This window comes from Rhinolophus ferrumequinum, chromosome 24 (assembly GCF_004115265.2).
Source record: "Rhinolophus ferrumequinum isolate MPI-CBG mRhiFer1 chromosome 24, mRhiFer1_v1.p, whole genome shotgun sequence".
NCBI lineage: Eukaryota > Metazoa > Chordata > Mammalia > Chiroptera > Rhinolophidae > Rhinolophus > Rhinolophus ferrumequinum.
Genome location: NC_046307.1, coordinates 4,157,840 through 4,273,796, shown reverse-complemented (window position 1 = coordinate 4,273,796; position 115,957 = coordinate 4,157,840). Strand labels below are relative to the sequence as shown.

General features: G+C 48.6%; 6 protein-coding genes, 6 non-coding genes and 1 pseudogene across 15 annotated transcripts in view; 9 read left to right on the top strand and 4 right to left on the bottom strand.

Moving 5' to 3' along the window:
• The first annotated feature begins 16,780 nt into the window (after positions 1-16,780).
• On the top strand, positions 16,781-20,137 carry LOC117017038 (elongation factor 1-alpha 1-like; annotated as a pseudogene).
• A 478-nt stretch (positions 20,138-20,615) lies between these two features.
• On the bottom strand, positions 20,616-22,871 carry LOC117016890 (60S ribosomal protein L4-like). The gene is given in 5 exon segments (XM_033096688.1): positions 20,616-21,468; positions 21,471-21,641; positions 21,644-22,090; positions 22,093-22,219; positions 22,221-22,871. Coding segments are annotated over 5 exon segments (1,467 nt in total). The 5' UTR covers positions 22,806-22,871; the 3' UTR covers positions 20,616-21,331.
• Positions 22,872-35,016: 12,145 nt separating this feature from the next.
• Positions 35,017-50,692, top strand: LOC117017037 (BOLA class I histocompatibility antigen, alpha chain BL3-7-like; the record flags this gene model as incomplete). The annotated part of the gene is made up of 7 exons (XM_033096930.1): positions 35,017-35,335; positions 39,769-39,876; positions 45,335-45,595; positions 46,659-46,934; positions 48,990-49,265; positions 49,374-49,478; positions 50,004-50,692. Coding segments are annotated over 7 exons (1,365 nt in total), but the record flags the coding sequence as incomplete, so codon positions are not given.
• A 10,011-nt stretch (positions 50,693-60,703) lies between these two features.
• Positions 60,704-61,558, top strand: TRIM52 (tripartite motif containing 52; the record flags this gene model as incomplete). The annotated part of the gene is given in 6 exon segments (XM_033096929.1): positions 60,704-60,910; positions 60,912-61,093; positions 61,095-61,160; positions 61,162-61,337; positions 61,340-61,379; positions 61,381-61,558. Coding segments are annotated over 6 exon segments (849 nt in total), but the record flags the coding sequence as incomplete, so codon positions are not given.
• A 9,205-nt stretch (positions 61,559-70,763) lies between these two features.
• RACK1 (receptor for activated C kinase 1) lies at positions 70,764-75,352 on the top strand. Its single transcript, XM_033096726.1, has 8 exons — positions 70,764-70,994; positions 72,015-72,186; positions 72,723-72,870; positions 73,069-73,164; positions 73,560-73,670; positions 74,100-74,240; positions 74,778-74,888; positions 75,240-75,352. The coding sequence occupies exons 1-8, from the start codon at positions 70,886-70,888 to the stop codon at positions 75,303-75,305; spliced, it is 954 nt and encodes a 317-aa protein (XP_032952617.1). The 5' UTR covers positions 70,764-70,885; the 3' UTR covers positions 75,306-75,352.
• Positions 71,264-71,331, top strand: LOC117017159 (small nucleolar RNA SNORD95). Its single transcript, XR_004422031.1, has one exon. It is a non-coding gene; the product is annotated as a small nucleolar RNA SNORD95 (small nucleolar RNA).
• Positions 72,481-72,556, top strand: LOC117017154 (small nucleolar RNA SNORD96 family). Its single transcript, XR_004422027.1, has one exon. It is a non-coding gene; the product is annotated as a small nucleolar RNA SNORD96 family (small nucleolar RNA).
• Positions 75,353-76,606: 1,254 nt separating the features above from the next.
• Positions 76,607-86,038, bottom strand: TRIM41 (tripartite motif containing 41). The gene is made up of 6 exons (XM_033096723.1): positions 84,951-86,038; positions 81,307-81,402; positions 78,991-79,221; positions 78,456-78,478; positions 78,133-78,260; positions 76,607-77,703 (listed from the first exon to the last, which is right to left on the bottom strand). The coding sequence occupies exons 1-6, from the start codon at positions 85,755-85,757 to the stop codon at positions 77,102-77,104; spliced, it is 1,887 nt and encodes a 628-aa protein (XP_032952614.1). The 5' UTR covers positions 85,758-86,038; the 3' UTR covers positions 76,607-77,101.
• Positions 86,039-87,765: 1,727 nt separating this feature from the next.
• Positions 87,766-87,838, top strand: TRNAV-CAC (transfer RNA valine (anticodon CAC)). Its single transcript has one exon. It is a non-coding gene; the product is annotated as a tRNA-Val (tRNA).
• Positions 87,839-88,229: 391 nt separating this feature from the next.
• TRNAK-CUU (transfer RNA lysine (anticodon CUU)) lies at positions 88,230-88,302 on the top strand. The gene has a single exon. It is a non-coding gene; the product is annotated as a tRNA-Lys (tRNA).
• Positions 88,303-103,740: 15,438 nt separating this feature from the next.
• Positions 103,741-103,813, bottom strand: TRNAK-CUU (transfer RNA lysine (anticodon CUU)). The gene has a single exon. It is a non-coding gene; the product is annotated as a tRNA-Lys (tRNA).
• Positions 103,814-104,282: 469 nt separating this feature from the next.
• On the bottom strand, positions 104,283-104,354 carry TRNAA-UGC (transfer RNA alanine (anticodon UGC)). Its single transcript has one exon. It is a non-coding gene; the product is annotated as a tRNA-Ala (tRNA).
• Positions 104,355-107,026: 2,672 nt separating this feature from the next.
• The window catches only part of TRIM7 (tripartite motif containing 7), a 10,968-nt gene continuing 2,037 nt past the window's right edge, over positions 107,027-115,957 (top strand). The window contains exons 1-7 of one of the 4 annotated variants that reach the window (XR_004421992.1): positions 107,027-107,755; positions 108,609-108,704; positions 111,693-111,923; positions 112,613-112,635; positions 112,894-113,025; positions 113,409-113,444; positions 115,422-115,523. Coding sequence is in view for 2 of the 4 variants with exons in the window: in XM_033096724.1 (XP_032952615.1) it covers positions 107,249-107,755; positions 108,609-108,704; positions 111,693-111,923; positions 112,613-112,635; positions 112,910-113,025; positions 113,409-113,444; positions 114,780-115,291 (1,521 nt within the window). In the remaining 2 variants the exon portion in view is untranslated. Of the gene's footprint in view, positions 107,756-108,608; positions 108,705-111,692; positions 111,924-112,612; positions 112,636-112,893; positions 113,026-113,408; positions 113,445-114,779 lie in introns of all 4 variants that reach the window. The other 3 variants (XR_004421991.1, XM_033096725.1, XM_033096724.1) reach the window with 3 other exon arrangements.

Genomic DNA, 115,957 nt, shown 5'->3' with positions numbered 1-115,957 from the left:
CCGCTAGCAGTCCCGCCTCCGCAAGTCTATCATTCAAAGAGCCTCCCGGCTGCTGCTTCCTTGGAGGCCGTGCAGGGGGTCCCAGGCACCCCTTCCTGACCTCCAAGGACCCCGTTGGAAATAAGAAGTCTTTGCGCAGGGGCGGGAATGAGGGTCTGCGAGGGGCGCGACCCAACCATGTCCCTTCCGGAAGGAGAAAGTGGCTCGGTTGATCTGTATGTTTCCTGTCAAACACCCCTCACCTCATTAACCAAAGCAAACCAAATAAAACAGAAAATCTTCTTTTGAAATCCCCTTCGCGTCAGGAATTCAGTGTCCAAAAATGCAAATTTGCCCCTGTGCCGACTGCAAACCCAGGGGCACTCCCTGCCCTAACCACCTCCACTCCCAGCGCCCGCAGGCACCTGGGCATCCTCCCTAAGGACTAAGAGCCAACAGACAGGGATTGATGTTTGTTGTCACGCAGCCGCCTACCCGTCTGTCCCCTCATATCTACCCCTAAAGAAAGGAGAGTCTGTGAGAGTGATCTTTCAGGAACTTTGCTTCACCTTTGTGCTTACACCTTGTGTCTCCCTGTTTGGCCCCAAAGGATGGTTGGTTAGTCAATGACAGGTAAGATTCCTGAAGGGAGGAACAACCTAAGACAGCACAGTCACATAGGGGTCATCTGGAGAACTCACGGGGTTGATGGAGGTGAGCATAGACCCCCACCACCCCCGGCTAAGGATAGCTTCTGCCTCTGTGGCTATATTCCTTCCCACAACCTGCTTGGGAAGAGATTCAATGATGTGATAACATCAGTTCTCCATCTATTCATATCAGTAAGTTTCAGCATAAAGGTTTTGTCCCTTGGGGAGGCACATACAACAATTACTAAGACATCCTTGGACTTTCGGTTCCGGCTGCCTGCAGGCAAGGGTGATTGGTTTGAATCAGTTTTCTAGTATAATGTATGAAATTCACAGACCGTGGAGAAAACAATGTTACTTCCTTGTGTGTACATCAATAAAAGCCACAAGGTGGACCGATTCGGGGCTCTCAGTCTTTTGAAGCTGTGAGACCCTTAGCCTCTAGTGCAGGGGTGTCCAAACTGTGGCCTGCGGGCCAACTGCGGCCTGTGATCCATTGTTAATTGGCCCGCAGCAAGTTCCAAAAATATATTTAGTTTACTTACATAAACCAGGTGAGGCAACACGTACTTCACCTCGAGTGAGTGGCCCGGCTGTTTGTGTATTTTACCGCACATGGCCCTTGGTGAAAAACGTTGAAAAAAGTTTGGCCACTCCTGCTCTAGTGCATAAATCTCTTGACTTCTGTTTCTTTCTTAACCTTTCGCCGACCCTTCTCGTTCTCTCACTGCCCATGTTGCACTGGACGTGACATCTGGCACCCAATGTGGGGCTCAAGGAGGGAAGGACGACTGCAAGTTGACATTAACTGGTGGAGCCACGACAAGGGGCCCAGGCAAACATCGCGCAACAACTTCCTGATAAGGAGGTATGGAAAGTCCCAGAGAATTTAACCAAGGAAAAGGGGAATTGGATAAAACCTTACTAAACACTTTTGTATGTGAGAGTGTGATTGTGTGGGTGATTGATCTTAGCTCCACGGCCTCAGCTACGGAGCTTATGTGGGCTCTAATCTGTGGTTTTGTGGTCATGTCATAGGCAAAAGAGTGATTTGGCACTTAGCCAACGAGGCTCGGGACTTATACGAGTACACCATAGCCAAGACAGACCTTAAAGTCCCCTGAGGGATGCAGCCAGAGGAGCATCAGAGTGAACTTGAAGTGAAAGCTCTTTTTTCTTTTACTGACATGGGCAATGCTGAGAGTAAATATAGACCTTATATTTGTCTGCTTAAACAATTTCTTAAGAAGAGTGTGGGGACAGAGCCCCAGAGAGCAGTTTCCAGGCTCTCGGCCTCACATAGAAAGGTGCTTGCTCAGGTAGTAGAAGGTCATCAGCTGTGACTAGTTGGCCATCAGCTGTTACCGGTTAGCCATTAGCCACTGCTATAACTGCCGTGGCTAAGCTAGCAAGGTGTGGCATGGTGTGGCGTGGCGTGGTTGGCAGAGAGAAGTGGACGGCAGACCGCAGACCATGCGGCTTCTCCTTCCTGTGTCTCCAACCCAGCCACCACCGAGAATATAGTGGTATTACTCCTCTATTTATGGCTCCGTGGTGTTCCCTTTTGACCTCACCATGTCATGCGTTCTTATGTGGGGAGCAGGACCAAGGACCCTGCATGACACCCCACATGACAAAGGTAAAACACAAAACCTCAGTAAAGAAAGTAGAGGAACTTCTTAAGGTGATTGAAACTCATTGTTCCTGGTTTCCAGACCCTAGAACACTTGATTTAAATCCATGGGAGGAAGTCGGATGAGACCTCCGTAAGTTACATTCCAATGGGGTCTCTTTGCTCGGTTCAATCTGGGAAACATGGGAACTAGTTTGTTTAGTTTAGGAACCTCTTCAGACAGACTCAGAGGAGAAGATGGAGAGAGAAGATAGAAGACAAGACGGGGGAAAGGGAGGATAGAGAAGATGAAGACAAAGAGTCTGAGACAGAGCCAATAGTAGTCCCAAAATCATTATATCCAAACTTGGGAGACTGTTTAAAGGACAATTGTCCCCCTTCCATGCACTTGTCTCATTTACCTTCACCACCGCCTTCCTTTAGGGAACAGACGTGGGGGCCTTCAAGATCAGTAGTAAAAAATAACAATCCTTTCTTCTCCAAAAGTGTATCTCCTCCACTGAAGAAGGGCACTCGCTCTTCATTATCAGCCATAGAGCGTGGCACACGCCAGGCCAGGTTGGAAGGGGATGTAGATGCCTTGGCCTTCCCTGTAGTCATTAGGGAACATGAGGCCCCTACTGAGGAACACCCTGATGGAGTCCATGAGGCAGTTCATGAACCTTTTTCCTTCAAATTACTCAAAGAATTAAAACAGACAGTTTTACAATTTGGACCTACTTCACCTTATACTATAGGCCTCCTTAGAGGAATTGCCAATGGCAATCGGCTGATTCCTATAGATGGAATGCGTTGACAAAAACCTGTCAGTCCCTTCTCAATTTCTATGATTCAAAACCTGGTGGATTGATGGTGCAGAGACTCAGGGAAGATATAATCAGACTCGTAATCTTGATATCAATCACGACCAATTATTAGGAAAAGGGGATTGGGTAGCTACACAGGATCAATTGGGGATGGAAGACCAAGCTATTGATCAATTAAAATGGATTTGCCTGGTGGCATGGGAAAAGATAGAGGTGGAAAGCAAAGCTCCATCTTCTTTCCAAAAGATTTTACAAGGTCCCCAGGAAACTTACTCAGATTTTATCGCTCGCTTACAAGAAGCTATTAACAAACAGGTGACTAATTCTCCAGCAGCAGATATAATTCTACAAATTATGGCTTATGATAATGCTAATGAGGATTGTAAAAGGGCTATTGGAGCTCAGAAAGGAAAAACTGATGCCATGGGATATCTTCGATTATGCCAAGAAGTAGGAACAGAACAATTTAAGGCCACTATGTGGGCTCAGGCAATTACAGGATTTACAAAAGGAAAAAAAGAAGTTCACAGGCTTCTGTTATAATTGTGGGGAAATAGGGCATACTGAAAGAGAGTGCCATAAGAAAAGTAAAAACGGCTCTCAACCACAAAATTCCTCTGTTCCCCAGGGTCCTAAACAATCTGGGATTTCCCCTCAACGTAAGAAAGGAAATCATTGGGCATCAGAATGTAGATCAACGTATCATAAAGATGGAACCCTTCAGGAAAGAGGAGGCAGGACCAGCCCCAGGCCTAGACTACAACCGAGGCATATATGAGCCAGGCAGTGCCTCAAAATTACCAGGTTGTGCCTCCTTCCCAAAATTATCAGTACAACAATTAACTCCTGCCACTGAGGGAAGTGCTGCAGTAGACATCTGCACAATTCAAGATATTCTACTGCTTCCAGGAGAATTCCCCCCTGCATGTGCCCATGGGAATATTTGGACCAATCCCTCCAAATACAGTCGGACTTCTCCTTGGTCGTTCAAGCTTAACATCAGAAGGAGTTACAGTCCACACTGGCATGATTGATCCAGAGTATAAGGGAGAAATTCAAATTATAATGTCCTCTTCTGTTCCCTGGTCGGCTAAAAAGGTGGAATGAGTTGCTCAACTCCTTCTGATCCCCTATACACCCCCAGGAAAAAAGGGAACACAAAAAAGAGGAACCGGAGGATTTGGAAGTACCGGTCTAGGTATTTTTCTAGCAGAAAAAATATCAGGAATCTGTCCTGTTTGTCACATTGAAATACAAGATAAAAAATTTAAAGGTCTTTTAGATACAGGAGGTGATGTTTCTATAATTAGCTCTCAGGAATGGCCAGCGAACTGGCAAATCCAGGAGCCCAACATTAATATCGTTGGGGTGGGCCGAGCCTCAGGTTTGCGTCAAAGTGTTTGTGTTCTTCCTTGCTTCGGACCTCAGGGACAAAAGGGATTTTTACAACCTTAGGTTGCTGACATTCCAGTGAATTTATGGGGTTGAGATCTGCTTGCTCAATGGGAGGCAGAAATCTGGATACCCCCTGGACAATATAGTCCTCAAAGTCAAAATATGATGAGTCGTATGGGCTATCAGCCAAGAAAAGATTTAGAAAAATTTAATCAGGGAATCACTCAACCTATACAGCCCTCATCTCAAGAAGGACGTGAGAGACTAGGATTTAAATCAGAAAATCAGGAGCCTTTTATGTAGGGGCCACTGTTGCAGAGCTACGGACTCCTATAGTTCTTCAATGGATTAATAACAAGCCTCTTTGGATAGAACAGTGGCCCTTCTCAAAAGAAAAATTGGAGGCTTTGACAGAATTAGTACAGACCTAATTAGAACAAAACCATATAGAACTCTCCACTAGTCCATGGAATTCACCAGTGTTTGTAATAAAGAAAAAAAACAGGAAAATGGCGAATGCTCACTGATTTGCGAGCTATTAATGATCTAATCGAACCTATGGGTCCTTTGCAGCCTGGACTCCCACAACAATCCATGATTCCTAACAATTGGCCATTAGTAGTAATAGACTTACAAGATTGTTTTTATACTGTCCCCTTACATCCTCAAGACTGCCCTAGTTTTGCATTTTCAATACCTTCTATAAATAATAAAGAACCTATCAAAAGATATCAATGGAAACTTCTTCCACAGGGAATGCTTAATAGCCCCACAATTTGCCAGTTTTTTGTAGCTCGAGCTGTTTTGCCAGTTAGAGAAAAATTTGCAGATTGTTATATCATTCACTATATGGATGACATTCTCTGTGCTGCATCTTCTACAGGGATTTTAACTAATTGTTTTAAGTTACTCCAGGAACAGCTCGAGTCAGCAGGTCTCTGTATTGCTCCTGATAAGCTTCAAACTACCACCCCTATATGATATCTAGTAGCTATAGTAGATAGACAGACCATCTGGCCTCAAAAGGTACAAATTAGGAGAGCTCAAATCTCTACGTTAAATGATTTACAAAACCTATTAGGACATATTAATTGGCTACGTCCTACTCTAAGTATTCCTACTTACGCTCTTACTAACCTATTTGATCTTTTACGAAGACCTCCACGGCTTGATAGTCCTTGCAAATTAACTCCTCAGGCTAATAAGGAATTAGAACTTGTTGAACAAAAAATACAAGAGGCTCAAATTCAGCGCATAGATCCATCTCAACCTTTACAAATTTTAATTTTTCCCACTCCACATTCACCTACAGCGGTCATTATTCAACAAAATCATCTGGTAGAGTGGCTTTTTCTGCCTAACAACTTTGTTAATTCACTCCCGAGTTATGTGGAAAATTAATCACACCACAGGAATTCCTTATCATCCACAAGGCCAAGCCGTTGCTGAATATGCTAATTATACTTTAAAAAAAAACCTACAAAAACAAAAAGGGGGAGACAACAAGGATCCGCCACAAGTACAGCTAGCTAAAGCCATGTTTACTCTAAATTTTTTGAATTCTTCTGGCTCTAACACAGAACCACACCTTGGGCGCACAGCTGCAGAAAGACATTTTAACAATCTCCATAGTCATAAAGCTTTGGGGAATGTGCCCATTTGGTGGAAAGATATTCAAACTAATCAATGGCAGTTAGGAACCTTGTTAACATGGGGACGAGGTTATGCTTGTGTTTCTCCAAGACCAAAAGAACGTCCTTTGTGGGCGCCCCATTGTTGTATTAAACCATATCATGAACAACGCACCTAAGACTGACAGTCAACTGTGGGAAGAAGCAAAAGATTTATTGGACTTTTAATTGCAGCTATTATGGGAATAATTGCTATAGCCTCTGTAGCTGCTGTTTCTGGAGTAGCTCTACACCAAATGGTACAGACCACTGAATTTGTACAAAAATGGCATGAAAATGCTAATAAATCTTGGAATCAACAAGTTAAGATAGATCAAGAAATTAATGTTAGATTAGCTGACTTAGAAACTACTGTTGTATTTCTTGGTGAGCAATGGGAAAATCTCTGTATTACGATTACTTTAAAATGTGATTGGAATATATCCACCTATTGTATAACCCCTTTCTCTTATAATCAAACTCGTATCCCTTGGTCTGAGGTATGAGCCCATCTCCTGGAACATACACCCAATCTCACCATGGACATTTTACAACTACAACAAGAAGTTGATCAGATGTCTAACGCCAAGCTTCAACTCCTCCTTGGAGAGGAGACACTTTCTACTTTCTGAGGTTGCAGAAGGACTCTCTGCTTTAAACTCTGTCAATTGGATAAAGACTTTAGGTGGAGGGTTTTGCTGGTGCTATTGCTATTCTGTTTGTTGTTTTATGTTTATTTTGTTCAGTCCTCAGAAGTGGACAAACAGCCCTCTGATGGGCAATGAATGAAAAATCTGCGAGGCCTCTGTTTCTCATGTTTCAAAAACAAAAAGGGGGAGATATTGTCACACAGCAGCCTAACCGTCTGTCTCCTCGTACCTACCCCTAAAGAAAGGAGAGTCTGTGAGACTGATCCTTTCAGGAACTTTGCTTCACCTTTGGGCTTACACCTTATGTCTCCCTGTTTGGCCCCAAAGGATGGCTGGTTAGTCAATGATGAGTAAGATTCCTCAAGGAGGGAACAATCTAAGCCGGACACAGTCACATAGGGGTCATCTGGAGAACTCACGGGGTTGATAGAGGTGGGCATAGACCCCCACCACCCCCGGCTAAGGAGAGCTTCTGCCTCTGTGGCTATATTCCTTCCCACAACCTGCTTGGGAAGAGATTCAATGATGTGATAACATCAGTTCTCCATCTATTCATATCAGTAAGTTTCAACATAAAGATTTTGTCCCTTGGGGAAGTACATACAACAATTACTAAGACATCCTTGGACTTTCGCTTCCGGCCGCTTACAGGCAAGAGTGATTGGTCTGAATCAGTTTCCTAGTATAATGTATGAAATTCACAGACCGTGGAGAAAACAATGTTACTTCCTTGTGTGTACATCAATAAAAGCCACAAGGTGGACCGATCGGGGCTCTCAGTCCTTTGAGGCTGTGAGATCCTTAGCCCCTAGTGCATAAATCTCTTGACTTCTGTTTCTTTCTTAAACTTTTGCCACCCCTTCTCGTTCTCTCACTGCCCGTGTTGCGCTAGATGCACCAGATGTTCCGTTTGGCAGGGCGACACATGGAGTCCAACATCTAGGTAAGCGGAGGTCTTCGCAATCCTGCCAGGACCCCGGAAGACCAAGTCGCCCGTCACCCGACGCCAGGGCCTAGGAGGTGGAAATCACGTCCTGCTTTCCCTGCTGGGGACCGCGCCTAATCTCCATGGACACTTGCTGCGGAGATCCCGTTGACCCAGGGCAGGGGCATGGGTGAGGGCAACTGCCGCCCTGTGAAAGTGGGGTGTGGGGGCCCCCTCACACCTCTAACGCCCTGTTCAGGGCAGCCCCGTGCCCTGTGGGGGGTGGGTAGCCAAAGGAAGAGCAGATCCTGCGTTTTTTGACTGTGCCCGTTACCCTGGGCTCTCGGGGCAGCCTGGGTATCTGTAGAGACCCCAACCCAGACATGTGCCTAAGTACCCCACTTTGCTGACTCAATTGCCTAAGGCAAATCTCTTTGTACCTCGAGAAGATAAGAGGTGGCTGCTGCGTCTGGCAGTTGGCAGAGTGGACTCCAAAGACTTGTGGCGTGTCCATCCACCTAGGCCTCCTAACCTCAGGCCTGTGGAGAGGGCGTCTCTCCTTGCATCCTCATTGTCTTCTGCACTCGTCCTTCTCCCTCCTTTTCCCCAGGTTCACTCTGCCCCCTCCCTGTTCTCTCCCACATTTATGCTTTAACCTTGCTTGACCTTGGCTCAGTCCTGCTTAGTAGCCACAAGTCCTAAACCAGGCAGGAGTGTGGGGTGGCTGTAAATCGCCTTCGCCTCCCTCTCTTCCGCCTTCATATTACCTTGTCTCTTTCTGGGACCCATTCCCCGTGGGTACAGAGTATCTTGGGAAGTAGGCAGTGATGCCACGAAAGGAGGAAAGTAGTCCTTGAGGAGACATTGGGCCTGGAACATCTGGTCCAGCAGGCGAATAAAGGCAGTGCCCCTGCTCCCTGTCCCTAGGGCCTGGGAACTGCCTCACTGGGCCTGGAGAGGGGGCTTGGCCCCGGTCAGGTCGCCCCTCCTATTCCTGGAGGCAGCTGCCTATGGGTAAGGGATTTACTCCCTGTGCTCAGAGCTCAGGAAGCCTTCCTTGCTTCTAGATCTGGGGGTGGGGCAGAAAAGAGGGACTGCAGGCCACCTGCAGTGTGTCTGCCCCATAACTTGTTGGATGGGGTGGATCACATGAAAGAGACCCAGGTACGCACCTCACCTTTTCCACTCCATCCCAATTGGCTGGCCTTCTTGGAGGCTATAAGTGTTGGTCACTGCTTGGCATCCTCAGTGAGTCATGACCACCACCAGGCCACGTGTCCTGAGAGTGGCACTGGACACCACATGGCTAATCCTCGCTGCCTAGTCCCCAGTGAGACATGGTGAGGACCAGTCTCCGGGTAGTAGCCTTACCACACTCTTCTCCTCAGAAGTGCATGGAGCTGCGTCCTGGGCCTTGAGACAGTGTGGTGAAGCTCCAAAGTGCCAGGATTCCCTGCAGCTACCAACTCCTGGTGTAGCCCTGGGGCCCACACCCCTCTCTCAGTCCTAGATCCCCACTCCCCCAGACTGGGCTTCCACCTCCTCCAACCTTGGGAGACCAATGTTACTGACCTCCTGTCCCAGGTGCTGAGAGGGAGGGGTGCGGAAGAAGCCCCTCCTGCTGGAAAGCCGGGCCCAGTTAGCTAAGGGCCCCCAATCTAGGGCTCCAGACTATATTTCCTCTTTGGCTAGTGGAGTGGCCACCAAGGCTAAAGCCCTCTCCTTGCAGGACACAGCTGCTCGGAAGCCCCAGGAGAGACGATGGGGGTAATATGGATCACAGCCATCTGCTTTGAGAAGAAATTCTCCAAACTGCCTTGTAACTGGCAACCTGATTGACTCCAGTCTGATTTTCTTACATAATGGAAATTAATAAAGTTTCATGTACAGGTCAGAATTCTGTACATGCACATCTCACATTGTCAAACTCTACTTTTCATTGGCTGCTGTAAAATACAGTAAAGTCAGAAATGTAAGCTACCCCTCATCAGTTGTCTTTTCACACATTCTGGAACTTTGCATGGTCCTCTTTTTGACACTTGCTTGTTTTAATATATATGGTTCTCACCAAGCTTTTCATTATGATAACAAACTTTGTTAGATGGTAATATCTCCAAAGAGAGAACATGACTTTAGTCCTTACTGAATAGGAAGTGACAGATTTGTTCCCTTGAAGTTTCTATCTTTGATGTCTTGAAGTTCCTTCCTCCCTATTGTCACAGCATTTAAATCATTCTGGAAGCTAATTTTCCACACTCTTGGTGGAGTTATAGGCGAATATGATTTGTAATTGGGCCTGTCGGCCACCCATCTATGCACACATCTCGTTTCTGTCTGTCCTGTTCCTAAATAAGAATGGAAGAGTCCTAAACACAGCTTGCGGAGATGAGATATGACTGAGGGTGGGGAGGGTGCTTAGAGGTCCCCAAGACCACCCTCAGGTTCAGTGATTCACTAGAAGGACTCACAGAACTCAGAGAAGCCATGATATTTATTGTTACAGTTTATTACAGCAAAGGGATACAGATGAACATCAACGATGGAAAAAGACCCATTGGGCACTGTACCATAGACGTTAGGTACAAACTTCCAGATGTCTTTCCTTAGTGTTGCTGTGTAGACAGTGCTTCATTCTCCAGCAATGGTGTGTGACAACATGCACTGCCAACCAGAGATACTCACCCGAGACTTAGTGTCCAGGATTTTTAGTTGGATGTCAATCAAGTAGGCATGACTTGCCACCCATGTGAGTAACCTTCAGTCTCCAGCCTCTCGGACGTCGAGGTGATACCTCCTAGTTCAAGTCCCATTATAAATCACATTGCTAGCCTAGCCAGTCCGGTGTGACCCAAGGTCCCTGAGCAAACAGCATCACTCTTATCTCCAAGGGCTGAGGTTACCTCCCAGGAGCAGGGCAAGGCCCAAATCTTTCTTTGGAATGTGAAGGGTATGGACAATCCAGATTTGCTGAGTTAATTCTTTTCTGTATAGGGGTGGGGGTGGGTGTTAAAAACTTGATTTAAATTGTAATTGCTAACTTGTAAAACTTGTGGATTTTAGACATTCATTTGCCCACCTGCCTCTCAGGGGTTACTGGATCTGTTCCCTTCTTTACTCTTCATCATTTTCTTTTTGAAAGCAAGGAAAGAGGGAATTAAAGAGTTTGTGCGTCATAATTACATTCACTTCACAAAGTGGTTGTGATGATTTTCGAGAGTGAATGAAGATATTTTAGAAACAATAGATTTTTTAATTAAAGTGTAGTTGGCTTGCAATATTATTTTCGGGTTACAATATATTGTTTCGACATTCACATATTTTACAATGTGATCGCCACACAAAGTCTAATAACCACCAGTCACTGTGCAAAGTTCTCACACTATTATTAACTTTATTCCCTCCACCTTTTTCATCCATCCCTCCAAACCCCTATCTTCTGGCAACCATCAGTTTGTTCTTTATTTCTGTGAGTCTGGTTTTGTTTTGTTTTTTTTCATTTGTTTTGATTTTTTTAATTCCACATACAAGTGAAATTATGCGGTATTTGTATTTCTCTGACTTATGTCACTTAGCTTAATACCCTCTAGGTGCCCCCATGCTGTTGCAAACAGCAGAATTTCATTCTTTTTTATTGTGGAGTAATATTCCATTGTGTATTTGAGGTCTGACAATTAAGTTCGAGAATTTGTTGCAATGATGTTGCTAACCTTTTTTGATATCAGAGGGATTGGATTATTCATTATGAATTTGTACAAACTGGACAGTTAACCAAATTTACTCTTTGAAATTGCTGAAAAGGCTGCATGAAAACGTTAGATGACCTGAACTTTTCGACAACAATTCATGACTCTTGTGTCACAACAATGCACCAGCTCACTCAGCACTGTCTGTGAAGGAGTTTTTAGCCAGCAAACAAATAAGTGTATTGGAACACCTGATCCAATCACCTACTCACCTGATCTGGCCCCCTACGTCTTCTTTCTTTACCTGAAGATAAAGGAAATATTGAAAGGAAGACATTTTGATGACATTCAGGACATCAGGGTAATATGACGACAGCTCTGATGCCATTCTAGAAAAAGAGTTCCAAAATTGCTTCGAAGGGTGAACTAGGGGCTGGCATCAATGCACAGCTTCCCAAGGGGAGTATTTGGAAGGTGACCATAGTGATATTCAGCAATGAGGGATGTAGCACTTTTTCTAGGATGAGTTCGCGAACTTAAATGTCCGGCCTCGTACGTACCGTATCCTCTTTATCCATTTGTCTATCGCTGGACACTTAGGTTACTTTTATGTCTTGGCTATTTTAAATAATGCTGTAGTGAGCATAGGGGTGCATATATCTTTGTGAATAGTGCTTTGTTTTATTCAGATAAATACTCAGAAGTGGGATTGCTGGGTCATGAGGTAGTTCTATTTTAAGTTTTGTGAGTAATCTCCATACTGTTTTCTATAGTGGCGGCACTAATTTACAATCTCATCAACAAGGCATGAGATTCCCTTTTCTCCACATCCTCACCAACACTTGCTCTTTGTTGATTTATTTGTGATAGCCATTCTGACAGGTATGAGATATTTCATTGCAGTTTGATTTGCATTTCTCTGATGATTAGTGACACTGAGCATCTTTTCATAGGTCTGTTGGCCATCTGTATGTACTGTTTGGCGAAATGTTTATTCAGGTCCTCTGCCCATTTTTTAAATTGGATTTTTTGTCTTTTTGGTGTTGAGTTGTATGAGTTCCTTATATATTCTGGACATTAGCCCCTTATCGGATATATCATTTGCTAATATCTTCTCCCATTCAGTAGATCATCCTTTCGTTTTGTTGATGGTTTCCTTTGCTGTGCAGAAGCATTTCAGTTTGATAAAGTCCCGTTTGTTTATTTTTACTTTTGTTTCCCTTGCTCTAGGGCACAGATCCAAAAAGATATCACTCAGACTGATGTCAAATAATTTACTACATATGTTTTCTTCTAGGAGTTTTACAGATTCAGGTCTTATATTTAAGTCTTTAATCCATTGTGAGTTTATTTTTCTATATGGTATAAGAGAGTGGTCCTGTTTCATTGTTTTGCTTGTACCTGTCCAGTTTTTCCAGCACCACTTATTGAAGAAACTGTCATTTCTCCATTCTATGTTCTTGCCTCCTTTGTCATAGATTAATTGACCATTTATTGAGGTTTGTTTTGTGGCCTAATAAGTGGTTTATTCTGGGAAGTGTTTCATGTGCACTTGAGAAAAATGTGTAATCCACAGTTTTGGAATGAAATGTTCTATAAATGTCTATTAAGTTGATCGGGTCTAATGTGACATTTAAGGCTGTTATTGCCTTATTACTTTTCTGTCTGTATGATCCACTGAGGTAAATGGGGTATTAAAATCCCCAACTATTAGTGTATTACTGTTGATTTCTGCCTTTATATCTATTAATATTTGCTATATGTACTTGGGTGCTGCTATATTGGGTTTGTAGTTGTTTATAATCGTTATGCCCTCTTCTTAGATTGACCCTTTTATAAATATGTAATGTCCTTCTTTGTCTCCATTTACATTCTTTGTTTTAAAGTCTATTTTGTCTGATTTGAATATTGCTACCCCAACTTTCTTTTCATTTCTATCTGTAATATCTTTTTGCATTCCTTCACTTCCAGGCTGGGTATGTTTTGATCTATAGTGAGTCTCTTGTAGGCAAAATATAGATAAATCTTGCTTTTTATGCCTTCTACTACCACGTGTTTTGATTGGAGAATTTTTTTATTTCAAAATGCTCCAATCAAAAGACAGATGTAGGGGCCGGCCTGGTGGCTCAGGCAGCTGGAGCGCGTGCTCCTAATGCCAAGGTCACCGGTTCGATTCCCACATGGACCAGTGAGCTGCGCCCTCGACAGCTAAGATAATGAACAGCTCTCCCTGGAGCTGGGCTGCCACGTGCCGCCATGAACAACCAGCAGCCAGGGTGAGTGTTCAGCAGCCAGCATGGGCTGCTGTGTGCTACCGTGTGCTGCTATGGGTGGCTGGTGGCCAGTGTGAGTGGCCAGCAGCCGGCGAGAGTTTCTGTGAGCAGCCGACGGACGACTGGAGACCCACTGCCTCAGCCGGGGGGAGCACATGACTCATAACACCAGCATGGGCCAGGGAGCTGTGTCCTACACAACTAGACTGAGAAACAATAGCGTGAACCAGAGTGGTGGGGGGAGGTGGGAAAAAAGGGGGGGAAATGACATAGATAAGTGCTAACACTGAGACTGACATCAAACCACAAATGTTACATGGTGACACTCTGTGGTCTCAATTTAACTACTTAAAAAGAGAGTGACTATGTTCAGTGATATTTGTATCCCATCTTACTCTACTGCTTAAAACCTAGTCTTACCTCCCTTTTTTGACTTGTGAATATATAGTATCAGTCATGTTAAGTTCATATTTTGAGAAACTACCACGTGCTTAAGGAAGGGTATCTCAATAAGCTCAAAGCAATCACCGGAGGAATGAGAACAGCATTTGAATTGTCCATGATTCCTTCCTTTATTTCTTTTTTTTTTTTTAAGATTTTTTAATGGGGGGAGGGGAACAGGACTTTTTATTGGGGAACAGTGTGTGTTCCAGGATTTTTTATTGGGGAACAGTAGTGTGTTTTTCCCAGGACTCATCAGCTCCACCCAAGTCAAGTTGTTTTCCTTTCCATTTTAGTTGTGGAGGGCACAGCTCAGCTCCAGGTCCAGTCAACGTTGTTAGTTGCAGGGGGTGCAGTCCACCATCCCTTGCGGGAGTTAAACCAGCAACCTTGTGGTTGAGAGCCCACACTCCAACCAACTGAGCCATCTGGCCACCCGGGAGCTGAGCGGCAGCTCATCGACTTCATTCTAGTTGTGGAGGGCGCAGCTCACTGGCCCATGTGGGAATCGAACCTGCAGCCCCATTGCCCAGAGCTTGCACTCTGACCAACTGAGCCACCCATCCACCGCCCTTTCCTTTATTTCTTTATTCTAGAAGCAAATTCTTTATTCCTTCCTTTTTCTCTAAGCAAATTCTTATTGAGTGTCTGCTGTGTGCTAGGCAGTGTCCAGCACTGAAGCTTCAGTAATGGAAATCCCTGATTTCATAGAGCTGGCTTTCTGGGGGAGACACGGAGAGGAGTGAGAGGAGTAAGTCAAATGTGGGCCTAGATTGATGTGACAAGAAGAGCAGGGCCACCACTAGACTGCTCCACCAGAGACAAACACGCAGATGGGGACAAAGGTGTGGAGAGTGTGGAGTGTACAGATGGGCGGGGCCTGGGCTCTGCCTGACCGGAAAGGTGCCCGTCGCCCAGCTGCATGTCTGCTCACCTCTGCACTGTCCTCAGAGGGAGAGAGCGACCTGTGCTCGCCCAAGAAATGCAGACACGGTGTGCTCCTGTGGTGAATGTAGAGAGAAAGCGCTGGCAAGCCTCTGTCCTGCCTGAGGTAATGAGGCCCAGTGTGTGGGCAGCAGGGACAACAGCCTCTGACGCCAGCCCCTCCCTCAGGAAGACATGGCTGATAGTTGAGGGCCTGCATTTACAGAATATGTTTATACTTTTCTCAGCACAAGCGTTTCCAGGAAAAGAATACTAAAAACCCACACAAGCATTTACAGGAAAAGAAAATGAAAGTGTTGTGACTTCTGGTGGCTCAGGGAGTACAGCGAGGGCAGAGAGAATCTAGAGGCTGGAGGAGGCAGGTCCCCAGTGACCCTCGGGGGCCGTCTAGCCAAGACACCCAGGGGAGCACTGGGGACAGGGAACAAAGGTGTGAGAATTTTTCCATAGCTTCCAGTGAATGAGGGAAAAGCATTTTCCACCCAGAGAGGAGAGGGACTCTGACTTTTCTGTCTCTCTGATTCTTTTATTTTTAGCAGCCCTGTAGCTGACTGTCACATTGTCAACTCTTGGGCGTGGATGGCCCTGGCAGGTAATGGGGTCACACCTGGTGAGCAAATGACCAGAGGGGTTCTGGGGAAATGTGGCAAATCAGCAAGGAGGGAAATGCCGCAAAGGGGGGAAGGAACCTGAATTCTAAAATTTCTATGGAAGATCAAGCGGGAAATACCAAAGTTTCTTTAAAAGAAGACGAATAGAAATATTTGCTGTACCATATAACAAGGTTTATTTTAATGCTGACATTGGGCGCTGGCACGGGGACAGACCAACTGACCCACCGAACACAGCACAGAGCCTTGTATTGGACTCGGGCATGTGTGGAATGGCGTTGGATGGGAGAAGTACATGGTGTGTCAGCGGGTGAAATAGGTACTGTCTAGTAAGTGGAGCTGAACGAACCGGATACCCACATTGAAAGAGATGTCTGACTCCTTACTTACATGACTAATGCTAACTAACTCCAGATGGGTTGAACACCTACATTACAAATCGAAAACTCTGGAAGAAAATGTAGCTGATCATAGGTATCTTAAACAAGACACCAAGACAATAACCGTTTGAAAAGACTAGTAAATGGGATAGCTTTGACTACATTAAAATGAAAATCTTCTGTTCATGGGTGTAAAAAGGGGTCATTATATTATTTTTTCTACTTTAATGTGTTTGAGATGTGTCTAAATACAAAATGCTTTTAACTAGCAAATTTAGTTTTTAGGAAGGCAGACCTAGGGCAAATGTACAAAGTGACTTCTATTTCCAGTTGTAAAAAGTTACACTAACTTACCCTTATGCCTCCAGTGGCGTCCAGCTGCTCTAAGATGTAGTCAACCCTCTTCAGGGGGTGTGGTCTGCATCCCCTCCCTCCTAGCCTTGTTTTTACCCCCCAACCCCCAAGGGCACTACACCCAAGGCTCCAGGCATGGCCTCCACATAGGGCTGAGGAGTGAGTGTGGCTTGCTGTCTCCTCAGGTGACCCAGTGTCCTGTACATGAGTCTGCATGGGGTCTGCACAGCTCTCTGGGGCAAATTGAGGTCTCAGTCTTTTTCCTCACCAGCTAAAGTAATGTCCAAACATGGTGTATTAAAGTAGTAACATGGTGCTTCTTTTTGCAGCGGGTTTGCCACCAGAACACAGGTGTAGTGAAAACCACCGCTAACTCTAACCCAAAATGAGTAAGGAAAAGACACACATCAACATCATTGTCATCGGACACGTAGATTCCGGCAAGTCTACCACCACTGGTCATCTGATCTACAAATGTGGTGGGATCGACAAAAGAACTATTGAAACATTTGAGAAGGAGGCTGCTGAGATGGTAAAGGGCTCCTTCCAGTCTGCCTGGGTCTTGGATAAACTGAAAGCTGAATGTGAATGTGGGATCACCACTCATATCTCCCTGTGGAAATTTGAGACCAGCAAGTATTATGTGACCATCACTGACGCCCCAGAACACAGAGACTTTATCAAAAGCATGATTACAGGCACATCTCAGGCCGACTGTGCTGTCCTAGTTGTTGCTGCTGGTGGTGCTGGTGAATTTGAAGCAGGTATCTCTAAGAATGGGCAGACCCGTGAGCATGCCCTTCTGGCTTACACACTGGGTGTGAAACAAATAATTGTTCATGCTAACAAAATGGATTCCACTGAGCTGGCTTATAACCAGAAGAGATACGAGGAAATCGTTAAGGAAGTCAGCACCTACATTAAGAAAACTGGCTACAATGTTGGCACAGTTGCATTTGTGTCAATTTCTGGTTGGAATGGTGACTACATGCTGGAGCCAAGTACTAACATGCCGTGGTTCAAGGGATGGAAAGTCACCCGTAAAGATGGCAGTGTCTGTGGAACCATGCTGCTTGAAGCTCTGGACTGCATCCTGCCACCAACTCATGCAACGGACAAGCCTTTGCGTCTGCCCCTCCAGGATGTCTACGAAATTGGTGGTATTGGTCCTGTCCCTGTGGGTCCAGTGGAGGCTGGTGTTCTCAAACCTGGCTTGCTGGTCACTTTTGCTCCAGTCAATGTTACAACTGAAGTAAAGTCTGTTGAAATGCACCATGAAGCTTTGAGTGAAGCTCTTCCTGGGGACAATGTGGGCTTCAATGTCAAGAATGTGTCTGTCAAAGATGTTCATCATGGCAATGTGGCTGGTGACAGCAAAAATGACCCACCAACTGAGGTAGCTGGCTTCATGGCTGAGGTCATTATCCTGAACCATCTAGGCCAAATCCGTGCCAGATACACACCTGTGTTTCATTGTCACACAGCTCACATTACTTGCAAATTTGCTGAGCAGAAGGAGAAGATTGATCATCGTTCAGGGAAAAAGCTAGAAGATGGCCCTAAGTTTTTGAAATCTGGTGATGCTGCCATCGTTGACATGGTTCCTGGCAAGCCCAGGTGTGTTGAGAGCTTCTCTGACTACCCTCCTCTGGGCCGTTTTGCTGTTCGTGACACGAGACATTTGCTGTGGGTGTCATCAAAGCAGTGGACAAGAAGACAGCTGGAGCTGGCAAGGTCACCAAGTCTGCCCAGAAAGCTCAGAAGGCTAAATGTCTGTTAGCCCCAATACCTGCCACCTCAGTCTTAATCAGTGGTGGAAGAACAGTCTCAGAACTGTTTGTCTCAATTGGCCATTTAAGTGTAATAGTAAAAGACTGGTTAATGATTACAATGCATCGTAAAACCTTCAGAAGGAAAGGAGAATCTTTTGTGGACCATTTGTTTTTGTGTGTGGCAGTTTTTAAGTCATTAGTTTTTAAAATCAGTACTTTTTAATGGAAACAACTTGAACAAGAATTTTGAGACTCATTAAAACAAAGTTTAATTAGAAAAAAAAACAATAATAAAAAGAACAAAATAGTAACATGGTCCTTGCAGTCACAACTGTGGTCTCAGGCTGTCGCTCTTACACTTATTACTACAGTTACTCGACATTCAGAACGACTTCTGAACTAAAGGAGATGATGGTCACTTCACCCTTAAAGCACTTGCCTAGGCATTTCCTCCCCCGATGTTTACGCAGCGTGTGGTGGACTGCGCTGCTGCTCCCTGTGGCACCAACAGTCCAGAGCGGAGACAAGAGACCAGCTAGCAGCAGACTCTTAACATGCAAGCAAGGAGGGGGCAACTTTTCCTGCTTTTGCCTCATCTGCACCATCGCCTTGGAGACACAATGAAGGGGCCAGAAAGGCCCAGTGGAGGAAGAGGCCTTGTGTGAGGCAGAGTAGCACCCCGTCCTCCCCTTTGAGGATCCTCAGCCATCAGCTACTCTCCGAGGCTCTCTCCAAAATCCCACCACTCTGAGGAGGCCTGTTCCTATGTCTCCAGAACATCATTGTCTGGAAAAGGTCTTTCCAGTGATGATCAGTCTGTCCCTAGAATGCCTTTTCCGGGGCAGCCTGCCTGTTTTTCTGGATTTCCCAATCACCTTCTCCTCCCAGGCATAACTCACTTCAGGTAGGTTCCTGGGCTGTCTCTACTCTGTCACCTCCTGAGGGTCTATGGCACTGCCCACTGTGGGTGGGGCAGGGGGTTGCACAGGCTAAAATCAGGACAAGAGCAAACAGTGGCCTCAGAGAGGGGCTGTCTCTAAGGGAAGGACTCTGGACAGGTCCTTGCCTCTGCCTTCCCCTCGTCCAAACCCTCATGTAGCTTTTGTTCCCCTCCCTGCCATCTTTCCTTTTAACCTGATTTCAGGTGTTGCAAGATGTAGAAGAGGTGCAGCCTGCTGTGACTGCCCCAGGACCCCCAGTTCCTGGGGAAGACCCAGAGTCCAGTTCTGCCGCTAGTGACACATCTCCCCTTATGTAGTCCTATGCATACCCACTTCTTCCAGCCCCTTACCCACGGCACTGCCCACTTGCCTGCCTTCCAGCCCCCAGTCAGCTCTTTACCCACGGCACTCCCCATCCACCTGCTTTGCGAGTAAAGGGCTTTAGTATCCCCCTTGCAGAAACAAATATCCAAGTCAGAGTTAACAAGGTAGACCCAGGGCTGGATCCCAGGGTGGGAGTGGGGTGGGGAGATCATTGTGGTTTCCCTTCAGACTTGCAAGGACCCTCCGTGTACTCTTAAGCCTCACGGCTGGGCTTGTTCCCAGCTCTCAGCTCTGTGACCAGGGACAGGGACCTAACCTCTTGATGCCTCTGAATTGGCATCATACAAAGGGCCTGAGACCAATGAGGTCAGGACAACTCAGGTCACTCATGACCTAGAGACGGTATTAATGCCCTTCCCAGGGTCTCACACTCTGTGTTCTTACATCCGAGGATGTCAGAGGTCGGCCCAGCATCCCTGACTACATTGTCTTCGTGGGCCTGGAAGGCCAGAGGGTCACCTGGCCCTACAATGAGCAGCGGAAAGTGGAGTCTCTGAGGCAGTGGATCCACGGCAGGAGGGAGCCTTCTGGGAGCAGAATTGGACCCAGGTGCTGGGCCGGCAGCACTGGTTCCAAGGCTACCTGCACACCATGATGGGCCACTTCAACGGTGGCAGTGTGTGTCGAGCAGAGGCCCCAGCTTGAGGCCAAAGGCCTCCCACCGTCCCCCAGCAGTTCAAGAGCAAGCAAGGCAGCCCCTGCTTGGGTGGCCAGAGCCAATACCCTGGGGAGGGATGAGCTGAGGAGACTGGGGTGGGAGAATCAGCTCTGAAAATGGGCGGTTCACATGAAAGCACAGTGTGGAGGGGAGAATCGTAAAACAGACAAACTCAGAGAGCTTCTAGTTAACCATGTCTAAAAAACACAAATACAAACTGCACATTTTGAAAAAGTTCTCAGAATCTGGGCAGAAAACCAGTTATTCAAGGAGGCCTGTGTGGCCCCTGGGTTCCCACACCCCACCCTGCCTCCCACCCCGGAGGCCTCCCGATGAGGCTGGGCCCTTCCATGCATCCACATTATCCAGCTCATGGCCAGATTCAAGGTCCCAGCTGATGGCAGCATCTGAGGGTTTCACCAGTTTATTATGAGGGGTGGGCTACACCTCATAGAGACGGACACCTGGAGGGCTGCCCATCGTGTCTTCCTTATCACCAAGTGCAACTGGGAGGCGGCAAGGCCACTGAAAAGCAAAGGAGGTTTGGGCGAGAGCACGAGTGTATCTACCTCCTGAAGAGGTTCCTAGAATACCAGAGCAAGCCTGTGGGTCAGACCGGTCCCCACCCCTCCAGACCCTCGTCCCCACAGCTCAGCATGCCTACCAGGCAGCACGGTGGGGTTTGGGGGCATCAGTGATTAAGCGGTTCCCTCGAGAGCTGATGGAGGAGCTGTGCTGCTCACGACCTCTCCAGTGGTTAGAGACAGTGTGTCCACCCTATCAACAAACACGGGAGCACCTCTCCATGCCTGCCTCTGGGGACATGAGGCTGTGGACATCCCAGTGCCCACACAGGTCCTTACCATCTCCTGGGCAGAGGCTGTCCTCCTACAGGAAGGACTGACAATTAACTTGTGGCAGTTATTGGTACACAAGGGAACTGGACTAATTACACAAGAAACGTAGGGGTGCCTATGGGGACAGCTGTAGGGCAAGGGAGGTGGACTTTGATCAATAACACATGGCTTTTGAGCCTTGATTTCGGGTCTAGCAACACTCGTCTACACGTCCAGCTCTTCATTTGGAAAACGGGTAAGTTGCACAGACCTCCACGCTGGTACAAGGACTCCGTGAAACTTTTTCTTTTTTTTATGTTTCTCCCTGCCACTTTGATCAGGCTTTTATTCCAAATTAGCTGTCCAAAGTGATTTGACCTTTATGGAATAAACAAACTTCAGTTTATGCCCAGGCTTCTTTTCTTCTGTGGCGGGTTTCTTTTCCTCAGGCTTCTTCTCAGCTGCTGGTTTCTTCGTAGCTATACCCTTTTTCCCACCAAAGGCTTTTTCTGCTTTTTCCCACCAACAGCCTTCTTCCCTTTCTTCCCTACCGCTGGCTTCTTGCCTGGAACCCCCTTCTCACCTGATTTGGCTTCTAGAGCTGCTGCGGCTTTATCCACCTGCAGCTGGTGATTCTTGGCCTGGTGAAAAATGGGTTCCGGTGCATGGTCTCTGCATGTGGGTTTAGCTTCAACATGATTCTCAGGTTTTCCAGTGGATTCTTCTTTAGGACTCTGCGATGAATCTTCTTGCATGGTGCTCGGAGGGTTCTTTGAATCTCTGGGCTTTTCAAGATTCTGCTAAGGTCTGTATTGAGCATCTTGTGTGTGGGAAGGTTGTAGTTACTCTTGAAGGAGGCAGCTTTACACCAAGTGCCACACAGATCATCTAAATTGTGGAAAGCACTTTCAGTCCAAATGCAGAAATAGCTCACATGCCCACCAGGACCAAGTTCCAAAATGTTCAGTTTGCTTACATTAAGCGGAGTAATTCCAGGGATGTTTCTGAAGGCTTTGATGATACCATTATAGATAATGCGAGGTCCCCTGCGCTGGATACGACGACAGTTTCTCATTTTGCCCTTGCCAGCTCTCATTCGCTGAAGGCGTAGACTTTTTTGATATCATTCCAGGCCTCCTCGGTCTTCTTGTAGCCTTCAACTTTATCTTCAACCACCAAAGGAAGTTCAGGAACTTTCTCAATACGATGACCTTTAGACATGACCAGCGCTGGTTAAGGCCGAGGCAGCCAAGGCAGAGCAGGTGGCATATCGCTTCTGTGTTGTGTTTACTCTGCGGTGCCAGCGGTGCCAGGTTTTGGTTGGTGCAAACATGCGGCCTCCACAACACATGTTGCCAAAGGCACCCCCGCCTGAATGATGAGTCTCACCGCCTTGAACGCTGGGAATTCGATCCACAGCTCTGCCAGTACCCCATGACTCAGTGCCGGTTTGATGACCTGCTAATTCACTGACAGCACAGGGCTGTCTATTGTTTTTCCGCAAGTTCACAATATCTGGTCGAATGGGAGCCTTGAACACAGCAGGCAAAGTGACATTTTTGCCAGATGATTCCCCCTTTTCGGAGTACACTGATATCAGTGGACAAGCACACGCCATGGCAGGGAGAGGAGACAACCACGCTCCTTTCGACCCAGCGGCTCCCACAGGAAAAGCGGACTCCGTGAAATTTTGAAAGTGTTCAGTAAGGTGTGAAACACTGTTCACAGGCAAAGTGATGTCATTATTGTCGATGGATTCAGTGGGACCTGGGGGCTCTCTTGGGCGTCTCCCCCGCTCTGGCGCTGTGTGTGGGCACATGAGTGTACGTGCATGCCGGTGTGAGTGTGCAAGGGTGGCCGTGAGGAACTGTCTTTCATTTGTGTCTCCTTTCACATCAAGACTGTGCCTCTGGGCGACCCGACCTCGGTGGACTGGAGAGCAAGCTGAGAGGGGCTACCACCACCTGCCCTGGAGGTGCCAGTGCACCCCCACTTCTCACTTTCGGACTAGATGTTTCTATCTACAATATGCCTCTTTGGTCCGACAGAAATGTGGGGTATTTTCACCCAGGCCCCCAAACCCAATCCCTCTGGGCAACCATCAGTTTGTTCTCTGTATCTATGAGTTTATTTCTGTTTTGTTTGTTTGTATATTTTGTTTCTAGATTCCACATATAAGTAAAGGGATTAAGAAGTACAAATTGGTAGTTACAAAATAGTCATGGGTACATGAAGTATAGCACAGGGAATATAGTCAATAACATTGTAATAACTATATATAGTGCCAGGTGGGTACTAGATTTATCGGGTGGATCACTTTGTAAATTATATAAATGTCTAACCATTATGCTGTACACCTGAAACTAATATAATATTGTATGTCAACTGTAATTGAAAATTTTTTTAAAACAAACGAACAAACATGGGACATTTTGCCCTCCCAGCCTGGGCTCCCCTCAGCCTCTCTCAACCTGCATCCTCCAATGTGAGTCCTGAGTCTCTCCATTTCCCATCGGTTGTCAGCGGCAGGTGGCGGACAGCAGCCTTACCCCAGGTCTTGTCCTTGAACTTCTGAATAACAGCCCCAAATATTTGTGGAGCTATTGCTATGTGCCCTGCGCTTTGCCAGACTCTCATACGTGTGTCATCTGAGCTAATAAGCTTAGCTTATTATTTCATTTCCTTTTGGAACATTTGCTAAGCAAAACTTTTTGTTAAATTCTTGGTAGGTAACAGTTTGCTCCTGCAGTTAGTGAATTTCTGAGGATTCAGAGATCCGAGGTACAAAAGGGTCCTTTTACCAGCAGTAGAGGCCTCCGAGGTGAGGAGGCCCAGGCAGGTGGATGGCCTCCCCGCCTCACAGAGAGAGGGTGCTGGCATGAGCCAGTCACCAGCTGCTCGGGGTTCCCACAGCAGAAGCCCTGGGGTGCAAGTCTTCCCTGGTGGGGGTTAGCCCCCAGAAGGCAGGAGGGGGACAGGGCAGGAAATGGACTCTCTCATCCCGGAAGGGATCAAAGGCCTAGTCAAAGCTGGGTACCCCTTGCTGCTCCCCATGCTCCAGGGTGTGGATGGAAAGATCCTTTGGCAGGAAGCTCCAGCACACCTCATCCCACCTGTAGTCCCCTCTTCCCCTCCCCCAGCACCCGTCCGTGTGGGTGACCCGCTGGGAGCATCTCACGGGGTCCCCATGCTTCCGCCCCGGGACATCTCAGGGACTTGGCTCCTCACGACAGCATGTGGGAGCTCCACATGGTGTGTCTCCTGTGGGCATCAGCACCTCCCAGCACTTTTGAATCCTCACTGGCCAAGAGCCCTTGTCTACCACCCCCCTCTCTCTCCTTCCACCCCACCCATCCCCCAGCGTCCTCCTGACTATGGACCTGGACAAGCTTTAGTATTTCTTCTCTTGTCCCATCCTTCTCTAACGGTTGGCTAAGCAGAGCCAGGGAGGTGCAGGTGGGGACATAGGACAAGGCTCCAGGGCACTGTGGTTCCCTGCTGCTCGTGGGCAAGAGCAGTCAGCGCTTCACACAGGAGGCATCGCGCTTCCTGGAGCAAGCTGACATCCCTGAGGACAAAGTTCTCCTTTTTGCCCTCTTCCCTGCTTCCCGCTCCTTGCAAAGGTCTCAGGCCAGAGCAGTGAAGAGCCTGTTATTAGCAGGTGACACCTTAGCTAGAGGTTGTGAAGGGTGAGAATTAATAGCTCCCACAGGCCTGTACTGTGTAGACATGGTAACAAGAAACCACAGCGCCTGTTTTCAACCTCTGTGATCATCAATCAGTGACAGTTGCCCCCAGTGACCACACTTCTGAAAGTCAGCTCATCACCTACCCCAGCACATCAGCCACCACACTCAAGCTGAATGGAAACACTCTGGACTCTGAAAACCCCTCAGTCCTTGGGCACTGTGCTTCCCCAAACCCTCCATCAGGTCACAAGCGAGGCTCAAACAGACTGTCTTAAAAATTATGCTTAAGCACGTAATGAATGCTGCTTTCCATGTCAACTTTCAAGTGCTCCTTTCCTCCTTCACCAAGGGGATTTGACAATCAAATGAGGCCCCATAAGAGTCTGGATTTCCCAGGTTCTCTAGGCAAAGGCTCTCACGTTTTCCAGAAACCAGCAGAAATCCTGACCCAGCACTCTCTGTAGAAGTAACTAATATCCGTGCTAATATTGCTAATTTCAGAATTGTTGCTGATCATATTAACTGACTTGTCTTTAGCTTACTGCATGAGCTATGAGGTAACTCATTGCAATGACTTGACTTTGACGGTGAGCTTCCCACCCTGCTAGGAGTGAGCCTAGGATTCTGCTTCAGCACCTCATTCTCAGCCCTGAAAGGTAAGCTGTCCCATTATTTAAGGACCTGGGGATCTGAGAGTCTCAGATGTACCTACAGGAGGATTCAGCCTTCAGCTCCCATGGGAAACACTTCAGGAGAATGGCCGTGGATCTCTGGGCAGAAGACCAGGGAGAGTGGAGCCAGGGATGGGGAGAGTTTGGCCAATGGCCCTGGAACAGGGACCTCAGGGAAGTGGGCCACTGTGTCTCTGGGTCAAGACTGTGTAACCCGGCAAGCGGGAGGGGACCAGGGACAGCTCCACAGATACTGCCTCACCCTGGGGCAGCAGTAAGTGCCCATTAGGACGCGTGGGTGAGTCCCCAGGCCTCTCAGAAAGCCCTTCTCATGGAGGTGCTGACCTCCTGGGGTCTTTGTCTTCCTCTCTCACAAAGCTGATCTCCCATATTCCACTGTGACCCTGACCCAAAAACAGCAGCCAGGACACCCTTTGTAAACCCCCATTAGACACTGGCCACCCCTCCCAGTGCTGTAGCTCCCTTACCAGTTCACAAGTGGAATGGTTAAGAGCATGGTGTTCAGAGCCACACTGCTTGTGTTCAAATCCCAGCCCAGCCTCTTAGCAGCTGCCTGACTTTGGGCAGTTTGCTTAACCTCAATCTGCCTCACACACCCTATCTGTAAAACAGACATAATGAAGGTTCTGCCTCAGTTATCGAGCAGATTGAATGACAGCTGTAAGTAAAGGGTTTAGAGCAGGGTCTCTGCAGCCCATCCTTGGTTCTCTTAAGTGTTGGTGTTGGCTGTTGCTATTATATTAGGGTAGTTAATGTAAATCTACCTCCTTCCAGACTGTGGGCTTTCTACTGGCAAGGACTTGGTCCCCACCTGTCCCAAGTACCCAATGGGTTACCTGGTGCAGAGCAGACACCCCTGCTGGTTGAATGAATCTGGCTGTTTACACCTTTCAGTGATGCTAGAGTCTTGAGGCTGGCATCCAGATTAATTGGGCATTCGAGGCCCTCTGTAGTTAAAGTCTGACAGCCTGCACAGCTGTGTGGCCTTTCCATCCCCCAGCACCTCCCTCTGCTCCCTACACTCCTCTCAGGCTGCCTTGTGGTACACCTGTGTTTACCTGCCCAGAACTGCTTTCCCTCTACACCTTCGTCTTCCTTACCCCCTCTATCAAGACTCAGGTCAGCTGTCACCACCTGGGGAGGCTCTGCCTGACCCAACTTCCTGTTCAGGGTCCGATCAGAAAAGCTCTCCTTACTACAAAGGTTTTTAACATCCTTTAGAGTGAAAGAAAATCAATTTAATCTACAGAGGTTGCCAAAAAATTGTATACACATTTTAAGGAAGGAGAATAGTATTAAAATTGTAACACTCAATATACACTGATAACAAGAGATGAATACAAGTCACGTTTGACTTCTGCAGTTACAAGAGGTACTCAGAGTGGTTACCATCAGTGTCCAGACACTTCTGATTATGGCAAACTACTGCTTGAGCAACGTTGACCAAAGTGTTCATTTGTATACATTTTTTTGGCATGCCTGGTACACATCCATAAAATTAAAAATTAAAATTAATATAATGCTGTAGTTATAACAAAAAGTATTTAGAATTAAATTATAATATTATAAAATAGTAACGTGCATTTCGATATGTAAATGTTTAGCTTGACTATAAAGCAAGCGATGATGAAATAGGCACTTTCACACTTATGCAAAATAACTATAAATAGGACAGATAAGAATGTAGACTGATGGAGTGTGCTGTATGGGCCAGCAATCTTCCAGTCTCGCTGTATGGGTGACACAGCACTTCAGGTGAGTCACTCTTGGTAAAGTACCCCACAACACAAAGTACCACCACCCTTCCATCCGCAGTGTATACTGTGCAAGCAAAAATGACATTTGTCTGGTTCCTTCTGACTAGGACCATTGTGTACCACAGCCAACTGTCCTGGGGTACAGGGATTGAGAGGGCTCCCACGATGGGAACTTTCAGTGCTAAAACCGGAACTAATTGATCTCCCTACTTTATGTTAGGTCTCTGAATGTTAGGTCTCAGAGACCTTGACTTATAGACAGAGCCACGTCTGCAAGAAAACAACAAAATGTATGTTGGCCTGTACCTGCAGGCAGAGCCAAACTTGCGATAACAGAAAATGCCACAAAACAGCTACTGGCTCACAGGCAGTCAGCATTTTCTGTTCAAACAATGCTACTCTGTCAGCATCACCTCTATAAAACTCTCCTCACCCTCTCCCTCAGAACTGCAATCTCCTCTGGATTCAGCCCGGGCTGTAGCCATCTTTTGCTCAGCCCGATAGACTTTTCTCTCTTACAATAAAAATTTTCTTAACTTGCCTGACCATACGCGTTCCTTTACTGGCAGACCTATCATTTGGTGCTAAAACCCGTGAGGGTTTAGGCCAGAGAATGCAGGATCGCCCCTTCTCTTTCTCTTCTCCCTCCTCCGGGGCTTGATCTGCTCTCTGGCTACCCTCCCAGACCTGCTGTAAGGATTCACTTCGGGACTTTCTCCCTTCCGTTGCTAACATCCCTGACAACATCAGGCCAGACTCACTGGATGAGTGAGACCTCCTATTCTCATCTCGGACCTTCTGACTTCCACTGTTCTACGGTTCTACAAAAGTCCTAGTGCTACGCCAGAAGGTTCCTCTCAGGCCCAGGGGCCCAGATCTTCCCAGTCTAGGATACTCCCAGTGTGCCAATGATCTCTCGTACTCGTACTCGTGAGGGACAAACACCAGGATTTGGGACGCCTCATCCCCTTGTTCTCCTCACCCTTCTCACTCTTTGTCTACGAACCATGGGGACCTTGCTTTCGGTCCTTGCCAAATCTACGCCTCTCAGTTGTCCCCTACACAACTTACAACTCCCTCAGGCTCAACTTACAGGCGATCCAAGCCACACAACTTATCTTTTACTATAACACTGCCTGACCCCAATGTAACTTCTGTCACTGCAACGGAAAGTGGTCAGAAATTCCCTACATCCAGGCATTCTTTGCTCTTCGAGCTCGACCCTCCCTCTGCCAAACCTACAACACTTTCCAAATTCTCCTAGCCCACTCTAAGCCTTCTCCTCCTCCAGATAAAACTTCCTCCTTTGACCCAGCTGATGATCAGGTCCCTCTCTTCCAGCCCACACCCTACAATCCTCTCAGCCTACACCTTCTCCCCCAAACTCCAGCTCCTCATTTCAGGAGGATTTAGTTCTGTAAGTACTAGTTTATGTAATTTATTTGTTTTATTTGCCTCTAGTTTGTCTTTTCTCTTTTCCTTTTCCTTTTCTATTTATGTCTTAGACACCAAGCTGATAGGGAGCTCTGTATCTATATCTTCTGTGAGCCCCTTAAATCATGTATTTAAAATTGTTTTGTACACCAACTCTATATTCAGGAACTTGACAAAAGCAAGTCTGAAAAGATTTCTCTAACTCTCAGTAACTTTCAAGGTCTTGCAGATAACCTCAAATGTAAACAAAGGGCTGCTGCAGCCTCCACTTGGGGCTGAGGTAACTGAAGAGAAAAAAAGAGGCACTTTTAAACCCAGTGGCACTTTTAATCCCACTCCCTGTTACAGCCTCCTGAAGCTGGAAGGGCAACTGTAAGATCTTAGGTCCTCTCTGCAAGTGTTGGTGGTTCTGTTTACATACATGGTCTCTAAGGTCCGTACGTGTTTACATTTTATATATATTATAATGGTTTTGCCGGCTCAATTCCTGATCTCCCTTCTCCTCCACATACCCGATCGCGCTCTTGTCAAGAAAACAATCTTATCCCTTCTGCACCTGCCCCGCTTCTTCCTCTCTGAGAGGTTGCTGGCGGGGAGGGCACAGTTCGAGTCCACACCCCGTTCTTTCTATCAGACCTCTCCCAAATAAAACCGACTAGGATTCTTCTCCTCCAATCCAGATGTGTTCATTAAAGAACTCAGATATCTGGCACAATCCTATGATCTCACTTGACATGATATCTATATCATCCTCTCCTCCACTCTACTCGCCGAGGAGGAGCGGGTCTGGGTCGTGGCACAGGGACACGCAGATAATTGACACAGACAGGATGATCAGAGACCGGTTGGAGCAGCAGCTGTACCCGTGTGACGGCCCTGGCTGGGATTCCCAAGCCAATTGGCCAGGCCGAACTCAGCAAAACCAAAAGGCCAAAGAGGGCCCTCAAACCCCTCAAAGAGATCTCCTCTCTATGGCCTTCAAGGTCTTTTATGATAGGGATGAGCGGGCTAAACTTGACAACACACAAAGAGATCAGACGACATACCAGTTGCTGGCTGCTGCAATCAAAGGCTCCCAAATGGGCACCAAGGACCGGGGACAAGGTAACGGCCCTGCTTCAAGAGCACCTTCCGGACCTTGTTTTAGGTGGGCGCAAGGAGGGCCATTGGGCACGGGCTTGCACCAACCCCCGACCTCCTCCAGGGCCCTGTCTACAATGTGGAAAAAAGGGACACTGGAAGGTGGATTGTGACCAGCCTCCTCAAGGGCAGGTTCCAGCCACCATCCCCCATTCCTCAGGAGGGTCGGACCTCAACCCTCCTAGCCTTCTTGGCTTAGCCACAGAGGACTGCCGGAGCCCAGGGCCCCCGGCTCCCTCCACACCACAGCAGCAGAGCCCAGGGTAACTCTCATGTGGCAGGTAAGCTGATCGCCTTCTTAATAGACACGAGGGCCATCGACTCTGGCCTCCCTGAATTTTCGGGGCCTACTCATCCCTTCCACAGCTCCATTGTCGGGGTTGATGGCCTTATCTCACAGGCTGGAACTACCTGTGCCCTAACTTATTCACTTCATAACTTGGGTTTTTGCCACTCATTTCTGATTCTCCCCAGGTGTCCCACTCCTATATTAGGGTGAGATATTCTCTCCTTTCAATTTCATCTGCCCATCCCTAAACCCATCCTTTTCCTCCCTCTCCACCTCCAGCACTCCGATACAGATCCCCTTACCTCCGTCCCTCGTCGATCCTATTGTGTGGGACACCTCCACCCCTTCTATCGCTACACACCACTACCCTGTCAAGATCAAGCTGCACGATCAATCCTCATTTCCAAAGCAACCCCAATACCCCATCTCACTCATCAAAATGGCCTACAGCCCATCGTCAACCGACTCCTACCATGTTTCCCCAAATATAAGACCCAGCCAGACCATCAGCTCTGATGCGTCTTTTGGAGCAAAAATTAATATAAGACCTGGTATTATATTATATTACATTATATTATGACTGTGTCTTATATTAATTTTTGCTCCAAAAGATGCATTAGAGCTGATGGTCTGGCCACGTCTTATTTTCGGGGAAACATGGTAGCTAAAGGTCTTCTCAGGCCTACCCACTCCCCATATAACATGCCTATCTTGCCCATCAAGAAACCTGATGGATCCTAAAGACTTGTTCAAGATCTTAAAATAATCAATCAAACTGTTCTCCCAATGCATCCCATCATCCCCAACCCCTATACCCTTCTTTCTCACATCCCCCCGATACTACTCACTTCACTGTCCTGGACCTCAAAGACGCCTTCTTTACCATTCCCTTACATCCTCACTCCCAAGGCCTCTTCACCTTTACCTGGACTAACCCTAACACCCTACATTCCAGAAAACTAACATGGAGAGTCCTTCCCCAAGGGTTCAGGGACAGCCCCCATTTTTTCAGCCAGGCCCTAGCAGCTGACCTAGCCTCTCTCAACCTCGCTCCCAAAACGCCCGTACAGGATGTGGATGATCTCTTTTTCTGCAGTCTGTCTCACTCACTCTCTCTCCATCATGCCGTTACCCTTCTTAACTTCCTCAGTAGCAAGGACTACCGGCTATCCCCACACAAGACACAACTCTCTACCTTCACAGTTGTCTACTTGGGAGTCCAACTCACTCCCACCCACAGGGCCATCACAGCTGACCATATCTCCCTTATTAAATCCATACCACCCTTCAGGCCCCCACCCTCCTCAGTCCTTTTGAGTTCATGTATGGCAGAGCTTTCCTACTAGACAACCTCCTGCCTAATAGATCACCAATGGGAGACTACCTCCCAGCCCTTAGCCTCATTTGGCGGATCATTAGGGAACATGCAGATGGCATTCTTCCCCGACCCCAAGATATTTCCTCTCTCTCTCTTTCCCTAGCCCCAGGAGACTGAGTCCTCAAAGACCTCAACCCCTCAGACTTACCATGGTGACCATGGTGAAAAGTCCCTTCGGGGTTCTTCTTACCACCTCCACTTCAGCCAAACTGCTGGGTCACCCCTCCTGGTTTTACTTCTCTAGGCTGAAAAAAAAAAAAGGCTGAACCGCCTGTCCTGCCACTCCACAGGAACGCCCAGGCTCCACAATATCGGTGCTCAGTCCTGAGCCCTACCCACCTTTGACTTCACAAGATCCCTGAGGAAAAACCAGGAGACTCTTGAATGGTGACCCCTGCCCCTGCCCCCGCCCTCACTGCCTGAACCAAACACCCTCAACCTCACTTCCAGCCCCTTCGCTCCCCGTCCACATCCTCTCAGTTATCTCCACCTTTTCCCTTAACGTCTGCAGGTCCATTTTAGAGCTCCTTTTCAACAATTCCATCACCCATTTTCTCAACCCCGGAGGGGACATAAGCCCCTCCCCCATAATCATCTTCATAATATGACTCTTCCCTCTCATAACACTTTCCCTACCATTACCCCCTTATCTCCTCCAGACCCTCAACCTAACTCATCATCTTATAAAACCGTCATCCCCCTTATTCGCTCAAGACTGCTGGCTCCGCCTATTCATGTCTACTCAACTCTTTGCTGCCATCCCCATAATGGCTCAAATATGAATTAATACCTCTGCCTTCCCCTTCTACAAAGTCTACAAAGACATGGACCTGCCTTCCACTCTAAATCCACCACTCGCTACAACTCCTTCCCGAGCCAATACCAGTTCAAAACAACACAATAACTAAAAACCTTCACCGATGCTCTAGAGTCTAGACAAAGCGTATGGCTAATTCAGATTCATTGTAGGCCACGTAAGTACCTCTCACATCCACACTGCAGCCGCCCCCCCCACACACTCTATATCTCCTGCTCACAGGCCACCGACAACCCCATGGGCACCTTAGACCCAAATCTCTATAATACCACCATCACTATCTCACCCTCCCCTACTTATTCCACCTCCTCCACAGATTCCTTCTTCCAAGAACCCCTCTGCTTCTCCTCCCAACCCAGCCTCAGCGCCACCAGAACAACTAACATCAACACCCTATACTGTCAGGGGAGGCCTCTGACCTCAATAAGACTCCCCCCGGTTCCCCATATTGGCGAAAAGGGATCCACCTGTTAAGCTATCTATTCCATGTGACCCAGCTGACTTTTACCTCGATACACTCAAATTCTGTCTCTTTAGGCATCAAAACTCTACACCTGACATTCCCATACAACCCCTCACGAGGGCCACAGTATCAGGCATGTACAGTATTTGGGACAAGAAAGTCTCCCCCAAAAATACGTGGAATCCTCACCCCTTTCTTCTCCCTCAGCATCTTCACCTGCCCTAGTCCCTCCGGCCTCTTCTTCCTCTGTGGAACCCCCACATACACCTGCTTCCCCACCATCTGGAGGGCACCTGAATCCTCGTTTTACTTTCTCCAGATCGCCCCCAATAACCAATCTCTACCTGTCCCCATATACACTCTCATGCGCCAAAAAGGGCTGTCTGCTTTATTCCACTCCTAATGTCACTGGGCATCTCTGCAGGGGTAGCGATAGGAAGAGCTGGGCTCGGAGTCTCCTTACACCACTTTCAGGCCCTATCACAGGACCTCGCCCAGGCTCAGAAAAACAGAGACAGACACAAGAACCAGTGGGGCTCCAGGTTCATGGGTAGCTGGGGCCCTTGGCTTCTCCCCTTCGTAGGACCTCTAATCATTATCTTTTAAGTCCTAGCCTTTGGATCCTGCCTTCTCTGCCTTTTCACCCAATTCCTGCAGGGCCGACTCCAGGTGTTCGCAAATGGAACTGTCCGTGAAGTACTTCTCCTACAACAACATTACCAGCCCCTTCCACAACGTCCCCCTCCTCTCGCCGCTTCCATTCAGCCTGAAGAAGCTACGGAAGAGAGACATGACAGACCTTCTCCTTTTTAATAAGAAAAAAGGCTGCAGGAGAGACCGGTTAGCTCAGTTGGTTAGAGTGCAGTGCTCTTAATAAGGTTGTCGGTTCGATCCCCACATGGGCCACTGTGAGCTGTGCCTTGCACAACTAGATTGAAACAACTACTTGACTTGGAGCTGATGGGTCCTGGAAAAACACGCTTAAATAAATAAAAGTGTTTTTTTAAAATAAAAAAAAAAGAAAGAAAGAAAGAAAGAAACAAGGCTGTAACGTTAGGTCTCTGAATGTTAGGTCTCAGAGACCTTGACTTATAGACAGGGCCATGTCTGCAAGAAAAAACCAAAATGTCTGTTGGCCTGCACCTGCAGACAGAGCCAAACTTGCGGTAACAGAAACGTCACAAAACAGTTACTGGCTTACAGGCAGTCAGCATTTTCTGTTCAAACAATGCTACTCTGTCAGCATCGCCCCTATAGAACCTTCCTCACCCCCTCCCTCAGGGCTGCAATTTCTTCTAGATTCAGCCCAGATGTAGCCATCTTTTGCTCTGCCTGATTGACTTTTCTCTCTTACAATAAAAACTTTCTTGGGTGATAGATAGGATGGCTCAGTTGGTTAGAGCGCGAGCTCCGAACAATAGGATTGCCACTTCGATTCCCATATAGGCCAGTGAGCTGTGCCCCCACAACTAGATTGAGGGACAACAACTTGGAGCTGATAGGCCCTGGAGAAACACACTGTTCCCCAATATTCACCAATAAAATTTAAAAATAAATTTAAACACTTTCTTAACTTGCCTGACCATGTGCATTCTTTTACCAGCTGACTTATCACTTTATACTTTGAAACAAACGAAAACGAACTGAGTCGCTCTATCTGATTTGGCCCCCAAATATAAACCTGATTGCCTTGAAAAATAACTCTTTGATTTTTGCAATTATAACGTCTGCAGATACGTCACAATCCTCTCTATGTGTTCCTTTGACAGTACTAAAACTCGACAAATGTGTTCTAGACTCGGATCGTTACGATTCAGCTTCTCCCCTCCTGAAGGCCTGACAGACACCATCTGCAGGGTGACTTCCAGACAAGGAAGGGCTGGACTTCCTGCATGCCTGGCTCCGCCCTCTGACTGATAAGGAGCTCCACCCACACACCCCCACTAAGGATCACCAGAGCCCTCCTTACGAACTTTCAAATACGAGAAACCACCCAGCTGAAAACTACTGTCCTGAACTTTGGGGTCCCTGGTCAGAATTCAGGAGGACTGTGGACCTGGATGGGAAAAATAACCTTGATTTTTCAAAAAGCTCTAGCTGAAATTTAGCCATTCTTCCCTTGGTAAATGGAGGTAGCGAAGCATAGTAGGATTAGTAGGACCTGTGACTGGGTCCCCAACAGAAACCACGGGTCACATGACAGTTGTAGCAGACACCTCCTCTACTTTCCAAATGACAGTAACTTTATTTAGCTCCAATGCCGGGTCCCGTTTTATGAGGTAGAGAAGAAGCAAAATAAGCTATATTTCATAATTATCAACACGATTGGTTTTCTTTCTTTTTTTTTTTTTTTTTGGTTTTCCCCTTCTGAAGACCAGCAAAGGGAGCCATTCGAGGATACGCGGGCGCCAGGGGCCCCGCGGCCCTGGAGGCGTTCGGGGCGGGGCCGCGCTGCAGGCTGCGCAGCTCTGCAGTTGCTGAGCATTCCTTCCCTAAAGGAAGAGTCCGCGGTGGGACAGCGGCGGCAGTTGGCGCAAGGCTACCGGCCCCACAGCTGAAGACCGGCTCTTCCCGCACCAGCGCCCTGGGGCTGCGCGCGACACAGGCGGCCTGGGGCCTGCGGAGCCCCGGGTGCGCGCCGCCGCTGCTCCTCCTGCTGCTGTTGGAACTAGTGCGGGAGAGCGCGACAGGTGACTGGGAGCGGAGGGGCGGGAGTCGTGGGGCGGGCAGCGGGTCGTCCCCAACCCGTATACAGGTCGAGGGGGCGGGGAGGGAGACAAAGGAAAGACTGGCTGAGACTGCGGAGGCCGCCTCCGGGTTTGGGGGTTTGGTGAGTTAGAGCTGACCCAGGATCTGGGGGTGAGGGTGGGGGTGCGCTGAGCCCCGGGCTAGGCAGGGTGCCTGTTTGCTGCCTCCCTCAGCGGCCCTCGGATTGGAGAAGCCGGCAGTGGGTGCAGTCAGCGGGAGGCTGACGGAGCACGGGGGACTGGCGGTGAGTCCCCCGCCCGGGATATAACCGACGCCACAGCTTCCTGGGGTCCCCGTGAGCCCCTCCGGAGGAAGCCGCTCGCCGGGTCCTCCAGGAAGGCCCTGGGCAAGCTCCTTCGGGGCAGGGATCGGAGGGCGGCCGCAGGTCCCCTTCTTACCAGTTCGGCCAGTCTCTTGGCGAGCTAGTCTCTTGGCGAGCTAGTCTCTTGAGTTGCCGGGGCGGCCCCTGCGGGGGTGGAGGGTGAGAAGGGCAACGTGTCTCGGAATTTCCATTCTTTCCCAGTTTCAGTTTTGCGCGCAAAACAACAGGTTGGGCCTGGGCTCATCCTGAATCCCCACTGCTCCCAAGGGCACCTCCCACTGGGCGAACGGAAGTCCGAAAGTTTATTTGCTCGGGCGGAGGGAGGTGTCCACCATCATGACAGTAATAACAGCTGGCATCCTTGTGCCTGTCTCTGTTCTATTTTTAATCTACAAATTTAAAATAGGGCCCAGAGAGGACACTAGGTGGCAGACTGGGACCTCGAGTCGGAGTTCTTAAACCTTTCTGTGCCTTGGACTCAGTTTCAGAATGTTTTAAATACATAAAATGAAATACGCAGGATTACAGAGAAACCCAATTATGTTTCTATAAAGCTATTAAATGTTTTTAAATTATAACTATGTTTTTGATATGTAATATACATGCTTCTGAGTTACATTGAATAATACATAGCAACAGGGCTAACAACACCCAGAATTCAGAAGTTTTCAGGGGAAAGCACGTTTCCAGGTGTCTGCAACAAGTGTCATGTGACTCAAAAACCCGCATGGCTCATATGTGACCAAAGCTCAGGTCCTGCTCACCCTGCTGAGCTGTGTTGCCTCCATCCATCATGAGAGCAAAGGCTAAATGTCACCTAGAGCGTAGTGAAAATAAAGAGGTCACTTTTTCCCTCTAAGTTGAGGCTCCCGAAGTCAAGTTTCAACATTCATGCAGCCCTGGGGGAATCTGTGGGCCCCAGGGTGAGAACCCATGGCCCTGTTAGTGCCCCTCCCGGGTGTGATACTTGAGTGATTACAGTTGTGTATGGCAGGCATGGCCATGGGTGTGTGGGCACAGGCCCTGTAGCCTTGTGGGGGATGGGACCCCAAGCCAAGGAGGAAGGGAGGGAGGGATAACCCCAGGTGTGTGCCAAGTTGTAGAAGGGAGACGGCCCACGGAGGGGACCGAGCCAGAGGTTCCCAACAGGCCCCTCACAATGCTCCTGGATGCTGGCCTTCCCTTCAGGAGGCAGGGTGTGAGGAAGTGGCTTGCAGGGCACAGATGTCATGAGTGCAGCAGCAAGGAGCTGGCCCTTATAAACATGTTATGACAATAATTCGAGTGCATTCTGTGGTAAACATAGGGAAACTGAGGCTCAGAGAGGTTAACTGGCGGCTACCCAGGTTCACACAACGTTCCACAGCTGGCTAGGATGTAGACCCCAGGAGGCTGGCTCTGGAGCCCATGTTGCCTCGGACAAGAGCCAAGGCAGGGAGTCCTGACCAGGTGAGAGGCGAGAAGGCAGAACTAATCAGTAGTCCTTGCGACCAAGATCACTAGATACAGATGAATTAAGATCAGTCATTACAAATCTGGTTACTACGGGAAAGCTGGGGTATCTGACCTGAATCACCTGGTTGGGTGTGCGGCGGCACTGAGATGGGAGCAGTGAAAGGGCAAGCTGGGGAGGGACCACACAGAGACTGTGTGGGGCTGTCGTGCAGGGTGGCCTGCAGGGTCTCAGCTCCCCACATAAGAACGCAGGACATGGTGAGGCCAAAAAGGAACACCCACAGAGCCATAGGTAGGGGAGTCACACCACTATACTGTCACTGGGGGCTGGGTTGGAGACACAGGGACCAGGAGCAACACAATTCTCAACCCTCACTGTGCCGCTTGCAGACTCAGCCACCATCTTCTTGCTAGCTCCCCATTTTTTTTTTGCTAGCCTCAGCCACGGCAGTTATATTCATGGCCAATGGCTCACTGGTTACAGCTGATGGCCAACTAGCTACAGCTGATGGCCATTTGATCACAGTCGATGGCCATTTACTACCTGAGCCAGAACCTTTCTATGTGAGGCCGAGAGCCTGGAAACTGCTTTTTGGGGCTCTGTCCCCACAGGGGCACTGAAGGACATGCTCCTGTGGGACTTCAACGGCTGTGAGCCCTGACTTCTGGTCTCCCTCTACCCTCTCCTCTGTCCTCCTCAGGTACATCTGCAGGCCCTTCTCACTCTGCCCTCCTCACAGGCCTGCCCTCCATGGCACACTCCTCTCAGCCCAGGAATTCAGGGTCCCTCCATGCCAACCACAGCCATGTCCTTTCTCTGGCCCAGACTTTGTCCTTGAACTCCTGCCCTTAGGACCTGCACCGACTCGGCCTCTCCCGCCCATGGACTGATTTGACAAATGTTTCCGGCAGCACCCCCTCACATCAGGCGCTTTCTAGGCACTTTACAATATCAACTTAGTAAACTCGCAACAGTCCTGTTTTCCCCACTTTCTGATGGTGAAACTAAGGCATGGAGAGGCCATCCAGCCCTTTCTCTGATCTCCAGACACTTCAGTCTCTTGCATTTCAGTCTGCCCTTGACCTTGGTTTTCCTGGATGCACTATAGTAGTTCTCACTCCAGGCATTCCTGCTTTGCTCGTTCCTTTTGCCAAGAGCAGTTGTTCTCAAACTTTAAAATCACCTCAGAATCACCTGGAGCGCTGGTAGAACTACAGAAAGCTGGGTCCCACTGTCATGCAGGGTGTCATGCGGGCTCTCTGGTCCCGGTCCCCACGTGAGAACGCAGGATATGGTGAGGCCGAAAACGAACACCAACAGCGCCATAGATAGGGGAGTCATACGACTGTAGTCTCGCGGGCAGCCGGGCAAGATGCACGAAGTAGGATCCACACAATCCGCAATCCGCCGTCCAATTCTCTGCCTGCCGAGCTACCAACCAACCAACCAACGCAGTCACACAGTCATATCAGTGTCTAATTGGCTAACTGGTTACAGCTGACGGCCAACCAGTCACAGCGGATGGCCATCTACTACCTGAGCCAGCACCTTTCCACATGAGGCCGAGAGCCTGGAAACTGCTCTCTGGGACTCTGTCCCCACACCCACCCTCACAGTTTCTGATTCAGTAGGGCTGGGCCTGAGAATGTGCATTTCTAACAAGTTCCCAGGTGACACTGATGCACCTGGTCCAGGGATAACACCTGAAGACTCCCTAGCTGAGAGTGTTCTTCCCTCCTCAACTACCCCACTGCCTGGAAACCACAGCTGGTGAGGTTTCCGCCGGGTTTCAGCCTACAAGACCCATGAGTCCAGCACCTTCCTGCCCCAGGGTGCTCCCAGCACCTGGCACCTCCTGCACCCCACGCTCCTCAGCCCCCACTCACCTTTCAGTACCTGTTTAATTGTTCAGTTGTCCGGCTCCCTGCCAGGCCTGAGCTCCCTCGGGGCCATGTCTGCCTCAGTTCCTCTCTGTCCCCACACCCCACCCCCCAACCTGGCTCAGTGCCTGGCTGGTGCTAGGTGCTCAATAGACATTTGTCAAATGAGTAATACTGCAAGGGGAGAGGTCAGGGCTGGCACAGCTGAGCAAGTGAGTGTGTGGAGCCAGGAGCGGTGGGCTCGCCACCTGGCACCGCATGAGCGTCACCTGGGAGCTTCCTACCCCTGCCAGTGTCCAGTCCCTCAGAACAAGTAAATCCATATCAATGGCAGGATCATCAGAGCCGCTGGGTGGTGCTGGGCAGCCTGGTGGAGACCCGCTGGTAGAAGTGGGTCCACCCAGCCCAGGCTTCCCTCCTCTCTGAGTGGGAACCGCCAGGGCCCACCTCACAGGAAACGCCCATGAAAACGCCATGAATCAATCCTTGTAAAGCACAAGAAGCATGTCTGGCACTGAAGCGCAGAACCTGCCTTGTTGGCTTTGCATCTACATGCTTGGCAAGTTTCCCGTCAGTTCTGAGGCCAGGCCCCCACGTCCCTCTTCCCTTCCACGTGCCTCTCGTTGTCATTCCATACCCTCTCTCAGGGCAAACGAGGATGTGAAAGATATTTATGCCTGGAGATTCATACTTCCTTTTTCCATTTCCCCCTTGCAGAGAGTCCCTGGGGGCTGCCCTCGGTGGGCAATGACCCAGCTGCCTTAGCAAAGGTGTTGATGGCAGAACTGACCAGCCTGAAGTTAGAAAACAAGCCGTGGCCTGGAGGTAAGGCCCACCTGCCTGCTGGAGGGACTGGGTGGCACAGGTCAGGAGTCCACAGCCTGTAGGAAGGCGAATCTGATGGGCTGTCTCAGCAGTGGGGACTCTGCCAGGGTGGAAGACAGAGAGGCGAGCACCTCAAGGGGCTGGCCCCTGGCTCAAGCAGCTCCCACACCCAGCTGTCTCCTTCCCAGGCCTGTTTCTCCCCTCGGGACAGGACGGGGAGACTGGGAAAATGATTTCTGCAGGGCCCTTCTCCACACCTCTACCTGTGCCTCAGGTTCACTGTCTCACTGCTGTGGAGGTTCCCACTTACAGAGGAGGAAAGCAGGGCCTGTCTCAAGGCCACACAGCTAGAGAGTGGCAGTGCCACATGGATTGTGGGGACATGGGGCAGAGGCAAAAAAGTCTCCTGGAGGTGGGGGGGTGGGCAGTAAAGGGGCCAGGCACCTCCCTCCCATACCACAGTCAGAGGAAGATGGAGACTGTTTTTAAGGGGGGCAGGACGGCTCAAGGATCTGGCCACGTGGCTCAGCAACCAGGAAGGGACAATGCGGGGGCTGATGACACGGACAGGCCCTGAGGCAGCAGTGGGCATGTGGCTACTTCCTAAGGCCATGTCACAGCAGGAGCAGATTCCTGGCAGGGGTGGCACCTGGCATCTGCAAAGCCAGGGAAGTGACCTGATGTTTGCTCCCTCCACTGATTTGGCCCCACTCTGGGCTGGAGCCTGAGGCATGATGAGCCCTCCTACGTCCACTGAGCAAGAGGGAGTCTAATCCCAGCTTAGACTGTCTTCCTGGGGCAGAAGAGGGGTGTGGGCAGTGTGCAGAGAGCAGGCTGGGCTGCCAGGGCCATCAGGCAGGTGGAGCAGACAGCAGTGGGATTTTCAGGGCAGGAGGGATGGCAGGCTCTGACTGGGTATGTGCGAGGCAGTACCTGGGAGTCAGCTGAGTGAAGGGCCACACTCATGAGCTTGTCCTCAAAACAGGTCTCTGACTCCTGGGATGGGCATGAAGTGCTAGGGCGTAACCAGGGGTGAAGCAGTCCGGAGTGGAACAGAAGTCAAGGCCAGGAACCAGAGCCCCCTTGTCAGGGGGGTGAGAGGCTATATCCAGACCATTCCAGACACTACCTGGTCAAGTCTGGGAAGGAGTCGGCATTCAACCACTTCCTTCACCCCTACTACTACTGCCCTGAGTCACGCCACCATTTTATTTTCCCCCTGTTATTGCAGCTGTCTCTGAACACTCCAAGCACACCCCTGCCTCCGGACCTTTGCACTGGCTTTTCCCTTCTGGAATGCTTGCTCCCAGCTCTTTACATGGCTGGCTCTTTCAGAACTTGATTCAGAAGTTTCCTTTTTGGGAAGACCTTCCCTGACCATTCTATCTAAAAATTTAAACCACTCCCCTAACCTTTCATATCTCTCTATTTTCTTTTTTTCCCTCAACACTTACTGCTGTCCTGCTTATGGTACATTTTATTCATTTATCTTGCTCACCCTACATTCATGAAAGCTGGCTGACAGCAGGCATTTGGGACTGTTCTGCTTATGCCAGCATCCCCAGGACCTTGGAACGGGCCAGGCAAACAGTAGGTATCAGAAAGTCCTTGCTGAGTGGGGCGGAGGAGGACCCCACTGGGCTGCCAGGGTAGGCAGAGCTTCAGCCAGAAGTGTGTTCACTAAAGGGAGGGTGTGGGCCAGGGGCCACCTCCAGAGCCTATGGGTACAGTCTTGCCAGGCTTTTCGCTATGGTGAGCTTGGTAGGTGACTTTGCTTCTCTGTGGCTCAGTTTCTTTATCTATCAAAGATAGGTACAATACTACGTACCTGATAGGTTGTTATGAGAGTGAACTGAGACAAAATTTTGTCAAGTATTTGGGACAGGACCTAGCACCTAACTGTTTCATAAACCAAAAAAATAATAATACGTTAAAAGAAAAAAAAGAGAAAGAACTGAAAAATAAAGAAAAGAAAAACAAAAAAAAGACATAGAAAAAATAATACATTGATAGACTTTCCCTCCTTATTAACCAAAAATAATTCCTCATTAAGGCAGCTAGCATTAATAAATTCAGTAGTACCCCCTTATCCATGGAGATACATTCCAAGACCCCTAGTGGATGCCTGAAAGCAAGCATAGTACCGAAACCTATATTTACTATGTTTTTCCTATACACACTACCTATGATAAACTTTAATCTATACATTAGGCAATTTCACTGATGGACGATTCGATTTTACCGTAGATCTTAGCAACTTCAGCATATATTTTTTCTTTCTTATTAACTTGAGAACTTTCACCCTTTCATTTGAAGGAAGCACTTTCCAGGTTCTCTTTGGCATATCCGAACTACCAGCATCACTACTCTTGCACTTTGGGGCCATTATTAAGTAAAATAAGGGTGACTTGAACACAAGCTCTGTGATACCATGACAGTCAGTCTGATACCCGAGATGGCTACTGAGGGACCAATAGGCCGGGAGCTTATACAACGTGGATACACTGGACAAAGGGATGATTCACGTCCTAAGCAGGATGCAGTGGGACGGCTCAAGATTTCATCACAGTACTCAGAACGGTGTGCAAATTAAAACTTATAAATTGTTTATTTCTGGAATTTTCCCTTTAATATTTTCGGACCATGGTGGACCACAGATAACTGGAACTGTGCAAAGTGCAGCCACAGATAAGGGGGAATGACCGTAGTAACATTACCTAGTAAGCAGATTGTACACCTGCTCTGACAGAACAACCAGGTGTGTGTGGCTCCCTTTCCCAGCAAACCCAGCCATGGGATTACCTGTTCCTTGTCACCTTCCAACACCTGGTGAAGAGCAAGTAAGCACCTTTGCAGTCTCTTTGCTCCGTGGTGGGAATGCCAGGATCTCTGCGCCCCCACTCCTTGTACTCGGGCCTCCGTCTGGTGGTGGCTCAGAGACTCTGGACTCGCTGCGGCTTTCAGAGGACGCCCTTCCTGCCAGACTGTGCATCCTCCTCTGTGTCTCAGGGCAGCAGCCATGACCTTCAGGGCTCACGGGTTTGAACTGGCCACCAAACTTTCAGGACGCAACAGGCTTCAGTCTAATACCATGTGTATTCATTTTCTGTAGCTGCTGTAACAGATGACCACAATTTGGTGTCTTGAGACAAAACACATTAATTCTCTTACAGTTCTGGAGGTCAGAGTCCAAACTGGGCTTTACCAGGCTGAAACCAAGGCGGCAGCAGGGCCAGCTCCCTGCAGAGGCTGGAAGGAGGAATGCATTTCCCTGCCTTCTAGAGCTGCATTCCTTGGCTCATGGCACCTTCCTGCGTCTTTCGGTCTCCATCTTCACATCACCGTGTCCTCTGACAGTCAGGGAATCTCCCTGTGCCTCCCTTTTATAAGGACACATTTAGGGCCTGCCCAGGCACTCCCGGATAATCGGCCCATCTCCAGATCCTTTATTTAATCACATCTGCAAAGTCCCTGTGTCCGTAGAAGTAACCTTCACATGCTCCAGGGACATCGGAGGGGCCGTTATTCAGCCCACCACACTCTGCTTCCTGCGGAGAGGGAGACAGGACAGGAAACCCAGTGTGCACAGTGTCCCCCCCCGCCTGGAGGCCCAGCAGCTACCCAAGGACACAGGCTCTTTGCCCTCCCTCACACCCGGGGCAGGCACAGCTGCTGCAGGTCACAGCCAAGGAGCGGAGGTCACCTTGACAGAGAAGCTGCAGCCTCTGTGCCCCACAAGGCCTGAGTATCTCTTCTCAGCTCCCAGCCCAGAAACACCCCACTGATCTTAACTGGTGGTTAGTTAGGAAACAGCACCCTGTCAGAGATTCCCGTCATTTAGTCATTTCCCAGGAGGCCGGGGCCAGCCAGGCCAGATGTCAACCCTTCACTCAAACACTCAGCATTGACCCTCTCGCCTCCATAAGGTTTCTCCAGCTGTGAGACAGCAGCTCCCCTCTCCTCGGCTTAGAAGAAGGCAGCAGGCTCTGGGAGAGACCTGGGGCTCCCACATTTCTCGTGAATGCCTTTGGGTTCTATGCTTGTCTCCCCTGGGCCTCAGTTCCCTCATCTGCAAAATGGGGCCATTCACACCAAATTCTTAGGTTTATCCTCAAGTTCAATTGAGACAGTGAATGAAAAGCAGTTAGACCAGTGCAGGACACACAGTGGTCACTCCAAAAATGGTATCTGTGATTATTTTCACTGCCATTCATGCTCTTGTTTATCGTCCATTTCAACAATACAGGAAGTAAGTGCCAAGCATGACGTACCCCCAAGGCCTGTGAAAATCGTGGTGACACAGCCAGCTGCATTGCCCACCCTCATGGAGCCCAGAGTCATTCACAGGGTGCGCAGAGATGCCACTGGGATGTCAGGGTGGAATCCGGAGGGCTGCCTGGACAATGAGGAGATATTGGGGGGGAGAAGCCAGGAGAGGAGGGCCTCTGGCAGGAGGAACCTGGGGTGCTGAGGGTCCTCGTTAGCATAAACAAGAGGTGTGTGCGCTCTGTTTGACTCTTTTCACATTTCAATATTCAAACACTGAGCACCAGATGGAAACTGTTCCAGGAGCTGGAAAAACAAGAGAACAATCCATGCAGGAATCCCTGCCCTTGGCAGACAGTCCAGTGACAAGATAAATTAGTCAAGTTCATATTGTCTTGGAGGTGGCAGTGCTCTGGAGAACAGTAACTCAGACGGGAATGTTGGGGGGCAGCGTTTCAGGGTGGGGGTAAGGAGGCGAGGAAGGCTTGCTGAGAAGGTGGCATTTGAGCAAAACTTCTCTTAAAAGTTATGTAAGGGAGAGTGCCATGTCTATCTCTGAAAAAGGTGGGCAGAGTTTTTAAAGATACAGCATTTATTTTACTAGCTTGTGTCATGACTGGCTGCCGAATTGATTTTATCTCCAGCCCCAAGTTGAATGGATGAGTTGGTGCTTCTGGAGACACCCTAAAGAACAACCTTGAGGAAGCAGTTGCAATTAAAAGAGATGAACTCGCATGTGTGCTGTGGGACAGGAGGGAGTGGGGAGTGGAGTCAAGGTGCCAGCAGCCTGGCAGCCCTGTTTCAAGCTGAGAATGATGACTGACCTTTATTGGCTTCTCTGGGGAATAATTCTACATAAATTAACCTTCCAAACAAACAGTTTTTAAATCACACCCTTGTAATTGTGAGATGGGAAAGCAGATGATCACACTTACTAGAATGAGTGTAAAGTCTGAGTAAATAGGCCCTGAGCGGGGAACTGTGTAGGAGTAAAGTCACAAGCCTCAGCGTGTGAACATTTTGGCCTCGATATTTGACGGATTCTTTATTTAAACCATTTGGATGCCCTGTTTTTGTAACTGAAATTGCTATTTCTTGCTCAAGATAGACAGTATTCTGGGTACATTTTCACCCGACCCTGGTGCGGGTCCTAGCAGTTCACGTGAGCCTGACACTGCCCTTCTTTCCGCAGGGACGCACTCCCTCCACTACCACTACCTGGCCCTGTCAGAGCCAGGCGCCGGCCTCCCCCATTTTCTGGCTGTGGGCTATGTGGACGACCAGCCCTTCATCCGTTATGACAGTCGTGTGGGCAGGGCTGAGCCGCAGGCCCTGTGGATGGCACCCATGGACACCCAGTACTGGGAGAAGGAGACCCAGAAGCACAGGTCCTGGGTAGAAGTGCAACGGGCAGAGACATGGAGACTGATGAGCTACTACAACCAGAGCGACGGTACGTCTGGCAAGCCCCCTGCCTACACACTGAGTTCCAGCAGCCATGCCTGTCCACTAGGGAAGAGGGGCTGCTCCTAGCCTGTCAGTGGGTCAGGCACACTCCTGCGACATGGCTCTTCCCAATCTCCTTCCCCGATGGCCAAACAGGGGCCACAAGGGCCTTCAGAATCAGTTGTGGCTTCAACAGGCAGCCCATGGGCCAGTGCAGCAAGAATCCACAGGAAATGGGGGCCCACGATGCCTCCCCTAAGCCAACCAGGGTTCCAGACGTCAGCAGACCTGGAGAGGCCAGTCCCCACCTCACCCCTCACCATCCCCAAATCCTTCAAATCACGCCTCCTCCACTCCAGGCCCTCAGACGCCATCTGTGCCAGGCAGGGGAGGGAGGCCTGATGAACTTGAACTAGGCAGACAGCTCAGGAAGGGAGATGGAACCCAGGTGAGGACCCCTGTTCTGCCCAATGTCAGCGAGGGACAGGAGCCTTTCTCTCAGCCTCAAACTCCTCGCCTCAGCAGGGCGAGCACACGCCACTGCCTGGCTGCTGCTCACACTGAGCGAAGTGATGTGTGGAGCACAGCTGCTTACAGCACCTTCCTGCTGTGTGCCCAGACTCCAAAATGACTAAAAGCCTCGGGTCCCCAGAGGCCCTGAGGGACTAGAGGTAAAGGACTGAGTGTGGGGGGCTGTGCCTCAGCCCAGGACCCCAGGACAAGCATGACCAGCCCCCAGTGTCGTGGTCACAGCCGCTGCACCAGATTTCACCTTTCCACATCTCTGAAATTGGGCCTACCACCCACTGAGGGCATCTTATACCCATAAATAACTGAATTTTTTCATTCTCAGTAGCATAGAAAATAACTGTGTCTAATTTTGAACTCCAGTGTTCTTCCCACATGAGAGGCCCAATAGTTTCTCAGCCCTGACTGCTCATACAAATTACCTGGGGAGCATTTTCTAAAATCCTGATGCCCTGCCCCCCACCCTTTGGAGGCCCCTGTGGCTGGTGGGCTTCCAGGCCCCCTGGCCCCCATTAACCTCAGCCTCTTGCCCACGTGCACAGGCACGCACAGCACTCAGCGTATGTTCGGCTGTGATATCAGGGAGGATGGCCGCTCCAGCAGCTTCTGGCAGTTTGGCTTTGACGGGCAGGACCACCTGACTCTGGACCTGGAGACTCTGAGCTGGGTGTCAGCTGTGCCCATGGCTATGAGGACCAAGCACCGGTGGGAGTCGGAGCCCTGCCTTGCGGAGTATGACAAGGTCTACCTGGAAAGCCTCTGCCTCACCTCTCTGCGCAGGTATCTGGAGCTGGGAGGCCAGCACCTCACCCGCAGAGGTAAGTCCCAGCCCGTGGAAATGCAGAGGGTGGCCCCACGCTCTCATTCTCAAGACTGTCCCATGTGACAGAGAATCCCCAGGTGGGGGAGGGGTCAGCAGGCTGTGAACCCCTGACTCAGATAAGCCCCGTGGGGCCCAGAATGAGGGCCAACGGCAGAGCAGGAAGGGAGCCCAGGCCTCACCCCCTGACTCCAGGTGAGGTGGAGAGAGGACTCCTGGAGTCCCCCATTTCCAGTGTGGTCTGGGGGGCACCCTAACTCAGCCTGATTTTCTTCATCTGTAGAGCAAGTGGGGTAAACTTTGTGGCTCATAAAGTCCTCTTGGGCGTTAATGTCCTGTGGTTCTGGTCCTTGGGAAATGACAAGCCCCACGGGACAGCTTCCCCCACCACTCCTTGGACCACTGGCGACTGCTGGGGAAACTGAGGACCTTCGCCCTGCTGCTTCCACATAGCCATCATGCTAAGTGTGCTCCCCAAACTCCAGGTGCACCCTAAGCTGCTGACCCTGGCCAGCAGGACTGGAGATACAAGGGCTGTGATGGACACTAAGGAAAGTGGGTGCTTCGGGGTGCCAAGGGTGGAGCCGCACAGGCTGCTGGAGGATGGCACTGGTCAGAGCACCCAGCACACTATGGATGTCTGCTAATTGAGCGGTGGAGTGTGTCAGCTGAGGTGGTGGGGAGATATTCCTCAAAGGGGGAGGACAGGACAAATGATGTTGGGAAGAGAAGATGTGATTATGAGAGCTGAGTGTGGTGGTTCTGAGCCCAGCCTCCAGAGCCACATCCGGGCTCCACGACTTGCTGGCTGTGTGACCTTGGGCAAGTTACTTGCCCTCTCTGTGCCTCAGTTTCCTCATCAGTATCATGAGGATGGTAATAATAGCCCGTGCTTCCCTATAGCACCACATGGTACGTATTAAATGAGTAGGACTGAACTCTCATTCAGCACCAGGTGTTGTGATTCTACCTCCTTCCCCTGGTAGATGAGTCAGGTTCTCCACACAAACAGAACCAACAAGGTGCATATATACATATATATATGGAGAGAGAGAGAGATTATAAGGAATTGGCTCATGTGGTTATGGAGGCTTAGAAGTTCCATGACTGGTAGTCAGCAAGCTAGACCCCAAGAGAGCCGATGACAGTTCCAGTATGAATGTTGGCAGGCTTGAGACCCAAGAAGAATCAATGTTTCAGTTTGAGTCTGAAGACAGGAGAAGACTGAGGTCCCGGCTCAAGGCAATCAGGCAGGAGGCGTTCCCTCTTATCCGCCTGTTTGTCTGATTCAGATTTTCCACTCTCTAGATGCGGCCCACCCACTCTGGGGAGGCCAATGTGCTTTCCTCAGTCCACTGATTCAACTGTGAATCTCACCCAGAAGCGCGTGCGCGCACCCACCCACACACACACAGAAAACTGTTTGACCAAATGCCTGGGCACCCCATGGCCCAGTCAAGGTGGCACATAAAATGAACCATCACACCTGGATTATGTCATTCACAACACCTCTGAGAGGAAGGAATGATGGACTCCCCATTAGGCCCGGAGAGACAGAGGGTTGTGGACAGGAGTCAGGCTGGGCTTCAAACCCTGGTTGTCCAGCTCCAGAGCCCACACTCATCACCATGCTCGTTCCAGGTGATGGAATGGATGTTGTTCGTGCCTTCATTACCAACCTCTTATTGGGCACCTGCTGTGTGCGGGAAGTTACAGGGGAAGTACATAAAGTCTGAGAAACCCTAGGGTCTCCGTGAAGGGGGGTTTTCAATATAATACCATTAGCCCCGCCCAGGACTCTCCTTGGAGTTGGGGGGGGGGAAGAGAGTCACATCTCCCCTCCCCCATGGGAATTCCCAGGACCTTGACCCTTTGGAACAGTTGGCAACCGGTGGTCGCTGCCTCCAGTGTTGGTTGAGTGCCTCCCTGGAGGGGGTAGGTCCCATCTCCTCCCTGACCTCCAAGGAAGATGCTGGAGGAGCCCAGGATCAAGCGTGGGGGATGGGCAGAGAGCGGCCACTGCCAGGCTTCCTCCCTCCACCTCTCTCTGCAGAGCCCCCCAAGGTGCAGGTGACAAGGCAGTCCACCCAGGATGGGGGCGCCATGCTGAGGTGCTGGGCCCTGGGTTTCTACCCACGGGAGATCTCGCTGAGCTGGTGGCTGGGGGAGGACGAGCTGGCCCTGGAGACTGAACACGTGGAGACTCGCCCCAGTGGGGACGGCACCTACCAGACGTGGGCAGCTGTACGGGTGCCTGCCGGGCAGGAGGCCCGGTACACCTGCCACGTGCAGCACTCTGGCCTGAACCACACGCTCACTGTGGCCTGGGGTGAGGAGCTGGGCTTGGCGGGGAGGGGGCGAAGAGGGCAGGGGGGTCCAAAGCCCCCACAGAGAGTCCTATGGTCTGGGGGTGCCCCCTTTTCTCTGCCTTTCTTAGGACCGCCCTCTCATAATGCACTCATGGCCGTGGTTCTCCCCGTCTTCCTGCTCTTGCTGGCGGTTGGAGCTGGAGTTGTGATTTTCACCAAAAAGTTCCGTCAAGGTAGGTGGGGAAGAAACAGTGGGAGGCCCTGCGGCTGGTCCAGCCCTGCAGGGAGGAACATTCTGCTCTCATCCCCTCCATTACAGCTATTCCCTCTGGGGAGCAGCAGCTACTGCTGAGGCCCTGCCCCACAGCTGCTCACTGCCCTCAGGCCCGGCTACCCCAGAGCAGGGAAAAAGGCCCAGAGAGGCAGAGAAAAGAGAAGGTGGGACCCAGGGTCCCACCTCTGCCCACCACCCACCTCGTCCCTTGTTTTCTGTCTTTTCTCCATGGAAGGAAAAGCCCCAGGTGATTGTGGGATGGGTTGGGAGAAGCCCCAGGTGCCCAAAACCAAAGATGGAGGCAGGGTACTGGGCCCGGTGCTTTCCCTGTCTCAGCCGGACCTCCGCCTCTGCCCCCTCCCACAGTCCTGAAGCCAGGTGGAGGGGGTACTGGGGTTAGAAGTGGGGTGCGTACCTGGGAGCCACACCAGGTTCTGTGGGGGCCAGGAGTGGACAGGGGTCAGCTTCCCCTTTCTACCTGTAGGTGGAGAGGAGCCCCCATAGTTCCCAACGCTCAGCAAGAGCAGGGGCTGCTCAGCTCTTCTGTGACAGAAGTTCACCATCAGAGACCAAGGACGTGTTCTGTGGGGTTTTGGGGGGCTGCAGGCTCCCTGCACTAGCTGGCTGGCAGATGTGATCCGACCATGATGGGCCGTCCCGCACCCAAACTGAGCCCTCGTCACCCCCACCAGCCTCGTCACAAGTGGTGTGTGCCACTAAGATGCTTTTGTCATCTTCCTGAAGTCCTTTCAAAAATGTACTTGTTTCCTGTTTGGGGGGTGTGGAGGGGGGCAGTAATGGTTCCTCAGATCGTTCACACTTAACAGTAGGCAGAATGGTTTCATGTTCACTGTAAATCCCACCTGAGCCTCTCAGGCACCCTGTGAGTTTGGCAATGTGATTCTCACCCCCACTTTCCCAACATGGGAACCGAGGCTCCAGGCAGTTAAGGAAGAAGCAGGACACAGTGAAGGAGTTATGGGGCCAGCATCCTGCATCCATCTGCTAGCACCGGGGAGAAATGGCTGAATGCCTACCTCTCTGTATGAGTGTGTTCTGATATGTATGTGACCCCTTTTGTAAAGAAGATGAGAGTGTTGGAGGAGTGTGAGCTATTTGTGAGTGTGGGTGTGGGTATGTGTGGTGTGAGGATGTGTGACAGTGAGGGGGTGTGTGGTATGTGGGGGAGTGTGGTGTGCCTATGGGGGAGTGCCAGGGGGTGTGTGGGCGGGTGTGAGGCTGAGAGCGGGTATGTGGTGTGTGTGTATGGGTGCCGGTGTGAAGTGTGGTGTGAAAATATGAGGGTGTAGTGTGAGGGTGAGAGTAGAAACTGGGTGGTGGTGTGAGGGTGAGGTGTGAAGATGTCGGTATGTATGTGGGGTGTGGGCATGTGGTGTGAGGATGAGAGGGTGTGTGGTTGAAATTGAAGGTGTGTATGGTGTAGTTTTGGGTGGTTGTGTGAGGGTGTGTGTGTGAGGGTGTGGTGGGAAGGTGTGGGTGTGTTTATTATGTGGGTGGGCGTGGTGTGAGGGTGAGAGTGCGTGTGTGGGTGATGGTGGAGGGGGTGTGAGGGTGTGTGAGTGAGAATGGGGTGGGTGTCCTTGTGTCTCAGGAGGAGCTCAGAGGGACACGGGCTCAGGGGCCTGTTAGTTAGCCCTGGGCAGCTATAGATGGAAAACAACGGTCCATATTTTCCTTCCTGTCCTTTTGAAAGGTTTGAATTGTTACAGTAAGCACAAGTTACTTTTACAGTAAGGGAAAGACCATTTTCTCAGTGGGAATGCTGGTCAGGGGTGTGTCTGGGAAGGCCGAGCCTCACTTCAGAACGTGAACAGAGGAGAAACCCTTGTGAACAAGAATCTCCCTGGGACCACCTGTCTTTGTTTACTCAGCAAACAGTTCCAATCCCATGGCCATGACGTGCCAGGGGCTGGGACAGGGACAGGGAGCCTCCACTGTCAAAGGACACAAGGCTGGGCCCCTCTCAGGCACCCTGTGCCTCACCTTCAGCTGACCCCAAGGCTGACAGATAATCCTATGGGGACATCTGAAACCTCCATGTCTGCAGCCCTAGGAGGCTAAGCCCAGGGTGGGTAAGACGTGATACTAGAAAAAGAATCCGCTGGCCCGGTGGCCTGCAACACCTCAGCAGTGAGCTCATAACTACCACATTGTGCTGACGCCGTGTCCTAAATGTCTGTCTGTGTCCTAAATGTCTGTATGCCATTATGTTCCATACATGGGGTCGTGTACAAAGCAGGGTTCTAAGCACTTTACATGTACTAAGCTGTTTAATCCTCATGGCACGCCTGTGTCCAGATGAGGAAACTGAGGCCCAGGGTCCACAGCTGGTTCATGCCAGAGCCGGGACATGAGACCAGGCAGTGTGGGCAGTTCACCACTGCACCCAAATGACACTGCACCTCCATGACAACCATGCCGTGTGTAAAGGGTCAAGTAAGTGTTAGGTCTCTGAATGTTAGGTCCCATAGAGCTTGACTTAATGTTAGGTCTCTGAATGTTAGGTTTCAGAGACCTTGACTTAGAGCCATGTCTGCAAGAAAATAACAAAATGTCTGCTAGTCTGTACCTGCAGAGAGAGCCAAACTTGCGATAATAGAAAATGCCCCCAAACAGCTACTGGCTTGCAGACAGTCAGTTGTTTTCAAACAATGCTACCCTGTCAGCACCGCCCCTATATAACCCTTCACACCTCCTCCCTACAGGGTTGTAGCACTCTTTGCACAGCCCCGTAGACTTCTCTCTTAGTAAACTCTCTTAACTTGCCTGACTGTGCACACTCCTTTATCGGCCAACCAATTAGTTTACAGGTCTGCAGTCCCTTCTCTGCAATTCTGAAATCCAAAACACCTCCACAAACTAGAAGTTTCTTTTTGGTTTGGCATCAAAACCTGACCTGAAGTAAGACTATTTGTACTCTATTTACTTCCTCTAGTCTTCCTTTTCACAATTTTCCACATAAATACCAATGTATCTGATTATGAAGTATCACCCCAGACCTCCTGGGAGTGTTATGCCATATTCATTCAGCATCCACACCTGGGTCCCTTTCTAAACTCCAAAGAATTCTAAATTCTTTGGATTTAGAATTCCCAAGGGTTTTGGGTAAGGGGTCTTGGACCCGTGTTAATAAAGTTTTATGGTAATAAATATGTGTATTTATTTTTTACAGTTGTCAGTTTGCATGGTAGGATAAGTTGGGGTGCGAGGTGGGTCTGACCCCCACGGATGGATGTGCGAGTGCCTGGGTGGACCCTCAGGGCTCCCTTAGCCCCAGATGCATTTAGTGCCTCCCAAGCTGAGGTTGAACCTTCTTCCCTGGGGAAGGGTGGGGGCTGAGTGTGGTTGGGGAGCAGACTGGAGGAGGCTCCTGGCCAACCAGTGTCATTGAATTGGTACAGCCATGTCGCCTTTCTGTCCCCAACCCACCCAAGACTTCAGACTCCTCCACAGACCCCCAGACCCATCCCCCAGCTTTGGTCCTGCCCAGGCAAGCACAGAGTTTACACTGGTGGCTTGCATGGCTTTGTCCAGATCTGCACTTCTCCATGTCCAGGGCCCTGAATGTTTACCTCTAGGGCTGCAGGATTATAGGACTATCTCTCCAGATGAGGAAAAAAGGTCACGAGGCCATGGACTGGTACAGTGCCACAGTGGCCCCTACAGGACAGCAGCAGGGCCCCGCCCACCTGCTACCAAATGTAGTCACTTCACTCTTCCAAGTGTCCTCATTGGCTCCTTGGTTTAGGAACTGTCTGAGGGTAAGGGGTCATCCTGTCTACATCTGTCCTGGATATCCATCAGCAAACCCTTGTCTTTTGCACCTCAGTGCCTTCTCCTGCTGGCTTTCCTGTCCTCTGCCCACCTGACCATCCGACTTACTAAAACATGGTATCTACATGGGAGCCTGGGGCTCCTGGGAAATGGGGGCTGGTAGACAGGAGAAGTGCCCCGAGAGGTGTCAATATAAGAACATCTACACCTGTAGAGAATTTTTATAAGTATTTATTTGAGCCCAACTGACGACATTCCTGGGAAGCAAGATCTCAGATGCTCTGGAGAATGACAGTTTTGTAGTTTCTTTTACACATTTGAAATTAAGGAGGGACCATATGGAAGATTACATGGAGGTGGGAGAAAGCAAGGGACAGGATAGTTAACATGATTATGTGCTCCCTTGAGGGTGGTTACCCTTCCAGGGATCTGGAAAAGATTTACTTCTGGCATTTCAAATGTGTGTTATGGAGATGCACAGAAACAATGGGCAGGGCTGCTTAAGGCAAAGATAAGCCTTTTACTAAAGAAGTTACAGGCCTGAGGTGTGACTACCCACCAATACCAGCCAAGTTAGGAATTTATGATCAGATCACCCTGTGGGGACAGAGCCAGGAGTGCAGTTTCCAGGCCGGGTAGTAAATGACCATCAGCTGTGGCTAGTTGGCTGTCAGCCGTAATCAGTGAGCCATTGGCCACTAATATAACTGCTGTGGCTATGCTAGCAGCAAATGGGGGCTAGCAAGAAGATGGTGGCTGAGCTTGCAAGAGGGGATTGCAGTTGGTACAGCGGATTGAAGCTAGCAAGTGAGGTTGGTCAGTTGGCAGAGAGAGAGAAGCAGAGGGCAGGTTGCAGGTCATGTGGATCCTGCTTCCTGTGTCTCCAACCCAGCTGCCAGCGAGACTATAGTGGTATGACTCCCCTATCTCTGGCTCCGTGGGTGTTCCTTTTTGGCCTCACCACGTCCTGCGTTCTTATGTGGGGAGCGGGACCAGAGACCCCGCATGACAGCCTGCATGACAATCCTGTGAGGTTACTTTCCATAGAACCCCTTTTTTTTCCACAGAGGGGATACTGCTACAGTGCCCACTTGCTTGGGGGGGGGTCTTCTTTCTGTGTCCTGTGTTCTACTAACCCTTCGCCAGCTGGAGCAGCCCCCACCCTGATTCACACACCAGACAGAATCTACTGTTTGTGGTGATGTGCTGAATGAATGAATTCATTAGTGAACAAGAATGAATCGTGGGTATTCAGTGAATAAGATTAGATCCATACCCATGAAATGGCAAGGCTTTCGTACAAGCCACCTTCACTGCGACCTCACTGTTCTGACCATGCCTGTCCTCCCTGAGGCCTCCTGGAACTCTCCAGAGTTCATGCTCAAGCCGCCCTCCTGGAAGCCCTTCTGGACATCTCTGCTCTGAGGTCCCACAGCACCCACACCTGTGACTTCAGAGTGCCATGACGAGTAGCACAGGGCGTGCCCAGGCTGGCCATGGGGACAGCAAAAAAGGCCAGCAGGAAGGCCCAGACCTGGGCTCATCTTTGTTTTCCCTCCAACTTCCCAGAGAAGCTCACAGACCAGGGTGAATCACAAGAGTAACTGAGAGCATAGGCTGTCTCACCTGTGTCTTTTTAGCCTCTCCTTGTCCCTGAACTACCCCGTAACTGAACAGTAAGATCTGGAATGGAGACACATAGCCTCTGTTAAGGCAAACAACTAGGGAGGAGGGAGTCAGCCTCCCCACTGCCTATGACAAAGGGCTGACCCTCGCTTGGCCAGGCCACTCCCGGCTTTTGCTGCACAGTGACTCCGGGAGCCAGAGCCGTCAGCACTGCAGTGGGGTTGAGTTCAAGGAGAGTGAGACTGTGCTGAACTCCCTCTTCCCCTGGCATCTAGGGGTTGGGGACGGGCTATAGGCTTCCAGGTGGGTCTCCCATCCAGAGATTAAAGCCTGGACCCCTGCCTGACCCTGAATCAGGTGGGCCGAGAGGAGGGCAGCCCAGAGCTGGCCTTCTCGGGGGCTCTCCAACGGGTTCTCAAGCACACATCCTCCGTGTTCTTCCCTGCCCACGCACCAGGGGCAAGGGTGCAGGAGGAACTATTCTAGCTCAACTGTCTGCCATCCAGCCTCTATCCCCATCAGGAGATGAGGTAGGTGCCTGGCATTCATCTTCTTCAACTCCATAGGGCAGCTGGGCAGGTGGCGGCAGAGAAAGCCCATTAAGATCAATGAGTCAGTGACAGACTGGACTCAAGGTCTTCCCAAAAATCACTGATGGTCAGAACGTCCTGCTCCTAAGGCCCCTAAATCCATGTGCTGCCTGAGGACTGGTGGTACTTGCCAGGCTGGCCTGGCCTGCTCTGCAGAGAGGACTGGCAAGGAGAGACCTAGGGGTGCCCTCCGGCATTCCTGGTTACAGACTCTCAGCCTCAGCGTCCCAGTCCGGTCCTGCCCAACATGCCTAGTGAAATGATCAAAGTGCAGGGGACCTTAATTCCAAGGTTTAAATAATAAGTAAGACAGACTAAAAACTAACATATGTGTCCCTCTGACCCACAGACTCCACTCCTAAATCTTATGCCCAGGAGAAGGAAATGCATACTATGTTCACAAAAGGACAGAATCAAGTGTTTGAAGCACTGTTCATGATAAGCCCCAAACAGGAAACAACCCAAATGTCCACCCACAGAAGAACAGATAAACACATTTGCTCTAATTACACAATGGAATCGTTACACCAAATGAGACGGAACAATCTATTACTATGATAGCATGATGAATCTCCTGGACATGAAGTAAAATGAAAGAAACCAAGCAGAAAAGCATGCACTGTATGGTACCAAGCATTCTACTGTATGATTTCATTTCTATGAAGTTCACCAACAGACAAAACTAACCCCAGCTAAAGAAGTTGGGACAGTGGTTACCTTGAGTCAGGCATAGGTTGGGGTGACCCAGGATTTCTGGGGGTGTGCCTTTTCTTGTCCTGGATGTCCACTTTGAAAAATTATTGAAGCTTCAAATTTATGATTTGCGCATTTCTGTGCAGATGTTACATTTCAAGCAGAGCTGAGAGACAGGACCACCAATATTCCTGGAATCTGTAATAGGGAGACCAGCCAAATTCCACAACCAGACCCGAGACCAACCCACTGGTTACACTCACCGTCTGCAACCAGGACCTCTGCACTCTGATTGGGGGCAGGGAGGGCCAGGGGTGGGAGAAGAGCCTGAGTCTGGCACCCAGAGGGGAGACACCCGCCAGAACTATCACATCAGATGGCACTCCGGAGTTCCTCCTCTGGCCTCCTAGCCCAGGGGTTGGCAAACTTTTTCTGTAAAGTGTCAGTAAATATTTTAGACTTTTCTGGCCACATACAGTCTCTGTCCATATAGTCATTTTCATTTTCTTTATATATTCTTACCACCCCTTTAAAATTTAAAAACTATTCTTAGCTCTTGTGCCTTACAAAAACGAAACGTGGGCCAGATTTGCCAACCCCTGTGCGGCCGAACCCATGCTAGACCACCTCTCTGGTACCTCTGACAAATGGTCCCCAGTGTCTGTGAGACAAGGAATTGATTACCTCACCAGGAACAGGAATTTCATCGTCTGCAGCTGAACTCCTGTGTGGGCTTCGCCAGCCTAAAAAGGCTGCTGTGAGTTCCCATGGATAAATTTTTTGAAATCAGAGTCCTGAGAAAAATGCCCTGGCAGCCTTCCCTGTTGCTGAGCCCTAGCCTGATTGCCCTCCACTGCGGCATTTTCCCAGTGCCCCTGAGTAGTGGCACCTGAGGCCCTGTGTGCCTGGCGGCCTATCCTCACAACCCACAGCTCCCAGCTGAGTTCAGGAGAAAGCTAGCAGTCCTGCAAATAGAGAGTTTGCCTGGTTGGTAGGGGATGTGGGGGCTGCAAGAGAGCTTTAAACCAAGCCTCCCGTACACCCTGGAAAAGATCAGCTAAGCTTCACAATGTGATGGAATCTGAACAAAGCCCCTCTCCCGGCTGCCCCTTGGATTTGAGGAGAGGCAATTTAGAGAAGAAAGGAAGACGAAATAGGTGTTGAACTTCACAGACCCTCATTCACTCAGGTATTCTGGATGTCGGGTGCTCACTCTGTTCCTTTAGGTCCCACCACTTCCTTAGATGCCCCGTCTAGCCTTCTCTCACCATCTTGTCCCACATGCTCCCCCTGCTCTTTTTCTTCAGCTGTCCTTCCCACCTGGGCTCAGTTCCTCTGAGGCAGGCAGGGACGTGCTTTTGAGCAGCCCCCTCTTCCCTCCATCTGCTCCCCAGCTCATTCCCCCACCCCCTTCTGTGTAGGGCAGACCCTGCAGAGAGGGGGAAGTATTCCAGCCTTGAAGTTCAGTTCCAGTTCTTGTTGCTCAGACACCCCCTCCCCACCCCCACGCACGGCTTCTCAGGCTACATGACCTCTACGAAGGCTCCCAGATTGTATACTGGGAGTCTTAGTTCCCTAACAAATAACACCACCAATAGATGTCCCACCTTAGACAGGTCAGGCCTTGGTTTCAATTCCCTCCCTCTCCAGACATAAGTCTCTCAGAACTAGGACGGCATATGGTAGGCTATTTTTCACCACAGGGTCCCTATTCAAAGTGGGAGAGAAAAGGAAATGGGGGAAGAGTTCCTTCCAAGGCTCACCTACTACAGGACAGGAATATATTGGCAGAAGTTGAGGATACAAAAATAACTCCAGTGGGCACTGCTTCACTTTACAGATGTCAGTTAATCCAACTTCACAACAACCCATGACGTGTGTGCTACTATCATCTTTACTTTTCAGATAGGAAACTGCCACACAGAGATGTTAAGAAACTAATGCAAGGTCACACAGGGAATGACAGAGTTGGGATCCTAACACAGCCTGGTCCAGTGTCAGGTAAGAGTCTCCTGCAGGAGATTATGCCTGGGAAGCCCTGAAGGATTATTAGGAATTATATCTAGGTGAGGTCGTGAGACCAGAGCCCTCTAGGTGGGACAACAGTATGTCCATAGAGGCAACAGCCTCCCGTGAGTCAGACTTTCATTTCAGGTGGAGGTTCTGGTGGCTTCCGGATGGACTGAAATGAGGGCAATGAGCCTTTAGGATACTTGTCCAGTTGGAAGGATGGCAGGCACAGGGAAGGAGGCAGCCTAGATCTGAGAAGATAAAAATCAGCAGGACATAATTCATTTACTTACTCAGCAGGTATGTAGGGAGCGTTCACCGTATGTTCAGCACTAAGATAGAGGACTTGTCTACACAATGTGGAATAGCACATTTACCATCCTTGCTCTGTGGAACTTTCGGTTCAAGTTTGGGCCCCGAGACGGAGAGGAGGGGTTTCAGGGTGCATTGAAGGTTCCATTAGGACAGGTGATGCTCCTCAGCGACCAATGAGTGAGGGGTACAATCACTCCAATGGGTCTTACACAGCATTTTATTGAAGTAAAATAGAACATATCGGGCAGGGTGCCTTGAATGCCATAAGGGAAAGAACAATTCCCAGAAATTCTGTTTGTTACATACGTGTATGTGCAAGTCTTATCGGATCAATATGTGCAATATACTTCTTACTGAGGGTCAAGTAAAAATAGAAAAAAACCCGTAAAACCTTCCTGAAGGATGACCACACATCTATTAACTGTACTTGAAGGGTACAGGTGTAGAATTGACAGAATTAACCCCTGGTCGTTCTCAGAAAGTGAAAGAATTCACAGACTCAAAAGGAATAGAAGTGAGAAGGTTTATTTAAGAAGACAGGCGCTGGCAAAGAGGCTGCCGGGGGTAGAGTCTCCAGTGGACAACTGCACCTAACTTTAGGTTGTCTTTTTTTAATATAGGAAAGGTAGGTAGATTTTCTTACAGCAGTTTATGTGATGTATATACTGAGATTATATGATTGACATATGCAGGTTATATAACTAGTTTCTTTCTGAGCATGCTCTTACCCATAATGCATACAGCAAAACAGGGGGGCAGGGTCAAGCCTCAATGTTCCTTTTATTCTAATTGTATTGTAATGCGGCTGCAGTTCATGCTGGGGGCAGGCTTCAGCGATCTGGGCAGGTGTCAAAAACTAGGTATTTCTGGTTATTTTATTTCCTTTTTCTAAGGATGCCTCCACAGAAAAATTCATCTCCACAGACTGAGTCTTAGTAGTCCCCCTGAGGAGGGAAGGCACGCCTGGGCAGTCCCGCTGGGGCTCACTTTTATTAACTCTTTTTCTGCCTCATCATAAGAGACTGATCATGTCTCCCTTTAAAAAAATTTTTTTTTATTCCTGTAACATGGATAAATGCAAGTGGATGGACAAGTGGATGGATGGGTTTTGCATGCATAGGATGAATGGAAGGCTAGATAGAATGAAAAAATGAATGGGTAGTTGGGTGCGTGAATGCATGTATGCATGCGTGCATAAATAAGTGTAAGGAGTATGGATGGAGGCCAAAAGACCTACAAAAGTCAATGTAGGGCTAAGTCTGCAGTGTCTGAGGGGTCGTGGAACAGTGGAGATGAACACAGAAGTTAAGGTGGGAGAGGTCAGGGTTGGGAGGCCGAGGCTGTGCAGAACACAAGGAGTGCCCTGGTTTGAAGAGGAAAGTTGGAGACACACAAGTCCCCGTGCAAGATCCTTTGACCTCACCGTCACTCCGCACCACAAGCTCAGTCCTGCCTGGTTCCTGCAGACCACATTGCAGATCGCTGCGGCTGCCAAGCTAGAGACCTCCCTACCACAAAGGCCTCTGGCTACAAAAGCCAGAAGTGTACGAGAGCATCTGAGCTTGGCCTACCGCACTTACCACCCTTTTGGGTCCGTCTCCCCAGCGGCCGAGTCTCCCCAGCGGCCACTGGACTCTGTGTCTGGATAGTTAAAACGTGCTTAACGCTCCCCAATGGCTTAAATCAATTCTCTCTCCGCCTATTCTCACGAAGCTATCTGAGGCGGCTGGACCCGCGCAGCGGCAACGCTGGGCGTCTCCTGGGGGTACCATAGAGATATTGTCCTCTGTGGGCCCAGACCGCCCCCTCATGGTGGGTTAGAGCGCCCACATCATTTTCGGTCGTCTCAGGCCGGCTAAGGAAAGCCGGTACCTGAGGAGGACGCTGGGTCCGGCAAACCTGGAGGGAGGTGAGAAACGTGGTGGAATCTGGGTTTGCACGCTGAGCCTCGAGGGTAAGTGGGAGCTGAAACCTGGTTCTGCCCCCGCTGCCCTCGGAGGACAGCTTTGAATCCAGACCCGGGGCCTTTGCGCCTCGAGCTGGGAAAAGCCTGAGAGAGGGGAGCAAGACTTGTCTGTGGGCCCGAGGAGGAAGAGCAGGGTCGAGGAGTCTTAGGTCACCACGTCCCTCAAGCCCCTCCCTAGCTCTAAGCTGACGCATCCACACCTGCCCACAGCGCATTAAGATAGCTGGGTACGCCACTACTCCCAGCCCTGTGCAGACCCCTCAGGAGGAAGCGGTGTGCGCCATCTCCCTGGATTACTTCACGGACCTCCCAAGTCGATCGGCTGTGAGTTTCTGCCGGGGTTGTGTGACCCAGCTGTGGGGCAAGGAGGACGAGGAAGACGGGAGGAGGAAGAGGAAGACGGGAGGAGGAAGGTGAATGGGAGGAGGACGACGGCAACGAGGCGGTGGGGGCCATTGGTGGATGGGACAACTCTATTCGAGAGGTATTGTACCAGGGGAATGCTGACGAGTTGTTCCAGGACCAAGAGGATGATGAACCCTGGGTCGGTGACGGTGGCATAAGGAATTGGGACAACATGGCCCGTGTGGGACCCGGAGGAAAAGGAAGATCGGGACTATTACCTGGGAGGCTTGAGACATGGCCTGAGACGTCTACCGGGAAGAAGAGACACTGGAAGAATACCGTGAGGACACCGACGATCTGTATCCAGACACCCACCTGCCTCCTCCTCCGGCCCTTTCAGGGCAGTTCACCTGCCCCCAGTGCCGAAAGAGCTTTACACATCGCAGCTTTCCTCCCAATTTACAGCTGGCTAACACAGTAGGATAATTCGCCAGATGTGCCCCAGTCCTTATCGAGGGGGTTGGGGATGATCAGGGCATCTGTTCCAAACACCAGGAAGCCCTGAAGCTCTTCTGCGAGGTGGACGAAGAGGCCATCTGTGTGGTGTGTCGTGAATCCAGGAGCCACAAACAGCACAGCGTGGTGCCATTGGAGGCGGTGGTGCAGGAGTACAAGGTGAGAGGCATAAGGAGGGAATGAGGGTGTTTGAAAGGAGTGGGGCATGGGGAGTTATAGTTTATAATATCAAATTTAGTGTTGTCAAGTTAAAAAAAAAAGTTAATTCTTCATAATATAATAAACACAGTTGGGAAGAACTCCTCGGCTGGTGGGAGTGCAAAGATAAGAGCAAGAAGTATTCAGAATAAGGCCTATAATTGATGGGGAGTGTGACAGGTTGGGCAGCCACAGATGTTCAGTGTAGATACAGTGCCATTTATAGTGCTATTTGTATCACATATCCAGGACAGTTGTATCATTTCCAGGTCAATATTCTTTTAGTTTAATTTTGTATAAAGAGGCTTTTTACTTCTAAAAAGCTTATTTACATCTTCCATTTTGTCCATCTCATGAGTTAGAGTTTGTTTTGCCTCTTCAAGCTAGAAGCAAAGGATTATGAAAGATCATTTCGATTTGACCAAAGGGCACCATTAAATAGTGTAAGGTTTTAGGCAGCAGACGGGTGTATAAAGAAAATCCAGGCGTAACTGGATGCCTATATTGCCCTGCCACCACACTGCTGCCCATAAAATCATCGCTCTGCAAGAAGGACCAGATGTGGACAAGCCAGGGTGGTGCAGGCGGTGGGAGCGCCATGCTCCGAACACCTGAGGTGGCCGGTTCAATTCCCACATGGGCCAGTGAGCTGCGCTCTTTACAGCTAAGATTGTGAACAACAGCTCTCTCTGGGGCTGGGCTGCCCTGGGCTGCCCGCGGCCATGCTGTGAGTGGCTGCCAGCTGATAACCGGCAACCAACTGCCTCAGCCAGGGAAGGGGGGCAGGCAGAAGAAGGGAAAAAAAAAAAGACCAGATGCTTCCATCATCAGTACTCCTTGGTTTTGTTTCTCCTTTGAGGTAGCAAAAGAACCAAAAATTTTTTTGAGGCTCTTATCAAGTATATATTCGTTATACTATAGATGATAGGGTCAACTTCTTCAGTTGAGTTATTTATCTGAAAGTACTGAGCAGTGACACCATGCCAAACACTGTTTAATTTCTGTCATTAAAAACAGTGGAATGTTCTGCAAAGCACAGTGCTCTACAGCTTAAAATTGGGCAGTATCAGGATATTAACAAGAATCTTTGAAGGCTATGAAAGCCTAATGTTAAATAGCCTTTTTAATTGCAAAGGACAAAAAAATGGGGAAACTCGTGAAACCCTGCATTCCGAGTGCTGCCACAACTTTGAGAGGAAATTAAAGAATCCCGGAATTTCTTCATCTACTTCTTCAGTCTTAACTCTGAACTGATGACTCAGTATATCAAACTGCAGGTTTAAAAAACATCAGCTTATCCTTCTTTGCTATTAGTTGATATGAATCTATTGATGAATATAATTGTGCTTTTCTTATGATCACCATTAAGCTTTCAAAAGTGTGGATGTGCTGTTTTCCCAAGCCTAATACTCGACCACTAAAGACAGTATTTTTGAAGCTGTATCAAATGAAGTGAGTTAGAGGGAAAATTAGGAGTTTACATTGATGGTGTAACATCATTGCCATGTTTTAGATCCGGGTTTTGGACAAAAATTGAAGAACGCTGGCATCAAGATGTACTGCAGCAGTCACCACCAAATATTAAGTTCCATCCATCAGCCCGTAATCTACTGGAAATGTTCAGCCTTGCTGACAGCATAGCCACTGTGAAAACCAGCACATGTAACCCCAGTTTGTCTTGGTTTTGGAACATCTCAATGCCATTCAGTGTTTTGTTACATAACTGAGGGGTTCCTTGGTTGTCAAGGAACAGGATTCAGCTGAATGTATGAACAGAACAGATTTTGGAACATCAATGACAGAACCCTGACTTTGGAACACCAATGGAAAAGACTATACTTTAAAAATTCAAAAATTATAACTTTCTGCAGAATTTAACACAATGCAGCTTAAAATACATTGACCCTGAAATGTCAATGGGCAAACACCAAGATCATTGTTCATTATGAAATAATACTTCAAGCAAAACTTGCCAAAAATACAGCGACTGACAGCAAACTCATGCTAAAAATGTCTAATTTTCTTGGCCCATCTTTTGAGGACCACATTCATCAATGTTATTTCAAGAAAAAATAGTGAAATATCCAGAACTATTTTGGGTGATATGTTCTTGCCCTTGTTCTTAAAACATTCCTGTCATAGCTTTTGGGAAGAATGTGTTTCACACTGATGTCAGTCCTCACTGGAAGAACTTCAAGAGGATTTCATGGAACTCAAAGTCTGTTTTTACTAGAAACTTCTAGATAAATACTCTAGAGAAATTTCGGTGTGAAATGTCTAAACAAATGAGAAGACTTCACTCGTCATTCCATTTTACCCTTACATCTTAAAAGCTTTTCTTTTTTTGGCTATATCTAGCTGTGAGGAGGAAACAGTGCAAGAGTGTGTTAAAGCAGCAGCTGTTGTTGTGTTGCATATTCTACACCACCCAGGACAAAAGTTAAAGTTTAACTGGTTATCACATCACCTGAATAAAATTTTGCCTTCCAAAGTTATCATTTTTGATTAATTGACAAACTTAAAAATTTAAATATTGCTGGAGGGAGAATGTGAAATTTTTAGCTATAAGTAGAAGCCTGGGTTACAAAAATGTTGAGAAAAAGCGGTATACCCATGTCCACCAGATGCTCATCTCTTTACTGACTGTCTTCCCTGCTATGTTCACCTGTTGACCACAGTGTCACAAGTCCGAATGCTTAAACTTAACCTTGCTCCTCTCTATTCCTGTGGCTGGCTGTACCTGGGAACCCACTGTCATGCAGGGTGTCATGCGGGGTCTCAGCTCCCACTCCCCACATAAGAATGCAGGACATGGTGAGGCCAAAAAGGAACACCCACAGAGCCATAGATAGGGGAGTCACACCACTATATTCTCGCTGGCGGCTGGGTGGGAGACACAGGAAGCAGCAGCTACACGACCTAAAATCTGCTCTCCACTTATCTCTGCCAACCAACCTCACTTGCTAGCTGCAACCCGCCGTGCTAACTGCAATCCACGCTTGCCAGCACCATCTTCTTGCTAGCCCCCATTTGCTGCTAGCGAAGCCACGGCAGTTATATTAGTGGACAATGGCTCACTGGTTACAACTGACAGCCAACTAGCCACAGCTGATGGCCATCCAATCACAGTTGATGGCCATTTACTACCTGAGCCAGCACCTTTCCACCTGAGGCCAAGAGCCTGGAAACTGCACTCCTGGCTCTGTCCCCACACTCCATCTTCACACAGACTCGCTACACATCTGAAATCCTCAACTCCAACTGCACTAAGACCTTAGCGCTTAGCCTCCTGATGCAGTTAAGCACACTCCACTTATACCTGCCCTTTAGCTGTATGGAGGTCACTGTTCCATTGACTCCTAATTGTTTTCCTTCCCAATTGGTCAGATCCTCGCTAGTCTTCCTTCCTATCCCACTGAGCCTGGACCTCACGCTTAGTCTGGGCACGAAGAACTGATCCATGTTGTGGTCTAGACCGAGGTTTCTAACCTCAGCACTGCTAAACTTTTGAGTGAGATAATTCTTTATTGGGGTTGAGTCCTGTGCATAGTAGGGTGGGGACAGAGCCAGCAGTGCAGTTTCCAGGCTCTCGGCCTCACATAGAAAGGTTCTGGCTCAGGTAGTAAATGGCCATCAACTGTGATTGGATGGCCATCAGCTGTGGCTAGTTGGCCGTCAGCTATAACCAGTGAGCCATTGGCCACTAATATAACTGCTGTGGCTATGCTAGCAGCAAATGGTGGCTGAGTTGACAAGCGCGGATTGCAGTTAGCACGGCAGATTGCAGCTAGCAAGAGGGGTTGGTTGGTTGGCAGAGGTGCAGATTACAGTTAGCAACTGAGGTTGGTTGACAGAGAAGTGGACGGCTGGTTGCGGATCATGTGGCTCCTGCTTCCTGTGTCTCTAACCCAGCCGCCAGCGAGAGTGTAGTAGTGTGGCTCCCCTATGTATGACTCCGTGGTTGTTCCTTTCTGGCCTCACTGTATCCTGCCTTCTCGTGTGGGGAGCGGGAGCTGAGACCCCGCATGACACCCTGAATGACGGGTACTTAGCAGCATCCCTGGTCTCCACCGAATAGATCGAAGTAGCACCCACTAGTCGTGACAACAAATGTCTCCAGACCTGTCAGATGTCAGGGGAGGGAGCGTTGAGAACCACTGGTCTAGACTCAGGGAAACCAGACACAGCATGCCATTACCAGCCTCACTTAGGCCCTATAGCCAGCGCCTGGCACAGGTGTTCCAAAGTGTTCAGTGAAAGAACAGCCTCACCTAGCCGGAAGCTTGTTAAATGTAGTCTTAACATCAGCGATTAATTGATAGGACCCAGACTTCTCCCAGCTCTTGGCATGCAGGTAGCAGGGTCAGCAAGGCTTTTTCAAACATTAGAACTGCCATTTGGGAGAAAAGGACTACGACAGACAAAGCAAACATGACATCAAATCTGGAAATAAGTAGTAGAAGGCACTTTAGCTACTCCTCAGTTTCAGCAAGGCCGTAGGGCAGTCTTTTCTGTTCTAAGTATTATGCAGAAGTAACACGCTAGACCAAAGTCAGCCTGCTCTGGTCAGAGTGGGGGTGGCCCTGGGCCGATACACACTAACATCAGCCCTAAGGTACTTTCTTAAATGCCAAGGTTCCCCTGCCGTTGCCCATCAACCTATGGACCCTATGCCACGCCTCCTGGAACTTTTATGGGACCTACAGATTCCGTGTATTTCCCAGCCCCAGGCCCTGACTCCCTCTGAAAGTTATGCTATAACAGTGACGTTACTACAAATACTTACTGCTAAGATTACAGAAGGGGGGAGGCAGGGCCACTAGTCCTCTAGACCAGGTCTAAAGGACTTTCTGCAATGATGGACGTGTTCTCAGTCTCTGCTGTCTTGACACAGGAGGTACCACTAGCTACATATACTTCTGAGCTAGTGCAACTCAGGATCTGAATTTGTAATTGTATTTAATTTTAATTGATTTTAAATAGTCATACTTGGCTGGTGGCTATCAAATCACTATACAGTTCTGTGCAAAGAAGGCAGGTTGAATTCTGGTCCTTCCTAGGACACTAAAGGGCAGTACCAAGTGATAAGGGAAGATGAGAACAGGTGAGACCACTTTCTTTCCCCAATCACAAGAAATAGGCTGCAAGATGATATTTTTAGGCATAAAAAGAGAAAATATTTAAAAGAAGGCTTTCTTCTATGTTGTTTTTCTTTTCATCAGACCAAATCAGCCTTGAGCACTTCATTTGTGGTCCATCACAAGTGCAGGGAGGGCATGCCAGGGGAGAAACTCTAATGGAAGTTAACTACAAAATAAACTGTATTGCCCCCTTCCTAAAAGAGCTTAGTTGTGTCCTCAAAACAGGAAGGATGTAAGTATAAATGAGGTTTATTTCTTTATAAATAAATAATGACTTTTTGAAAATGGGATGTGGGGAAAACCCAAGTATTAAAGCAGGTAACTCTGTTCTCTTCCCTTTCTCATTTCACAGCAAATCCTGACAGGGTGGTGACGAGGTCTTGGAGTGCTAGAAGGGAAAGCAGTTTGTGCTGGCAGTGTTAGTGAGAGAAGAGAGAGGTGCTAGGAATAACGAGGCCAAAAGGACACCGGGAGAGCTAAAGGTGGTGATAATTTAACTTTCTGGGCTTGGGGAAACGGCTCATCTCTGCATGTGAAAAGTGTAGGAGATGCAACAGCTGCTCTTACCAGCAGACCTGCAGAAGAAGGCAACGTCCCTTTAAGTTACTACTTTTCTCCCCACCTCTTCCACTCCCAAAGCGGGAGGATGGATCCCTCAGGGATTTGAATTAAAGAACAGGGAGGCTCATTCCTCCATAGCTATCCCTACTGAGGTTCATCCTTAGGCCTTCCTGGCCTTTCCCTCATCCTAAAGGCCTCGGATCCAGAGTTGGACTGAGCCTTCTGGTTGACAATTCCACTCGGCACCAAAGCAGGGCCCACAAACATCAAGAGGGATCCAGGTGGCCTGGAAGAGGATCCCTGGAGGCCACACACAACCCTTTTGTCTGCCTTTTCTTAAGCACATAGAAACCCATTATCCCCCTACAGCAAAGGATGGAATTTCTCCGCAGGCCGGCTATGTAGCCCAAGTGTGAGCAGAGAGGGCGGTCTCCTCTTCAGCCCTCATATCTTGTAGGCTAGCCTGCCTCAAGGTTCCATTTCAACATATTCTCCCGACCCTAGTTCATAGGAAATTCTCTTCCTGGTAAAAAGCTCAGAAAAGACACCATGGGTCATCTTTTATTTTTTCCTACCACCTAATGCTGTGTTCAATCCTTTAACATCAAGGCCAGAAGCTTGCCTTCTCTTTGCATTTCTTATCGTCCTGTCTCGTCTAAGGCCACCTGGCGGGACCATGCCCACTTCCACAGCCTCTGACTCTGCACATCTGCTGAAGCAACCAAGGCCTGGGGAATCCCACAGTCCACTTCCCAAGAAAGACCAAACCAAATGCCTTAGGATTTGCTTTCTGGGGGACCGTTAGATCTCAGATTTCTGCCTATGATGGACACTGAATCTTTTTCAAGAGACAAAAAAAGGACATGTGATTTCTTTGTAAGATCTGTTTCTGGCATTCATTTAATGCCACACTCCTACATCTCACTAGCAAGAATGGAACAGACCAGTAATTATACTCCCATGTTTCCTGTCTCCAACCTTTTTGAGGTTAATTCTTTAGGCCTCAATCACTAAATAGCTTCCATATACAGAGCCCAATTCTAGACCCTGGAGTGAAAGTGGGAAAGCCCGAATCCTGCAGGCTCTGACTATCTAGGAAGTCCACTATATTCCATGTCTGTCTCCTCTGCTGGCATCGCCAGATAGGACTTGGTAGGCTCCAGAGCAAAATCCGAATTACTCCCTGAGCCCCATAGGAGGAGCACTGCCAGAATCATCTCAGAGTAAGGGACCCATGTGGCGAGAGGCCCATGGAGTCACGGGAGGCAAAAGGCATGTATTGAGTTTGCAGTCCAGCTTTCAGGAAGCGATCCAAGAAGACACAGAAGTAGGGGCTATCCTGGGACCTGCCAGCTTCTGGAAAGGCTCCTGGAGATGCATTTGTGAGGGAGCTGCGAGGCTCCTTTTAATCCTGGATTCCTAGCCCTACCTCAGGGATGCTGATTCCACAGGAGCGCCCTGGGCAAAGTTCAAGAAATAGCTGAAAGAGGGGCAAAAATATAATAATGTGACTGAGTTCTGATGTCTTTGGGAAGCAGAGGGAGGAGGCAGAGGAGTGCTCGAGGGCGGGGAGGAAATCCTGTCTTACAGGCCGACAGCCAGGGAAGTGCTTGCACAGCCCATTTACAAACCCAGGTGCATCGAGTCGCTGGCCTGGCCGAGTCGTGGGCAGCGAGCAGGTATTGCAGTGGGTGAAGGCAGGGACCATGACCACAGGAGAAACAAGATACGTGGGTTTGGGTGGAGTGTTGGAAAAGGGGAAGGACAGCCAGTTGGGGGTGCCAAGGAGGCAGGTGGCATACAAGCGGGTAAGTCATCAGGCTGTGGAGGAGCATAGGTGGACAGCCTGCAAGACCCCCGGAGTGCAGGTGTTCTCCAGGGAGGGATCGTAGCCTTCCCCATACACCTGGGTGGCCACAGCCCGTGCCAGCTTTGCCACCACCCTTCACCTAAATTCTGCCTTCCTTCCTGCAGCCTCCCAGCATGCGCTACCAAGGTCCTTCCCCAAGGCTGCGAGGCCACCCACCTCCATCTCACTGTTTGGTTCTCAGCTTCTCCAACAATCCAGCTCTTTCCGATGGACAGATTACCCCACTCCCTCCATATACCTTCCTTCTAAGTAAAACATTATTTCTCTTCTATCCAGGGGCCTATCCCACATCTGCTGGTCTTTGATCCAATGCGGGGAACACCCCCCCCTTTCCCAACCCCCTAAGGAACTCCAAAAGAGTCCTGTGTTGTTCAAAAGAGTCCTGTATCACCAAGACCTAAAAGAGGGTCTGGTCCCCAAACAATGCTAAGTAAGTTGCATGCATTTCCTCTGCCAGTCCTTGTTCTGGGTGTATTACCTATGGGAACTCATTTACTCTCCACAACACAATGTGAGGGAGGTAGTATAATTTCCAATCTCATTTCACAGATAAAAAACTAATGTTACAAAGAAAAAAATAAACTTATGTATAATCCTTCGTTTATTTTGTATAGATTGAGGCTGCTATCATCGTGAGCTATGCCATCCCTCTAGCCCCCACTTTAAAAAACATTTGAGGTGGGTGCTGCCAACATTTTCTTTTATCAGGGATGTGTTGGAGAGGGAAGCGCTACACATTCGCGCACCAAGCGATTCAAGGCGAGGCCGGCAGGCAGCCAGCCAGGTAGCCATATTCCACTGCTTCCCTGTCCAAGGGAACCTCTTTCAGGGCATGTCTGGTCCCCCAGATCCTCAGGCCTCTTTCTGTGAGTTGGTTAAGCCCGGAGCCGGCTTTCCACCGCAGTCCCCAGAGATCAAGAACCGGAGGTTCTTCCTCTTGGGGCCTTTCAGTCTCTGCGAGCTCTCCGCGCTCTTGCGTAGGCGGAGCGGGTGGCTGCCCAGCAGCCCACAGACGGACTTTTCGTTCTTTCCGGGTTTTCTGCTCCGTAACCCATTCTTGCCTTAGTGCGGCACTGTCATTCCGGACCCAGAGTGCCCCAACCAGTACCATCAGAGCATAAACATCTTGAGGGAAGAGCAGCCCACTGAGCATGGAAATCTTTTAGCGTTTACTAATTCTCCTGGGCACAGTTTATGTTAAAAATGTAATACTGTATTTTTCATATTGCCCACCGTTACTCACAGTTGCGACCTCGAAATCAAACTCCCTATGCGGTGCCAGCCCAGCCACCAAGCGGAAAGGGCGGGACTCGCGCTGTAGCACGTAGCGGCAGTGAAAGTCTCTAGGCAGTTCTCGTGGGAATTTGTCGTGCACGTTCTTTTTTCCTCTTCTTAGACATGATGCCCCAGTCAACGTTTGAGGAGGCTTTTTAAGCCCTCGGTTGTAATATAGTTTCAGACTGTATTTGCACAGCTCTGCCAAATTATGTTGCGTGGCGGAGGGGACCATGAAGTCTTATTTCACTTCGCCCAACGTACTACACGGTGCCGCCATCTTGTTCAAAGTTGAATGATGGGGGCCGCCATTTTGCTCGAGAGGGCGGGTATTTCCGGTTCCGGCTGGAGGCTACTCTTTCTTTTCTACTGCAGGGCTGCGGCGGGAGCGGGTGCTCTGTGAGTCTCTCGGAGCTATCCAGGTCCATCCTCGTCGCTTTGGCGACACCCGCACCCGCCGCCACCATGACTGAGCAGATGACCCTTCGTGGCACCCTCAAGGGCCACAACGGTTGGGTGACCCAGATCGCTACCACTCCCCAGTTCCCAGACATGATACTGTCCGCCTCCCGAGGTACGTGCTGGGGTGTGTGGCAGAGGAATGGAGGATAAGGGACTTGCACGCGCCGCGTGCCTTGTCCAGTGGCACGCTCATTGGCGGCCCGGAAGACTCCGGGCGGGAGTTGGGCATGTGGACCTGAGCCTAGGCCTCAGTGCGGTGCTGACACCGAAGTATAGATCAACCCGTGGCAACCAGTAGGGTTGCACGGTTGGGGATTTTCCGTTTCTTGCTTCTCTACCCGCAGGTGTGTTTAAGTGTGCCTAGGACCGTATGGGTCTGGCGGGGCGATGATGACACCAACATGCCATCTGAGTGCCCTTGCTGAGATCCAGAGGCTGTTTCTGAGCTGCCGCCTGGCCCTCTGGTCGGTGGGAAGTGGGTGGACAACAAAGGGACAGCATAACCCAAACCTCCGGGCTGGCCCGACCCTACCCTTTATGCCCTTTGTTTTTTTATACTTGTGTGCATGATGGCGTTTGAAGGCTTTTTGTGCCTAGAGTTTGCGCTCACGCTATTAAAGATCGTCTGAAGCTAACACCAGCTTTTTAATAGGCTCTTTAATAAGAAAACTTGAGTGGAACACGTTTCAGTGAAAGCGTCCTATTCTGTAGCATATAAAGCGATTTTACTAATTACAGCACTTCTGGCTGCTCTCTGCAGTAGTCGCAGGAGACGTACAGCTAGTCTTCCCATACACAAGCTGCTGTGTTTTGCATTAGATGTCAGACAGACTGAAATAGACATTGAATAGGTCCATCTCTTAGAAAATGGCATCCCTAAGTTTTGCACACCTGAGTTAAATTGTCACCGTACTACTTAGCTCTACTTGGCTCTTTGCTTGAATAGTGAGTGAGTCACTTGGCCGTGGCTGGTAATGCTCTCATAGCCTGCAGTTCCCCTCCCCCCTTAAATGTCCTTAATTTGTTAGATTGTAAACCCACCAAAGACATTGAGGCATCCTGGATTACCTGGTAGGTCAGCAAGTGGGCTGTGGGGTTCCTCACTGTGTTTCCTGTTTTACTTAACCCTTAGACAAGACCATCATTATGTGGAAGCTGACCAGGGATGAGACCAACTACGGCATCCCACAACGTGCTCTTCGGGGTCACTCCCATTTTGTCAGTGATGTGGTCATCTCCTCAGATGGCCAGTTTGCCCTCTCTGGCTCCTGGGATGGAACACTTCGCCTCTGGGATCTCACAACGCAAGTAGCTGCTCACTTAGCTCTGGGGCATTGGGAGAAGGCTGGGCAGAAACGAAGTAGATACTGTTGAGAGGTGGTTTCCCAGGGGCCATCAGATCCTTTGTGGGCATTGTAAGTCAGAGTATCTAGAGAGAGTAGATGAACTTGTTTGGCCTCCTTTGTTGCTTTTAATTGAATTGCTGAGGAGTCATCTGTTTCAATAGTTTCGCCAGGTATTGTGGTTAGTAGTAGGTGAGAATTTGAACATGGTTCATCTTGGGAGCTCAGTATTGGTGTGGTCGGGCATAATAGAGGATCCTGGTGATGACAGGTGACATTGTCAGCCAATCCCCACGTGGGAGTGAGGACATGTCCTGCAATTCTGAAGGAATCCTCTGGTGTATTCTCAGCCAAGGGCCTGCTGTGGTCAGAACCATGTCCAGAATTGTGTGAGTACATGTAACTCCACTGGGACAAAAACAAGGCCAAAGAAACAGTCTCACTGGAAGAATGCTTTGCAAAGTCTGTCTAGAGAATGACTAAGTCCTTCCACTCAGGGGCACCACCACACGCCGATTTGTGGGCCATACCAAGGATGTGCTGAGTGTGGCCTTCTCCTCTGACAACCGGCAGATTGTCTCTGGCTCCCGAGATAAAACCATCAAGCTATGGAATACTCTGGGTGTATGCAAATACACTGTCCAGGTAAACTGAAGTCACCCTTCTTAACTTTGGCCTTACGTGGTCATTTCAAGTCTCATCTGGAATCTAAAGGGGTTCCAGTGATGTTGAAGGTTTGGATTCAGGGGTGTGAATACAAGGTTGTCATAACTGAGGGGAGGGGTGGGTGTCTAGAGGTCCGTGGGACGAGCTGGCTTCTCTAATTTCCTTTCCATCCTCTAGGATGAGAGCCACTCGGAGTGGGTGTCTTGCGTCCGTTTCTCACCCAACAGCAGCAACCCTATCATCGTGTCCTGTGGCTGGGACAAGCTGGTCAAGGTGAGTTTGGAACCAGGGTGCGTGGTCTTCGCAGGCCGGGATGTGTTCCCACTGCCACCTCGGTGGTTATAGGCTCTAGTTATGAGTATTTAAGCTTTGTCTCTCAGTTTACCTTTTTTCTCTTGCTAGTTGGTCTGAAGTAGCTAATTAATGAATCCAAGTCCTTTGCAAGGCAGCATACAGAGCATTTGTTACCTGTTTTAATCCTGATTGCCCTTAAGTGGCCAAGACAAGTTTTTAGCCTATTTTTGGTTATTGATAGAATGAAAAACGACTGTCCTATCCAGTAATGCTTTTAAACAAGCTTCCGTGCACTTTGTTTGGCTTGAGCCCTCCTGATCTCTGCATTCAGGGCCAGGTTCTTGACCTATGGACCACTTCTTCCCCCATCTTAGGTGTGGAACCTGGCAAACTGCAAGCTGAAGACTAATCACATTGGTCACACAGGGTACCTGAACACTGTGACTGTCTCTCCAGATGGGTCCCTCTGTGCTTCTGGAGGCAAGGTACTCAGGCTAAGAGTCTCTTACTCAGTGGGGAACACTGTTATAGAGAAGACTTAAGACAATGAGGTAGCAATCCAAGAATAAATGTTACTGAAGGTCGCTTTCTGAAAACGACATAGATAAAGCGTGCTGTTTAAAACGATGGTCTTCTGTAAAGCTGGTTCCTTAAAGCTGTTGGTGGGATTAGGATCCTGCTTTCAGAATTGATTGTGTGATTTAATATTTAGAAGTAGGGTTGGTGGGTTATCTATCGTGCATTAAAGGAAAGGTGTATTAGAGAGGTAGACATTGGTACTTGTCATTAGTTTGGGAGACTTTCAAGATGGGGAGGTGGGGGAGGATAAAGAATTAAGACAGAATCTTGAGACAGCTGGGATTAACATCTGGAAGAGGTCACATTGCCCTGACTCACCTTTCCTGTCTGCCCAGGATGGCCAGGCCATGCTGTGGGACCTCAACGAAGGCAAGCACCTTTATACACTTGATGGTGGGGACATTATCAACGCCCTGTGCTTCAGCCCCAACCGCTATTGGCTCTGTGCTGCCACCGGCCCCAGCATCAAGATCTGGGTGAGTGTGGGCTACAGTGGAGGCCAAGTACCTAGCTGTTCTCTGCAAGCCCTGGTAACAACTGTGGTTGATATGTCACGTGACTTACTGCTGAGATCCAAACTTCCTGAACAACTGCTGAACTAAGTAAGGTTGTCCTTGGAGACTCAGAAAGAGCCAGTCAAAACTTCTGAGACTGGAATTTGCAATGGTTGGGAGATCTTTGCCTACTAAAAAGGGATGGCCAGCTAGAGCAGCTTATTCAACCTCCGCTCAGTTGACATTTGGTCTGGATAACTCAGGAGCAGGGGACAGTCCTGTGCATGTTAGGGTGTTTAGCAGCATCCCTGGTCTTTATTCCCCACTAGGTGCCTATAGCAAACTCCTTCCATTACTGACAACCAAAAATGCCTCTAATCATTGGTGGCAAAAATATGTAGTTGATTACTGAGTTACAAAGGGGACCTGGGTGGAGGGGGTGGGGGAATTTGAGTTCTTTTAGTGTCGGTGGCATTAAAGTACTAAGAGTTTCCTTACCCTGGTTTGTTCCTTCCCCAGGACTTGGAGGGCAAGATCATTGTAGATGAACTGAAGCAAGAAGTTATCAGTACCAGCAGCAAGGCAGAGCCACCTCAGTGTACCTCTCTGGCCTGGTCTGCTGATGGCCAGGTAAGTGGGTATATCATCTGCTACTTAACAAGACTGGTATATTTGACATAAAGTAAAATGACAGGGTTGGCCAGGACGATTTGGGAGGCCCTATTTAGCTGTGTCAGTGAACACAGTACGTGTTCCTGCATTGGAAGGAAGGTTTTGGTCTGGAGGGTAGTGTTTACCTGTCTCCAGTTATTGCCTTGACCATTTACAAGCATATGAATCCTTATCATCAGCTGTCGCTTCTAATAGGAATATATAATCCCAACCAGGTAGTGGGGGGTCTTAAGGAGGGCCATCTCTGCTGCGTTGGTGAGACCAACTTCCGCTGGTCTCTGACCTATCACTATCATTTCTCCGTTGCAGACTCTTTTTGCTGGCTACACAGACAACCTGGTGCGAGTGTGGCAGGTGACCATCGGTACCCGCTAGAAATATATGGCAGAGCTTTGGAAATAAAACTGGTTTTCTGAGTTGTAGTCTTTCTCTGATAAGCAAAAAGCCACTTCCTGTGCTGCATTGCTTACAGGTTTACACAAGTGCTCAGTTAAGATACTGGCAAAGAAAGCATGGGCTGAGTAAACAGGCTTTGGGAGGAAGGGGGAAGATGTCAGCCTGTTGGTTTCCCCTCATCACAATCCTGTTTCAGATACAGGTCTCAGGGCCTCCCTTAATCCTGAAAAAGTAGTTCATGAAAGAGACTGATTATTCCAGAGTGGTTGCAGTTGATTTATAATTAGCCTGAATCCTCTGGTCCAACTCTCAATACATGAGAAGTGAACAAAAATGCACTTTGTCATTCCTTCAAAGAGATTATAATAGTGTACATCAAATTGGGTGTTTTGTTAAAATTGAGGTTTTAAATTTTAAGGAAAGGCAACTCACCAGAATTGCTGCTTAATTTCTTTTTGCTCTTTTCCATAATTGGATATTAAAAATTGTGCAGAGTGGTCTGGGGATATTCGTAAATCTAACCACAGCTGGCTATATTACAAACAGCATAATATTGAAATAGCTTCTATGTACCCTCCATTTCTTCCTCCCTTCAACTTTTTAGGGGTTCAACCAGATATATTTGTGTATAAAAAACTGAAAATGTAGTCAGTGTGGGCTTCAGAGTGGAGATTCTTGGGAAAATTAGTCCTAAAGCCTCAAAGCAGTAATAGGAAGTGGCAAAAGATTGTAAAGTACAGTCTGAAGTGTCAGTGAGAAACTAGGATATTCAAGTGGGTGGTTCTGAGTTACATTCTCAATTTCTGCTCATCTAAAGGAATAGACTCCACAAAAGAAGCAAATAAATTTTATTTCCACAACACAACCCAATTTCCCTTTTCCCCAGGAACGTAATTGACCTGGGCCATCAAAGCACAGGACTAAAGCTGGTAAGTGACAGAAAGCAAGGGGTTACTAGAAAAATAGATTATACCCAAGGCGCTCCTCCCAGGAACCTGAACTGGTCCCCAGATTCCCCATCAGTGCTCACCCAAATAGGGAAATAGACATGACCATGTGAGGATGGAAACTTGACAAAGAACTCAGTCTGGCAGTGAAAAGAGTAGGGTGAGCTTTGCTCCTAAATTGAGTGCTGGAAAAAGGGAGAAGAAAATAATTTATTGGGGGATGTAATGTTATGTAGTTGCAATTGTGTTGACCATCCCAGATATTTCACTGCACTGAAGCTAAATTCTAGCCAGTCTATGGAGGTAGAAATTGGGGATGGAAGGAAAGATTCCCCCAGAAAGTAGATGGTTCTTTATTACGCAGCTCTACCTTTGCCCCTACTCTAGCCTGCCTCCCTGCAAAATCTCCCAAATCCCTTAGCAAAAAGTATCAGAAAATGTAATTGGAATGGCGTAGTCATGAGTCTGGCCCAAATCCTCCAGCCTGGGAACTGATGTGAAGGTTCAAGAGCAGTGGTGGGGAAAGACATGAATGAAATGACATGCCCTCCCTTACTCAAACTCAGGCCCTGGGCAGATGGAGGGAGGGAAGACCAGGCAGCTGTTAATCTGGGACCCATGCAGACCTGTTGGACAGACAGTAGGTGAGAGAAAGCCAGGAGGGTTCTTTAGACTCAGAGGGAGAAGCAGGGTCCTGGGGTCAAAGGGGAGCAGGAAGCAATGCAGTCACAAACAGGAGCCTCTGAGCCCCCAAACTTATGGGCCACCTTCCACTACCACCCACCCCCCCAGTGCTGACCAGAGGGGCCCCTGCGGGTGGCAGGTGGATCAAGGGCACAGCTTGATGCGGGTACCCTTGGAGAGCACCCTGAAGAAAGGGAAGACACGTTCACCCAGGAAGGCAGCTGAGAAGGTGTGCACATGGGCCAGAGTCTCCGCGTTGTAGAAGCCCAGGCGCCCAGCTTCATAGTCCAGGTACACGCCAAAGCGCCGCGGTTTCTCAGTTGGGCTCAGCAGTGTCTGTTCCGTTGAGCTCTGTGCCTGGTAACGTTTGCCGTTGGTGCCCACACACCACACTTCCCGCTGGAGCAAGGGCTGCTGGGGCAGGTGGAGCCGGCGGCGGCGGTGGTGATGGCGTGAGGAAGAGCTGGCATCCCCGATACCCACAGAGGACCCCCCAGAGCCCACCTTTTTATATCGGGTAGATTCGCGGGCTGCGCCCACCGCCCAGCCCCGCCGCCCACCCACCTCTACCTCCCAGTAGTGCCGGCCAGAGCGGAAGCCCTGGGCCCCCAGTACGCAGCAGTCGGCCGAGAAGCGCTTGGAATGGTCAGCAACCTCCTGCCGCCGCTCTGCCAGGCGGACCCCCCGGCGGTCAGGGGACAGCATCAGGGCCGGGTGAGCCGTGTCAGGGTCCAACGTCAGGTCCACTTGGGAAGGGGAGGACAAATACGCCAGGGCTGGACTGACTGTTCCCTGTCAGCAGCCAACTCTGAGGTTCGGCCTTTCCTAATACCCTCCCCTCGGCCCCACCCCCAACCCCCAGCTGTCCACAGCTCCCCACCCAATCCTAGAGTCCAGGCTGAGGTCCCTATGGGCACCACCTCTTAATCCCACTCTTGTTTCCAGGACATCTGACAGGTCTTCCCTCTGGCCCTGGCTCTTCTGCCACCCCACCCGCACCCCCAACACCAACCTGGGCTAGGATAGAAGCTACTCTTGGCCTGAAACCCCAGGTGACCTATCTGTATCCTGCTCCATCTCAGTCTCCACCCTGCCCCTGGGGCCCATCTCCCTCAGAACCCAATCTCAGGCCTGAAAGGAAAGGCAAAGGAAGGTCATACAGGTGACCTCCCTACCTCGGGCGGCCTGACAGAACATCCGGCTCATTTTCCTCACGATGGCATCTGTCAGGAAGTCATGGCTATGGGGTTGACACGGGTCAGGGGACCAGACCTCGGGAGGCTGCAGCTGTACCTCTTCACACCTGGAGGAAGGGGACCAGGCAGGGGGTGGGACCATGATATTCCCATGGGAAGAGCAGAAGCTAAGGGGAAGGAGAGGAGGGTGCAAGAGGTAGAAACGGGTCCTGGGGAAGGAAGGAGGGGCAGGATAGCCAAGAGAGGCAGGGGTGGGGAGCCAAATGCCACTGGGTCACAAAGGATAAAGGGTAGAAACACACCTATTGAAAGTCTCCTTGATGTCCTGGGAATAACAGAAACACAAAGGGAGAAAGAGACAAATAGAGAGTCAGCTGCGCAGGGACGGCTCCTTTCTCCCAGTCTGATTCCAACCAGAGAAGGACTGAACTTGAACAGGGAATGAAAAAAAGCACCTCAAGGCCCTCAGTAAACTTGCATCCATCTCAGTCATCCCGAGCCTCAGCACACCTAACTCATCTCATCCTGCTATGAGCCCAGAACACTTCAACTGCAATTCAAGAATTTTCACAGTATGATTTGGTCATTTTTCAGAATGTCACTTTCCTCGACTCATTTAAAACCCTTCTCCTACAACTTCTTTCTTTTCATAGGATATAATCACATACACCCCACATTCGGCAATAACTGTCTCCAGCCTCAAAAGACCTTTGGTCTTCGGGTTATATCACTGTGGCTTCCTCCCAATAAGAGGCAGCTCTGGACAGGTGTTTATAAGCAGTGCCTGACAGCAAACACAGGGTGCTGTGGGGCAGACGGGGAGGGGACACTACTTACCTGGAGCAGCCGCAGGCCCCCCTGCTGGCTCCGCTCCTGGGCCTCAGCCAGCAGGCGGCTCAGCTGGGCAGCCTGCTCCGAGAGACGGCTGGCCACAGCTCCCGCGCGCCCTAGCTGAGCTTCGTGCATCTCCCGGAGGCGCCGCTCCAGCCCTGCCTGCTCTTCAGCCAGAAATCGTGTTAGCCGCCCAAACTCGGAGGCCACAGCTGCCAGCTCTGACTTCATCTGGCTCTGGAATGATGCAAAGGGGATGGTGGACACCTCAACACACAGAAGCATGAACCTCCAATTCTGCAATGACTTGACCCCAATCCAAGGCAGAGGAGCCCCACATCCCAAATGGATGAAGGCACCTGCCCCCTTCCCCGCCTCCCAGCCCTACCAGGCACTATTCCCCCCCAATCCTGGCAAACTCACCGACCTCTGCTGCAGGACTTACCACCACCTTGGCTACCTAACTTGACTCACTCTTCAGGTCTAAGCTTAAATACTTACTGAGAGAGATCTTCCCTCCCCGCAGGTCTGGTCAGGACCACTCCCATATATACTGTTGTCTCTCCTCACGGCATAGTTCTCAATTTGAAATGTTACGTTTACCTTGGAGTACCTTTCAACATCCTTTCCCCCACTGCACCACAAACTTTGCCATAGGGTCCTCGGACCTTGGTACAGTGTCCACCACAGAGTAGGTGCTTGGTTAAGAATTTTTTGAGGCTGTGGGCTGCTGCATGCTGCCGAGGGCTGCTTCGTGCTGCTGTGGGCTACCGTGTGCTGCCAGGAGCAGCTGGTGGCCAGTGAGTGGCCGGCAGCCATTGTGAGTGGCCAGCAGCCGGCGAGAGCTGCCATGATCTGCTTTGAGTGGCCGACCAACAACCGGTGACCGATTACCTCAGCTGGGGGGAGCGCAAGGCTCATAATACCAGCATGGGCCAGGGAGCTGTGTCTTACACAAGTAGACTGAGAAACAACGGCTTGAACTGGAGTGTGGGGGGGAGGAGGAAGAAGGGGGGGAAAATTATTTTTTTGAAACAAAAAATTCAGGAATCAAGATATGAAATTAGGATTCTAACTATGTCACTAGTGACCTTGTGAAAGACCCAATTCTAGATCAGGAACCAGCAAACTTTTCCTGTAAAGGGCCACATGATATTTTACACTTTAAGGAACAAGAGGCAAAATCAAGGCTATTACTCTATAGGTACTTCTATGTATAACGAGAGAGAACTTCTGTCCATCCACTCCCACCCCATTTGCCTGGGCTGGGCAATCCTGGATGGTAGTAACACTTTTTGCTCATGTATCATTAGCTGGAGACATTCCTGGGACAAAGAGTGACAGGCCAGAGTGGAGAGGGAAGTCCTGACTGGCCAAGTGGGTGAAGTAAACAGTTTCTCTCTATGCCCCAGTGACAGTGACACTCAGATCCTGACACCTTCTCTGCACCCCTGGAGCCCAAAAGTCTCAATCTGGGCAGCTGGCTTGAGGCAGGCTGACTCCCCAACCCCAGACTGGGATTCCACCACTCAGTGCCTGGCAGCTGCCAGCAGCAGAGTCCCTAAAGGGCAGGTGACAACGAGCGCAGGCCCTGGGGAAGGGCAAGGACCAGCCACTGGAAGGCCCGGGGAGGCAGGCATGGAGGATGGGGCAGAGGCCAGACAGGAAGGCTGTCCTGGACTGGGTCTCTGAAAGCTCAGCGCCAGGCCGTTCCAGTGCCCGCTGCCCTTACAAATACAGATGGGGTGAGGGATGGGAGTTGGGGAAAAATGTATCTAAAACTACTTCTGGGGGAGAGGTGAGCAATGATGAAAAACGACTCAGAAACACTGGACTACAAAATACTAGGTCTCTGCAACACTAACATTCACTAATTCCTCCCCTCCAATTAAAATACCCTGGCCCCCTCTCATGCTCAGGGCTGCTGTGCCACCTGCCCCCTATCCTGGGATGTGGAGCTTCTCTGTTGGCTGCTACATGGATTTTGCAGTGCTCCCTTCTGCTCTGTGCTATCTAGCGTGGTGGGCACAGCCTCTGGGGTTAGGTGTCCGGGGTGGTACGCCTGCTCTGCAGCACTGAGCCGGACACTCAACTTCTCCAAGTCAGGCTTGTTTTCAGCCCATTTTGGAACCTGGGGATGTACATACCTCTGGATCTTCTAACACCTCTCTCCCTTCAGGACAATGGGAGGGCATCTACCTCCCTCCCTCAGGCCTTGGAAACCCTTCTTCAGGAGATCTAGTCACCACTGTGAGAGCAAGCAGCCCATGTTCCCTGCATGACTGCAGAGCCTGCCAGCCTTAGTCAAGGACATGCCCCCACCTTCAGCTCTGTCACCCGCCTCTCCTCCTTGGCTTTCATTTTCTGCACAGCCTCCAGGTGCTTCCTCAGAGGTTCCACGTGTCCCTGCAGTTTGGCCTGAAGGAATGGAGAAACGAAAGTGAACGGCCTGGGCTAGAAAAGGTACCTGCCCTCAGAATCCACTCCCCTATCTTCCCTGCAGCAGTTGGGGCTCAGAGCCTAAGCCCCATCACAGGTATCATACTCCCTTCCTCCCCTTCCTTCTCTTCAGAAGATGACAAAGGCTCCAACCCCCCACCTGCACTCATGTCCACAGCCATGATGTGTTTCTAAAGGTAGGACCCTGATGACTAGTGAGCCCCAGAGAGTTGCGGTGGGCCTGGCTTGAACACCTCACCTCAAAGTCCTTTCGTATGATCCTGCGTAGGGTTCTTTTCCCCCTCATAAGCAATCTTCCTCATAATTTTCATCTTTAAATACTCTTCTGATGATTTTGTGCATATGATAAAAATCTTTCACTGGTTCTCTACCACTTGCAAAATATGAGGCTCTCATTGGCCCTGCATTTCTAGTTTCCCCTCCTATACCTACCCCTTCTACCTAGACTCTTAGTTTTAGCCAAATAAAATTTGTCTTTTTCTGAGTATAACTCCATACCTTTATCCTTGCTGTTCTCTCTGCCTGGGAATGCCCTTCTCTGCTTGGCCCAAGGCATTCTTCCTTTAAAACCCAGCCATCTGACCAAGCCCCTGATCCTCCCTTCCCTCCACTTCCCCTGGAATCCCAAGGAACATGAATACAAGCTTTTAGATAATTCACAGGCATTGTAATCATTACAAGTGTGCCTTCCCCAGGACACAGGGATGCCTCCAGGCAGGATCCCCATTTTACTTATTTCAATTTCTATGTTTCTCTATCTCCATCCTTCTTTCCCAATTACTTGCTAAATGGAAAACAAAAACCTTCTCCTCCTAAGGTTTGAACCTTCATAGCAAATATGCACTTGAGCTCTGTTCCAACAATTTATAGCAGTCATTTTCTTTAAAGGGCTCTTAGACCAGAACATAAGCCCAACCTGTTTGCTCTTTTCTTTTTTATGACTTCTATGTTTCTCACTCCTTTTCCTTGACGGGTTAACACAGGACAGAAGAGCTCAAGCCTAGACTCCAATCTGAATCTGAATGCAGCCAGGTGACCTAAACAAGCCATGCTTCCAGTTTCCTCATCTTAAAATGGGAATTGGGAATCACACAATCTCCCTCATGGGCTGTATGCTTAGCAGTGTCTGGCACGTAGCAAAAGATCAGTAAATGTGATCCAGTATTTCCAACCTAGGCCTTAAGCTGCCAATGACAGCCTGATGACCCTTGAACTAAAGAGGATACTGACGCAGGGTACAAAAGGCAGTTGTTTCAAAGAGTAAGTGGTTGTAGAAAAAAATTACAGTAAGAATAAGATTACAACCAATCCACAACACGAAAACAGCATAAATTACATAAAATTTTGCCTTTTGATATTACCTTCTATTTTTCTCTAGTAGTGTCAATAATTTCAACTCTATTGATACAGAATTTATGATGCTTAAATTTCCCATTTAAATTTCCTAAATTGTTGACAAAAAATTCATAAGTACAAATCCAAATAGAGTATTATTTAAGTGAAATTTTCAAGGACATTTCATTTTTTTGGAGCTTTATACATCACTTGTGTTATTACCTATTCAATAAAGAAATATTTCTACAAAATACTGTGCCAAGCTGGTGTTAGTTAATGTACGTACAATGTACGTATCTGAAAGGAATAAAGTATCTGACTGTAAAATAGCCTATAAGTTAGAAAGAGAATCACTCAAATTAGTTCTATATAATAAAGCTTATGTATTTACATTTGCTGATCAGTCAGTGTCGGATTATTTGTGTCTATGTGACCTCCGATTGGACTGGCATTCAACAGATGTGGCTAACACAAATTAAAATCCCGTTTCAGAAGCTCTTTGAAAGAGTCCCGTTGGGGGAGCGTGAAGGAGTGGGATGCCCATGGATACTCCACCCTGGGATCGAGTTAACAAAGTGACTGCACATTGTTTAATGGGTACAGTTAACTAGGAACTGAGAGGATATTAAAGGGAAGGGCAAAAGGAGCTCATAATCTCCCCTAATAATGAAGGGCAATATTTCCAATGCACTGAGTCCCATACTAGGCTGGGCTTTCTAAAGATATTCTCTCCATCACTGATTCAGAATCTCTAGTGGTAGGGTCTACTGTAGTTTTGAAAACCTCCATGAGTAATTCAGACAATCAGCGGAGTTTGACAATCATTGTCTAGTCAATTTGTCACGAGGGGATGTAGATGTCTTAGCTATAGCACTTATTCGATAGATCAGAGGCTCTAGGCGTGTTTCTCTAAAATCGGGGTAATGATAATACCTAAATGAGGTTATTGTAGGAATCAGGAGAAGGTATGAAAACCCAAGTATGAAAACAGAAGTTACAAAACAAAAAAGCTCTACACCAACCACAAGGAAGCTACTCTCTCCTGTTCCTGGTCCCACTACTTCGCTAAGCATTGCTATTAGAGCTGGCTGTCTCAGGGCCAGATCTCCTTTATCTATGTCCAAAAAAGTCAGGATCAGAAGTAGGGGGCAAGATATTAACCAAAGTAGAATCTGTCTCCAAGAAGTTACACGTCAAAAAAGTCAAACTAACAGACATCTAAAGAGTGGTGTCGTTAACAGTATTGGAGGTGTCATAACAGTGTGTGAGGGGGGTGTCATAACTAGTAGGTGTGCGGCCTGTGTATATTACTTAAATCTCTCTCTACTTCCCGGTCTGTGAAATGGGAATAGAAACCATATCAAACTCACAGGATTGCTCTTTCTTTTAAATAAGATAGTCTATGAAAAGTGCTTAGTACAATGCCTGAGGTACACAGTATATTTCAGTAAATACTAACTTTTAATCATGGACAAATTAAAGTTCAAAGACATTCAGGGACTTGCCCAAGTGAATAGGTGCAGAGCCAGAACTTATGATTTAAAAGTCTCTCCCTTTTTTCTCAATTCCCAGGAAGGTCAGAAGTTCTGGCCAGCACATCTGAATGACACAGATCCAACAAAAGTCCTCAGGGAGTGAACCAAGCCACATTACAAGGTAGGGAACCCAAAAGTAGGCAAATGCAGAGCATTTGGGTCTACACTAGGAGTCATTACTACGCTCCTGCTCCTCAGAGCCCTTTCTTGTTCTTTGAGATCCCAAGTTCTTCCCATCTCTAGGGTCTCAGTCAAAGGCTTAAGATTCACCAAAAGGAAAATGAGACCAGTGGTAAAGCCCTAAGGGCCTGTCACCTGCACTCCTACACTTAGGGACATTGGGACGTGTGAAACAGCAGTGGCTTTCCCCCAGGAGAAACACAGTCCAGTGACATGGCATTGCCAGCTTTGCACAATTTCCTTTGAGAAAGCCAATCTTTCCTGGTCTTCTCTGTGTCTGCTTTGTCTGTGTACAGGATCCTTCTCACTCTAACCCACGTTGGTGCCAATAAGTGCTTAGATAAGGAGAATCAGCTCACTAGAACATGATGCTCTTTGGAGGGAGACATTTCCTTTTCCCAGCTCCTCTTCCTTCCTCTCCTCCCCCACAAAATTCCCATCTTCTAGTTCTCTCACCTTGTACTCCTGCACCACCTCCTCCAGTGGCACCACGCTGTGCTGTTTGTGGCTCCTGGATTCTCGGCACACCACACAGATGGCCTCTTCGTCCACCTCGCAGAAGAGCTTCAGGGCTTCTTGGTGTTTGGGACAAACGCCCTGCTCATTCCCACGGCTCCCCCGACTAGGGGCTGGGTGCATCTGCCGAATCACCTGAACCATGTTGGCCAGCTGCAGGTTGGGGCGGAAGCTCCGCCTGGGAAAGCTCTTCCGGCACTGGGGGCAGGTGAAGCACCTCCGAGGGGCCGGAGGCGGAGGCAGCGGCGTGGTGGGGTCTAGATCCTCTTCGTCGTCCTCCTCCAGCACTTCTTCCTCGTCCTCCTCGTCCTCCCCCCTCAGGTCCTCCTCCATGTCCAAGTAGTAGTCCAGGTCTTCCTCCTCGTCTTCCTCCTCCCACACGTAGTCCATGTTGTCCCAGTTGGATTCGCCCATGCCACCGGTCCAGAATACATCCTCCTCTTCCTCCTCGACCTCTTCCTCCAAGTCGCCCTCATAGTCTTCATCCCTCATGGGGGTGTCCCACCCCCCACCGGCCCCCACAGCCTCCACTTCCTCTTCTTCGCCGTCCTCCTCCTCCTCCTCCTCCCGGTCTAACTCGTCCCTGTCCTCATCCTCCCCTCCCCATAACTGGGTTACACACACTCGGCAGAAGTTGTGCCCGCACCCGATGGACACGGGGTCCGTGAAGTAATCCAGGCAGATGGCGCACACCGCCTCCTCCTGAAGGGTCTGCACAGGGTTGGGTGCCATGGCAACGGCAGCCATCTTAGTCTCCAGTCAGCTAGTGTAGGTGGTTGGTGGGGGTAGGGGCGGGGGCTCTTCCCTCAGACGCCCTGGCGACCCGGCCCCACCCCCAGCCCTGCCTCTTCACACCTTGCCTTAAGCGCAGCCTGAGAAATGTCCTCCCGACAACCCACCCCTCCACGGTTTCCCACTCCCAGACGACAATCGTGTCTCTGCCAGGGGAGGGGACAGAGCTGAGCGCTACCGCCAAGTCCCTCAGGTGGCCCTGAGTGCAAATCTGCCCCAACGCTCTCTTGGCCTCCTCATAAACCCCCGCCCCTCCTCACTTCCTGGCTCCGCCCCTTTACTTCCGGCCTCCTTCCCAACACTTCCGGCGCCTACGAATTACGCAAGCTCCCGCCTTCCCTCCACGGTCGCGCTAACGCCCCCTTTCCGCCCCGGGCCCACGAACGACAGGAAACGGCGAGGAGACGCTCTAGCACACACTCGGGAACAGGACAGGAGGGCTAGAATGATAATGGCCCACTTCTCTGTGGTGCGGGTCAGCGGGGAACGCAGATGAAACAGAAGGACCAGCCCCCCCCGTCCCCCACCACCGGGGATAAACTTTGGGAGACAGTGGAAGCCCTTGCGATCGTCCGCTCTCGGTGCTATGACCGCATCGGCCCGGCGCCATCCTACCGCCCGGACCCGGACCACTGCAGCAGGGATTCCCCACAGCCGATGCCGGAAGCGGAGGGGCGGGTCCGGGTGAGCACCGTAAAGTATTTCCGGCCCTTCTAGGCGGAGGACTTTGTTGTTTGAGGACTCGGAACGTCCCTCGGAGACGATCGGGGGAGGGGCCTGAAGAAGTGTGGTGGAGTGGGACCGGAGATCCTCCCCTTCCTCCGCACTGTAGTTGACATTTCCACACCTATTTCAGGAACTGCCGTCCGGTCAGTGTCTCATTATTTAGAAGAACTTTCCTAACTGCACATCAGTAAAGGGATACTGACAAGTTATTGCATGCACATTCACAGTGGAACACGCTTTAGCTGTAAAAAGGAATCCTTTTCAAGCTGTGTTATTAAGTGAAAAAAGCACGGTACTGAACAGTGTGTTGAGTATACTACCATCTGTTTAAAGAGAATGAGAGGATGTTAAGTGTATTTGATGTTTCTGTAATCCTGAGTTTACTCATATAAAATAAGGGTAATAGTTCCTATCTCAGAAGGTTTTGTGAAATTAGAGTTAATATTATGCAAAGCGATCAGAATGTTGCTTAGCACATAGATAGAAGGTTCAGCTACCCATTATGATCGTCGCGGTCATCTGTCTCCGGCAGAATACTATACCGTAGGAGCAGAGGGTCCCTGGGAAGGCTGAGGGTCCGTGATAGAAAGGACACTTTTTCGTATATGATATTCTATATCTTTTGAATTTTGAACCAAATCAGCGTTACTTAAAGGAAAAAAAAAACTTTCTAAATGCCATAATTCAACACTTCTAGAGTTGTGTACTACGCCTGCTCCGCGAAGAAAATACCTCGAGATCTGTTTTCTTGGGTTCCCTAAGAGTAGGGGCTCAGACTTTGTTTGTGGTATTAAATTTACTTGAGAGAATCGTATCCGGGATGTAGATAGAAGTTTATTAGTAAAGACTTGTGCGATAGAAATAATACTTAATGCTTTTTAAAAATATGTCCTTTCATTTAAAAAAAAAAAACTGGCGGGGGAAGTTATAGGGTCGTAATTCTTGTTCAGAATCCCCAGTGAGTGCTGGCGCTGTGTGATGCCAGGGCTGGGCACACAGAATTTGCCCCCTGCCTCGTGGGGAAACTCCAAGTGGACCTGTGCTTTCTAGGGGTGTGGTGCCAAAACTTCGTGGGTGAACTATAGTAGACTATTCCAGGAGCTGCGGCGAAGTGCGGCACAGTTCAGCGGGCCAGCGCAAGGAGCCCACAGTCCCGCTGCAACAGGGTTCGGTCAGCCTCGCCATTCCGAACTATGTGTAGATTCAGGGTGGTGTCGGTCAAGCTCTAGGAGCAACGGTTTCCGTAGTGTAGTGGTTATCACGTTCGCCTCACACGCGAAAGGTCCCCGGTTCGAAACCGGGCGGAAACAAGCTTTTTGGTCTAGTTTTCAGTTCTTTGGTCACTTCCTCATCCCACCATCCGGTGAAGTGGTCCTCACAAGGAGGGAAGGGCGTGTGTGTCTCGGTATCTGTTTCCGGGAATCAGATGGAGAAGCGGGAGGGCAGCAGAGCCGCGCTCACAGCAGACCCTTCATAAGTATTGGCAATGTAAACGCAGTCTTGAACCGCAGCTAATCTTTTGATCTTCCCCTCAAATTCCTCTCGGCCATCTTTCCCACCTCGATGGGCCTAGTGAGTAGGACAAAGCAGGCGCACAGCGGGCGCTCCGTAATACTTGTACAGTCAGTCGTTTCTTAAAGTGTGCCCACATTACTGTATATGAATCTTTGTCTCAGACAGAATAGAAGGATTCAGAGAGTTGCCCGGCTAGCTCAGTCGGTAGAGCATGAGACTCTTAATCTCAGGGTCGTGGGTTCGAGCCCCACGTTGGGCGGTGGTCATTTTGAGAAATGAACTTTTGATACAAAGGCATCTCCTGTGCTCTTCCTTCCTTTGGTTAAGGAAGGTGTCAGAGCTAGACAGGTGATTGCCAATAGCTGAACTATAGTACCCCTTGTTGGAATGCACCCAGCCCTAGGGCAGGAATGAGGGGAACAAATTCCTGCCATTGCACTTGCTAAAATCCACCTACTACTGCCCACTGATGAGGCGTCTTCTGTTTACCTGATGACCCTCCCGGGTGTCCCGACGAGTTGCACTGGACACGTAGCTTCCCAAAGCTGTGATGGGACTGCAAATCCATCCTGAACGTTCGTGAGCGTCCAAACCGTAGCTCTGATATGGTAGCACCTTAGTGTAGGTAGAAGTCAGGATTCTGCGCTCTCACCGCCACCGCCTGATTCTGATGTTGGGTAAAGAAAGAAGTGTCTTTTGGTGTGCGACCCTCATCTTCAGTGTGTTTTCTTTATGCTCGATTTTTAAGCCGTCGATCTTTTGCAAAATGTTGCCCCACACATTCCAGCCTTTGCATTCCCCCCACACATAAAGGATGTAACAGGAACATCCTCAGTTTACCGATCTTGTCATGAAATTTTCCCTTAACTTCAGTTGAAATTCATTCCTCTTATTGATTGTTTCTTTAGTCCTAAAAATTCAGCCCATTTTCTATTTTCCAGCTGGAGAATTCTCCCCACATACACAGCAGACCCTAAGAGAATTCTGCTGATCATATAAAGCTGGTTTATTAACCTTGCTAAGCTAGCATTGCCTTCAGTCTCAGAAGTGTGTCGAAGCAAGGGAGTTCTGAGAAATTGGTCAGAGTCTGTAAAATAGACAGAATTGCTAATTCAGTCCTGGCTCATGTGTCTCTGGGGAGTTACTGTCGTCAAGGTCTTATCTTGGACCATATGGGTCTAAACAAGCTGGTGTTGGAAGAGTGTGAACTTTGACATTTCGTCTTGCACAAATGCTTGTGGATTTGTTTGCAAATTGTGGTTTCAGGGTTTGTTTGTTTTTTTCCCCCCACCATCGTGACTGGGAAACATTGCCAAAAAAGTGCTGCTTTCTCATTAAAGGGAAAACAAAGTGGACAGACTTCTCTTCCCTTTCTCCCAACAAACTGAGGGCTCCCGGGAGCTTTTTGCTACAATTCCTGCTTTTCTCTCCTCCACAGATGCCACCGCAGCCTCGCCCGCCAGGCTCTCGGTTTGAAATCCCCCTCCGAGTAAGTGACCTACACTGCTCTTGGCATAGAGGAGTCAATGTCATCAGTTCAGATGTTCAGCAAAAGCATGGGACCCTGGTAAGATCTTTGGTCTCTATCAAGAGTGGTAATGAAAGGCCGCAGAAGCAAAGGGACTCGCTCTCATTTCTATTTTAGAGAGATCCTTCAGAAATGATGAGCAGGAGGTGTGAGGGAAGGGAGGCTGTGTCAGGGAGAGGGGCTGGAAGGGCAGATGTAGTCCAGACAAAAGGTGGCTGGTGCAGGGGTGAGGCAGCAGCCGGTGAAGGAGCTGGATGCATGGTTCGTACCCTCACCAGGAGAGGGGCTCCCAGGTTTCTGCTTTAGATGAGAGGAGAAAGAAGTAAATAGTAAATGGAAAATTCCACAAATAAATAATTCATAAGTTTTAAATTGTTCGCCATTCTGACTAGCATGATGAAATCTCATGCCATCTCAATCCCTCCAACCCAGGACATGAATCGTCCCTTTATCCAGGGTATCCATGCTGTATATGCTCGTTAGTCAGTTAGTAGCCATCTGGATTACCAGACTGCATGGTGGGGTATCTCAGTGCTTGTGTTCAAGTCTCCTTTATTTTACTTAATAATGGCCCCAAAGGGCAAGAGTAGTGATGCTGGCAATTCAGATATGCCACAGAGAAGATGTAAAGTGCTTCCTTTAAGTGAAAAGGTATGTATGTATAGGAAAAAAGAAACATATATGGGATTTGGTACTATTCCTGGTTTCAGGCATCCACTTAGGGTCTTGGAACATACCCCCCCTTGGATAAGGGGGGACTACTGTAATGAGTTCAATCTGTTAGAGGTTATGAGATGTCTAAAAGGACATGGCCAAGACACATGAATCAGAAGTTTGGGCAGAGCCGTCATTGCTGGAGCCATAGATGTGGGGATAGAAGTTGTCAAGCTGTAGATAAAGGAGAAGTTGGAAGAGAAAGAAAGCCAGCAACCAACATTCCACAGAGGCCAAGGAAGTCGAAATGTATAAAAAGGGGGAGAAAGATTGGTAGAATCAAAGTATGGTCTAATAAGGGAAAGCGGTAAAACATCCATGGGTTGGGCCACCTACAAGTCCCTGGTAACCTTGAACTAGACTTGGACAAGAGGACCTCCAGCTCTGGCTCTCTGGTGGAGAGGGGCTCCCAGGTCACAGACATGTCAAGGGTCCTTTGGTAGGACTCAGCCTCGGTTCCAATTCCTGGCTCCGTAGGTCTACAGGAATCAGCGTTGGCAATGGAAAAACATTTTGCAATACTAAACCATTGATACTACTATTAAATTTGCACATATGTAGATAAAAATATAACATGCATTAAACCTCATCCCAATTCTGGACATTAAATGCTAGGATTGATGAGTTTTATTTTCATAAAATATTTAAAAGATTTAATTACATTTTTAAAATTTAATAAAGTTTTCAGCTTTATTTAAATATCATTGACTTAAAATTTGAATATTCATTAACTTCAATCTCCCCTTTATTTTTAATGGATAATTTTGCATAATTTATAAGAAATATATAATTATTTTGAAAGCATATGTAAAAATTTTTTCCATGCATGAAACGGTAAAGAGAATTTGATTTACCACTATGATGTTTAATTTATTTGACTTTCAAGTTAGGCAGAAGCGCTGGAAAGGAGGATAGAAAACCAGTCAGGGTAGAAAAACCTAGACCTGCTCGCGGTGGTGTCTGTCCTGTGGAGGTGTTGCAATCGCCGTCCGCACGGGGGCGGGAGCGGCCGGATTACTGCTCAACCATCCAGTCCCCAGCAGTCCGTTGGCAGAACTAGCTACTTTCCCCGCTATGCTGACTCTAATTCCCCCGTCCCCCGTGCCCTGTTCTTTTCCTTTTCCATCCGTCGGTCTACTATTTCCCCAACCCCGCGTTTCCTCACTTTATGTGTTGTGTCATTTTCAGTGGCTAACCCATAAACAGGATTGTTAGGTTCCTCTGAAGGAGGCACCTACCACAGGACACAGTCACACCACGTGCTGTTGATGGTGTGTTTATTGCTCCGGCTCCTATCTCTGTGAACACTTTTCCCTGGCCGTACTTTTATCATACATTTCCAACTCATTCTTGCACTTTTTAATATTTCATTTGTCATTGCGTGGCATTCCTGCCTTTTTGTTGCTTTTTAATTGGTCATGATTGTAAGTCCTTTGAAAGCAGTTTCTAATGACATAGGCCACCTTCTTTGCACCACAGACCTAGAGATCTGGAATATCCTGGTTAAGTGAACTGGTGTTGGATTGGAAAAGACAGGAGAGGCAGGAGCCGATGAAGGAGCTGGATGCATGGTTTGTACCCTCCCCAGAAGAGGGGCTCCCAGATTTCTGCTTTAGATGAGAGGAGAAAGAAGTACAGTAGCCCCCCTTTATCCATGGTTTTTAGTCAACTATGGTCCCAAAATAGTAAATGGAAAATTCCACAAATAATTCGTAAGTTTTAATTTGTCCGCCATTCTGAGTAGCACTGATAAAACTATAGTATGGATAAAACTATAATAAAATACGCACACATCTGTACACATAAACACTCCAACGACAGATGACTGATGCACACATTCATTAATTAGAAACTGTTTCGAGGTGTATAAAGAAAAAGGCTCAGTCATCTGTTTTCACCCAGTTTCAAAGCAGGGACCTTTCATGTGTTAGGCAACCGTGATAACCACTACACCATGGAAACAGATTCCTCCTGGTAGCCTTCCTGACTCTTACAAGATTCATAATCGTAGTCATTGCTCACATCTGCCACTTCCCCCTGTCAGGTCAGCCTTTAGAACTGTCCGCCCCAGAATATAAATTCCCGGATATCCCCGGGTAATAAATTTTGTCAAACTGCAGAGTGTGACCCGTTTGTGGGCCGTGAAATCAATCACGTCCAGCAATTAAAAAAAAAAAAAAGTTCCAATTCCTGGCTCCCTAGGTCTACAGGAATCAGCAATGGCGATAGAAAAACAGTTTGTAATATTAAACCATTGATACTACTCTTAAATTTGCACATATGTAGATAAATATATAACATGCATTAAACCTCATCCCAATTCTGGATTGCTGAGTTTTATTTTCATAAAATACTTAAAAGATTTAATTACATTTTTAAAATTTAATAAAGTTTTCAGCTTTATTTAAATATCATTGACTTAAAATTTGATATTCATTAACTTCAATCTCCCCTTTATTTTTAATAGATAATTTTGCATAATTTATAAGAAACATAATTATTTTGAAAGCATATGTAAATTTTTTTCCATTTTTTTACCTATTTATATTTTAATTTACATTTTGACGAAAATATATTCAAATATTATGTACTTTGAATGCATTTTGCTGATTTAATCCTTTAGCTCATAGCTATCAATCTAGCACAAATCATGTGAAAATTTAAGCCCTACAGTTGTTTCCCTAGAAAAAATAGATATAATGGGCAAGGTTAACCAGCCTTAAGCCTTTGAAGCTACATTGTACCTTCCCTCCTACAAGGCCTGCTGCTTTTGGTAATTAGGGGACAAGAATAACAATGAGGGATTCTATAGTTTCCTGCTCTGGTGTGGCAGAGTTGTGCCCTGAGGGTTCTGGAAAAAGGATTACTCTGATATTCCAAGAGTATGTTATCTTACATGCAAAAAGACAGTAATAGACAGTCTCACTTAAGGTAAAGATTGCCCTTTGTCAAGGAACGCTAAGGCCAAGGATGTGACTACCAGCCATGACCGTGCTTTAGTTCGGAATTTTTATGTTCAGACCATCCTATGTGGTTAATTTGGTGTCTTGAGTGGTTGGGGCCTGCTATGCAGGCCTCCCCTGCGCTTGCCAGGTTTGGCTATATGGCCCATTTTTTGTCCACAGCATTAACTGCAACCAAAAGAAAGTGACTCACACAAGCTGGTTGCCCAGCCCAACGAGTGCTTTCGGGTTAATTGTGTTTGGATTTGTTTACTGTCTCCACAAGGAAGACGATGAGAATTCTTATATTCGTTGAGGCACAGATCAAAATCCACCAGAAGAGTGACAGGACTGAGTGAAGGTCCTGGCCTCCCAGCGTCCTGGGGCCACCAACGAGATCAGCTTGGAGATTGGTCAGGAGATACTCTGGCAATCCACAGCCTGGGGAGGGGGGGGAACTGTTGCTGATTCATCTCAAACCAGTCAGTAAACATGAGGTAACAAACGAAATTGGGTCAGCAGGGGAACCTGGAGAATTCTTCCAAGTGGGGTCCGGAATTCTTCTCTCTTCACTCCTCTTAATCTCTAAGCTCCATGGGCTGGGCCATGGCTAACCCTTTTCCCAGAAAAAGGTTATAAAAGTGTACCTGAAGAGGGACTGCCCAGCCTCATCCCCTCCCCAGGAACCGCCCGGCTCATTCCCTAGAAACAAAATCTAAAATGTGTAAAACCCACTGTATTAACTGGTTTCTTCACACATGTGGGAACTGTCAAAGTCCATGAGTTGATCTCTAGCCTAATTATAATGCAATTAGAATGGAATAACATTAAGGCTTCCCCCCCCTTATTAACCTCTTCTGCCATCATCAGAAATGCCTTCCTTCTATTGATGTAATTGTTCCCCTTCCCCTTCTCATAAATACCCATTGCCTCTGTCTCCTAATGGGAACACTAATGGGGTTTCTATCGGAATCAGGCTTCCAGAATAGGTATTACTATGATCTCAATAAATGCTTGTTGCCCTCTCACACTTAGAAGGCCCTTTTATTTTCCATTAATTCCCATAACTTACACATAGGTGGACAATTAAGTTTGTGAACTTGTTGAAACAATGTTGCTAACCTTTTTTGATATCAGAGGGATTATTCCTTATGAATTTGTACCAACTGGACGAACAGTTAACCAAGTTTACTATTTGGAAGTGCTGAAAGTCTGCGTGAAAAATTTAGACGGACCCGAACTTTTCACCAACAATTCAATGGCTCTGCATCATGACAATGCACAAGCCTCGCATGGCACTGTCTGTGAGGGAGTTTTTAGCCAGTAAACAAATAACTGTCTTGGAACACCCTCCCTACTCACCTGATCTGGCCCCCAGTGACTTCTTCTTATCCGAAGATAAAGGAAATATTGAAAGGAAGACATTTTGATTGACATTCAGGACATCAAGGGTAATACAACGACAGCTCTGATGGCCATTCCAGAAAACGGTTCCAAAATTGCTTTGAAGCATGGACTAGGTGCTGGCATCGGTACATAGCTTCCCAAGGGGAGTACTTCGAAGGTGACCGTAGTGATTTTCAACAATGAGGTATGTATGGAGCACTTTTTCTAGGATGAGTTCGCGAACTTAATTTTTCAACCTTGTATACTAAAAATCAATGTCGTGCCCATTTCTTTATCATTGCTCTATCTACTTATTTGCATACCTACCCAGAATTTACACATGCATTCACCCAACAAGGAAGGCCATGGCCCAGCCATGGATCTTAGAGATTAAGAGGAGTGAAGAGAGAAGAATTCCGGACCCCACTTGGAAGAATTCTCCAGGTTCCCCTGCTGGCCCAATTTCTTTTGTTTACCTCATGTTTTACTGACTGGTTTGAGATGAATCAGCACAGTTCCCCCCTCCCCAGGCTGTGGATTGCCAGAGTATATCCTGACCACTCTCCAAGCTGATCTCGTTGGTGGCCCCAGGACTCTGGGAGGCCAGGACCTTCACTCAGTCCTGTCACTCTTCTGGTGGGATTTTGATCTGTGCCTCAACGAATATTAAGAATTCTCATCGTCTTCCTTGTGGAGACAGTAACAATCCAAAACACAATTAACCCGAAAGCACTCGTTGGGCTGGGCAACAAGCTTGTGTGAGTCATATTTCTTTTGGTTTGCAGTTAATGCTGTGGACAAAAAATGGGCCATATACCAAACCTGGCAAGCTCAGGGGAGGCCTGCATAGCAGGCCCCACAAACTCAAGACACCAAAATTAACCACATAGGATGGTCTGAACATAAAAATTCCTAACTAAAAGCAGGTCATGGCTGGTAGTCACATCCTTGGCCTGTAGCTTCCTTGACAAAGGGCAATCTTTACCTTAAGTGAGACTGTCTATTACTGTCTTTTTGCATGTAAGATAACATACTCTTGGAATATCAGAGTAATCCTTTTTCCAGAACCCTCAGGGCACAACTCTGCCACACCAGAGCAGGAAACTATAGAATCCCTCATTGTTTATTCTTGTCCTCTAATTATCATCTGTATGTGCTGTAAAATGCTAACTATTAACTATCCTGTGCTCACCACTGTAAAAGAAGTATTTATCTCTCCAATTTACTTTTTATCAAGCCCAAGAGATTTCCCGCTTTGCATTCTCCCACCCCTTTAATCTACCACCAATGGATTCATGTAACCCTCCTCTGTTGATTCTAATGCATAAAATAGTTGCAAAACCGCCTTTTTCCAGAGCATTTTCTCAATCTGTTCAGATTTTGCTTCCCGGCAATTGTCGTCAGTTTGGCTCAAACAAACCCTTATAAATTTTCTCTTAAGCTGGATGTTTTTTCGTCGACAGTGCAACTTGTGATTATGCTTTATATTCTTTTCTAGACTTGTCTTGTTTCAATTAGTGCTATTATTCTCTTTTTGATGCTGAAATTGTAGCTGCTTGTCAATGGGAACCTCTTTACACTTTGTCCTTTTGTAACCAGTGTCCCTATATCTTCTATTTTTAAAATTTAAACCTCTGATGTCATTCAATTTGCAAATGGTTTGGCTTGGGACTTTTTGGAAAAAAGTTTTTTTCCCCTTTCTTTGCTTCCCTCTCCTCCCCCCAAACATTGATGACTGTTTACTGTGCATTTACTATGCATTCCAGGTCCAAGGATTCTGTTTACTTCTGACCAGTGGTGTACACCTGGCCTGGTAACTTGGGAGGTTTTTTTTTTTTGCATCTGTGTGGGGTTCACTCCTGACCTGGGGCAGAATAGTCTCTAGGAAACGCCTTTTCCTGAAGTTGCCTGGCCAACTTCTCCTTCCTTTTGTTTGCCTGTCTTTGTGTGTCTATAAAACCTTTTGGCAATATTGAGAGGAAAAAGGCAGTCTTGTGACAGGGAGCCCATTGTCTTCCCTTAATGCTGGCATTTTGGAATAAAGCCTGCTTTTCTTTCTACCAACCTCACGTCTCAAGTTTTGAGTTTTGACTTTAATGTGGCGAGCCGCGGGACCTTTACACAGTAACACTTTCAGCATTGCCCTGACAATTTGAAAGCATCTTTTGTTTCCTGGCAGCAACTCACACTCCGAGCTAGCTATAATTTTCCTGCCCAAGGATACAGGGGAATGTTCAGGGAGCTCGAATTTTTTTTCAGTGAAGAGTAAAAGAAAAGATGGTGCCAGGGTCTTGCATGGGCTGACGGTTCCTGGCTCCTCCACTCACGAGTTACCTTAGGGAAATAGTTTAAAGGATGTGAGTTCACATTGAAGGTTCTATTTAACTGTAGCTTTGCTAGATCATTACTTTTTTTTTCAAATAAACATTACAAATCATTGCTCCCTAAAAGTTTGCACCTAAATTTTTAATTTTTCACTAAAAAGTAATTGTGTTACTTTTGTTTTATTTTTAAACATTTTTATTAGGATATTAAAGTGAATGGTATTCTGAACCCCATGTAGCCATCACCCAGCTGCAACAATTTTATTCTTTCCACCATTCCTGTTTTATCTCTACCATTTCCCACTCCACTCACTCTTTCCTTTATGATCCTCAGATCTCACAGACTATCCTTCTACGCTCCATTGACATCCCCCTTCCGCTCTGGTACTCTGCAGACCTTTGAGGTGTAGGAAATAATACAGTATAGGTAGTATGAATTGGGCTCTTACTATGGACTAGGCATGATTCTTGGTGCTGGGCATACATTTGATAGGGTAGGTAGATATGAGATAAGAAAGACATAGGCAGTCAGGGACAGGACCACGGTGGAGGGACATCAAGGCCCAGGAAAACAGTTTTAAAGTGAGATGGCAAAAATCGTGGCAGTCAGGGACGGGTCCATGGTGGAGGACATCAAGGCCAAGAACACAGTTTCAAAGCAGCTCACAGAAAAATGTGAAGGGACTGGACAGGAGGGGCTACACATCAAACTGCAGAGCCAGCCAGGACAACAGCCCAAGTACAGGGGGGCCAATCAGCTGCTAAACAACTTAAAGATGGCATACTCAAGGACATATAGTCCCCGACGCAGCTTAGCCTGTGGCGCATTCCATTTTCGGATTTCCCCCTCTCCGGAGAGCTTTTCTTTTGCATTTTACAATAAAACTGTGGCTGCTGCTTAAATTTGCCTCTCTGATCCGCAGCGACTGCAAAAGCACGATCTCGGGAACACACCAGATAACAGTGTTGCAGGACTATTTCTCTGTGAGTCCCCAGATGATGTAGGGACTTTTGAGTGAGTGAGTGCCAGGATCGTGGTCTCGTGAAGCCGAAGAATAGAAAACACAGACCCGGGAGAGGCAAAGAGTTTTAAAAAGAGGATAGTTTATTGAAAGCCAAGGGTCAGAGCTCCCGATTGGGACGGGGTCCCGAGTGGGGGTGCCCAGTGACTGAGGCAAAAGCTCTTACTTTTACACCTTCCCTTGCCTGCTTGGGGAAGGGGGCTGGAGCCTTCTAATGGAATTGTCTATCAGGTCTGTCCTGTTTGCCCATCCTGAGGGATTACCGAACTAACCCATTCCCATCTATCAGATCTGTTCCTTTGTCCGGCCAAAAGGGGTTTGAGATAACTTATATATGTCCTGGAGTGAAGGAGACATTCCAGAACCTGGAGTTTCAGGATATGGCTGCCTTTTGTTTATTCCACCAGGGACCTCCCTGTCTACCTGACGACATGCTAACCTGTTTCATCAGGATCCTATATCAGATTGATAGAAATAAACAGGAGAGACCTAGCCCCGGTTAGAAAGCCCCTTGCTGCTGCTTCTACTTGGGTCAAGACCCCTTGCAGCTGCCCTCACTCAGGGCACCAATGCCTTACTAGCCCAGCAGGACTCCAGGTTCACACATGCCCCTGAGTCAAAGGAATGTGTTGTTAAAAGCCAGAGAAGTAAGGAAGACATCCCGCTTATCAGAATATACATCCTACTTTTCAGGACCATTTTAGTGAGCTGCTCGAACAAATCACAAAAAGAAAATTGACAGAAACTACCTTGAGAACCAAAAGGGAAGACTGGGCACTTCAGCAAGGGAGAAAGATAAGGAGAAGGGAGAGGGGGAGGCAATTCTACCCATAGTAGAAAAAAATCTCCATACAATGTAGAGGCCTTTCCCCTCTTGGGATTAGTCCGCTCCACTACTTGGATCCGCCTTTACTAATAATAAACTTCCTACTATCCTATACTTGCACAAAACTCTGTCTCTTGACTGAATTCTTTCCCTCAAGAAGACAGGAACCTAGGAAAATCATCACAGCCACAGAACACACAATGACTCATTTGCATCCTTGCAACAAACCTAAGGTATTTCTAGTAGTAACAGGAAACTTCATCCATTTATTCATTAGACACTCTCTCCTGTTTACCTTAATTGCTGATAGGCAATTAAAATAAACACATAGAGTGATAAAGTCTGTGAAAAAATTAGAGAGGGTGATCTGATAAAGTGGCAGGCAAGTGTCTGACAAAGAGGACAACATAGAGAGAGATGGGCCAGGAAAGACGCATCAGAAGAGGTGACAGTGAGCTGAGTCAGGAAGATAAGAAAGAGCCAGCCTTCCAAAGATCTAGGGAACAAACCTTGAGATGAGGCAGCCGAATAGGAGGAGGTTGGTGGGTTCAAGGACAGAGTCAAGACCAAGGGCTGGAGGGTAAGGAGTCACAGCTGTACCTCCTTGGCCCTGCATCCTGATGACTCATCTGCACCATTTGCTGTTTCTGTTCGCAAGTGGATAGAAAAACGAGTTGGAAGGCACTGGATGGATCTGCAGTCTTAGAGGACTCCTAGCTAATGAGGAACACAGTAGGACCTCAGTGCAGAGTTTTTAAGAACAGATGGATGAGCACATACGTTCATTCAGAAGACTGCAATTAAGCAATACACGGGGGTTTCTAAGTGCTGTGGGTTAGCGGTTACAGGAGGGAGTCTGCAGCAGAAATGGAGGTTTAGATACCTGCTCTGCATTCCAGTGGTGTGACCTAACCAGTGCGTCCCTCTCCTCCCACTAAATGAGGGATCAGATAGATAAGTCTGTAATTGCCACTTGAAACGTCTAAGAGAATATCACCAACGGCTTTAGATGTCCCAGATGACTCCTTAATTCATGAAAGAACCAGTGGAAGGGATTGTTGCTGTTCTTTCAAAAATTGCTAGTTATAAGAAATCATTTATAAGTTGAATTTAAAAGCTTAAGAATAACTAGGCTTTAACATTGTGGATGGAAAAGGGGCCACATATTAAAACTGACAAGTTCAGGAGACTGAAAATAACCACATAGGATGATGTGAACATAAAAATTCCTAACTAAGGTGGGCTATGGCGGGAAGTCACATCCTTGGCCTGGAGCTTCCTTGACAAAGGTCAGTCTTTACCTTAAGTGAGCCTATCTGTCTTTTTGCATCTAAGATAACATACCCTTGGAATGTCATAGTAATCCCTTTCCCAACCCCCAGGGGCACAACCCACCTCCCAGAGCAGGAAACTACAAAATCCCATATTGTTATTTTGTTCCCCAAATATTATCTCTGTGTGCTGTAAAATGCTGTTAACTATCCTGTACCCACCAATGTAAAAGAAGTGTGTATCTCTCCATTTTGCTTTTTATCCAACCCCAGGATTTCCCTGCTTTGCTTTCTCCCACCCCCTTAATCTACCACCAATGGATTTCATGTTAACCGTCATCCTTTGATTCTCATGTATAAAATAATTTGCAAAACGGCCATTTTCCCGGAACATTTTCTCAATCCGTTGAGACTGCTTCCCAGCAATTTTCATCAGTTTGACTCAATAAACTCTTACAAGCCTTCTCTTAGGCTGGATGTTTTTTCATCGACAACATTTACAACTATAATATGTTGCATATTAATCACACACAAAAGTATGCATTCTTTTCCACATTCAAAAGCCTCCCCTTTGCCCTTAGAAACTAAACCTCTCAAATGACAGCAGAGAGGGTTTCCCAAAATATCCAGTGACTTTAAGCCAGTTGGTCCTGACACCGAATGGAGGAGCAGGTCATTTGGGGTCATCTTTTTGGCCACTCTTCCTTTTGCAGGCAGTCCTCCAGAATTAGGTTGCTCTGGCTGACATTTTGTCTTCCTCCTTACCCAAAATTCACACCACCGAGTACACCAGCATTTGACTGAGACTTGTCTTTTATCTAGGGACTTGCACCCTTAAACCCATATGATATAAATGGCAATGAATAACGGGGTGAGCATTTGATGTCAGTTGAACCATCTAGTCTGATGCTACACAGACCCTGGGAGAATGACCTGGGCAAGTCTACTAAAGAAAACCAGTGACTGTTAAAGAAGGAGCAGATACCGGAGTATTTTTTATAGACTCATTAGAAAATAGGCTTGATTAACCACTTGAAATAATCAAAAAAGAAAAACCCTGCTTACTACAATTTTGCTATTTGTGGAAGAGGTTTGGCCTACATTAGGAAGAAAAATATATATGTTCATACATCAGGTTTCCAAGTGTTTTTCGTCTTGTAAAAGTGAGGAAGTACCCAGATTTTTAGGATAACATTTATGTTGGCTGAAAGCCCTCCAGTGTTTGAAGAGACAAGAGTAAACACAACAACGACATGCGAGTACAAAGCAGACTAAAGAGCCTGGTACCATTGATCTGGTGCTGAGAGAATTCCAAGGACAGTGAATAAGTGAAAGACCAGAGTAATTTGATGAAATGTTTGGGAAAGAGGGATTCGGTCGAATAGAAAGACTGAAAAAGAGCTTGCAAAGAGGAAAATCAGGCAGAAAATCCAGGAGACAGAAATTAATGTATGCTTGTTATGCTGTAGTTGGGAAATGGGTGTTGTGCTGCAAGGGACTAAATTAAAGATGATTTTGAAAAAAAAAAAAAAGAAAGAAAATAGGCTTGAATATATTAAACTTGGAGATAATTTTCAACTGAGGTTTTAAATGAAAATATTCAGTGGATGGTTGATAATAATTTATATATAAATTATATATCATTGTAAGACCACTTCCACAAACTACATGCATGATCTAGTAATTTGTATATACTCCATGACACAACCAAATAGAAAATCATATACAAATTGCATTTCTTATATTTGGTTGGATTCTTCCTGTCTAAGAGAGAAATTTGCAGAGTAAGACATAACTTAGGCATTTCCAATGATGCTGTGGCTTTGCAAGTGAAGAAAACATGATGGCCTCTCTAGAAACAGAACTGAAAATAGAAACGATAATATTTTCCTATAAAAATTGGATTCCAGACCATAAATGAGAGTGCCACTGTGGTCTCCAGAATCTTTTGTCTGAGTATGCTCCTGTGAGGGACAAAAAGAGGGTTCCTCTCCCTGCCAGATGGTGTCCTGCAGACCCTGTAATGGTATTACCTTCTGGACCGGCAGTAAGGAACCCTGGCAATTTAAAGGTTGGGGCAGGGGTGGGGATAGGGATTAGGGGTGTCATATATGTAGCTTTTTTGCTGAAATAGCCCATTGCCACCAAAACAGTGGAGAAACAGGCAATCTCATTCATGGCTGGTGAAAGGTAATATCAGCCTGTAAGATCCATAGCTGGGTGATGTGCCAATTTCTATAAAATTACAATAGCATATATGCCTTGACCAGTAATCTCACTTCTGGGAATTTGTCCCACAGATAGGAGTGCACAAGTGCAAAATGACTGCTACATGCTTATTAAACTGCAGCATTAATTGTAATAACAGAGATGAAACAGTAGATGATGTGTTAAATAACCATGATTCACCTACAGAGGAATAGTATGCAGCTGCAAAAAGAGATTGAGAAAAATTTTCTATGTCTTGAGATAGAAGAGCTTCAAAATATAAGAGCTGTAATTATATTTTTGTGTAGAATAGAGGAAAATAAAATTACTTTTCCATCAAAAAACTCTGGAAGAATATGTACACAGATACACAAGTTGTTATCTAAGGAGGAATAGTGGAAGTTAGCTGCTTTTCACTGAATATTTTTATAGATGGTTCAGTTTTTGAGCAATATTAGTGTACCTACTCAAAGATGTGGGTAAAACTCATTTTGTGGTGGAGACTCTGTGGAAAATGGTATGGAGTTTCCTCAAAAAAATTAAATATAGAAATACCATATGATCAGGAATTCCACTTCTGGTATATACCTAAAAGAGGTGAAAGCAGGAACTCAAACAGATATTTGTATACCCAAGTTCATAGTGGCATTATTTACAATAGCCAAAAAGTGGAAGGAGCCCAAGTGTCTATTAATAGATGAATGGATAAACAAAATGTAATAGTATATACATACAATGGAATATTATTCAGCCTTAAAGGAAAGGAAATCCATGCTACAACATGGATGAAGCTTCAAGTTATGGTGTGTTTTTTTTTTTTTTAAATTTATTGGGGTGACAATTGTTAGTAAAATTACATAGATTTCAGGTGTACAATTCTGTGTTACATCATCTGTAAATCCCATTGTGTGTTCACCACCCGGAGTCAGTTCTGCTTGTGGTGTGTTTGTGTGTTTCCATATGAGGAAATCATCATTGATCTGAAGCTTCAAGTTGTTACCCTAAGTGAAATTAGCGGGTCACAAAAGGACAAGTATTGTATGATTCGTCTTATATGAGATACCTAGAGTAGTCAAATTCACAGAGACGGAAAGTAGAATGCCAGGGGCTGGGGGAAGGAGAGAATGGAGAGTTACTGTTTACTGAGTAGTTTCACTTGGGGAAGATGAAAACGTTATGGAGATGGGTTGTGGTGATGGTTGCACAACAATGTGAATGTGTTTAAAGCTGGAGAACTTAAAAAATGGTTAAAATGGTAAATTTTGTTACTCATATTTTGTATAATTTTTAAAACTCATTTTGTTAGCAGATACAGGCAAGGTTAGTGAATAAACAAGGTACTATGTATAGCCACAAAAAGGCAAAACGAATGCCATACACAGGAAATTTCCACTGGGATTTCTTTGTCTTTTGGAGATCGGGTCAGGCAATGGAATTGTTTCATATGACCTTAGGTTAAGGGCAAAATGTGACTCTCGCCCAACGTGGGGCTCGAACCCACGACCCTGAGATTAAGAGTCTCATGCTCTACCGACTGAGCTAGCCGGGCGGGCCAGCTGGGGCTTTTAACAACTGTTATTAATAGTTGTTACATCATGGTGGGATTTGGGTAGATTCCAGCTCCACGTTTCAAATTCGGCTTAGTTAAGAGTATGATCCGGCCATTAAAAGGCTCTTGGCAGCCCCGAAACTCACATTCTGACGATCCTGCCTGACTGACCTTCCCACTTCCCGTCCGTTTTCTGCTTGCTGTCCTCTGCCAGTCAGCGACCTAGCTCTTTTTCATCCCCGGGAAGCTCACGGCTCGGAATGAAAACGTGCGCATCCTGATGCCACCCTTTGATTTATTTAAAATCCGGAGTTGTAAGGCAGAGTCAAGGGATGGGAGTAGGTGAGAGCCGCAGCGGATACCTGCAATGGGTTGCAAACGCCATGATACGGAGTTTTTCCTCCCGGCCTGTGCAAATAACGTTGCGAAACGTGGAAAGAGAGCAAACAAAAAGAGCGCTTCCCTGCGCTGGAGATGACGGGGATCGAACCCGGGGCCTCATACATGCAAAGCATGCGCTCTACCACTGAGCTACATCCCCACTGGTATAAGGTTGGCTCCCTGCATTCTGTTAGCAGTTTACTGGGGCAGGGTGCAGGGAGGTGGACACTATCGGTCAGGTGCAACAACCCCGAGGATGCAAAACCCCTCGGCAGCCAAACAAGGAGTTCCAGGGTCCTCTACTGAGTGACTGCAGGTGAGAGGACCTTGACCGAGAGACTCCCGGGAGAGGACAAAGCAGGGATGAAAACCTGGAGGCAGCGGTGGAAAAAGGGGAGGTCTTTTGACGAGGTGCTCAAAATGAACTATAAACCGAAAAAAAGACTGTGAAGGACACTACTTTTGTAAAACAAAAAGAACGGGGAGTGTAGTAAATATGAATAATATTTGTATTATAATTCAGAATCATTATGTTACAAATAATCATTTACAATTATTTGTAAAATAATTCAGGATTATTTGAGATGAGGAGGGGACTGGTGTGCAGGCTATCGGCAGACTTTTCAATGTGAACCGCCCTGTATATCTGAATTTTGAGCTACCTCCAAATAAATTCAATCCAAGAAAAGTTTACAGAGCGCCTATTAGGTACCTAGAACTGCTCTAGAAAACGGAGTCTAACGGTGAACAAAATGAACATAGCCCATCCTCTCTAACAGCTCGTGTTCCAGAGGAGTTAGAGTGCTGGAGCATTGAGAGAGAGAATGTAGTAAGGTGTGATTTAAACAGTGTGGTCCTGGCAGGCTTCACTGAGAAAGGTGATATTTAAAACAAGACTTGAAGGAGGTGGGAAGTGAACCATACATGTATCTGGGAGAAGAGAGGTCCAACTAAAGGGAACAACCAGTTCAAAGGTAGGATCTTTCTGACATGTTGCAGAACAGCAAGGAGTTCCACGTAGCAGGAGGGGAGTCAACAGTTGGGAGTGGTAGGAGATGAGAGTTGAGAGGCCGGGTGCAGGGATGGGGAAGAATGTGTAGAGCTTTTGGACAATAGTAAAGACTCTGACTTTTACTCTGAGAGAGGTGAGAGCCACTGGAGGGTTTGAGCAGAGGAGGGCCATGATTTGACTTAAACATAATTGTTGTCACAACTGAGTGGAGAAGATAGGGGAGTGGGGCAAAAGGGGAGAGACTGTTGCCTACTGGAGATGGTGCAGTGGAGGAGGTGAGAGGGTGTGGACATGCTGAGGACTGGTGGTAGGTTGTGTGCAATTTTTTCCTCTTGGCGTTACAGAGGAGTCCCCAGTTTTGACCTGAGCACCTGGAGGGATGGAGTTGCTGTTAAATAGGATGGGATGAGGAAGGCTGTAGGAGGAGCATGTGGTGGGGCAGATCAGAAGTACAGCTGTGGACACAGTGACGCCCCTTAGCACACGCAGGTGGAGATGCAACCTGGAGTTGGATGTGGGATCCAGGCATCTTAGGGGGACGTGGGCTGGGGTTGTGTATTGTGGTGGCAGCAGGGAGAGGGTCATTCAGGCCCAGAAAGTGTAAGAGATTACAAGGGAGTGAATACAGACAGAGGTTCAAGGACTGAGCCAGGTCAGGGAGAGGAGATGGAGGTAGCAGGTCATGGCGCTAGCTGGGAGAGCCTGGGAGGCGCTAAGAAGGTGTGAGGAAGGAGGAAGCACTGTTTGGCTTGGGATTTCTTGAAAGTTTTTTTCTTTGCTTCCCTCCCTTCCTGCCAAACCTCCAGGAGTCTGTTTGCTATACATTTACTATGTATACCAGTTTCAGTGGTTCTGTTTACTCCAGACCGTATGCATAACCTGGCTCAAAGACTTGAAAGAAGTTTTTACATCATCCGAAGACCCCTCCTATCCCTGAAACAAACCAGCCTCTGGGAAGTGCCTTTTTCAAGAATTGCCTGATCAATTCGCCTTTCCTTTGTTTGGCCTGTCCTTACATGCCTATAAAACCTTTGGCGGTATTAAGAGAGGGCAGGCAGTCTTTGTGATAAGAGTCCACTGTCTTCCCTTAACTGGCATTTTGGAATAAACTTGTTTTTTCCAACCTCGCCTTTCGAGTTTTGGCTTTCGTGGGGCGAGCAACCGGACCTTTAACACGGTAGCAAGAAGGGGCCTTTGCCTTTGGGTTAGGATCGCGGAGGTCACTGGTGACTTTGATAAGAGCGATTTCTGAGGAGGGTACGGGCGAAAGCTTGACCCCAGTGGCCTCCAGAGGGCATGAGAGAGGGTGTGGAAGCAAATGATACTGGAGGGACAATAGAGGGTTGGGTTTTTTCGGGGGGATAACACCTAGTAAAGTGGGAAATTTTATTGTAAATGTATTACTTGTTAAACAAAAATTAAAGAATAAACAAGGGGGGAGGGGACAGCAAAAAAGGTAGGCACAGAGGTGGATATAAGGCCACACTTTGGGGAGGCAAGAGCCAGGTTCCAGATTCCAAATTTAGCTCAGCACAGGGCGGGGACAAACCCGCACTCCGGTAACCTGACACTGTGGTCCGGGTGCCAGGCCCTAGCCTGGGCCGTGCGGGGTCAGCGTAGGGCGCCATTCAGGAGTGGCGCCCAGCTGGGCGTGTGCACCCACCTGTCCCGGCTTGTTTCCTACAGCTGACTGAGTCAGGCTGGGGCGGTCTGGAGGGGCTGAGCGAGGAGGGAGGCGGAGAGAGGGCCTTATGGGGCCGAGGAGGCTGCGGGCCAAGGCCGGGGACTGAGGGGTCCTGAGTGGGGGGACGCAAGCTCGCACTAAGACCACCTCGCTGCGCCTCCTGGCCCGCAGGCGCGCCCTCGGGGTGGGTTTTCCAGCTGGGCGCGCCCCTAGCGGCGGTGTCGCCCGCCAGCGCCAGCCGCGCCCATCCCCCCAGTGGGCGGCGGGAGGCCCGCCCTGGCCGCGGCGCTCTCAGCCGCGTACTATCTGGTCCCAGTTCTCCCAAGCACCGCCCGATTTGCGTGCGCTGAGGGCGCGCATGGCGGCAGTGGGGCCGCGGAGCGGCCCGGGCGCCGGGGCCGAGGCGCTGGCATTGGCGGCGGAGCTGCAAGGCGAGGCGACGTGCTCTATCTGCCTGGAACTCTTCCGTGACCCCGTGTCCGTCGAGTGCGGCCACAGCTTTTGCCGCGCATGCATCGCGCGCTGCTGGGAGCGCCCGGGCGCGGGGTCTACCGCCGGCCCCCGCGTGCTGCTCTGCCCGCTCCCGTGTCCGCAGTGCCGTGAGCCTGCGCGGCCCGGCCAGCTGCGGCCCAACCGCCAGCTGGCCGCAGTCGCCGCTTTACTGCGGCGCTTCAGCCTGCCGGCGGCCGCGCGAAACGAACGCGATTCCCCAGAGGCGGTGGCGGCCGGGTGCGCGCAGCACGGCGAACCGCTCAAGCTCTACTGCCAGGACGACGGACGTGCCATTTGTGTGGTGTGCGACCGCGCCCGCGAGCACCGTGCGCACGCTGTGTTGCCGCTCGAGGAGGCAGTGCAGGAGGCTAAGGTGAGCGTCTGGCCCCACTCCTGCCAGCCCCCGCGAGCCCCGGTCCCGGTCCTGGTCCTGCCGTCCGCCCACTCAGTGCGGACGACAGGCAGGAGGCCCAGGTATTAAGAGAGGGCAGGCAGTGCCTCCTTTCTCCTATCCCATGCTGCCCAACACTGGCTCTGGGACCGAGCGTGGCTCTCCCTCTGTCACCCCCACACCAATAGTACCCCCCAACCCCCCTCACATTTTCCTCTGTGCCTCATACTGGAACGCCTGCGCAATGACCGCCAGATTTGGCGATTGTCTTTCAGTCCATTCCCGGCCTCTAGCGGCATTTTGGGCACACCCACACAACCGCTGTCCCCACTCTAGGCTCTTTACTTAAGTGAGACGACTTTTCCCAAGAGATCCGGCAAGGATGGGTGGCGCCAGGGTTGAGTAGAGCGCGGAGAGAGCCGTCTGGGCTGTGTCAAAGCTGCTAATTCCGGGCTCGTTTCTTTCCTGTCTCCTTGTTGGGGCCTCAGCTGAGATGTGCACGGAGGCCTCGGGCACACAGTTCCCAGTCTTTGTTTTCTTTGCTCCTTACACTGATCCAACCCTTCCACACAGAGGGATTTCTAGTGGAGAGGAGAGCAGGAAGGACAAGGCGTTGGGCTGCTGGGGCCGGGGAGGGTCTTGTGTTTCAGCCAGAATGTGCGCAGATGGTCTTGGAGAAGTGAGACTCAGGGGCGTTTGGCGTCACCCAGAAGTTGCCCTGTCCCCTATGTGCAGTCTGCTCAGACAGTATCCATCCCATCCAGACCTCCTCTATGAGGGCCTTCCTTTCTCCTGGATCCTCGCCTCACAATTCTCCCTTCTCACCCTCCTCTAGGAACTCCTGGAGTCCAGGCTGAAGATCTTGAAGAAGGATCTGGAGGACTATGAGATGTTTCGTTCCACGGAAGAGAAGGAGAGCAAGGAGCTCCTGGTGAGCCCGGTACCCCCAGGTGCCTCCCCAGAGCCACCCCACAACAACAGAGGGCCGGCTTCCCACCACCCTGGCTGTTTTTGATGTGTGTTGGAGTGTGTGCCTGTGAAACAGTAGAGATGGACTTTAGAACGATAACAGGGTTCATATTATATAGGGTGACCGTACACTTTATTCTATAGCCAAAGCTTTGGAGAGTGAAAAGGAGTGCTAAAATAATCGTTCTAGAATAGCTGGCTTAACTGGAACCGTCCCAGTGAATCAGGATGTATAGTTACCTTAATGTTACATAACACCCCAATGAAGGCCTGTGGTAGCATCTTGTATTTGAACGCATTAATGTTTCTGTAGAGACGTGAATGTTCATACTAAGTGGAGACATAAATACAGTAAAATAGCCTCATGTTTGTCCAGGGCATGTTTTGCCACCAAAAGAGTTATGAAAAAACCTTTTTTCAATTTTAAAGGTTTTAAAGTTTTGAAATTGAGGCTAAGTGGCAGGCGGCTCAGTGGCTGTCAGCTGCTTCTGGTCTAGCTAAAGGTCCAGTTAAACGAAGATTTGCGGACAGGTTTCCAGCAGCCTTGTGTGCATAGCGCCCCCTGGTGGGTAGGGACGATATTTTTGTCGTCTTTACAATGGAACAGGAAAGTGAACTGGGGCTCATTTTGGTTAGGGCGGGCAAACCTGGGTCACGGTCTGTAATTTTCTACCTCTCAAATAAAGTTCTTAGCTCAGTAAATTGGTCTTAAAAGAATGAAAGGATTTACTAGAGCCTGTTAGGACAGGGCCCATTCAATTCTGGATTTGGGAATTGGAGGAAGAGGAACTTGAGGACCCTCCTAGCCTCACGGTGGGTAGGGGGTGGTGTGGAGGGGAAGACCCTGGATTCAGATGCCCCAGGGTCCTTTCCTGACCCTCAGTTGCATCTGGTGCACCTGCCTCCAGTGTGCATCCAGCTTTCCCATCTGATCATTCACTTCCCTCCACAAGGAAGGGCCCAGCCCTCCTCTACTGGAGACAAGAGTGTGTGACTCTTCCATCTGGGACCCAGAGGAACTTCCACAGTGAGGGCAGCTTCCGGTCTCTGACCCCACCCACCATGACACTGCCTAGCACTTTCCTCTCTTTCCTCTGCCAATCCACCACCCCTCTGGCCCTCACATTCTTTAGAATTACAAAATACCTGCTTAATGAAACAACAGAGGTAGAGGACTCTTGCTGCATAACAAGGAAAGTAAATGCTTTTATTTGAAAATGCTCTTAGCATTTAGAGGAGTGGTTCTCAACGGGGCAGTTTGCCCCCCAGGGGACATTTAGCAAAGTCTGGAGATATTTTTCATTGTCTGGGGGCAGTGTGCTACTGGTATTTAGTGGAAGAGGCCAGGGTGCTGATTAAGCATCCTACAGCACAGCCCTCCATAACAAAGAATTGTGTGGTCTCAAATGTCAATAGCACCAGGGTTACCCCGATTTAGAGTATTTTGGCTAATATTGTTCCACTTGCTATTTCTTTGGGAGGCCATATGGTATAGTTGCAAGAAGTTCAGACTCTGGTGTCAGACTCTGGGGTTAGAATACTGGCTTTCCACTTACTGGTCACATGCCTCTATCCCCTCATTTGTTAAGTGGGATGAGAGTACACCCACGCCATTGGGTTGTTGTCAGAGGTGAGTGAGTTAACACCTGTAAAAGCCCTATGCTGCTGCTGCCTGCTTGCCCAGTGTCCAGGTGATGAAGGTCCTGGGGGAGCCATGGCCTGAACCCAGGTCTCCTGATTTCAAAACCCATCCACAGTCTCCTCTTCCTTGGAGTTTTTCAGGGAAGAGGAACTGATAGTAGAGCTTGTGCTGGAGGAACAGAATCCTTCTCACTTCTCACTGGCCATGAGGGAGAGGTCTTGCTTGTTATGTCATGTACAGCCCCCCCACATGTTCATGTAAAGAGTCAGGAGCATGAGTCTGTGTCTGAAAACACACGAGTGTAAATCCTGTGGATAATGGTAATGGAAAGAATAGAATATGAAGCCTGCACACAGCATATTCTCACTTGGGTCATTGTGGGTGTGCTGTTACCTCTGGTCACTGGCATTGATCTTCCTTTCTCTTCCTACTTTTCTGCATCTTCCAGATTTTATATTACCAGCATGTGTTACCTTCGTAATTGCTAAACATAAATGGTGCTTTTTAAAATGAAGTAAAGTGAGGTGTGAAAGTTGGAGGGCTGACGAATGTTATGAAACAAAATTGACCTGAGTACATTTAAAGATCTCACTGGCTTTATTCAGTGATTGATGAATTGCGCAGCATCTAATCTAGCAGATAGAAAGGAGCTCTGTCCTTTATAGGCAGAGACTTTATAAGCAGTGGGAGGTAACGAGGAAATTGTACAAGGCAAAAAAACAGGTTGGTTGTTGCAAGGTTACTTTCCATATAGGGGATGGCAGAGGCTTATCAGGCAGATTACTGAACAAAGGCGATCCCCGATTAGCTGGTTTAAGACTCCATTTCTGGGAGAACAAAACTGGAATGAAGTCTGGTGATGTGGGGCTTATCATAAATGAGTATTTTGTCTATTTTCTTGTGTTTAACATGGAATATATGTATTTGGGGAAGAAAAAGTGACCTCAGTTTAATCCTTATAGTTGCCCCAGGAAGCACTAATTTATCCCTCCTGCTTGCAAATGAGAACACTGTAGCCCTCAGTAGTTCTGGGGTGAGTTTGACATTATCCTATGTTGGTGGGAGAGCCCAGGTGTAAGGAGACACACGGGCACATCTGTGTCAGGTAAAGGGAGAGCATGTGTTGAGCCTGCTGCGTGCTTAGAGTTGGGATATTTAAATTAGAGTGTGTACGGGGTGGGCACATCTGGGTAAGCCTCTGACCCCTGAGCAGTGAGCCTACCCTGTGGGATGGCTCAGAGGCCCCTGTCCAAATGCAAACCTTGATGCCCACGTCCCCTAACCTCTCCAACTTCTCTCCTGGGACAGAAACAGATGGCAGCTGAACGAGAGAAGGTGGGGGCGGAATTCCAGGCGCTGAGGGCCTTTCTGGTGGAGCAGGAGGGCCGGCTTCTGGGCCGCCTGGAGGAGCTGTCCCGGGAGGTGACACAGAAGCAGAATGAGAACCTGGCTCAGCTTGGGAGTGAGATCGCCCAGCTCTCCAAGCTCAGCAGCCAGATCAAGGAGACAGCTCGCAAGCCTGACCTTGACTTTCTTCAGGTGAGTCTGGCTCCCCAGGGCTTTGAGTCATTTATCATAAGGCCTGGTAAAGGCACTGAGAACAGTCAGATCCTGTGAAGGGAGCTGGAGAGCTGCCCTCATTCTCCCGGGGTTAGAGGTCTAAAGGAATGGAATAAAACTTCCTTGACCGTGAATCACAATAATATATCTTATATCATTTTCCAGTATGTACACACTTGAGACAGAAATTTAAGAAAATAACACCTTTACTACATGTGATGCACTTTGATGTTTTCTATTCTATTTCATTAAAAATAATCACTGTCCGCTAAATAAACGTTACAAGTCACAAATGGCTCAAGAACAGTCATTCAAAGACACTGGTCTGAATGAGCAGTTGCTGCATAAAGGCTGTGACTTGTCTTGGTGGTTTCGAGAGCAGAGGGAATGCTGGGTCCCAGAAGAAGGCTTCAGTGACAATTCTTTAACAAGGGGAGCATTTGCAGAGCTGTGGGCAGAATCGAGGGACCCACCACATTGATGAGACGCCCAGCTGCCAGCCACAGTGGGAAGCCCTTGGCACCCGGGGCCACTGCAGGTGGTGGGATGTGGTACACCTGCTTATTGCTTGTTTTTCTGGAAGCAGGGCAGGGGGCCACTTCTGTTTTCTCAAAGGTGAATGGAAGTTACTCAGTGCTGATTTGGTTTTCTTTCATTGTTCTTTCCAGGAATTCAAAAACACACTAAGCAGGTGAGTGGACTTAATAGTTCCTTGGGCCTCTCTAAGCTTGTTCCTTTTCCACTGTGCTCTCCCTCTTCATTCCTCACCCCTGACTTCACCTCTCACTTCCCAATGCCTTACCTGGGTGCCTTCTGATGCAGACGTGCACCTGTGTGGCCATGGGTATCGGCATGAGATCAGGCTCTCCTTTTCTCACCTTTCCCCACCAAAGGGACCTCACTGTCCTAATTGTCCGAATGGGACAGTGTTGGTGTGGGCCTTCCTCAGGGTCCTTGTCCTGCAGGTGCAGCAATGTTCCTGCCCCCAAGCCAAGCACAGTCTCTTCTGAGATGAAGAATAAAGTCTGGAATGTTTCTCTGAAGACCTTTGTCTTAAAGGGGCTGCTCAAGAAGTTCAAAGGTAGGGGCTGGGTCTTATGGTGCTGGTGGTAGTGGTGTGGTCCTGGTGGTTTCGGGTACCGAGGATGTGCCTTTCCAGAACTGTGTGAGAAAACGAGCTGGGGTGTATGGTGGCTAATTTATTTAGATCCCCTCAGGGCATGAAGCTTTCCCTGGGGACAGACAGGGACAGAAAGGGCTGAGAAAGGAGAGCTCAGCTCTGACTAGCTCCAGGCAAAAGGGGGAAGGAGGACAGGGAGAGTCAGAATACTGCCTCTCCCCCTCAGACACTGGGCCTAGTGCCTCTGGTGTATCTGGGGAGTCAGTAGGTGGTGTCACTGTCATTGCTAGATAGACAATCTCCTGTGTCGTTCATACATATCCTGCTTTGTTTCTCCCCCTCAGAGGATCTTCGTGGAGAGCTGGAGAAAGAGGAGAAAGGTAAGATGGTTGTGGTGATAGTGAGTGCCCCTTATGTGGCCATGGAGAGAATTCACTTCCTGCCAGTGACTGTCTCTCTGGGCTTTGTGCATGGTTGGTTCTTCTGCCTGCTCACCTCAGTGACTCTGCCATCTGCTCCCCTTTCCCTGTCATCCTCGCCTCACAGTGCTGACTCTCTCAGGCCACGGTGGGACCTGTAGGGCTGTAGAGCAAAAGTGCCCTGCACCTCGGGATACTTAGATTGGGGAGGGCTTGTCGCTCACCTGGACAAGCCTCTCCTGGGACGGGGTTGTGTGCAGGGGTCAGGGGAAGCTGGAGGAAACTGAGAGTGAGATGGTTCTTACTCCTGCAGACTTCTGGGGTGAGTGGGATCCAACCCACAGTGAGGGGAGGGGCAGGCAGGGCACTTATTCCTGATGCTGATGACGGAGCTAAGTCAGACTTTGCCAGGGAAGGATCTAAACCAGCTGATCAGACCAGGCCCCTCCTCTGCTCGGAACCCTGCTCTGGCCCCTCTCAGTCAGTATAGGCTGGAGTCCTCATTGGTTTTCCAGGCCCCACAGGGCATCTGGCCTCACTGCACATTCCCCATGGTACTTTGCAGCCACACCCTCCTGCTGCTCCAGGAATGCACCAACCTGACACACCTACCTGGGCCTGAGTGCTTCACCAGACAGCCGCCTAGCTGGCTTCTCACCTCCTTTATGTCTTTGCTCAAATGTACCTTTTCAGTGAGGTCTTCCCTGGACCCTATAGTTCAAATTACAGCCTGCTCTCCTCATCCCTCTCATTTTCTATGTTTATCATTTATTGTCTCGCCTCCCCTCCCCCCCTGGAAAGGAAGCTGCAGTAAGGCAGGGAACTTCGGTTGGGATTCCCAGGACCTGAAACACAGTAGCACTAGTGCATATTAGAGCTTTTTATTATGGAAAATCTCAAACATGCACTAGAGAGGCGAGCAAGACAAATATTATGTACTCATCACACACCTGCAACAATGATAAACTCATGGCTAATATTTTTCATAAATACTCCATCCACATCTTCTCACTGGATTATTTTGAAGCAAATCACAGATAATATCATGTCCATAAATATCTCAGGGATAAAAAAACACAACACAAAATTATAATTAGTGAAGATGATGATTTTTCCAGGATCTAAGTTTTTGACATCTCCCAATTCTTTTAAATTGGATTTTGTCCATGTGTTTGAATTGGGATCCAAATCAGGTCGGTACATTGCATTTGTTTGATTTCAACACATACTGGGGTGGGGGGGAGGAGCCCAGGAATAAGGTGCAGGGGCTGTCTCTCCCTGTCTCCCCCACTGCAGTGGAACTGACCTTGGACCCCGACACGGCCAACCCCCGCCTCATTCTCTCTCTGGATCTTAAAAGCGTGCGCCTGGGACAGCGGGCCCAGGACCTGCCCAGCCACCCGCATCGCTTCGACACCAACACTCGAGTCCTGGCGTCTTGCGGCTTCTCCTCAGGGCGGCACCACTGGGAGGTGGAAGTGGGCTCCCAGGACGGCTGGGCCTTTGGTGTGGCCCGTGAGAGTGTGCGCCGTAAGGGGCTCACGCCTTTCACCCCTGAGGAGGGTGTCTGGGCGCTACAGCTCAATAGCGGACAGTACTGGGCTGTCACCAGCCCTGAGCGGACACCCCTCAGCTGTGGGCACCTGTCGCGTGTGCGGGTGGCGCTGGACCTGGAGGTGGGGGCCGTGTCCTTCTATGCCGTGGAAGACATGCGCCATCTTTACACCTTCCGCGTCAACTTCCATGAGCGTGTGTTCCCCCTTTTCTCTGTCTGCTCCACTGGCACGTACTTGCGAATCTGGCCTTGAGGGGGCTTTGCTGGGCCTCCCAGAGGGAGTGGGTCAGTTAACGGTGAACTCCTGGCTGCCAGTGGGAAGGGATGTTCTCCTTCGGAGCCTCTTGGTGACTTTGAGTCTGCCCTTCACTCTCCTGCCCCAGGCTGCCTGCAAAGGGTTTCTGGAGACCACAGCATCCGAGGAATGAAACTGGGTGATAGGGGAAAGGGACTCTGTGGTCAACTGAGCAGAGGAAGAGATACCTTGGACCCTCGGGGCCTGTCCCCTGCCTGTTGGTGCCATGTGGATTTGGCCCAGCTGTGAGGAGGTGGAGACAGGTGAAGACAAGTCCAGCTGTTGACAGAGGTGCTTCCTCTCACTGGGGCTTACTGCCCAGACTCAGCAGGGCCTCTGGCTCCGTGGAACACCAAGCCCTGGTCCCGTGCTGTCCTCAGTTGCAAGGGGGCATGTTCTGGCCAAAACAGCCAGGTTCATGATCATGTCTGCTTTGCCTTCTTGTTAGCTGCCGGCTCTGCCTTCAGAGACCTGAATCCAGCTGGCCTGATCAAATCGTCTACTCAGGGAGGAACACTGTACTCCCAGCTCAGAACAGTCTGGGCCAGAACTGGAAGGAGACCCTTGACCTGTACATGACGACAAGCCTAGGACAACAGTATATAGGCATGGCTACCCTCCAAC

Excerpts from the sequence above, each read along its gene's own strand:
- RACK1 (XM_033096726.1), top strand. The coding sequence starts at position 70,886 with ATGACTGAGCAGATGACCCTTCGTGGCACCCTCAAGGGCCACAACGGT. Across the intron at positions 74,241-74,777 it reads GCCCCAGCATCAAGATCTGG|GACTTGGAGGGCAAGATCAT; the intron begins GTGAGTGTGGGC and ends TTCCTTCCCCAG. Across the intron at positions 74,889-75,239 it reads CCTGGTCTGCTGATGGCCAG|ACTCTTTTTGCTGGCTACAC; the intron begins GTAAGTGGGTAT and ends TCTCCGTTGCAG.
- TRIM41 (XM_033096723.1), bottom strand. The coding sequence starts at position 85,757 with ATGGCTGCCGTTGCCATGGCACCCAACCCTGTGCAGACCCTTCAGGAG. Across the intron at positions 78,479-78,990 it reads GGGGCCTGCGGCTGCTCCAG|GACATCAAGGAGACTTTCAA; the intron begins GTAAGTAGTGTC and ends TGTTATTCCCAG. Across the intron at positions 77,704-78,132 it reads GTTCTGTCAGGCCGCCCGAG|TGGACCTGACGTTGGACCCT; the intron begins GTAGGGAGGTCA and ends CCCCTTCCCAAG.